We start from the raw sequence: 144,179 nt of genomic DNA, 5'->3' as shown, positions 1-144,179 counted from the left end.
CTTCTTCTCATCCTTCTCCTTCTCCTTCTTCTCATCCTTCTCCTTCTCCTTCTTCTCATCCTTCTCCTTCTCATCCTTCTCTTTCTTCTCATCCTTCTCCTTCTTCTCATCCTTCTCCTTCTCCTTCTTCTCATCCTTCTTCTCCTTCTCCTTCTCCTTCTTCTCATCCTTCTCCTTCTCCTTCTTCTCATCCTTCTCCTTCTCCTTCTTCTCATCCTTCTCCTTCTTCTCATCCTTCTCCTTCTCCTTCTCTTTCCTCATCTCCAAGGGCATTTAAATTAAAGGTACAGTGTTCTGCACTAATTTAAAGGCTCTCTGAAGCCTAGAAACCCTTTTTATAAGTCATCTTCGTAGCGAAGAAATTCGCATCGAATCGAATTTCACACTGGAATTCGCCGAATCAGCCGAATCGAATTTTTGAGAAATTCGCTCATCTCTAATTATTAGAATAGTTTGAGGCCAGGGCTATATAAGCCACCAAAAAATGGGTGAACAGGAGGGGTAGGGTAGGCTGGGGAATCAGATGTTATAGAGATCTGGATAAAACATGGTCAGAGATAAAGATTTGACTGGCAGAGAGACAGGATATTGTCACGTACCTGGTCTTGTCCTGTTTCCCCTGGAGTTGTTAAGGAATACCAGGGCACAGAGTGACATGGGCAACTGTGGGAGATCTGGCCCAGCAAGATCTTATAGCAGATATGAAACTGAAGCCTGTGCAGTAAGCTATCTGGCAGATGCAGGATTTCAGATACGGGTTCAAAAGTTGGCATAGCCTGGACAAGGTCAATATTGGGTGAGTAGAGAAGGTACTGGAACAGCAGGCAAGAGGCAAGGTTGGGTCACAAGGGTGAGTCAGGAAAAGAACTTCAACAGAGTTTCAGAAACAAGCAGAGTCAAGCAAGCCAGGTCAGAACACAGACGTAAACACAGGATCAGGTCACAGGCAGAAGGAACTGACCACTCAGCAATGATTCAGAGTATTTCTATGCTTTAAATAGGCCACTGAGTGCCAATGCCCATTCAAACATACATGTGCACATGTAGATGCATACACAGCCCTGATTTTGTGCACAGTTCTGTGGACCATTCTACTCGCATGTACATTTCTTTGACCAGTGGCATAAACTCCGTTTTCCTGACAGATATCTAAGTTCTTATGTGATACAAAGAAATAATCCATGTGGGTATGTTTTTTTAGTTTTTGAAAAATAGGAGTAATCCCCAACAGACCAATAACAGATCTGCCATGCATCCTTCAGTTGATGGCCATGTAAAATCTTTTTGAGGCATTTGAGTGAGGTATGCAAAAGGTAGGAAGCACCGCTGAAGACATCCAGGAAAGGGTCAAACACAAAGTTAAAGTTGCCTCCAATGATTGTCATGCCTTCTGCAAAGTAATGTAGTTGTAATTAGAGATGAGCGAATCGAACATGACGAAGTGGAATTCGTTCCGAAGATTTGGAAAAATTCGATTCGCGACGAATCCGAAGATTAGCAAACTTCGGATGCACGAATCGAATTTTCCCCAAAATGGCGGCGACATGTGTGGCGACAGGAGAAAATGGACAGAGAAGATGGGGCGGGGATCTCTGGGAAGGCGCGCAGACAAGGCGCGCTGACCCATAATGCATTCATGAGTCATGAATCATGACATGTGATCGCATTAGCCAATCAGCAGCCAGCCAGCACTGTGTAATGGTGGAGCTATAAATCGCGGCCATCTTAGAATTCTCCATTAGCCTCCGGTCATTCAAGAGAGAAAGACCTGTCTGTATTAAGGGACAGAGTTAGTGCCACAGAGACTTTAGGGCCACAGAAACGTTACTCAGGGACACAGAATCGTTACTCAGGGACACAGAATCGTTACTCAGGGACACAGAATTGCTACTCAGGGACACAGAATTGTTACTCAGGGACACAGAATCGTTACTCAGGGACACAGAATCGTTACTCAGGGACACAGAATTGTTACTCAGGGACACAGAATCGTTACTCAGGGACACAGAATCGTTACTCAGGGACAGAGAATTGTTACTCAGGGACACAGAATTGTTACTCAGGGACACAGAATTGTTACTCAGGGACACAGAATCGTTACTCAGGGACACAGAATCGTTACTCAGGGACACAGAATCGTTACTCAGGGCCACAGCTATCAAAGAATCGAAAATTTAAAGTGACATACACCCTTTTTTTTTTTGGTGGCTGTCGTGCACAGTTGGTGCTGCAGTTTGCTGATTGTGCAAAATAAACTGACTTTCTGCTTCACAACCACTATTGTACGTTCAAAGAGTTAAATCCATTTACACGCCGGCTGGCGGTAATATTTTTTGGGTGATTAGTGCATTCCAGTGACACAAACGTACAGTTTCTAGCCAACGGCAAGCTGCAATTGACCGATTGTGTACAATAAACTGACTTTCTGCTTCACAACCACTATTGTACGTTCAAAGAGTTAGATCCATTTACACGCCGGGTGGCGGTAATATTTTTTGGGTGATTAGTGCATTCCAGTGACATAAACATACAGTTTCCAGCCAACGGCAAGCTGCAATTGACCGATTGTGCTAAATAAACTGACTTTCTGCTTCACAACCACTATTGTACGTTCAAAGAGTTAGATCCATTTACACGCCGGGTGGCGGTAATATTTTTTGGGTGATTAGTGCATTCCAGTGACAGAAACGTACAGTTTCCAGCCAACGGCAAGCTGCAATTGACCGATTGTGTACAATAAACTGACTTTCTGCTTCACAACCACCATTGTACGTTCAAAGAGTTAGATCCATTTACACGCCGGGTGGGGGTAATATTTTTTGGGTGATTAGTGCATTCCAGTGACAGAAACGTACAGTTTCCAGCCAACGGCAAGCTGCAATGGACCGATTGTGCTAAATAAACTGACTTTCTGCTTCACAACCACCATTGTACGTTCAAAGAGTTAAATCCATTTACACGCCGGGTGGCGGTAATATTTTTTGGGTGATTAGTGCATTCCAGTGACATAAACGTACAGTTTCCAGCCAACGGCAAGCTGCAATTGACCGATTGTGCTAAATAAACTGACTTTCTGCTTCACAACCACTATTGTACGTTCAAAGAGTTAAATCCATTTACACGCCGGCTGGCGGTAATATTTTTTGGGTGATTAGTGCATTCCAGTGACAGAAACGTACAGTTTCCAGCCAACGGCAAGCTGCAATTGACCGATTGTGTACAATAAACTGACTTTCTGCTCCACAACCACCATTGTACGTTCAAAGAGTTAGATCCATTTACACGCTGGGTGGGGGTAATATTTTTTGGGTGATTAGTGCATTCCAGTGACATAAACGTACAGTTTCCAGCCAACGGCAAGCTGCAATTGACCGATTGTGCTAAATAAACTGACTTTCTGCTTCACAACCACTATTGTACGTTCAAAGAGTTAAATCCATTTACACGCCGGCTGGCGGTAATATTTTTTGGGTGATTAGTGCATTCCAGTGACAGAAACGTACAGTTTCCAGCCAACGGCAAGCTGCAATTGACCGATTGTGCTAAATAAACTGACTTTCTGCTTCACAACCACCATTGTACGTTCAAAGAGTTAGATCCATTTACACGCCGGGTGGCGGTAATATTTTTTGGGTGATTAGTGCATTCCAGTGACAGAAACGTACAGTTTCTAGCCAACGGCAAGCTGCAATTGACCGATTGTGTACAATAAACTGACTTTCTGCTTCACAACCACTATTGTACGTTCAAAGAGTTAGATCCATTTACACGCCGGGTGGCGGTAATATTTTTTGGGTGATTAGTGCATTCCAGTGACATAAACGTACAGTTTCCAGCCAACGGCAAGCTGCAATTGACCGATTGTGCTAAATAAACTGACTTTCTGCTTCACAACCACTATTGTACGTTCAAAGAGTTAGATCCATTTACACGCCGGGTGGTGGTAATATTTTTTGGGTGATTAGTGCATTCCAGTGACAGAAACGTACAGTTTCCAGCCAACGGCAAGCTGCAATTGACCGATTGTGTACAATAAACTGACTTTCTGCTTCACAACCACCATTGTACGTTCAAAGAGTTAGATCCATTTACACGCCGGGTGGCGGTAATATTTTTTGGGTGATTAGTGCATTCCAGTGACATAAACGTAGTTTCCAGCCAACGGCAAGCTGCAATTGACCGATTGTGCTAAATAAACTGACTTTCTGCTTCACAACCACTATTGTACGTTCAAAGAGTTAAATCCATTTACACGCCGGCTGGCGGTAATATTTTTTGGGTGATTAGTGCATTCCAGTGACAGAAACGTACAGTTTCCAGCCAACGGCAAGCTGCAATTGACCGATTGTGTACAATAAACTGACTTTCTGCTTCACAACCACCATTGTACGTTCAAAGAGTTAGATCCATTTACACGCCGGGTGGGGGTAATATTTTTTGGGTGATTAGTGCATTCCAGTGACATAAACGTACAGTTTCCAGCCAACGGCAAGCTGCAATTGACCGATTGTGCTAAATAAACTGACTTTCTGCTTCACAACCACTATTGTACGTTCAAAGAGTTAAATCCATTTACACGCCGGCTGGCGGTAATATTTTTTGGGTGATTAGTGCATTCCAGTGACAGAAACGTACAGTTTCCAGCCAACGGCAAGCTGCAATTGACCGATTGTGCTAAATAAACTGACTTTCTGCTTCACAACCACCATTGTACGTTCAAAGAGTTAGATCCATTTACACGCCGGGTGGCGGTAATATTTTTTGGGTGATTAGTGCATTCCAGTGACAGAAACGTACAGTTTCCAGCCAACGGCAAGCTGCAATTGACCGATTGTGTACAATAAACTGACTTTCTGCTTCACAACCACCATTGTACGTTCAAAGAGTTAGATCCATTTACACGCCGGGTGGCGGTAATATTTTTTGGGTGATTAGTGCATTCCAGTGACATAAACGTACAGTTTCCAGCCAACGGCAAGCTGCAATTGACCGATTGTGTACAATAAACTGACTTTCTGCTTCACAACCACTATTGTACGTTCAAAGAGTTAGATCCATTTACACGCCGGCTGGCGGTAATATTTTTTGGGTGATTAGTGCATTCCAGTGACATAAACGTACAGTTTCCAGCCAACGGCAAGCTGCAATTGACCGATTGTGCTAAATAAACTGACTTTCTGCTTCACAACCACTATTGTACGTTCAAAGAGTTAAATCCGGTTTTATTTTTTGGGTGCTTATTGAATTAAAGAGTATGTCAGACAACACGCAGAGGAGTGGCAGAGGAGGCAATGTTTCAGGAGCGAGCAGACGTGGCAGCAGATCAAGGGGTCGAGGCAGCACTAGTCGCAGCCAGAGGCCAGTGCTCCCGGTGTCATCCAGCGGTCGTGTCTCCACCGACAACCCTGCCGTCATCGATTGGTTGACTCGGTCGTCTTCCTCTTCCCAGGTCACCTCTGACACCTACAGCCAACGGTCGGTGGGTACGTCAGACACAACCGTTAGTTGGCATGGCCCGGGAGCAAGCCCACTGAAATCACGTGTCCTCGACCTGCCCCTGTCCTTTGGTGTTCCCTCACCAAGCGAAGTATCGCATGCTGTGGGCTCAGCCCCACTGTACAGTGAGGAAGAGCTAACAGAGGGCGGTCAGGAACGGGGGGAGACATCCGCCTCTTCAGCAGCCAGGCGAGGAAGTACTGGCGAGGAGAGTGGCTCGGTAGCCGGTCTAGAGACAGGTCTGTCTCCTGACCCACACGCAGCCGAGGGGGCTAGTAGTGACGCGGAGACCCTAATTGATGATGATGAGGCTGATCGCACTTGGCAGCCTCGTCGTCATCAGGCTATTGCTTCCGCATCATCAGGAGAAGAGGGTGGCAGCTTTCCAGCGAGCAAAACAGTCTGTGGGTTGCCCAGGAGGCAGCAGGGTCGCAGCAGTGTCAGTGGAGCCAAACGGCCACGGAGTAGAGCACCAGCTCCACTGCAGCCTACCACCACGGCCAGTAGTGGTGCCGGTGTGCACGGAGGAAGTAGCAGTCAGCCAGTGTGGAGTAGCGGGGGCAAAGTTTCCTACTCGGCGGTGTGGCAATATTTCGTCACGCCGCCCGAGGAAGTAAACGTAGCCGTATGTCGACTATGTGGCCAGAAAGTCAAGCGTGGCCAGGGGGCCAATGTTGGGACTACAGCGTTGCGTCGGCATATGCAGCGTCGCCATTCGGTGGCCTGGGAAAACCGTGATAAAGATACGGCGGTTCTGCCCGCCCCAGCCCCCGCTCCATCACCCGCTCCGTTACTTGCTCCGTCACCCGACGTCAATCGCCCTCTATCAGCCAGTCAAGGCTCCAACACCTCTGCTGAGGGGAGTTGTCGCTCGTTGGCAGATTCCTCTTCACGGATTCCGTCAGCAGTCTTTCTTGGAATCCGTTTCCAAGAGACAACAGTTTGCGAGCACGCACCCGACGGTGCAGAAGCTGAACGTCCTCCTGTCCAAGTTGCTGGTGCTGCAGTCCCTCCCTTTCCAAGTGGTGGACTCAGCACCTTTCCGAGAAATGATGGCTTGTGCCGAGCCGCGGTGGAGAGTGCCAAGCCGGCATTTCTTCGCCAAAAAGGCAGTGCCAGCCCTGCATTCACATGTAGAAGAGATGGTGGGCCAGTCTTTGAGCATGTCGGTCTCTGCCAAAGTGCACGGCAGCGCCGACGTGTGGAGCTGTAACTACGGTCAGGGACAGTACATGTCATTTACGGCCCACTGGGTGAACGTGGTGCCGGCACAGCCGCACCAGCAACTTGGACAGGTCACGCCGCTTTTGCCTCCACGTTTGCACGTCCTTGGTCCAGCAAAGATGTCCGCCTCTACCACCTCTTCTTCCGCCGTGTCCTCAGCCGCCACCCCCGTGCCAAGTCCCATTACCCGACCGGCATATCACATGTGCAGGGCGCAACGGTGTCACGCTGTGCTGCACCTGGTATGCCTTGGCGAACGTAGTCACACAGGGGAGGAACTTCTCAGTGTAATGAACAGAGAAATCGACAGATGGCTGTCTCCGCGCAAACTGAAAATCGGAACCATGTTGACCGACAACGGAAAGAACATGGTGTCTGCTCTGCGTCAAGGAAGGTTGTGCCATGCGCCATGCATGGCTCACGTGTTCAATCTGGTTGTCAAGCGGTTCCTAAAATCCACCATCCCACTGCAAGACATCCTTAAAATGTCACGTAAACTTTGCATGCATTTCAGCCATTCCTACACCGCAAAGCACACCCTCCTTGAGCTGCAGCGGCAGAACGGAATTCCACAGCATCGCCTGATCTGCGACGTTGCAACAAGGTGGAATTCAACCCTACATATGTTAGACCGCCTTTACGAACAGCGAAAAGCCATCACCGATTTCCTGATGTTACAAGCGGATAAAGGTACTCCCCTGTGTAACTTAGATGTCAGCCATTGGCAGCTCATGCGTGACACCTGCCGCTTGCTCAGGCCCTTTGAGGAGGCCACGCTATTCGTGAGTCGGCAGGACTATGGGATGAACGACGTCATTCCTTTGTTGCACGTCCTGGAACAAATGCTGTTAACAATGGCTGGTCAGGGTGCGGTAGACGTGGCGCACAGATCTCAACGCCACATAACCCCTGTGGGGGCAGGACAGGAAGAAGAGGAGGAGGTAGAGGAGGACATTGGTGCTCTGGAATTATTGAGTGAAATGGGTGGTTTTTCCACTCAGCGGACAGGAGTGGAGGAGCAGGAGCATCTGGTAGAGGAGGAGGAGACAGAGGACCCAGACGCACCGTGGCAGTATGCTGTGGAGATGGAGGCAGGGAGTCCCTCGCATTCCTTGGCACAAATGGCCCATAGCATGCTCGGTTGCTTGCGTAGCGACAGCCGAATAATAACCATCAGACAGAGGGATGACTTTTGGCTGTCCACCTTGTTGGACCCTCGCTACCGTTCAAAAATGGTGTCCTTTTTCACACCTGCTGAGAGGGAGGCCAAAATAAAGTACTATAAAAACCACCTATGTAGTCATGCAGTATATAGCCCTATCGGCCACTTTCTGGCATCCAGTTGCTGTAGCCCCCATCACCACACTGTGCCACGGGCCCCTGTACCGCCTTCTCATACTGCTGCCAGATCCATCCTCTGCCATGTGCGTCTTTGTCGTCTGCTCACGGTGCTGGGTTCCAGTTTTAAACCTAGGCCTGTGTATGGCTTTCGAATACTGCTGCCTCCACCGCCACCCTGCGCCATGTGCCTCTGTCGTCTGCTCACGCTGCTGACGGCTTCCGCTTTTTAACCTAGGCCTGTGTATGGCTTCCGAATACTGCTGCCTCCACAGCCACCCTGCGCCATGTGCCTCTGTCGTCTGCTCACGCTGCTGACGGCTTCCGCTTTTTAAACTAGTCCTGTGTATGTCTTCCGAATACTGCTGCCTCCACCGCCACCCTGCGCCATGTGCCACTTTCAGGTCTCCTTACACTGTTGGTGGGTTCCATTTTGTGATAGGGTGCTGTATGGCCTTCCATTGCTGCTGCCTCCACCGCCACCCTGCGCCATGTGCCTCTGTCGTCTGCTCACGCTGCTGACGGCTTCCGCTTTTTAACCTAGGCCTGTCTATGGCTTCCGAATACTGCTGCCTCCACCGCCACCCTGCGCCATGTGTCTCTGTCGTCTGCTCACGCTGCTGACGGCTTCCGCTTTTTAAACTAGTCCTGTGTATTTCTTCCGAATACTGCTGCCTCCACCGCCACCCTGCGCCATGTGCCACTTTCAGGTCTCCTTACACTGTTGGTGGGTTCCATTTTGTGATAGGGTGCTGTATGGCCTTCCATTGCTGCTGCCTCCACCGCCACCCTGCGTCATGTGCCTCTGTCGTCTGCTCACGCTGCTGACGGCTTCCACTTTTTAACCGAGGCCTGTGTTTGGCTTCCGAATACTGCTGCATCCACCGCCACCCTGCGCCATGTGTCTCTGTCGTCTGCTCACGCTGCTGACGGCTTCCGCTTTTTAACCTAGGCCTGTGTATGGCTTCCGAATACTGCTGCCTCCACCGCCACCCTGCGCCATGTGCCTCTGTCGTCTGCTCACGCTGCTGACGGCTTCCGCTTTTTAAACTAGTCCTGTGTATGTCTTCCGAATACTGCTGCCTCCACCGCCACCCTGCGCCATGTGCCACTTTCAGGTCTCCTTACACTGTTGGTGGGTTCCATTTTGTGATAGGGTGCTGTATGGCCTTCCATTGCTGCTGCCTCCACCGCCACCCTGCGCCATGTGCCTCTGTCGTCTGCTCACGCTGCTGACGGCTTCCGCTTCTTAACTGAGGCCTGTGTTTGGCTTCCGAATACTGCTGCATCCACCGCCACCCTGCGCCATGTGTCTCTGTCGTCTGCTCACGCTGCTGACGGCTTCCGCTTTTTAACCTAGGCCTGTGTATGGCCTTCAATTGAAGCTGCTTCTGCTCCACCACTCTGCCATTGGACTCTTGATAGTCGTCTCCCCACGCTGCTGCTGGGGGGACTTTTTAACATAGGCCTCTGTATGGCCTTCAATTTTAGCTGCTTACGCTCCGCCACTCTGCCATGGGCCCCTGTACCGCCTCCTCATGCTGCTGCCAGGCCCGTAATCTGCCATAGGCCCCCGTACCGACTCCTCATGCTGCTGCCAGGCCCGTAATCTGTCATGGGCCCCTGTACCGCCTCCTCATGCTGCTGCCAGGTTCAGAGTGTGTCATGGGTCCCTGTACGGCCTCCCATTGCTGCTGTCTCCATCGCCACACTCTGCCATGTGCCACTTTCAGGTCTCCTCACACTGCTGGTGGGTTCCATTTTGTCATAGGGTGCTGTATGGCCTCCCATTGCTGCTGCCTCCACCGCCACACTGTGGCTCCACACTCTGGTTTTGGCCCCGTGACTGCCCAAATGAGTGAAGTGTGCGGTGATTCTAAGATCGACGGCACTCATCTGCATGTCATACTGACTGACAGTATTATTTCTCTTCCCCAGCAGACTCCAAGGGCATTTAAATTAAAGGTACAGTGTTCTGCACTAATATAAAGGCTCTCTGAAGCCTAGAAACACCCTTTTTATAAGTTAAATTCGCAGCGAATATATTCGGCATGAAGCGAATTTAATCGGCGAATTCGGCGAATCAGCCGAACCGAATTTTTGAATAATTCGCTCATCTCTAGTTGTAATCATTCTTTTAAGAAAAGGGATATAGTTGTCATTAGGAAGAGGGAGATTGGCCAATACTGAATCAATCCTTTTATACTTTAAAGAATATGTAACAACCCTCTGGATCAGGCTTGGCCTCAATCATTTTTCATGGGACAGAGGTAGAGAATAAGGATGAGCCATATTTACCTAGGCTTAATTTGAGGCAGGTTCACAGAACATGATTGTATACTTCACCTCCAGAAGGTTTTACCCCTTCATGACCAGGTCATTGTTTGCTATTCATCACTGTGCTACTTTAACTTGTAATTGCTCGGTTATGCAACACTGTACCCAAATGAATTTTTTATAATTTTTTTCACACAAATAGAGCTTTCTTTTGGTGGCATTTGATCACTATTGGGTTTTTTTATGTATTGCTATATAAATGAAAAAAGACTGAAATTGTTTGGGAAAAAAACTGTATTTTAATTTTTGGAAAGTAGACCATCTGAGATATTTCTTAAGAGGCATTGTGATTTTTATTAAGCTGTACTTGTTTTTGGTCCAATTGTTTTGAAAATTAAGAAATCAAAAATGTGGGTTTTTTTCAAATTTTTTGCGTGCTGATGCAGTACAGTGTCATCATTTGACTGGTGTGACAGTGATTGGGGATTCTGACTGGTGACAGTATATTTAAAAAACAGAATCATTTTTAATTAAATTGTTTTAACTTTTTATAACCTTTTTTTCTTTTTTTTTTTACTATTTTTTTACATACTTTCTTCAGAGTAGTTCAGTGTCACCATAATGGCACTGTACTACTTGGGGGTGATTAGGGATTTTTTTTTCACACTTTGATCGCTATTACAGTGATGATCACTGTAACAGCAACATTTTGAACTGTCATGAATGGGTTACATTTGTAAAAACTGTGATTTATTATTGTATGCTATGAATGGCCCACAGCTATCACATGGTATAGGGTGTTGTGATTGTTCCAGATACCATGTGATAGCTGTGTGTCAGGTTAATTCATAACAGCTTTGCTGACATTGTGATCATGCTTAGCGATCACATGATCCTCGGTCACTCAAAGCGTGATCCAGCCTGCCCATGCCGGCTACCTGCAGTAACTATACTATGGGCGGGTGGCAACTGGTTAAAGTTTGGGTGCTGAATCTGAACCCCATTTAAGTTAATTGGAGCTTAATGTTAAAAGCCAGTAATGACCATTTTTTTTGGCTAATAGGAAAGAGATTGTCAAACTATTTACTTAGAGGGCTAGAAAATGCTCTATGTAACTTGTACCAAAGCAAAAAAAAAATCTGTTTGTCAGGGAGCGATTTTAATCATGCTTTAAGGTCAACAATACATATGCAAATTTCCTTTAAAAAAATGTCTGTTGGGTGCCCTTAACCTAACTGTGACTGGTACATCTGTAAAATGTATATAACCTATGGCAGCAAACTGACACTTACATAAAAAAAATCCATTGAAATTGCCTATTACTTCTGTTTGTAAACAAATGCATGGAGATTCCCTTTATCTATACCAGACATTTATCCTAGATAAGGGTCAGTTATAGGTATTAAAAGTGGACCCCTTACACAAAAAGCCTTGTCTTCCTGGACCCCCACATCCCTGGTGAGATGATCAAAAACTAGAACCTTCCTTAAACAATAAGGGAGCCCCAGATACCACCCACCCCATGTAAACGAGTAAGGGGTATCCCTACTCATTCACACAAAAAAGTGAAAAGGTAGTTAACACACACTTTTAAATAGAACTCAAGTTCCACTTCTATATTGGAAAGTGTAAGAGTAGAGAACCGATGCTCAGGATAGGGCGCTCACTTCCACAATATAAGTCGGCAACTTGGGAGCTTCTTCATATAAATCCTTTATTGGTACGAAATATGAGATACAGAATCCACAAGATGCTAATGCTTTTCAGCTGAAGCCTTCCTCATAGCATGCTTAACACTGGCCATACATTATATAATTTTCTTTAGAAAATTGCTTTAGATTTACCAAAAACCATATAATATGAGGTCAAACCCGAACAATACTTTTAATTGTATCAATTAAGCAGGCCCTTGAAATTGAACAGTATAGTGTATGGCCAGCCTAAATATTTGAGGAATTAAACACACTTACACAGTTTACACACATTTACACAAGTCCTTTATTTAAAAAAAAACAAAATGTCCCATAATGTACATTCTTCATCAATCAAGTCATCCAGCAATACAGATCCATGCTGAAAGAAAAAAAATCCAGCAGGCTGACACGGACCATGGCCGGATCTAGGGGGGTGCTGGGGTGGGCTTTTCAGTGGTGCCCCCCCAGGACCAGTGACACATCATTATTGTGTGGGGGACACATTGTGCCCTCTCACACACTGCACACAGAGGAATCCATAGCTTGTCAGCGGTGCAGCAGAATCTCCCTGTCACTGTCAGAGTTTCAGGCTGGGAGGTGGAGGGGGGTGCACTGCCGATCCTATTACTCAATGTCTCACTCTCACCAGTTCTGTCAATGAGATAGAGACACAGGATCAGCAGTGCTCAGTACAGTGTGCTGGATGCATAGAACAGATTAGGCTGAATCTGCCCCACCCCCATCCTATCCTTGCTGTGTCTGCCCCACCTATACTCCCCCCCCATGCACACACTGCACTAAAAGGGCTTGCTGTGTATGTGGAGGCTCAAAGTTGGATTACATAAAGAGTGCCAGAAGTACTTTAGATCCTGGCTGCCTGAGGGAGTAGTGGGTAAGTGCAGACATACTGCCCTGCCCCCCCCCCCCCTTGACATTTTCAGATATCCCTCCCTCTATCTTCTGATTAAAAAAGACTGTTGCTCCTCTGAAAATCAATCTACTCACAGATTACTCTTCAGAGGCAACACAGCGGCTTTACACTGTTCTTATGGAACAAAACATATGGTACATATTGTACATGACATAGACCTGACCAAGGTGTTCATTATGTCAACAGTTGCTGGCTTTAATGAAGCTCTTTAAGAAAGGCTCAGTGAGACAAAATGATACCATTTTGTGTGTAGAAAAGCAAATGTAAAGGAAGGTTTTTTTAATCAATCCTTTGTCCTGAGGTTTATGTTTTTACTGTAAGACTGTCACTTGTGGCAAATAAATTAGAAGTATTTTGTGGGTACAGGGACTATGGCATATGTGTAGAGTGTACTGTATACTGGGACTAGGCTCAGGTTCTTTTTATCCCTCTTTACACCCCAGTCACATCAGGTGCGACTTGGCATGCGATTGGCATGGCTTGCAAATTGTATGCCAAGTCGCACCCTGTTGTCCGCTATTAGAGCGGTCATATCAGTGCGGTTCTGACTTGGTCGGAGCCACACCGATTTCTAAAGTAGTGCAGATGTCTTGCAAATTGCAACTGAAATCAGCAGGTCACCAAATTTTGAAATAGTGCTACTTCACTGTAAGTCACACGATTTCAAAATCGGCTTTGATTTGACCGTGGTGTTAAGCCATTGCCACTGTTAGGCACAACCTGACCATGACAACCAATTGCAATGGTGTGCTACATGCATTGCTGGACTTATTTTCTGCTCACTCCTAGCTTTCCTCAGCTGAGATTAAAGGTTGAAAAATGCTGGCCTAATACATGTGTTTTTCATTGCAGCCACATGCAGTTGTAGGGAGCTAAGAGAGGATAGGATAAAATGGTAGGGTGTAGACATTATGCCCCCCTGACTTTTTTTTACTGCACCCCCAGATCAGACAGGCTAGATCCAGCCCTGACACGGACACATCCAGTCCCACTGCTGACAAATGACATCTTCTGGGGCCCCACCACTAAAAGTCAAAAAAGAGAAGGGGGTTTTCATCCAGTGTTTGAATGGGGCCATGAGATGTTACTGGCTGCTAAGGACACAACCATTGACAGCAAGGAATGTGTCATTTATAGTAGTATTTGAATCGCTACTATATATGATCTTTGGCTTCTGCCAAATTAGTAAAAGTGTGTCATTTGGACAAACATCCTTACATCTCAAACTCGTGCTCAGGTCAGTCTTTGAGCTCATCCTCATTAGAATTATGATACAGACTCTGTAAGATCTGAAATTTAATGGTTGGTGGGGGTGTAAACTGTGTACCGGGGTGGGCTCCCCAGGATACAGTGAAGTCACGAATGAGGAAAGCAACCCCAACACCAGCTTTTGTCACAACAGAATTTTACTTAGATGTGGCAAATAAACACAACCACAAATGCTGGAAACATACAATAAATTTACATACACCCAGGCCAAAGGCTGAGACCCTTGTGCTGCACAGCACGGCGCCTCCTGATGGATGAAGGTAGAAGGTGTAGTAATTTACCTACTGGCGGGCACAACTAAGCTGCCACACCTTACCTGGTATTACCCTAAAAGAGCAAGAATCAGTGTATGGGTGTACGGTATGGGCTAGCCTGCGGTGCAGCACAACAGCTTACAATCTTACACAAATCTACAGTATTCCCCCTCCCATAACTGGTCCTGTAGCACGTGCCTGATTATTCCTTTTGAGCAAAACGCCAGTCTGGCTTGAGTTTGTAGGATTTTATCAGTTCTCCAATGTGAAATGTCACTTTAAGTGGTGGAGTCCTTCCAATAATCAGTAACAACACTTGCGTCCTGACACAAACAGAGACCCTAACTAACTAACTATCGGCCTGGACTCAGTCTCTGGGCGCCAACACTAAAATGAGGTGCTTGCACGATCTTACCGACCTGGGTCTGCTTTGCATCCGCTGGTGACTCTGAACAGAACAAATGTTGCTTCTCATCAGCCTTCCTGGCAGCAATCTTTAGTTAGTGAGGGACACTTTTACACCTGGATGTCATCGGACTCTCAGCTCACACGGCCCCTGCATTCAGCATCGTCCAAAACATGGCTCCAGCATTCAGCATCGTCCAAAACATGACTGCACTCTCCTTTTCCTGTTCACTAAAAACCCCAACTCTGTGTGAAAACCCCATCTCTTCATGAATATACAAATATCTATGCAGTCTGAGCCTGTGTTAGAAAAACAGTGACATCATGTGGCTAAACCGCAGAATGTTAGTCAAAACATCAATTTACTCCACACCATAATTTTCTGCACACAGTGTTCAAACAATGAGAGCTGTTTTTCCCATCTCACAGGGGGGTGGCACAGTGTGTTTATTCTGAATTGCACCTCTATGCAGCTGAAAATGCAGCATGTTTTTGGTTGTGGGAAATTGCATGATGCAAAAGCATCATGTGATTTCCATGTGGCTGTGTTTTAAAAAAGGTGCTGGAAACTTTTTCCTGCATGAAACATGGGCACAAGGGTCCATTCAAATGAATAGGCTGCTGTGCCCATGCAAACACAGCTTGCAGAGTTGCTTAGGTGTGAACCTAGCCATAAACAAGTATCCAGCAAATGTGTTTCAATAAAATCGGTTAGTATGGTTATTAGGATACATGCATATAAGATCCGTCACTGAGATGAAAAATATATTGGTTTTTTCAGACAGTGTCAGTGGGTCTGTAAAAACACATAACATTTTATTTGTTACTATTTTAATATAATTTAAAAGTTTCAGTCTATGATATAACAAATAAAACTATAGTTTATAACTCTATTTTTAAGTTATCATTTTTGTTTACTTTTTGCTGTAGCTTTTTGGTTACTATACATTAATCCCAATATTTTGCTCATTGACCAAAAGCATCCAAGTGGTTTGAAAACTGTCCAGCACCAAAGTATATTCTCCCTGGGCTTTCATGAAAGCCCATCAAAAATATTTCTTCATTGTTTACAAAGCCTCTTTAGTATGCTTTTGTTTATACTGTCTTACATATACTGAACCTCAAATAGCTTTGAAATTATATCCAAAATAATGTTTTAGTATGCTAATGTTCCTAACTTTTCGCTGATTTATTTTTTTTTTTTTTAATTTGGGATGAATTGATAATTCTTTAGGGGATTTCTTGGAAGAAGAAAAAAAGACATAAGCCAAGTCAGTTTTGTTTCTCTGAAAAGTTACTTAGAAAATTAAAACATTCCCTTTGTTGCTGATGCTGGCCATAGAACAAAGGATGAGCTTATATGTTATGGGACTGTGATGTCAATGAGAGTTAAATACTTTTCACTATTTGCTTGCCTTCTCCTGGAGATTAAACCAATACTAAGTAGGCAAAGAAAGGAATTAGGAATGCCCCCACTTGCAGTCTTTATACAGATGGTCATAAATTCAAATTCAGACACCATTAAACCTGAGCAGAAAAACTCAGCAGGTGGCCACATTAATGGAGAATCCTGGCATTGAAAGAATGGGAATTATAACCGACAGCTCTTCTACACCACAAAAAAGATGATGTATTCTTATTGACATTGTTGCCTTTGCATCCAGAAGGCTGGTCTGATGGTTCAGCCTTTGCACAAGGAAAGCAAAAAGCCCTATGGGTATTTTACTTGGCCACACCACTGTAATTTTTGTCATATGAACCTTCTATTATAATTCATTGTACAAACCTCATCTATGTTGATTTAAAAAAAAATGAAAAAAATACGATTTTGCCCATAGGCACTCATTTGTTCTTTTTCTTGGTTTAAAGGACAAATAAAGGTTGACAGACAACAGCCTTTCCAGCCACTTCTGTATTTTTAATGCTGACATGCTTGGCCCAAGTGCTTTTAGTGTTTCCAGCCATGCCCATGTGAGAGTGTGTTAAAAAGATACAGTTCATAGATTGCCCTAAAGGAGTGATGCTTCATGTACAGCGATTATTTTGTTTAGAAAAAATATTGAATGTGTTTATATGGCATGTAGCAGTTAAGAAACAGTTTCAAGCATATAAGCAGTTATAAATAAAACCTAAAATTAAATAATTTTAAAGGGATACAGCTTACAAATAAAAAAAACATATATAAGTATAAAATAGTTTTTATTTAAATTTATATAGCCAAAGTTGCATTTGTTTTTATTAATGTGGTAAATGTGTTATTTGTTTGATGTTTAGATGCCAACCCATGATAGTTGGCTGTTTAAATATTCCCCTATGTTATGCCTTACATCTTGCAAATAATGTATTTTCAGAAAGCACACAATGTGAATTATAAAAAGTCTGATGTTTTCAACCAGCTCAGTGTTCACTTGTAGGGACTGATTTGTAAAAACTAGCATTAAGTGGACCCCAATTGTTCACACCACATCTTGTTGATCCAGAACAAGAAGATGTTTATCACCAGGCAAGCTGATCCTTCTGATGAACTGATGTACACCAAAATGCACGTGCAGTCATAGTTTTAGAGAAGCAACATGCATAGGATCCAATGTGAAGTCAGAACTTACAGCATGTTATTGTAATGACTGCAATAATATTATGTACTGCCTGATAAGAATAGCTCCTAAAAAAGAATTGTAGAAACAATTATGTTATAATGAGCAGAAAATACCACCACAAAACCCCTGGCCCTCTGATAATGAATGATAACTATGGGAAGTCGATTGTAAGTTCTAACCTTTCTGTTTTCTCTATTGCTCTCTCTTGAGTTGTGGTCTTGGCTTACAGACTGCCTGTTTTTTCTGATCTGGATAGCCTTGACCTTGAAAATTGATATATTTTGCTTTTGATATTGATATTTGGCTTTTGGCCTGATGTTTTGCATTCTCTTTTCTGACTTTGATCTCAGTTCAGCACTTGACCTGCCTCTAACTAGTCCTCACCACAAGTTTTTTTTTTCTATATCTCACTGGGGAATTATACTCACACATAATACCTGAGGATACTAAAGGAGAGTCACTATATTGCCAAAGTATTGGGACACTTGCTTTTACACGAAAACAAACTTGAATGGCATCCCAGGGTGTTCAATAAGGTTCAATATTGAGTTGGCCCACCCTTTACAGATATAACAGCTTCAACTCTTCTTGGAAGGTTGTCCACAAGGTTTAGGAACATGTCTATGGGAATGTTTGACCATTCTTCCAGAAGCGCATTTGTGAGGTCAGGGACTGATGTCGGACTAGAAGGCCTGGCTCGCAGTCTCCACTCTAGTTCATCTCAAAGGTGTTCTATCGGGTTGAGGTCAGGACTCAGGTCAGGTCAGGACAGCCAACTTCCTCCACCCCAAACTCTTTCATCCATGTCTTTATGGACCTTGCTTTGCGTACTGGTGCGCAGTCATGTTGGAACAGGAAGGGGCCATCCCCAAACTGTTCCCACAAAGTTGGCAGCATGAAATTGTCCAAAATGTCTTGGTATGCTGACGCCTTAAGAGTTCTCTTCACAGGAACTAGAAGGGGCCAAGCCCAACCCCTGAAAAACAACCCCACACCTTAATCCCCCCTCCACCGAATTTTACATGGCATAATGGAGTCAGGAAAGTATCATTGTCCTGGCAACCGCCAAACCCAGACACGTCCATTGGATTGCCAGACAGAGAAGTGTGATTTGTCACTCCTGAGAACCTATCTTCACTGCTCTAAAGTCCAGTGGGGGAATGCTTTACACCACTGCATCCGACATTTTGCATTGTACTTGGTGATTTAAGGCTTGGATGCAGCTGCTCAGCCATAGAAACCCATTCCATGAAGCTCTCTACGCACTGTTGTTCAGCTAAACTGAAGGCCACATGAGGTTTGGTGGTGTTTAGCTATTGTCTCTGCAGACAGTTGGCGACTTCTGCGCACTGTGTGCTTCAGCATGCGCTGACCCTGCTCTGTCATTTTACATGGAATACCACTACATGGCTGCATTGCTGTTGTTCCCAGTTGCTTCCACTTTATTATAATACCACTAACAGTTGACCGTGGAATATTTAGTAGTAAGGAAAATTCATGGATGGATTTATTGCACAGGTGGCAACCTATCACGGTACCATGCTTGAATTCACTGAGCTTCTAAGAGCGACCCATTCTTTCACAAATGTTTGTCTGCATGCCTAGGTGCTTGATTTTATACACCTGTGGCCATGGAGGTGATTGGAACACCTGAATCTGATGATTTGGAGGGGTGTCCCAATACTTCTGGCAAAATAGTATAATGCAGGCCATAGACGGTTCGTTTATCAGCCGATTTTTCGTCCAAAAAATGAAATATCGTTCATTCTGTTGCCACCAATGATTGCGAAAATCAGCCGATTTTCACAAATTTTACAGCATGAAGATAAAACAAATGAGGAGGACCCGCAAAAATCCGCCGATGCCATTGCCCCACTGCCAGTGCGAAAATCGACCGATCATTCTTTCGGACAAAAAATCGGGCGATAAACGAACCGTCTATGGCCTGCATAAATGATTGACTCTGCCTGGGTTCCGTTCACTGGATTTTTATCAAAGTTCTCATAAATGCCAGAGATTGTGGACATTAATCCAAATCCTCATTGAATTCAATTGGGGGGGATTTTGAAAATCAGTTCTAGCTATTTTCTAAGGTTAATAGGCAAGTGGTTGTCAGGACACGTTTGCATTTACCGATGCAAAAAAAAAAAATTAAAAACTACCATTAAGCAGGTAGAGGGTCCTCCTTTTAATACATTTTTAAGGGTGACATTGAAAAAAACATCAATTATTTTAATTACATTCTTGGGAAATGCCTTTACACTGAATGTGGTGTTACATAACAACAAGATTCTCATGGACAACATTAGTGACACCTCAAGCTAGCATCACATAATTTGCAACAGCCTTTTTAAATTTTAAAGTGTTACTAATCCTATGACCCTGCACTCGTATATCTGATCTCCCACAGTTCACAGAACATGGAAATGCAATTATTTTAGTAAATATAAACCACAGAATACCTTTTCTCATTGTCTCACCTGTTTGTCCTATGAGGCTGCATAACTCCTGACCTCTGTCTGGACAACGCTGATTGGCCCTGTGCTAATCACATGCACCCTCCAAAGAAAAAAAAACTCTATAGCAATACACACTAAACTGAACATGTGCAGCTTGCCCCAAAGGCTCTGTTCTATCAGCAGAGTAGGGACAGTAGAAGAAGGGAAGGATCCGAGAAGACAGGATCAAACATCCTTTTTACACAATGCAGAGGATTAACCCGTTAGATTTCACAATTAGTATAACAAGCATGCTTTACTGCATATACAGACTGATTTTACTGTTGTGGATTTAGTGACACTTTAACAATCAACATTACAGTCATTTACACACAAAACTTAATTGATGTGCCCATGTTTGCAGAAAAAAAAATGTTGTAACCTAATTCTCTTCGGGAGTCACGGGATGTCCCTCTGGCGGAAGTTTTTCGTTACCTTCAATTGCGGCATTGGCTGCTCTCATTGCGGGGCACTTCTATCTTCCCGTACCAGAAATCTGCCTTTGAACTGCTTTGCCAACAACGGCCGGGCGCCCCAGGCCTTATTTCCCTTCTTTATGCAGCTTTGAATAGACGCCATCGCATACTTCTCTTTCATATGTCGTTCAGTGGGAGCGCGACCTGGGAGTGGCTGTGGATCCGGGGGACTGGAATAAGGCCTGGTCACTCATAGCTAAATGCTCATGTAATACGACCACGCTGGAGGCGGCTTACAAGGTATTGTTTCGTTGGTATTGGGTTCCGGCTCGTTTGGCACAGGCGAATCCTGCCTGCAGTGATCGATGCTTTCGGGGGTTGTGGCCATCGTGGTGATGTATTGCATATCTGGTGGTCATGCCCGAGGCTGCTTCGTTTTTGGTCTTGTGTGTTTGGCCTCCTTTTCACCTTGTTCCATCTTTCTATACGACGGGATGCTAGGTATGCTTTTCTTCATTGTCCCATACCAGGCCTCTTGGCTCATCAGCAGAAGTTGGCTTCCTATTTGTTTCTGTCTGCCTCTAGAACAATTGCTCAGGCCTGGAAGAGCCTGTTTGTCCCTCTTCAGGGGGTGCGGGACCGTATGACCACTATGATGCTCAATGAACAGATGTCGAGTATCTGCAACAACTCCCAATGTAAATTCTTGAAAATATGGGAGCCATGGTTGCAATATACCTTTCCCACGCTCCCCCCGGCTAGTCTGGGGATATGATGTTGTTCGGCTTTGGCGTTCTTGGATCCCTGCTCTTGGTTTGGTTATCTTTTTTCTTTCGTACTTCTCCTTCCTCCCCCCCCCTTTTTTTTTCTGTTTGCTTTTGGTGTGGCAGTGGATAGCTGCCTTTAGTCTGAGTTATTATCAGTGTTGTATTTATGTTTTGTTATTTAAGTGCCATTGATAGCCCCTGCGTGGGCGATCTTTTGCCCTGTTGGTGTTAGAGCACTGATTTCTTTAATTTTCTACTTCTTTTATGTGCAATTGATAGCCCCTGCGTGGGTGTGATTTGTTGCTCCTGTGTTGATTGTTATTAATTAATAAAAACCATTGAAATACAAAAATGTTGTAACCTAAAAATCAACATTAGAGTGTAATTTATGTACACAATATAGCCCCAAAAGGTTGTTGTGCCCACATGTGCATTGTCACTTTTTCACAGAAAAAAAGCTCCTAAATATTGTACTGTACATGTACATTTACCAGACCAAAACAGGCCACAAACCAGCCTAACTATAAAAGTCAACAATATAGTGTATTTACTTTACTGCAAAAAGCCCACAATTATTGTAATTAGCACATGCACAATCTTTTCAAACAATAAGTAAACAACTTTGACCCATATAAGCTAGCTTGTAATGAAAAGAAATCAGCACTACAAAATATTCTAGTATGTATGTCTTTATACACTTGAGAACAAATATTCAAACAAGACATCAAAAAGCTCCTCCCCCCCAAAAAAAACAGGGGGGGGGGGTACTGCAGCCAAACAGCATTTGAAGTCATTGCATACAAAAAGGTTGGGTTGTCTCCAAAATCTTCTATAGCAATGTGCAAAACACACACTGTGATTCAATATAAAAATGAATGTTTTCAGAAATAACCAGCAGCATGTAACTGTTCCTGGAAACTCATCTCTACCTACCAGGGGCGGACTGACAACTCATGGGGCCCCCGGGCAATAGGGGAGCATGGGGGCCCCTGTGTCCTTGCCCAAACTCAAAAAAGCCTATGAAAAAGGTACCAGGGGCATCTCATGGGGCCCCCTACTGACCCTGGGCCCTCGGGCAGTGCCCGAGTTTCCAAATGGTCAGTCCGCCCCTGCTACCTAATATGCTATATCACTGTACAACTATATCTACATCAGCATGAATACATAACTTTCCCTGCTGTGAGCTTTCCCTAACTACTTCATATTTGTTCCAACACACTGAACAAAGGCACTTGGGAACCTTAACTCTTAGCTTGAAGGGGCTTGCTCATAAGAAATCCCCCACAATTGATCTTTCTAAGCTGGGCCAGGAAGTGCATGATTGATAATGCTTGCTATAAAGGCATACAATCCCTTTAGTTTACCATTTTTCCAAACTGCAAACAGGTAGAGTTTTGGCAGACCTCCTAGAGTTTGAGTAAAACCCAAACCTAGAGCTCATATCTACTCTTAGCCTTTCTAACATTGGAAAAGGAAACTAAGATTGTCAAAATGGTTGTTTTAAGGTCACAGAGCACAGGTTGCTTTCCACGTGTACAGTTGTAAAGAGGGTATGGGTCTTTTTTCTGTAGAAGTGTTAATGTGCTGGAAGGGCTTCCCTTTAATCAAAGAAAACCATCCCTATGTGATTGGTTTCAATTGACATTATGAGAGTTTCTGGGCTAAGTGTTGACACTTTGAGGCAAGAGAGAGGAAGAAAGAAATATTGGCAAGTGGAAAGGAGATTCTGGGTTAGGAGATCTATGGGTGCCCATCTGTTTTTTCAGATAACAGAACAAGTAACATGGATTGAGTACTAGATGGGGTGCTCCCCGTTAAGTAAATTAATTACATCAAGGCTGGAAGAGTGAGAGTAAGCAGTTAGTCATCAAGAGCTGTAAAGGCTAAGAAGGACTTTCATCAAGAGAATCTGTAAGTTAGACACAAATGGGAAACTCGCTATCATTGGTTCTGATGTAGTTATACCTTGAGATTTATCCTCTGCTAAAAAGACTGAGTCTGTCAAGATTGCTTGTAAATAGGTATTACTTCTGAAAAGTTTATTACTAGCAGCTGGCTGGATTGCATCGCTTTCAAGTGATTTACAATACAAAGCCTGTCAACAATTCAACAAGCTGTCTGTGCCAGTATCTTTCACTGCCTATCATTTCCTCCTGTGCCTTCATTACAAAAACATGTCAACATATACTCACTTCTATCATAATGAAGAGAAAAGGACAAAAACACTAAAATCATTTTAATGGGAATGGTAGTACAAGTAGATGTATCTGTACATTAAAATGAAATATATGTCTGGGGGAAGAAAAGTTATGGATTGTGCATATTGATTCTTTAAATGTGAATTATAAAAGTGGTTGCTGGATGGAAAGCATCAGCAGATATAAAATGGAGAACCTGGGCTACAAAACTCTTGCCCTCTCCTCTCCAATCAGCTTTACCTGTTTTGGACCAGCAAGGAATCAGTACATTGTCAACGAAGCAATAATTAGTGTATTATTACAGTCATACTTGTCTTGTTGTCATGCTACTAGGAAATCAGAGGGTTACCAAGCTACTACAAATTATGCCAAAGCTGCTGGAGTGTGATGCTGAAGGGTGACATGCTTCTAACTGCCTTTGGGTAGCCAAACCAATCTATCAATGTAAATCCCATCTTCTATGGGGGTACAATGCTGCCTTAATACACCTGGGAGAACAAAAAATAAATTCCAGCTTGGACAAGTTCATATCTCTCCATGAGAAGCAAATCTGAACTATAAGTAAAGTGGAAAAGTGTAGCACAGCTGTATACGTCTTAGTGGCTTAGACCAGAGTTGCTGTAAAAGAAAAGCAATATGTAATTATTTAGATGGATTGGCAGTCAATCATTGAGGGATGACATCCTAGAAGCTAACATCCTCTGTTTGAAGAAAAAATCTCACTGCATTTTTTAAACTGTTATTTAACCTCTCAGGAAACCAAATGCATTTAGCACATGGTTTCATTAAAATCTTTCTTGCTATTACAAAGCAGTGGGATTGGACAGTTTGTCTCCAAATATCCTACAACACTTCTAGAAAGGAGACAGTGATTTGTGAGTGACAGCTCTAGTATGTGGCAGCAGGGGTCCTTCTGGTGTCATACACAGTAATTACCATGACAGCACTGATTGCTCTTTCATAAACGTGAAAGATTACTCTGTGGGGCTGTATATCATAATAGTAAAAGGGCAGTCAGCCTAGAGAGGGGGCGGGGGCACACTGCTGGCTCTACCTCACCCCAAAGGAACACCCAATAATTGGGCTTCAGACTGGTTGGGAGCTACACATTAACATAAATAAAGAAGAGTTTTGGGGCCACTGATCAGAACTGGGACAATTCCCCTGAGGGATTAAGTAAAAGTTTCTTAAAAAATCATGAGATTTTTGCATGTCTATTGGAAAAAAAGAAATTATGCCGTCATTAAGAAATACGTATTTATTTAAAATGGTGCACATTTGCTTCAAATTATATATATATTAAAACTGCCTTTCCTTTTCAATCTGCAGCACTGTAATTTTCTGAAAAATGTAGTTCAATATGGCTACCTATAGGCCTTCTGTACACAGATGGTGTACAAAACACCCACCAGAAATGTAATTTACTTCTTGTGTTATTGGTCCACTGATTTTACCTAGAAGTCTGCACTAAGATACAGGTCAGATTTTTTGCATCCCCTGCAATAAAAAATGTCATCTTTGGTGAGATACTCCCAAAGGGAAATCATGTTTAAAAGGATGATAACCCAGAATTTTTCATCATTAAAACCCTGAAGGTGCAGCAGCTGGTAGAGAATTATGAAATCACTTCCAAACAGATTCCCTCTGCACATGGACATAGACAAACAAACAGATATTTCTTCAGAATAACAAAAGGTACCAGGGGCGGACTGACCATTTGGAAACTCGGGCACTGCTCGAGGGCCCAGGGTCAGTAGGGGGCCCCATGAGATGCCCCTGGTACCTTTTTATGAGTTTTATGGTAGGCTTTTATGAGTTTGGGCAAGGACACAGGGGCCCCATGATCCCCTATTGCCCAGGGGCCCCATGAGTTGTCAGTCCGCCCCTGGTACATGCCTACATTTATCACCTCTTCAAATCCATGAAATTAAAATCTGGTATTCCAGATCAGTTGCCAATGATCTGAGCTTCCTTAGGGAGTATGCAAATGGAACACAATGTTTTATTTAATCCTCAGACATTTAGGATCTGGTGTTGTCTTTGATGTGTGTGGTGTCATCGTGCCAAGATAAATTGAGTTCTCGGAGGCCCTCAGACATAAAGCTGTGGATGCCCTATGAGTCTAGAATGAAATTTAAAAAGATCAACAAATAATTTGAAATAAATAATTCCACTGCAAGGAAAATAATCTACAAGTGGATTTAAAAAAACTGCTAATTAGTCCATGACTGTCCTGCCCAGCAAATTCAGCCCAAGAGCTGACAATTTGTTGCTAAAAGAAGTCTCCAGGAACCCAAAAATGCAATTGTAAGGTATTGAGGTAACTCTTGCAATAGTTGGGGGCCAAAGTGCATGCATCTACACTCTGAAAGAGCACCAATTTAATCAGCATGACAGTTTTTCTGTCCAAAAAGAACATTAGAGCAAGATTCCAGCTGTGTACAGAAAACAGTTTATGATTAGAACACTTAGTGTAGCTAATAGTCTCTGCTTCTGGAATTAATGAAGTATAATGCATAGTACTGCAGAAGCACCTCTTACATAGAAGATCATGTGTCTTTTATGTCTGCATTTCCTGGAAAACTTTTTGTATAAGAATATCACAGTCCTCTGGTCTGGGGTTTTCAATGCTGCTAGCAGGGATAGGAAGGACATGTTCACCCCTAAGCAGGAAATACCTGTCTGTAACCAACTAATTCTGTGAAACAGGCAACAGCTATTTAAAGACAACAAAGAAACAAACAGCTCCTTACACACTTTTCCCCAGTTAAATTTTTTATGTCCTGTCAAAGGGATACACATAGCTAACATCAATTGAAAAAGAAAAGAAAAACAAAACAGCATTATTTCCCTTCCATTACCATGGCTTACTAAGGAAAAACAACAAGTTAGTAGCATTACATGCTAGGTGAAGCAAATGCAAGCAACATATTGACCAAATTGGAGACAGGGAGGGTGGGTGTAAATCAGAGATTTCCCAAATCACCACAAGTCAAAATGAGCATGTCTGACTATCTCCCCTCTCAGTAATTCCTTCTGAAGTAATCTTGTGTTTTCAGACATTGAACTAGGACTATAAAGTATGGGAAGGGATGGCACTGACTGTACAAAAAGGCCTACCATATTCACTGATTGGGGCACAAACTCAGGAGATCTAGGTGGACATGTTGTTGGTCTATAAACCTCTATAGATCAATCATTCTCACTGGTATCAGGAAGATCACATATGCTGTCTGCCTAAGACTAAGTTAAGTCACACTCTGAATTGTCATCTGTAACATCTTTGTCACTGATTTGAGGAATAGGCAGGAAATCATTTAAATGCCAGGCTTTAACCATACCTTCTGGTTCCTTTATCTTGTATACTGTGATGGTGGGCAAATTGTCCGCAACTGTAAAATATCTAGTTCTGCCATCGGTCAGCCAGTTTATGCTTTCTAGATGCTCAAACGTTTCACAGCATGTTTAGCTGCGTTTTCTTCAGCCAAATGATAAGCAGACTTTGGGGTATCTTTCAGGAAAGCCACATATTGGTAACATCTTTGATGACTAATACTGTGGAAACTCCAAGCAGGGTCAATGGAAAATCTAGACTCCCTCCAAAACTTTAGGAAAAAGGGGGATAATCCTGTACTCTCATGCCTTACACTGTTGTAGGTATGGACCATAGTTTCAACCCTACAACTATAGATATCCTTGCCTCAGGCCTATAGAGTACCTAGCATATCAAATAACATCCTGTTAAATCTTAGAGTGAGAGCTTCACCATCAGGATAATAAGAGGTAGTCCTACCCTTGCAGATGTTCAGCAGCTACAGTAACTACTTAAGTAGTTTGCTGTCTGACTCTCTGCCTTGATCTGAGTGCAGCCTGTGAGGTAGGTTGTAAAGGATAACACACATTTCCCAAAGCATTCTCATGACTGTAGTTGCTATTTGATCCCTAGCAGGAAAGGGTTAATCTTGTCAAATAAAGTGGTCAATCAACAGTAGTACATTTAAAAAAGCCCTAATTCATTCTCAATGCAGAGGAAGTCTTTGCAGACTAAGTTCTAATTGCTCCATTGGAACAGCTCAGCTTGGTATGGTATCTTTCATCTTGGTCCAGTGAAAATGATCTTCAACTATTCTATAAGTTTTCTCAGGTCTCCAATGGCCATGGTAATCATGCAGACCTCCGAAGACGATCTTTCAGAAACAGTATGGAAGAACCAGTTGTTGTCTCCCAGGGTGGTCATGATACAATAACATATGAAAGAGCAGTAGGTAGAGACTTGCTTAACATCTCTTGGTCTTTAGCATTCAATACTCTATTGAGGCCCAAATAGGGGGGCCTCCTTTTGACTTTTGATCATTTGCTGTGGAGGTATGGAGCAGTTTACAAATGACCCCAGTGCAACAGGGTGGGTGAACATGTCTGTCAAAGTTTCTGGTCCACTCCCTATGGAGTCTATAGGCTGCGTCTTAGAAAAGACCACTTGGTCATTAATTATTGCAGTCATAGTACACATAGCTCCAAGACTGGGGCCAGCAACCTCTTCACATTCATTGTCTTCACTAACAGTCAGTATCTAGATAGAGCATCAGCTTCTGTGTTCTCTTGGTTAAGTTTATACTTTATAGTGAAATGAAAGTTGGATAAGACTACTAACCAGCAATGTCCTATGGAAACCAGTTTGGCTGTGGTTAGATGTAGGGCAGAGGATTGTTTCAACTCTTTGCTTCAAACGTTGGTCCATACAGATAATCAATTGTTTTATCAGTAATGGCCCAATGACCTCCTTGACCCCCTACAGTCTGGCTTCCGGCCCCTGCACTCCACCGAAACCGCCCTACTTAAAATCACCAATGACCTGTTAACCGCCAAAGCCAATGGCGACTATTCTATCCTCCTGCTCCTCGACCTCTCCACGGCCTTCAACACTGTTGACCACCCTCTCCTCCTTGCCAAACTGCACTCCCTTGGCATCAAGGACGCTGCTCTCTCCTGGTTCTCCTCCTACCTTTCTCAACGCTCCTTCAGCGTCACCTACAACACTGCCACCTACCCCTCCCTCCCCCTCTCTGTCGGGGTCCCCCACGGCTCTGTCCTTGGGCCCCTCCTCTTCTCCATCTATACCTCCTCCCTTGGCAAACTTATTCACTCCCACGGCTTCAATTACCACCCAAATTTACCTCTCCACCCCCCACCTCACCCCCTCATTCTCTGCCCGCATTGCCCACCTCCTAAACGACATATCAGACTGGATGTCGCTCCATTTCCTCAAACTTAACCTATCCAAAACCGAGCTCCTGGTCTTCCCCCCACTCCGTGCCCCCCCATCTTTTCCATCACTACTAACAACGCCACCATCTCTCCCACCCCACACGCCAAAGTCCTGGGTGTCACCCTGGACTCCCGGCTCTCCTTCCTACCCCACATCCAACTGCTATCTTGATCTTGCAGGCTCCACCTCCGCAACATCTCCAAGATACGCACATTCCTCACCCCAGACACCACCAAACAACCCCTACACTCCCTCATCATCTCACGCCTGGATTATTGCAATTCCCTTCTCACTGGCCTACCCAAACGAGCGCTATCCCCACTCCAGTCGATCCTAAACTCAGCGGCTAGACTCATCCACCTCACCAACCGCTCCACATCTGCCTCCCCCCTCTGCCAATCCCTTCATTGGCTCCCGATTGCCCAACGCATCAAATTCAAACTGCTAACTCTGACCTACAAAGCCATTCACAATGCCGCCCCAAACTACATAACTGACCTGATACCCAAATACTACCCTACCTGTGCCCTCTGCTCCTCACAGGACCTCCTACTCTCTAGCTCCCTGGTCTCCTCCTCCCACGCCCGATTGCAGGACTTCTCCAGGACTTCCCCCATCCTCTGGAACTCCCTACCCCAATCCATCAGACTGTCGCCTACCCTCCTCACCTTCAGGCGCACACTGAAAACCCTCCTCTTCAGGGATGCCTACCCCAACCTCACCTAACACCCGACCTCACCTAACAACTAACCTCCTCCACTCCTCCCGCCACTCCATCCCCCACAGCCATCTCCTCCTGTGCCACCTTCCCCTCCCTCCTAGATTGTCAGCTCGAAAGAGCAGAGCCCTCGAACCCCTCGTGTAGTGTATTGTTACTGTCTTGTCTCATGTTCTGTCCCCCTTGCTATTGTACAGCACTGTGCATACCCTTTGGCGCTATATAAATACTGTATAATAATAATAATAATAATTTAGGTGCTAAGAACTCCAGATTGCAATTTGGGTGGTTGTGCTCGATAGGAGCAAGGCTTCAGCTGATAAAGTTGTAACCCACCTAGATATTCTTGATGCAACAACCCACCCAATCCTTCACAGCTAGCTTTCATATGGAACACATGGCTTCTGAGCATTACCATTCGCTAAGACTGGTGATTCTGTCAACCTCTTCTTAAACTGAATGAAGGCCTTTTCATATGCAGAAGTCCATTTGTCCCCAAAAAGACAATTGGAGGGCCTCCTTGGTTTCTCTTAACCCCACAAATTACTCTTCAGCAGGCCATGAGGAGCCTTGGCCACTTTCAAATATCCTTCTACAAATCTACAATATCCTTCTACAAATGGTGTCCGCAAAATCAGAGGAAAGAACATATCTCTGCTTAGATCACATGGTCTCAATTATCACTTCTATGCTGACAGCAGATATACATTGACATTGACACTAAACCAGATTCTACTTTGGCTGCTTCTCTCCTGTATTTGTGATATAAAAACATGGATGGCCCACAAATTCCTTCAAATAAACTGTGACAAGACTGAAGTCATACTTATTGGCACCGCCCATCAATTTATAAGGCCAGTTCTATCTATAAATGGCACTGTACTTGAGCTTCTATCTAAATTTAAAAATCTAGGGGTGATATTTGATGCTAGTTTAATATTTGATCCACGTGTACAAAATGTTGTCAGAACATCTTTTTTCCACTTGAGAAACATTGCTTGACTGCCTCCTATGCTATCATACACTGTAGGTGAAAAGGTGATCCATACATTTGTGTTCTCCCCACTTAACTACTGCAAAGCTCTACTCGTTGGTGTACCTAAATCCACTATTAATCAACTACAATATGTGCAAAATTCTGCAGCCAGAATTCTGACTAGGTCTGGTACAAGTGATCATGTTACCCCTATCCTGGAGTCCTTGCACTGGCTACCCATCAGGTTTCACGTAGATTTTAGGATCCTTTTGCTCACTTATAAGGCTATTCATGGCTTGGAAATCCATTATCTGTCTGAACTTTTATCAACTTACTCCCCTTCTTGTAACATCCACTCCTCAAATTCTGTACTTCAGTGTGTTCCCCCTACTCACCTACACTAGATGGGAGGCACAGCCTTCTCCTGCTATGCCCTCGAACTCTGGAATTCACTTCCAAAGAACATCAGAGAGTCAACTTCTCTAAACTGATTCAAATCAAATCTAAAAACTTTTTTCTATAGACAGCTTTCACGTAATTGTCCCTTTTTTAATTTATTTATTCTTTGTATTTCTTGTGTTTCTCTTGTGTTTGAAAAATGCTTCGAGAAGCTACCTTTCAAGTCAACGTATAAAATAAATAGAGATGAGCGAAGTATTCAAAAATTCGATTCGACTGATTCGGCGAATTCGTGGAAAATATTCGATTCGAGTCGAATATATTCGCTGTGAATTTAACTTAAAAAAGGGTGTTTCTAGGCTTCAGAGAGACTTAATATTAGTGCAGAACACTGAACCTTTAATTTAAATGCCCTTGGAGTCTGCTGGGGAAGAGAAATAATACTGTCAGTCAGTATGACATGCAGATGAGTGCCGTCGATCTTAGAATCACCGCACACTTCACTCATTTGGCCAGTCACGGGGCCAAAACCAGTGTTTGGAGCCACAGTGTGGAGGTGGAGGCAGCAGCAATGGGAGGCCATACAGCAACCTATGACAAAATGGAAACCAGCAGGAGTGTGAGGAGACCTCAAAGTGGCACATGGCAGAGTGGGAGCAATGGGAGGCGGTACAGGGACCCATGTCACACTGTGGACCCAGCAGCAGCGTGACGAGGCGGTACGGGGGCCCATGGCAGATTTGGGGCCTGGCAGCACCTATGGGAGGCCTGTAATCTGCCAGCAACCTATGACAAAATGGAAACCAGCAGGAGTGTGAGGAGACCTGAAAGTGGCACATGGCAGAGTGTGGCGATGGAGACAGCAGCAATGGGAGGCCGTACAGGGACCCATGAGAGACTCTGGACCTGGCAGCAGCATGAGGAGGCGGTATATAGGGGCCCATGGCAGATTAGGGGCCTGGCAGCAGCTATGGGAGGCCCGTAATCTGCCAGCACCCTATGTCAAAAATTCAACACACCAGCAGTGTGTGAGGAGACCTGAAAGTGGCACATGGCAGAGTGTGGCGATGGAGACAGCAGCAATGGGAGGCCGTACAGGGACCCATGAGAGACTGTGGACCTGGCAGCAGCATGAGGAGGCGGTATAGGGGCCCATGGCAGATTAGGGGCCTGGCAGCAGCTATAGGAGGCCCGTAATCTGCCAGCACTCTATGACAAAAAATTGGACACACCAGCAGTGTGTGAGGAGACCTGAAAGTGGCACATGGCAGAGTGTGGCGATGGAGACAGCAGCAATGGGAGGCCGTACAGGGACCCATGAGAGACTATGGACCTGGCAGCAGCATGAGGAGGCGGTATAGGGGCCCATGGCAGATTAGGGGCCTGGCAGCAGCTATAGGAGGCCCGTAATCTGCCAGCACCCTATGACAAAAAATTGAACACACCAGCAGTGTGAGGAGACCTGAAAGTGGCACATGGCAGAGTGTGGCGATGGAGACAGCAGCAATGGGAGGCCGTACAGGGACCCATGAGAGACTCTGGACCTGGCAGCAGCATGAGGAGGCGGTATATAGGGGCCCATGGCAGATTAGGGGCCTGGCAGCAGCTATGGGAGGCCCGTAATCTGCCAGCACCCTATGACAAAAAATGGAACACACCAGCAGTGTGAGGAGACCTGAAAGTGGCACATGGCAGAGTGTGGCGATGGAGACAGCAGCAATGGGAGGCCGTACAGGGACCCATGAGAGACTCTGGACCTGGCAGCAGCATGAGGAGGCGGTATTGGGGCCCATGGCAGATTAGGGGCCTGGCAGCAGCTATGGGAGGCCCGTAATCTGCCAGCACCCTATGACAAAAAATGGAACACACCAGCAGTGTGAGGAGACCTGAAAGTGGCACATGGCAGAGTGTGGCGATGGAGACAGCAGCAATGGGAGGCCGTACAGGGACCCATGAGAGACTCTGGACCTGGCAGCAGCATGAGGAGGCGGTATAGGGGCCCATGGCAGATTAGGGGCCTGGCAGCAGCTATGGGAGGCCCGTAATCTGCCAGCACCCTATGACAAAAAATGGAACACACCAGCAGTGTGAGGAGACCTGAAAGTGGCACATGGCAGAGTGTGGCGATGGAGACAGCAGCAATGGGAGGCCGTACAGGGACCCATGAGAGACTCTGGACCTGGCAGCAGCATGAGGAGGCGGTATAGGGGCCCATGGCAGATTAGGGGCCTGGCAGCAGCTATGGGAGGCCCGTAATCTGCCAGCACCCTATGACAAAAAATGGAACACACCAGCAGTGTGAGGAGACCTGAAAGTGGCACATGGCAGAGTGTGGCGATGGAGACAGCAGCAATGGGAGGCCGTACAGGGACCCATGAGAGACTCTGGACCTGGCAGCAGCATGAGGAGGCGGTATAGGGGCCCATGGCAGATTAGGGGCCTGGCAGCAGCTATAGGAGGCCCGTAATCTGCCAGCACCCTATGACAAAAAATTGAACACACCAGCAGTGTGAGGAGACCTGAAAGTGGCACATGGCAGAGTGTGGCGATGGAGACAGCAGCAATGGGAGGCCGTACAGGGACCCATGAGAGACTCTGGACCTGGCAGCAGCATGAGGAGGCGGTATATAGGGGCCCATGGCAGATTAGGGGCCTGGCAGCAGCTATGGGAGGCCCGTAATCTGCCAGCACCCTATGGCAAAAAATGGAACACACCAGCAGTGTGAGGAGACCTGAAAGTGGCACATGGCAGAGTGTGGCGATGGAGACAGCAGCAATGGGAGGCCGTACAGGGACCCATGAGAGACTCTGGACCTGGCAGCAGCATGAGGAGGCGGTATAGGGGCCCATGGCAGATTAGGGGCCTGGCAGCAGCTATGGGAGGCCCGTAATCTGCCAGCACCCTATGACAAAAAATGGAACACACCAGCAGTGTGAGGAGACCTGAAAGTGGCACATGGCAGAGTGTGGCGATGGAGACAGCAGCAATGGGAGGCCGTACAGGGACCCATGAGAGACTCTAGACCTGGCAGCAGCATGAGGAGGCGGTATAGGGGCCCATGGCAGATTAGGGGCCTGGCAGCAGCTATGGGAGGCCCGTAATCTGCCAGCACCCTATGACAAAAAATGGAACACACCAGCAGTGTGAGGAGACCTGAAAGTGGCACATGGCAGAGTGTGGCGATGGAGACAGCAGCAATGGGAGGCCGTACAGGGACCCATGAGAGACTCTGGACTTGTCAGCAGCATGAGGAGGCGGTATAGGGGCCCATGGCAGATTAGGGGCCTGGCAGCAGCTATGGGAGGCCCGTAATCTGCCAGCACCCTATGACAAAAAATGGAACACACCAGCAGTGTGAGGAGACCTGAAAGTGGCACATGTTTGGGGCATGATTCATGGCGGATTTAGTCAGTTGTGTCAGGAACTGGTGGTTTGAAATCCAGACTAATCCACGCCTGATTCATTTTCACAAATGTGAGTCTCTCCACACTTTGGGTGGACAGTCGTGTCCTCCGCGGAGTTGCAATACCTCCTGCCGCACTAAACACGCGCTCCGATGCCACACTACTGGCCGGGCATGACAGCCTTTCAAGGGCAAATTCAGCTAGTTGGGGCCAAAGGTCAAGTTTCGTTGCACAGTAGTCAAGGGGAGTGTCTACCTCGGTTGGCAGGGTGCTGTCCAAGTAGGCCTAAGCCTGTTGTTTGAGGTCCTGCTCCAGGTCCACCTGATGCTGCTGATGCTGCGGCTGGTTAGTAGTTTCCTCACTGCGCTGGTGAAGAAAGCTACTCATCATCGACTGCAGACTGAGGCAGCCACTGCTGGTGGAGCTGCCACTGCTCCTACCACCCCACCCCTCCCCTGCTGCCATGGCAGCGGAACGCGAGCGCACAGGGCCCACAGTGTCTGAGGATGGACGTTGGCGCAGACAGGCAGAGACCAGCTGACTACATAGGTGGTTTTTATAGTACGTTATTTTGGCCTCCCTCTCAGCAGGTGTGAAAAAGGCCACCATTTTGGAACGGTAGCGAGGGTCCAACAAGGTGGACAGCCAAAAGTCATCCCTCTGTCTGATGGTTATTATTCGGCTGTCGGTACGCAAGCAAGCGAGCATGCTATGGGCCATTTGTGCCAAGGAATGCGAGGGACTCCCTGCCTCCATCTCCACAGCATACTGCCACGGTGCGTCTGGGTCCTCTGTCTCCTCTTCCTCCTCCTCTACCAGATGCTCCTGCTCCTCCACTCCTGTCCGCTGAGTGGAAAAACCACCCATTTCACTCAATAATTCCTGAGCACCAATGTCCTCCTCTACCTCATCCTCTTCTTCCTGTCCTGCCCCCACAGGGGTCATGTGGCGTTGAGATCTGTGCGCCACGTCTACCGCACCCTGACCAGCCATTGTTAACAGCATTTGTTCCAGGACGTGCAACAGAGGAATGACGTCGTTCATCCCATAGTCCTGCCGACTCACGAATAGCGTGGCCTCCTCAAAGGGCCTGAGCAAGCGCAGGTGTCACGCATGAGCTGCCAATGGCTGACATCTAAGTTACACAGGGAGTACCTTTATCCGCTTTTAACATCAGGAAATCTGTGATGGCCTTTTGCTGTTCGTAAAGGCGGTCTAACATATGTAGGGTTAAATTCCACCTTGTTGCAACGTCACAGCATGAGGAGTCGGTACGGGGGCCCATGGCAGATTACGGGCCTGGCAGCAGCAATGGGAGGCCCGTAATCTGCCAGCACCCTATGTCAAAAAATTCAACACACCAGCAGTGTGTGAGGAGACCTGAAAGTGGCACATGGCAGAGTGTGGCGATGGAGACAGCAGCAATGGGAGGCCGTACAGGGACCCATGAGAGACTCTGGACCTGGCAGCAGCATGAGGAGGCGGTATAGGGGCCCATGGCAGATTAGGGGCCTGGCAGCAGCTATAGGAGGCCCGTAATCTGCCAGCACCCTATGTCAAAAAATTCAACACACCAGCAGTGTGAGGAAACCTGAAAGTGGCACATGGCATGAGACACTGTGGACCTGGCAGCAGCATGAGGAGGCGGTACAGGGGCCCATGGCAGATTAGGGGCCTGGCAGCAGCTATGGGAGGCCCGTAATCTGCCAGCACCCAATGTCAAAAAATTCAACACACCAGCAGTGTGAGGAGACCTGAAAGTGGCACATGGCAGAGTGTGGCGATGGAGACAGCAGCAATGGGAGGCCGTACAGGGACCCATGAGAGACCCTGGACCTGGCAGCAGCATGAGGAGGCGGTATAGGGGCCCATGGCAGATTAGGGGCCTGGCAGCAGCTATGGGAGGCCCGTAATCTGCCAGCACCCTATGTCAAAAAATTCAACACACCAGCAGTGTGTGAGGAGACCTGAAAGTGGCACATGGCAGAGTGTGGCGATGGAGACAGCAGCAATGGGAGGCCGTACAGGGACCCATGAGAGACTCTGGACCTGGCAGCAGCATGAGGAGGCGGTATAGGGGCCCATGGCAGATTAGGGGCCTGGCAGCAGCTATAGGAGGCCCGTAATCTGCCAGCACCCTATGTCAAAAAATTGAACACACCAGCAGTGTGTGAGGAGACCTGAAAGTGGCACATGGCAGAGTGTGGCGATGGAGACAGCAGCAATGGGAGGCCGTACAGGGACCCATGACAGACTCTGGACTTGTCAGCAGCATGAGGAGGCGGTATAGGGGCCCATGGCAGATTAGGGGCCTGGCAGCAGCTATAGGAGGCCCGTAATCTGCCAGCACCCTATGACAAAAAATGGAACACACCAGCAGTGTGAGGAGACCTGAAAGTGGCACATGGCAGAGTGTGGCGATGGAGACAGCAGCAATGGGAGGCCGTACAGGGACCCATGAGAGACTCTGGACCTGGCAGCAGCATGAGGAGGCGGTATAGGGGCCCATGGCAGATTAGGGGCCTGGCAGCAGCTATGGGAGGCCCGTAATCTGCCAGCACCCTATGTCAAAAAATTCAACACACCAGCAGTGTGAGGAGACCTGAAAGTGGCACATGGCATGAGACACTGTGGACCTGGCAGCAGCATGAGGAGGCGGTAAAGGGGCCCATGGCAGATTATGGGCCTGGCAGCAGCTATGGGAGGCCCGTAATCTGCCAGCACCCTATGACAAAAAATGGAACACACCAGCAGTGTGAGGAGACCTGAAAGTGGCACATGGCAGAGTGTGGCGATGGAGACAGCAGCAATGGGAGGCCGTACAGGGACCCATGAGAGACTCTGGACCTGGCAGCAGCATGAGGAGGCGGTATAGGGGCCCATGGCAGATTAGGGGCCTGGCAGCAGCTATGGGAGGCCCGTAATCTGCCAGCACCCTATGTCAAAAAATTCAACACACCAGCAGTGTGAAGAGACCTGAAAGTGGCACATGGCAGAGTGTGGCGATGGAGACAGCAGCAATGGGAGGCCGTACAGGGACCCATGAGAGACTCTGGACCTGGCAGCAGCATGAGGAGGCGGTATATAGGGGCCCATGGCAGATTAGGGGCCTGGCAGCAGCTATGGGAGGCCCGTAATCTGCCAGCACCCTATGTCAAAAAATTCAACACACCAGCAGTGTGAAGAGACCTGAAAGTGGCACATGGCAGAGTGTGGCGATGGAGACAGCAGCAATGGGAGGCCGTACAGGGACCCATGAGAGACTCTGGACCTGGCAGCAGCATGAAGAGGCGGTATATAGGGGCCCATGGCAGATTAGGGGCCTGGCAGCAGCTATGGGAGGCCCGTAATCTGCCAGCACCCTATGTCAAAAAATTCAACACACCAGCAGTGTGAGGAGACCTGAAAGTGGCACATGTTTGGGGCATGATTTATGGCGGATTTAGTCAGTTGTGTCAGGAACTGGTGGTTTGAAATCCAGACTAATCCACGCCTGATTCATTTTCACAAACGTGAGTCTCTCCACACTTTGGGTGGACAGTCGTGTTCTCCGCGGAGTTACAATACCTCCTGCCGCACTAAACACGCGCTCCGATGCCACGCTACTGGCCGGGCATGACAGCCTTTCAAGGGCAAATTCAGCTAGTTGGGGCCAAAGGTCAAGTTTCGTTGCCCAGTAGTCAAGGGGATTGTCTACCTCGGTTGGCAGGGTGCTGTCCAAGTAGGCCCAAGCCTGTTGTTTGAGGTCCTGCTCCAGGTCCACCTGATGCTGCTGCTGCTGCGGCTGGTTAGTAGTTTCCTCACTGCGCTGGTGAAGAAAGCTACTCATCATCGACTGCAGACTGAGGCAGCCGCTGCTGGTGGAGCTGCCACTGCTCCTACCACCCCACCCCTCCCCTGCTGCCATGGCAGCGGAACGCGAGCGCACAGGGCCCACAGTGTCTGAGGATGGACGTTGGCGCACAAAGGCAGAGACCAACTGACTACATAGGTGGTTTTTATAGTACGTTATTTTGGCCTCCCTCTCAGCAGGTGTGAAAAAGGCCACCATTTTTGAACGGTAGCGAGGGTCCAACAAGGTGGACAGCCAAAAGTCATCCCTCTGTCTGATGGTTATTATTCGGCTGTCGCTACGCAAGCAACCGAGCATGCTATGGGCCATTTGTGCCAAGGAATGCGAGGGACTCCCTGCCTCCATCTCCACAGCATACTGCCACGGTGCGTCTGGGTCCTCTGTCTCCTCCTCCTCCTCCTCTACCAGATGCTCCTGCTCCTCCACTCCTGTCCGCTGAGTGGAAAAACCACCCATTTCACTCAATAATTCCTGAGCACAAATGTCCTCCTCTACCTCCTCCTCTTCTTCCTGTCCTGCCCCCACAGGGGTCATGTGGCATTGAGATCTGTGCGCCACGTCTACCGCACCCTGACCAGCCATTGTTAACAGCATTTGTTCCAGGACGTGCAACAGAGGAATGACGTCGTTCATCCCATAGTCCTGCCGACTCACGAATAGCGTGGCCTCCTCAAAGGGCCTGAGCAAGCGGCAGGTGTCACGCATGAGCTGCCAATGGCTGACATCGAAGTTACACAGGGGAGTACCTTTATCCGCTTGTAACATCAGGAAATCGGTGATGGCCTTTCGCTGCTCGTAAAGGCGGTCTAACATGTGTAGGGTTGAATTCCACCTTGTTGCAACGTCGCAGATCAGGCGATGATGTGGAATTCCGTTCTGCCGCTGCAGCTCAAGGAGGGTGTGCTTTGCGGTGTAGGAATGGCTGAAATGCATGCAAAGTTTACGTGACATTTTAAGGATGTCTTGCAGTGGGATGGTGGATTTTAGGAACCGCTTGACAACCAGATTGAACACGTGAGCCATGCATGGCGCATGGCACAACCTTCCTTGACGCAGAGCAGACACCATGTTCTTTCCGTTGTCGGTCAACATGGTTCCGATTTTCAGTTTGCGCGGAGACAGCCATCTGTCAATTTCTCTGTTCATTACACTGAGAAGTTCCTCCCCTGTGTGACTACGTTCGCCAAGGCATACCAGGTGCAGCACAGCGTGACACCGTTGCGCCCTGCACATGTGATATGCCGGTCGGGTAATGGGACTTGGCACGGGGGTGGCGGCTGAGGACACGGCGGAAGAAGAGGTGGTAGAGGCGGACATCTTTTGTGGACCAAGGACGTGCAAACGTGGAGGCAAAAGTGGGGTGACCTGTCCAAGTTGCTGGTGCGGCTGTGACGGCACCACGTTCACCCAGTGGGCCGTAAATGACATGTACTGTCCCTGACCGTAGTTACAGCTCCACACGTCGGCGCTGCCGTGCACTTTGGCAGAGACCGACATGCTCAAAGACTGGCCCACCATCTCTTCTACATGTGAATGCAGGGCTGGCACTGCCTTTTGGGCAAAGAAATGACGGCTTGGCACTCTCCACCGCAGCGCGGCACAAGCCATCATTTCTCGGAAAGGTGCTGAGTCCACCACTTGGAAAGGGAGGGACTGCAGCACCAGCAACTTGGACAGGAGGACGTTCAGCTTTTGCACCGTCGGGTGCGTGCTCGCAAGCTGTTGTCTCTTGGAAACGGATTCCAAGAAAGACTGCTGACGGAATCCGTGAAGAGGAGTAGCAGGAGAAGGAGCATCTGAACGAGCGGAAGATGCCAACGAGCGACAACTCCCCTCAGCAGAGGTGTTGGAGCCTTGACTGGCTGATGGAGGGCGATTGACGTCGGGTGACGGAGCAAGTAACGGAGCGGGTGATGGAGCGGGGGCTGGGGCGGGCAGAACCGCCGTATCTTTATCACGGTTTTCCCAGGCCACCAAATGGCGACGCTGCATATGCTGCCGCAACGCTGTAGTCCCAACATGGGCCCCCTGGCCACGCTTGACTTTCTGGCCACATAGTCGACATACGGCTACGTTTACTTCCTTGGGCGGCTTGACGAAAAATTGCCACACCGCCGAGTAGGAAACTTTGCCCCCGATACTCCTCACTGGCTGACTGCTGCTTCCTCCGTGCACACCGGCACCACTACTGGCCGTGGTGGTAGGCTGCAGTGGAGCTGGTGCTCTACTCCGTGGCCGTTTGGCTCCACTGACACTGCTGCGACCCTGCTGCCTCCTGGGCAACCCACCGACTGTTTCGCTCGCTGCCAAGCTGCCACCCTCTTCTCCTGATGATGCGGAAGAAATTGCCTGATGACGACGAGGCTGCCAAGTGCGATCAACCTCCTCATCATCAAGTAGGGTCTCCGCCTCACTACTAGCCCCCTCGGCTGCGTCTGGGTCAGGAGACAGACCTGTCTCTAGACCGGCTACCGAGCCACTCTCCTCGCCAGTACTTCTTCGCCTGGCTGCTGAAGAGGCGGATGTCTCCCCACGTTCCTGACCGCCCTCTGTTAGCTCTTCCTCACTGTACAGTGGGGCTGAGCCCACAGCATGCGATACTTCGCTTGGTGAGGGAACACCAAAGGACAGGGGCAGGTAGAGGACACGTGATTTCAGTGGGCTTGGTCCCGGGCCATGCCAACTAACGGTTGTGTCTGACGTACCCACCGACCGTTGGCTGTAGGTGTCAGAGGTGACCTGGGAAGAGGAAGACGACCGAGCCAACCAATCGATGACGGCAGGGTTGTCGGTGGAGAAACAACCGCTGGATGACACCGGGAGCACTGGCCTCTGGCTGCGAATAGTGCTGCCTCGACCCCTTCCTCTGCTGCCACGTCTGCTCGCTCCTAAAACATTGCCTCCTCTGCCACTCCTCTGCATGTTGTCTGACATACTCTTTAATTCAACAATTCTGTGTCCCTGAGTAACAATTCTGTGTCTGTCCCTGAGTAACAATTCTGTGGCCCTGAGTAACAATTCTGTGTCCCTCAGTAACAATTCTGTGTCTGTCCCTGAGTAACAATTCTGTGGCCCTAAGTATCGGTTCTGTGGCCCTCAGTAACAATTCTGTGTTCCTGAGTAACAATTATGTGGCCCTAAGTAACGGTTCTGTGGCCCTCAGTAACAATTCTGTGTCTGTCCCTGAGTAACAATTCTGTGGCCCTAAGTAACGGTTCTGTGGCCCTCAGTAACAATTCTGTGTCCCTGAGTATCAATTCTGTGGCCCTAAGTAACGGTTCTGTGGCCCTCAGTAACAATTCTGTGTCTGTCCCTGAGTAACAATTCTGTGGCCCTAAGTAACGGTTCTGTGGCCCTCAGTAACAATTCTGTGTCCCTGAGTATCAATTCTGTGGCCCTAAGTAACGGTTCTGTGGCCCTCAGTAACAATTCTGTGTCCCTCAGTAACAATTCTGTGTCTGTCCCTGAGTAACAATTCTGTGGCCCTAAGTAACAGTTCTGTGGCCCTCAGTAACAATTCTGTGTCCCTGAGTAAAGTTTCTGTGGCCCTAAGTAACGGTTCTGTGGCCCTCAGTAACAATTCTGTGGCCCTCAGTAACAATTCTGTGGCCCTCAGTAACAATTCTGTGTCTGTCCCTGAGTAACAATTCTGTGGCCCTAAGTAACGGTTCTGTGGCCCTCAGTAACAATTCTGTGTCCCTGAGTAACAATTCTGTGGCCCTAAGTAACGGTTCTGTGGCCCTCAGTAACAATTCTGTGGCCCTCAATAACAATTCTGTGGTCCTAAGTAACGGTTCTGTGGCCCTCAGTAACAATTCTGTGTCCCTCAGTAACAATTCTGTGTCTGTCCCTGAGTAACAATTCTGTGGCCCTAACTAACGTTTCTGTGGCCCTAAGTAACAGTTCTATGGCCCTCAGTAACAATTCTGTGTCCCTGAGTAACGTTTCTGTGGCCCTAAGTAACGGTTCTGTGGCCCTCAGTAACAATTCTGTGGCCCTCAGTAACAATTCTGTGTCTGTCCCTGAGTAACAATTCTGTGGCCCTAAGTAACGGTTCTGTGGCCCTCAGTAACAATTCTGTGTCCCTGAGTAACGTTTCTGTGGCCCTAAGTAACGGTTCTGTGGCCCTCAGTAACAATTCTGTGGCCCTCAGTAACAATTCTGTGTCTGGCCCTGAGTAACAATTCTGTGGCCCTAAGTAACGATTCTGTGGCCCTCAGTAACAACTCTGTGTCCCTGAGTAACAATTCTGTGGCCCTAAGTAACGGTTCTGTGGCCCTCAGTAACAATTCTGTGTCCCTCAGTAACAATTCTGTGTCTGTCCCTGAGTAACAATTCTGTGGCCCTAAGTAACAGTTCTGTGGCCCTGAGTAACAATTCTGTGTCCCTGAGTAACGTTTCTGTGGCCCTAAGTAATGGTTCTGTGGCCCTCAGTAACAATTCTGTGGCCCTCAGTAACAATTCTGTGTCTGTCCCTGAGTAACAATTCTGTGGCCCTAAGTAACAGTTCTGTGGCCCTCAGTAACAATTCTGTGTCCCTGAGTAAAGTTTCTGTGGCCCTAAGTAACGGTTCTGTGGCCCTCAGTAACAATTCTGTGGCCCTCAGTAACAATTCTGTGTCTGTCCCTGAGTAACAATTCTGTGGCCCTAACTAACGTTTCTGTGGCCCTAAGTAACAGTTCTGTGGCCCTCAGTAACAATTCTGTGTCCCTGAGTAACGTTTCTGTGGCCCTAAGTAACGGTTCTGTGGCCCTCAGTAACAATTCTGTGGCCCTCAGTAACAATTATGTGTCTGTCCCTGAGTAACAATTCTGTGGCCCTAAGTAACGGTTCTGTGGCCCTCAGTAACAATTCTGTGTCCCTGAGTAACGTTTCTGTGGCCCTAAGTAACGGTTCTATGGCCCTCAGTAACAATTCTGTGGCCCTCAGTAACAATTCTGTGTCTGTCCCTGAGTAACAATTCTGTGGCCCTAAGTAACGGTTCTGTGGCCCTCAGTAACAATTCTGTGTCCCTGAGTAACAATTCTGTGGCCCTAAGTAACGGTTCTATGGCCCTCAGTAACAATTCTGTGGCCCTCAGTAACAATTCTGTGTCTGTCCCTGAGTAACAATTCTGTGGCCCTAACTAACGTTTCTGTGGCCCTAAGTAACAGTTCTGTGGCCCTCAGTAACAATTCTGTGTCCCTGAGTAACGTTTCTGTGGCCCTAAGTACCATTTCTGTGGCCCTCAGTAACAATTCTGTGTCTGTCCCTGAGTAACAATTCTGTGGCCCTAACTAACGTTTCTGTGGCCCTAATTAACAGTTCTGTGGCCCTCAGTAACAATTCTGTGTCCCTGAGTAACGTTTCTGTGGCCCTAAGTACCGTTTCTGTGGCCCTCAGTAACAATTCTGTGTCTGTCCCTGAGTAACAATTCTGTGGCCCTAACTAACGTTTCTGTGGCCCTAAGTAACAGTTCTGTGGCCCTCAGTAACAATTCTGTGTCCCTGAGTAACGTTTCTGTGGCCCTCAGTAACAATTCTGTGGCCCTCAGTAACAATTCTGTGTCTGTCCCTGAGTAACAATTCTGTGGCCCTAACTAACGTTTCTGTGTCCCTAAGTAACGATTCTGTGGCCCTCAGTAACAATTCTGTGTCCCTTAGTAATGTTTCTCTGTCCCTAAGTAACGTTTCTCTGTCCCTAAGTAACGTTTCTCTGTCCCCAAGTAACGTTTCTGTGGCCCTAACTCTGTCCCTAATACAGAGCGGTCTGCCTTTCTTGAATGACTGGAGGCAAATGGAGAATTCTAAAATGGCCGCCATTTATAGCTCGACCATTACACAGTTCTGGCTGCTGATTGGCTAATGCGATCACATGTCATTAATGAATGCATTATGGGTCAGCGCGCCTTGTCTGCGCGCCTTCCCAGACATCCCCGCTCCGTCGCCGCACATGTCGCCGCCATTTTAGGAAAAACTTCGATTCGCGCATCCGAAGTATGATATTTTTCGGATTCGGCGCGAATCGAAAATTTTCCAATATTCGAAACGAATTCCACTTCGCCTACTTCGATTCGCTCATCTCTAAAAATAAAGATTAGTATTATTATCTCTGTAAAATTCTGAGGTCAAGGCCAGTTCATCACTGCTTTAGCTTTGACTGAAATGGTGGCCCTTTTTTAGCATAAACTGTGATTAATGACTAATGACTTTACTAATGACCTGCAGAACTTGCACTTGTCTGTTGACAAATGCAATCCCTCTTTTAGGCAATGTATTACTTGTAGGCTACTCAAACATCTTTCCATTAATCTTTGGAATATCGCAGGTGCACCACTAATGCCTTGTGGCATGTCTGTATGTAAATATAGATAGAAGCCCAAAGGACATATAAAGACTATCTTCTTCTGATCTTTGGGCACTATAGCAATGAATAACAAATAATTAGAATAGTGTAATAGTGCAGTAGTAATAGTGACGGCTATTAACATAACGTCCAAGAGGATAAGAACATAAGGCCAGTAGATAGTTTCCCTTTTTAACAACCAGTTATGAATATTTGCAACATTTCTGGCATTATTTCAAGACAGTCTATATTTTTACATGAAAAAGCAAGCATATTTAAAGTTACGTAGTTGCAAAGTTAGTCTGGCTGCAAAAAGACAAATGTCCATCCAGTTCAACCAAACATGCTAAACACGCTAAAAATAACATTTTAAAGGTAAAAGAGAAGGTATACTATACCAATGTGTAAAAAGACTTAAAGCTCACCTCTAGGCAAATATTAAATTGGAACTTTACCCATAATAACTTGATAAAAAGTAACGTACTTTAGCAAGAAACATAAATTCCACATTCCACCTCTCTGTTTGACACATCTCTTTTTACCATCTTGCAAATTAGTTTTCTTTCTTTATTAAAACACTTTTTTACTTACTATAATCCTCCATTACATTCCTCTCAGGCTAGATTTCTGGTAGTGGGGACTGATAAGCCAGTGCTGCAGGCTGTTCCTATGTCAGCTGGTCACCTCCTCTTGACATCAAGCCATGCAGTCTTCTGGAGCCTGAGAGGACTCTGTTGGACCACCAATAAGAAGTGGCACTCTAAAAAGTGCCCTCACGCTCTGCAGTAAGTAGAAGAGAGAACTTGTGACATCTTGTGACTATGAGATTTAGGCTAGAGTGGGATAGCATTTAGGTTAGCAATTTGATATCCAGATATCAGATTTAGCAATTAGCAATATAAAAAATAACCAATATCCTATTTTTTTTGTTCAAAAAATTGGTAAACATATATTAAGAATTGCTAGTCATTCTGTCTAAAACACAGTATATCTCTATATTATTTACAGAAAAAAAAATCCTCAATAAATAGGAACCAATATATTAATTGAACTCGGACCAGTACAACATTATTTACAATTTATTACTATGGCATACATATTAGCCAATGATGAACAAACTCTTTCACATGCATTGTTACTTGCAGAATAAGTGAACTGAGTGTACTAAAGCTATGCAACATTAGCAGTTCTTTAGCTTAGTGGCAATAGGATCATGACCAGAAACAGAAGCCACTGTAATGACACTATATTAAAATGGAAATACTTTACTTGCTTTTTTATTTAGCACCCAATAAGAAAAAACAAAAAGGTCCTTATTAGGCAACTTCTATCACAGAAGGTGGGGATTCTAGGTCCCTCCTAACTATCCTCCTGGGGATTCACACACAATCTACTTATTTGAAGCCAAAGTGCCTGAACAAAACTACAAATATTTGTTGGCAGGTCATGGTGTGTGTGTGTGTCTATTTATGTTTTTGGCTGGAGTTTCATGTTAAAAATGTCCTTTTAAAGAAATGGCAGGTTGGTATGATTTGAGAAAACCTGTTGTAATGTTTATCCTGTTTGACTTTCTCTCTCAAAAAAGTGATGCACAGGGATTAAAAAGGATAGATTAATATGTTTACCATGACTAACAATTGACTGTCTAGATAGCATTTGCCCTCTGAAGCAGTGACTACCTGAAGAGTAAGCATGAAAGCTAGAGTAGGATTTGCAGAAAGACCTCAGTGTGGAGGATGTGGGATCAAGACCTTCATCTCAACCTTCACACATATTATTTTAGTAATGCAATCTGGCTCCTTTTTGAAGATGGAAACTATGAAGCTTAGTAAAACTAACAGCATCTTATGGAATAGCAAAAAAGAAAAAAAAAGTAATGTTTCTCATATCTTTCAAAGTTCTTTAATTTGTGATATATCACTTTTATCTCCTCTTCTTTTAGCACCAGATTTGGTTTAATTAAATTTATGTTGAATGAACACATGAAACGAATGAAAAATCAGAAAGTCTGTAGTTGCCCATTAGTGAGTCAGAGATTGTACAGTGAAAGGCTTTTGAAGTCTGGCTTACTGCCAGAACAGCCTGCAATGATGCTCAGAGACACCCATGATGCTTTGAAGGAAAGGGCTTAGTTGAAACCTGCTCAATGGAATCAGTCCAAATCCTCATGGGCTGATGTAAAATCTATAATATGTTTTCTGTGTTTAGCAATTTACCTGTCAATTGAGAAACAGTGGGAAGCAAGAACTAAAGATTCTACAAGTATTTATAGTACGGTTTCAAAATATCTGATCTTATTTATAGTAATAGTATACAGAGGTTAAATTGTATACAATAATGTATGTATTCACCAGCCCTGTGATTTGAAACATCACATTACCAAAGTAAAGTGCCGAAAATAGTTAATGCTGCTCCCAGGCATATATCAACTGTTACACTAACGGGGTTATTTACTAAAACTGGAGAGTGCAATCTGATACAACTCTGCATAGAAACCAATCAGCTTCCAGGTTTTATTGCCAAAGCTTAATTGAACAAGCTGGAAAAGTATTTCAAATTCTAGAACAAAAAAATGTTTTCAAAAGTTGTATTTCAGATAAAATCAAATAACATTTCAAATACAAGTACTGCATGTATTAATAAATGTAATAACAATACATTGTTCATTATCAATATACATATTTTTACTGCCCACAGAAAAAGTTCACAAAAACTCTTTTGTGTGTTTTCTAAATCCAGATTTCCCTAGAGCATAAGACTAATGAAAGAAAGTAAAAACTGCCTGGTAAATAATATTTGCATAGCTGAAACTTGGACAGCCATTTATGTGCCCATAACTCTAGTCTGTGTTGGTTACCATTGTGGCCTATGGAGGGCTAAGAATTGTTTCTGGAAGATCTATACCTCCAGTGTCCATGGGATCATGTGGCCTGCCTATGTGATTACCTATTAGATTAATGTTGACTGCCTGCAAGTCTGATAATTTAATAATTTTAATAGCATTACACCACTAAAAAATTGAACTCTTCCATAATTCCCTCACAAAGTTCACCACTCACTTCCTTTTCTTGTGAACACCTGTCACTGGTGTAAGCAGTGAGTTAAAATTGGGCAAAATAGGTAGAAATTAATATCTGTGAGCATGACTAGCATTGAAGAAGAGCAGATGTTAACTCAAGAAGCTCTGTGTCTCTGGAACCTGCTGCTGATTCTAAACTATCCAGTAAGCTGTATAATGCCTAAAGCACCCCTGCTAGCCATAAATAGCACACAAGTGCTTCTTTGCTTCTCCAACCCCTAGTGATACAACCGTAGCCCCTTCCAAAATGGCACCCATCTGACAGCAGCAGAAAATTCAACCTGCAGCCCATAGAAGATGCCTCTATGAGGTACAGCATGACTGCTGACAGTGGCATTAATGGACAATCTCCATCTTCACCTGCATCCTTGGCTCCCTCACTTTGTTCCCTGTGGGAGCTGTCTCTTAACAGCTAGGAGCACTTGCAAGCATCCCAGCAGGTCTGTAGTCATGATAGCACAGACTTTAGGGTCCAGTGCAGTCTCTAACAAATACAGCAAACTTGGTAGCAGATATAGAGATTTTTGCCTCTAGGATGAAAAGGGTACTCAAAAAAGTGGAGGAGCTCAGGCACGAGGTCTCACATATAGATTCCAAGGTAACTACACTGGAGACAATTTCCTCAGCCTTGGAGCAGCATGTCTTCTCCATTGAGAACAGCCAAGCTATCCATATTCAATGTCTACAATCTCTCTACCTGTATATGGAAGATGGAGAAAACAGAAGTTGTCATTACAATCTGCAGAAGGAGAAATCTCTGAGGCTCTGAGGTCCCAATCTTAACTTGACAGCCACAGCAATCCAGGGAGAAATCAATGGCAGCTGACCTGAAACTGGACCAGGTCCACAGAGTCACCAACATTTGCAATCTTTTGCAGAGTCTCACCAGATATGTACATTCTGTTCAGAGTGCACTTCTATATGGTGAAGTGTTAAATCCTATGAAAGTCATCGAAGAGTGAGAACACTGATTTTGACAAAGCAACTATCCAGGTTCTGCCAGACCTTTCCTGATACACCTTACTGAAGGAAAACTTTTGCACACCCCCTACTTGATCACATCTAATAAGCTGATGCTTCCTATAAATTGGGGGCACCCTCTCCACTTCAAGATGAAAAAGGAGAGCTGAAACTTTTGCTTACGCACTCCTGCTCCATCCCAAGCATTGTTTAATTTCCTAGGCACTGGGGAGATCTCTATCCCTAACTGGCTGGAAAGTCCCCTAGATCATCTGGACCAGCCTCCATAGCTACAAGAACACCACAGATCCAGATACCGACTTCCCCGATGTGAAGTCATCTGCCATGACCTGAGGATACTGAGAACTAGAGAATAACAATATGGAATATGGAGCTCCTTCTCCCTTTTGCAATGACCTGGCAGAGGCATTTAGTGCCAAGATGGTCATTGCCAGCCAGCTGGCTCTAGGGTCTGGCTTTATGCTTGTGAGTTTATACCCCTCACCCTTTTTTCACTCTCCCTCCAGCTACACCTGACAGCCCTTGGCCTGTGTGTTTGCCTGACATCCTTTCAACACTTGCTTCACCCATTTCCCCTTCCTCTTTTTCCACACCCTCCTCACCTCCTCCATCTTTGTGTCTGTTCTTCAACCGTGGGTCCAAACTCCAGGGTATCTCCCAATTTCCAGATGTCCATTCTTAACTACATTTCTCTCATGGTCTCAAAAGAGCACTGTGCTACTTAGTTCTCTCCACAGTTTGAAGGCTCACATTGATTTTCTGCAGGAGACACATTTTCACATAGATAGGAGCTCTAAGTTGATGGATATGATGGATAAGAACTACCCTCTGGCCTATTATGGGGCTTCGGCTGACACCAGATCTAAATGGGGTAAGTATTTTGATTTATAAAGATGTAGAGGTAAGGGTACAAATATCTTTCCAACAGGTCACCCTAGCCATGGTTTATGCCCCCCAACACAGAACAGACCTTTTGGATGGCGCAATAGAGTTCTTACAGACTTATACTTAGGGGACTCTCATCTCTGGGGAGAGATTATAATCCCCCCTTTAAAATATTTCTTGATATGTTTTATTGTACTTCACCCCTAACTCACTTCACTCTACACAGATTGAAATGTCTCTTTCGTCAATACCAGCTTTGTGACATTTGGATGATACATCATGCACCCAAAAGGAATATCACAGTTTAATCTCACACAATGTATATATGCATGCATTGACTTCTTTCTTGTAAAACACGAAGACCTACTATTATTCCTCAAAACATCTATTCATAAAATCACTCCAATCAAGCTCCTGTTATGCTAGAATTCTGGATCCCCTCAGCACATGCCACTAAGAGACATTAGCACTTCTTCAGGATGCAGTGGTCATGGTAGGCATTCATTTGCAATTCACCATGAATTTTGACCAGACAGTGACCGTTTTGTTACATGGGAAGGTCAGAATCCTTTTATCGGGATATGCTGACACAACACAGCTCTAGAATCAAGAAGCCAAAATGACTCAAATATATAATCTTCTAACTGAGATTCAAAAACTGGAACTCACACAAAAGCACATGGGCTCTGGTGAAGTGGGGGCAAATTATTTAAGGTTAGAAACTCACTTGAAGCGTTATGTCAAGGGAACACAAAAGTGAAAGACTTTTTCAGACATGGAAACAAATACGGTAAGGTTTTAGCCAATGCTGTGTGCAAACAACAAAACTGCATGCCCATACCTCACATAGATACAGCTCTAGGAACATAACATTTCTCCCAAAAGACATTTCGAATACTTTCAAACCTTTTTATAAAAAGTTGTACAACCTAGCCACTAGAGATGAGCGAATCGAACCAGGCGAAGTGGAATTCGTTTCGAATTTCAGGAAAAATTCGATTCGTGCCGAATCCAAATATTAGCCAACTTCGGGTGCACGAATCAGATTTTTCCCGATCAGCCGGCAAAAGTGTCCCTGCAGAGAGCTCCGCTATTTCTGACAGTTCTCTGACAGTTCCTTCACATGTACAGCGGTTGAAACATTGTATCTATTTGTTTCCATTTAGGATACAGATGTTTTTATTCGGAAACAGATACAATGTTTCAACCGCTGTAAATGTGAAGGAACTGTCAGAGAACTGTCAGAAATAGCGGAGCTCTCTGCAGATACACTTTTTGCTGTACTGGAATACTTCTTCTTTTCATTCTTCTTTTCATTCTTCTCATTCTTCTTTTCATTCTTCTTCTCATTCTTCTTTTCATTCTTCTTCTTCTTCTTTTCATTCTTCTTTTCATTCTTCTCATTCTTCTTTTCATTCTTCTTTTCATTCTTCTTCTTCTTCTTTTCATTCTTCTCATTCTTCTTTTCATTCTTCTTCTTCTTCTTTTCATTCTTCTTCTTCTTTTCATTCTTCTTCTTCTTCTTTTCATTCTTCTTTTCATTCTTCTTCTTCTTCTTTTCATTCTTCTTCTTCTTTTCATTCTTCTCATTCTTCTTTTCATTCTTCTTCTTCTTCTTCTTTTCATTCTTCTTCTTCTTCTTTTCATTCTTCTTTTCATTCTTCTTCTTCTTTTCATTCTTCTTTTCATTCTTCTCATTCTTCTTTTCATTCTTCTCATTCTTCTTTTCATTCTTCTTCTCATTCTTCTTTTCATTCTTCTTCTTCTTTTCATTCTTCTTTTCATTCTTCTTCTTCTTCTTTTCATTCTTCATTTCATTCTTCTTCTTCTTCTTTTCATTCTTCTTCTTCTTTTCATTCTTCTTTTCATTCTTTTTCTTCTTCTTTTCATTCTTCTCATTCTTCTTTTCATTCTTCTTCTTCTTCTTTTCATTCTTCTTCTTCTTCTTTTCATTCTTCTCATTCTTCTTTTCATTCTTCTTTTCATTCTTCTTCTTCTTCTTTTCATTCTTCTTCTTTTCATTCTTCTTCTTCTTTTCATTCTTCTTTTCATTCTTCTCATTCTTCTTCTCATTCTTCTTTTCATTCTTCTTCTTCTTCTTTTCATTCTTCTTCTTTTCATTCTTCTTTTCATTCTTCTTCTTCTTCTTTTCATTCTTCTCATTCTTCTTTTCATTCTTCTTCTTTTTCTTTTCATTCTTCTTCTTCTTCTTTTCATTCTTCTTCTTCTTTTCATTCTTCTTCTTTTCATTCTTCTCATTCTTCTTTTCATTCTTCTTCTTCTTCTTTTCATTCTTCTTCTTCTTTTCATTCTTCTTCTTTTCATTCTTCTTCCTCTTCTTTTCATTCTTCTTTTCATTCTTCTCATTCTTCTTCTCATTCTTCTTTTCATTCTTCTTCTCATTTTTCTTTTCATTCTTCTTCTTCTTTTCATTCTTCTTTTCATTCTTCTCATTCTTCTTTTCATTCTTCTTTTCATTCTTCTTCTTCTTCTTTTCATTCTTCTTCTTCTTTTCATTCTTCTTTTCATTCTTCTTCTTTTCATTCTTCTCATTCTTCTTTTAATTCTTCTTCTTCTTCTTTTCATTCTTCTTCTTCTTCTTTTCATTCTTCATTTCATTCTTCTTCTTCTTCTTTTCATTCTTCTCATTCTTCTTTTCATTCTTCTTTTCATTCTTCTTCTTCTTTTCATTCTTCTTCTTCTTCTTTTCATTCTTCTTTTTCTTTTCATTCTTCTTCTTCTTCTTTTCATTCTTCTTTTCATTCTTCTCATTCTTCTTTTCATTCTTCTCATTCTTCTTCTCATTCTTCTTTTCATTCTTCTTCTCATTCTTCTTTTCATTCTTCTTCTTCTTTTCATTCTTCTTTTCATTCTTCTCATTCTTCTTTTCATTCTTCTTTTCATTCTTATTCTTCTTCTTTTCATTCTTCTTCTTCTTTTCATTCTTCTTTTCATTCTTCTTCTTCTTCTTTTCATTCTTCTCATTCTTCTTTTCATTCTTCTTCTTTTCATTCTTCCTCTTCTTCTTTTCATTCTTCTCATTCTTCTTTTCATTCTTCTTTTCATTCTTCTTCTTCTTTTTTTCATTCTTCTCATTCTTCTTTTCATTCTTCTTTTCATTCTTCTTCTTCTTCTTTTCATTCTTCTTTTCATTCTTCTTTTCGTTCTTCTTCTTCTTTTCATTCTTCTTTTCATTCTTCTCATTCTTCTTTTCATTCTTCTTCTCATTCTTCTTTTCATTCTTCTTCTCATTCTTCTTTTCATTCTTCTTCTTCTTTTCATTCTTCTTTTCATTCTTTTCATTCTTCTTCTTTTCATTCTTCTTCTTCTTTTCATTCTTCTTTTCATTCTTCTTCTTCTTCTTTTCATTCTTCTCATTCTTCTTTTCATTCTTCTTCTTCTTCTTTTCATTCTTCTTCTTCTTCTTTTCATTCTTCTTTTCATTCTTCTTCTTCTTCTTTTCATTCTTCTCATTCTTCTTTTCATTCTTCTTTTCATTCTTCTTCTTCTTCTTTTCATTCTTCTTCTTCTTCTTTTCATTCTTCTTTTCATTCTTCTTCTTCTTCTTTTCATTCTTCTCATTCTTCTTTTCATTCTTCTTTTCATTCTTCTTCTTCTTCTTTTCATTCTTCTCATTCTTCTTTTCATTCTTCTTTTCATTCTTCTTCTTCTTCTTTTCATTCTTCTTCTTCTTCTTTTCATTCTTCTTTTCATTCTTCTTCTTCTTTTCATTATTCTTCTTCTTCTTCTTTTCATTCTTCTCATTCTTCTTTTCATTCTTCTCATTCTTCTTCTAATTCTTCTTTTCATTCTTCTTCTCATTCTTCTTTTCATTCTTCTTCTTCGTTTCATTCTTATTTTCATTCTTCTCATTCTTCTTTTCATTCTTCTTCTTCTTCTTTTCATTCTTCTTCTTCTTTTCATTCTTCTTTTCATTCTTCTTCTTCTTCTTTTCATTCTTCTCATTCTTCTTTTCATTCTTCTTCTTTTCATTCTTCTTCTTCTTCTTTTCATTCTTCTTTTCATTCTTCTTCTTCTTCTTCTTTTCATTCTTCTTCTTTTCATTCTTCTTTTCATTCTTCTTCTTCTTCTTTTCTTCTTCTTCTTCTGGCAACTCCACCACGCAGCTCATTTTTGTTCCAGTATTACTGTATTTTGCTCCTTCAAAATCCTGAAACTTTCTTTTGGCAGGTGTACAGACTCAGGTACTCAGTGCAGGAATGGTGGGAATCCCTCACAATGGACACAGCAGGTGTACATACAGACCCAGGAATTCAACACAGGGACAGTGGGAACCCCTAATAATGGGTAAAGCAGGTGGGCAGACCCGGAATCTCAGCACATGGATGGTAGGAACCCCTCATAATGGGCACAGCAGGTGTGCATACCCAGAACCTCAGCACAGGGATGGTGAGAACCCCTAGTAATGGGCGCAGCAGGTGTGCAGACCTGGGACCTCAGCACAGGGATGGTAGAAACCCCTCATAATGGGAACAGCAGGTGTACAGACCCAGGAATTTAGCACAGGGATGGTGGGAACTCCTCCTAATGGGCAGAGCAGGTGTACAGACCCAGGAACTCAGCACAGGGATGGTGGGAACTTCTCATAATGGGCGCAGCAGGTGTGCAGACCTGGAACCTCAGCACAGGGATGGTGGGAACCCCTCATAATGGGCACAGCAGGTGTGCATACCCAGAACCTCAGCACAGGGATGGTGGGAACCCCTAGTAATGGGCGCAGCAGGTGTGCAGACCTGGGACCTCAGCACAGGGATGGTAGAAACCCCTCATAATGGGAACAGCAGGTGTACAGACCCAGGAATTTAGCACAGGGATGGTGGGAACTCCTCCTAATGGCCAGAGCAGGTGTACAGACCCAGGTACTCAGCACAGGGATGGTGGGAACTTCTCATAATGGGCGCAGCAGGTGTGCAGACCTGGAACCTCAGCACAGGGATGGTGGGAACCCCTCATAATGGGCACAGCAGGTGTTAGGGGGTTTAACTCTCCAGCATCCATTAGAGACTGATATAGTAATATAGTTAATTCTTCTTTTCATTCTTCTTTTCATTCTTCTTCTTCTTCTTTTCATTCTTCTTCTTCTTTTCATTCTTCTTTTCATTCTTCTTCTTCTTCTTTTCATTCTTCTTTTCATTCTTCTTCTTCTTCTTCTCATTCTTCTTTTCATTCTTCTCATTCTTCTTTTCATTCTTCTCATTCTTCTTCTCATTCTTCTTTTCATTCTTCTTCTCATTCTTCTTTTCATTCTTCTTCTTCTTTTCATTCTTCTTTTCATTCTTCTCATTCTTCTTTTCATTCTTCTTTTCATTCTTCTTCTTCTTTTCATTCTTCTTTTCATTCTTCTTCTTCTTCTTTTCATTCTTCTCATTCTTCTTTTCATTCTTCTTCTTCTTTTCATTCTTCTTCTTCTTCTTTTCATTCTTCTTTTCATTCTTCTTCTTTTCATTCTTCTTCTTCTTCTTTTCATTCTTCTTTTCATTCTTCTTCTTCTTCTTTTCATTCTTCTTCTTCTTTTCATTCTACTTCTTCTTCTTCTTCTTCTTCTTCTTCGTCGTGCCCCGTGACTGCCCAAATGAGTGAAGTGTGCGGTGATTCTAAGATCGACGGCACTCATCTGCATGTCATACTGACTGACAGTATTATTTCTCTTCCCCAGCAGACTCCAAGGGCATTTAAATTAAAGGTACAGTGTTCTGCACTAATATAAAGGCTCTCTGAAGCCTAGAAACCCTTTAAATAAGTTAAATTTGCGGCGAATAAATTTGCATCGAATCGAATTTCTCCCGCAAATTCGGCGAATCAGCCGAATCGAATTTTTGAATAATTCGCTCATCTCTACTAGCCACCATGGATGGACACCACTATAACATAGCTTAATTCAATTTGCTCTTACATTTTTAACTCAGGTATTCCCAAACTGACTAAAAAAAGAACCAATTATAGGTCCCACTAACATATTAATACTTTATTGAGCAATTTCTGACTTAAAATGAGTAAGGCCCCCAGCCCCGATGGTTTTAACATCCAGTACTTCAATCTCCTCCAAGATACTCTAGGCTCTAATTTCCTGCTTGCATTCCATTAAGCAGGAATGCTCCCTTCTTTCAGTTCTGTTTAGTGCCCATGTGACTGCCCTCTTAAAAGATGGAAAGGATCTAAATGTATGTCCCAGTGACAGGCAAATTTCTTTACTGAAAGTGGATATAAAACTTTATTCTAAAATCCTGGCATCTCACCTCTTCCCCTGCATACAGAGACCAATACCTATAGATCAGGAGGGTTTTGAAATGTCTAGGAGGGCATGGTCAAAGGCCCTCTGCCTCATGCTACTTTCTACTCATGTGGAAAAAGCCTTCAACTGAGCCAACTGTACTTTCATGGAGAAAGTACTTGGACGCATGGGGCTGGGAGAATCTATGCTACCAAATTGCCCTCCATGTCTTCTGGGGTTGCCCCAACTCCAACCTTTTTAGAGCTCAAATAGATCATTCAAAAGTTCTCAGATTTCCACATCATTTATGGCCCAGCCTTCTTCCTTCTCCATCACAAAGCATTCCTGAAGAAGATATACATGAGGTCTGGGTTCATTCACCTAATCAATGCAGCCCTACTCTCTGGTGTTGGCTGGATCTCCTGACCATGGTAGAATAGATTATAGATACAAAACATCAAATGGAAGATCTCATATCTACTTTAAGTGGACAGAGGAAGCTTTCTGTCAGAGGTAGTTTTATTGGTGTGCATTCCCATTTATGGAGGAATACACCTCCTAACTAGTAGCTCTTCAGGAAAGAGACACCCTTTGACCATTAGGACTGGTCCTACCTACATTTTGAGGTTAGAACCCACATCTCTGCACCCCCTGTCCCTCATTATTCCCCTTTACTCCTCTGTTTGCTGACCCCTCTCCCCACTGTAGTTTCAAGAAAATTGTTACAGCATTCTCACTAAAGTAAAAATGGGGAAATACTCTGAAAAAGGCTTACTTTACTTAGAAAAAAAGACCAAAAGGGTCTTCAATGGCTTTATGGCCATTCTGTTACAAGGCAGTTTAATTTTATTATGTTCTTTAATGCTGTCATTTACAATTGTCAATGTAAATTATGTTGTGTCTGTAACACTGTCCAAGATGCTTTTTTTTCCTAAATAAAAATGTATTTTAAAAAAGAAAACCTGGCAGAGTTTCTAACCCTTTCCCTTTTTATCCAAAATTAAAAAAAAAAATTTAAAAATATTTCAATTTTACTAAATTATACCAACATTTCCACATTCTCAATATAATGTCAAATTCATTGTGATTTAAATATAATCCAAAAATACCAAAATAGCCAAAGCTTTTCATCAGAGTCACTTTTACAGCAAGTCTGGAAAATGTATTTTAGAGGTTCCCTTGTTTCCTTAATACCCTCCTTCCTTCTTAGTTTTTTATTATTTAATGCACAGCACTGCTATGTATTTGGCAGTAAAATATTGCTGCTGCTCACTAACAATGCTGAGTAGCAATAATTTTAGGATGAAAAAAAAAAAAAAAACACAGGAAACATGGAGCAAGCACAGACAATTTGTAAGAATCTATGGCAAAATCTGTGCAGAAGATGATTAATAACTAAAATAAGTGACAACACAACCCCCCACCCCCTCCCTTTCCCTAACATACAATATTGTGGTTCAGACTAAAACTTAATGAGATTGAGGTTCTGGCTTTGCAGTACTCTGATGTAATGTTTATATGTAGGGAATTTTACATCCTGGCTGGTATTACCAAGGAGATGGTGGGGGTAAGGGAAACTTGCAGGGTATTGAGATTCTAGCACACTTTGCAGGTAAAACCAAAATGATGAACTTCATTCTAGTCAGTGAAATGCGTGTCAGGTCTTTCTGTCCACTTTTATTCAAATGAAAAGTTCATAAACTCACACAAGTTAGAGTCATCAGCAGTGCAAGAAAATTTTCTAGTAAATCTACTTTATCTATTTCTAATCATAGTTCAGACAATAAGCTATTATTTAATGATGAACGTTTATCTGCTAACAACAGTAATTTGTAGGCCAACAAAAGCAATGTATGTTCATTGTGGGTGGTCAGTGAAATATTGTTTTTGATGATTTTTAAAGGTCAATATTCAAAGCATGATTAGTAAATGAGGACAATATCACAATACATTACTTCTGTCCTCTGTCCTTGTCACCAACTCCCTTTGTTCCTCTGTTCCAACCCTGGGTAACTAACAGACCCTAAATGTTACTATGCATATAACCTACTATGTTAAATCTCCAATGTGGCATATAGATCTTATCTCCATTAGTTTTATATAACCTAACAAATTAAGTTACACTGATCCGATCCTATAGTTATTTCAATATATATATTTGACTACAGTATATCACTAATATGATATAACATCTACATCTGTTCACTTCTCACCTTCAAATATTTCCAATCTAATAGATATCTGTCCTCACTTCTTGAAATGTTTCTGGATCCTCTTTAATAATATTCTTTGTGTAGTCTTTGTGCATTTTGGATGATATTAGCATCCCCTTTGGCATCATTCCTGGTACCACCACATTTCTCTTAGTCACCTCCTCCTTTAGCATCACACAACAGTCTCCAGCTTTTACTCACTCACAATGAGAGTCACACACTTTACCTTCACTTGCCTATATCCTATATAAAATTTTACTTACCCTGATTCAATATTCATTCCTAAAAAACAATAGCTTCTACTATGTTCTCGCAGCCCAAACTTTTCCCTCATATTCACAAATCAACTCTTTCCATGGCCAATTTTTTACTATCTTAAATTGATTGTGAAGTTTAGGTTTTATTTTTAAAAAATTACAAACAAGTCCAATTTACTTGCTCTGCAGCTCCCACTGCTGACACTGTGCCTGTGAAGAGAGAGAGCAGCAATGCTACTCTTTGGATCGAAAGAGGAGCCAGGTAAGAATTTGGGGGGCTGGGGGGAGTTGATACTGGGAGGTTTTTTACCTTAAAGCATAGAATGCACTTTAGCCTTTAGAACTACTTTGACAATTAGTAAAGGTACTTTAAAAACAAGTCCTCACTAGGTTCTTTAGCAGCAGGTATTGTGGAGAAATGTGTTTTTTCAGGCAGCTCAGCTACCCTGCTCCCTCCCTTTCAGTGCATCTGGTCTGTGTTTACCTTTAGTGTTAGAAGGCTGAAATGCTACTAAATAACTGCTATCACTGGGTAGCATTGTAGGCTAAGCTGCTTCTGATGTGAACCATAAGGCTGAACTGTACCACAGTACTTGTACTACATACGGAATGAAGGCTTGCTTTAAATCTAATTTACTTTTTGTTAAGAAGTTGTGAATCCTTGAATGTTCATAGCTTTGAATTTTTGTGTCTATCCCTCTTTACGCAACATTGCAAGGTATTTTTTGTTTTTTTCTGTAAATATTCGAAGACTTTATGTACAGAGTTAAATATTTAATTAATATGTACTACTATTATCTATAACTGGAAAATTATTTATAAAGGTTATGTAATGTTCAAATGGAATACAAACAATTACAATCTTTGTCAGAAACATACATTAAATTAAAATACTGTACAATTCATTACACTTCCATAAAAAGTGTTTGTTGGAACAAAGATGCAATCCTCAATCCAAAATGCAAAGGAAATCATTTCTACTGTATGGAAAGACCTGGGCTGAACTCGACAGCTGTTTTGCTCAGTTGTGTGTGCCACCTCAGGGGATTCACATGTTTTGGGATTAATTTTGTGATTTATATGCTGTGATCTTGTTTACGTCACTCACTATTTAGATAAACATCTATCTATTTCATATTATATGTAGTAGTTCACACACCACAACAGACTCAAATGAACCTTAAATAATTGCTTAAAATACTTGCAGTAAACAAATATTGTAGTTCAAAATGAAGGCACTCATTATGATTTATGTACACTTCACTTATTGGATCATACATAGATCAAGATTGGATTTTTTTTGTACAACTGCTTTGCAAATACAAATGTATCAAATTTGTGTTCACAGTCTAACCTACAGGATATTCTTCCAGATGACTAATGTGTATGATTACACAGATCCAGGAATTTGATTTACTTTCCTTTCTAGCATTTTTCAATTTCACATCAGTTCATAAAACACAGAAAGAATTGACACCACCGTTGAATCGAAATAATATTCTGAGTATCAATATGATTGAATGATAAATGTTATATCATTAAGATGACTCTGTATGCTTATCCAGCCCTTGTGAAATATAATCATAATTTTAAAAAAAGGAACAGGAAGAGATAACAGATTTTATTTATTTGAACTAGTTAATATAACAAGAGGGACAACATGAAATAAACATCAATATGGAGCTGCCAATCTTTATATATTTTTGGTTTCTAAATGTGATTTGGAAAGATGTGAGTTTTGGAATAGCAAATATAGTTGTAATGTTTATTGTGCAATGTTTATTATTTGTTGACATGGAGTTGATTCATAAAAGTTAGAGAACAAGAAATGCGACCAATATTGGAGTTTGTTGCTCATAGCAGCAAAGATCTTCTGTTTATTTTTTTAATTGAAAGGTGAAATATTATAGGCTGCTACTGCCAACCACTCTACGTTTGCCCTTTTTTCTATTTTGCAACTTTTATAAATCAGGGCCCATGTTACAGACAGCATTTGCCATTTTAATTAAAAAAGAATAATATTGAGGCTATGACTATTGGGTGCCTCCCATCTATTACATTTTATATGACCTCATTATTAACAGCTAACTAGGCAATGACACCAAAATATTTATATTTATTGCTATTTTTTAATCAGATATGTAGTCACAGCCACTGTAGTTTTAATATGTCACACTAAACTTTCCAAGTTGAAGGATAATCAAACTGCCAAACGGGCTTTCAGTTCACAAAAGCAAAATTTGTTCATTGGCAAACTAAACAAGAACATGCCTGCACTGGGTGCTGTAAGTCTCCATGCATCACTCTGCAAGTATTGTATAACCTTCTGAGTGTTGCTGCCAGTTCTGAGCCACTGCATAAACTCTGTTAATGTATGTTGGAATGATTTTGACAATACATTTCCTGCAATTTAATCCATTGTGTGTGCCGTTCCTTCCCTCCAGGGTGCCTAGCACCTGGTCCCCCTACAGCCTACGCTTTGCGTAAAGTCAGCAATATATGCCCCATTCAGTGGCAATGGATGAGGGAGTATTGGCCACTGGCAGCAGTCCTAGCTCTAGTGCCCAAATATGAGTCTAACATCTTCCTTTTGAAGTGGGAGAAGAGGCTGGGGAATGCTGTCAGCCTCTATCAAGTACCCAGCAGACTGATTGCAGAATTGGCTATCAATTCCTCAGAAGATGATGCCCTCCAAACAGTGATGGTGCTACCAGAGGATGCATGGGCCAGCCTATAACAAATTGTGGCATGTTTAGAAGGAATATTCAGGAAGAATGTAATCCTAACCAAGATGAAGGTTCTTCATCCATAGACAACAAGTGGATGAGAGCCTTATGCGGTTTGCCATCGCCTTCCATTCATGGAAGTCACTGGATAAAAAGGTCCTATAATGGTGTGCTAATATATGTGCCCCATACAAGCTTCTACAAAATCAGTTTATTGGAGGAGTGCGTGAGGGACCTATAAGGTGTGCCCTGTAAGAATGGGTGACGTCTCAACCCTCTCTTACCTTTACTGATATAGCGGTGGAGGTAGCTGCCAGGGAACAGGATGACGTGGAAGCCACTATGGTCATAACCAAGAAAATGTAATCTTTCTATGTCAGAGAAGAGGCCCTGGCCCACTCCCCACTGCTGGCCCTTCAGACCACAATTAAGATTTGACCTATAACCTGGCATTCATGGGGCAATAAATGACAACAGTTTAACAGGAACTGGCCCACCTGACCAAGGGCAACAACCCCCTGCAAAAGGATCTAAATGAAGATTGAAGGTGTTGGTGGTGTTTCTGTTTTGGGCACCTGGCAAGGAGCTGTGGCAGCTCGGAAAATAAGGTTACCCCTCACCAGCCGCTAAATTAGAGGCTCCCCGGGCAGAGAGATGACTCCTGAGGAATACACACCAAGGTCCCACAAGTCAGTAAGCCATTTAAGGCCCACGCCTGGTAGTGACTGCTTTAATGAATGGATAGTTGGTCCCTTGCCTGATTGACATTGGATCTGAAGTTGCTATCATGAAATATGACTTTTACATCCAGCATTTTGGGACCCGAGACCAGCTAGATCCATCCTGGTTGTCCCTAAAATCAGCTAACAACTAACCCATTAGGGTGGAAGGGGTCACATGGTTGAGGGTATCATTCTTTGATCAAGTGGAGGAATGAGTTGGAGTAGTGCTCACCCACAGCCCAGTCATGTCCTCAGTATACATGATCCTGAGCATAAACTTATTAAAGAGTCTGGACTTTCCTTGTCTGCTGGCAGAAGTGGAGCAGCTTGTGGAATCCAAATGGGGTTGATGCTTGTGGGCACTTGGACTCAATGTAGTGCAAGCAAATGAAGCCCAGCAAAATGGCAGCTGGAATGGGTAGGCGTTGGCTGCATGCTACCGAAGCAGAAGCTGCTTCTGGCCCCCTCCAAGAAGTCATCTGGTCCTTGCCCACCAGAGTCTACAAGAAGCTACAGGGTGTCAGAGTTATAGTAGAGCCCCACAGAGATCTTGAGATGTTGGAGGAGTGGCTAACAGCTTGCACCCTGTCCAAGGTTCAACAGGGCCAGGCACTTGTTCAGCTCATCAACCTGGGGAAGGCCCCTGTCCAGCTGCCAAATCACAAGGTCCTCAAAGATTTCTATGTCATGCCCAAATGCTGCATCACGGGGTCCCAGCCAGCTGTGGAAGCTATCTGCACCCCCCTGCTGGCCGACATGCCCCCATGGACATTGACCAGTATCAACAGTTGTTATTGCACCAACTAGCCATTCCGTTCCAGGATTACTCATTATCCCAGCAAGGCCTCCTCCATCAACTGTTGAAGCAACACTTACTAGTTTTCGCAATGGGTCCTGAAGATTATAGGTGCACTGAGGACATAGACCACCCCATCCACACAGGTAGTACTCTTGGCATTCGGGAGAGGTAGAGGCACATACCCCCAGCTCTATATCAAGAAGTCAAGAACTTGATCCGCTATATCTTGCAGAGTGGAATAAACAAGGAAAGCCATAGTCTGTGGGCCATCCCCCATTATCCTGTGCTCAAAAAGGACAGTAGTTCACGATTCTGCATGGACTATTGCAAGCCTATCCCCTGCCTCAACTTCCCCCTGTAACATTTTTAACAATACATTTCCTGCAGTCTCAGCCTTTTTGTGTGCCATTGCCTCCCTCCGGGTGCCTAACACCTGCCCCTCCCTACAGCCTACATGTTGCTGATTGACCACATGATTACATAATATGCTAGAGAAGAGCCAGGGTTGACCTGTACAAGAAAATTAAATTCATACTAAATTCTATTCAAATTTGACTTGAATTTGAATACAAAAAGAATAGAATAGAACATAAAAGAATAGAATGGACTAGAATAAGAAAAAATAGAATAGACAATAAAAGAATAGATAATAATAGAATAGAAAAAACAATAGAATATAATGCAATACAATACAACATAAAAGAGTAGAATAGAATACAATATGAAATAACAGAATAGAATAGATACAAATAGATGAGAATAGAATATAATAGAAAAAAAACAAAAGAATAGTATACAATACAACAGAAAGAATATAACTGTCTTTTGAATAGAATAAATTTGAATTTAAATAGAATGGAAAATAATAAAATAGAATAAAAGAGAATAGAACAGAAAAGAATAGAAAAAAACTATAGAATATACCTGTCTTCCGAAATTCAAATTTTGAATAGAATAAATTTGAACTCAGATAGAATAGAATAGCACATAATAAAATAGAAAATATTAGAATAGAACAGAATAGAAGAGGTCATAAAAGAATAGAATAGCCTACAATAGAATAGAAAAGAACAGAATAAAAAAAAAGAATGCAATACAATATAAAACAATAGAATAGATTAAATTAGAATATAAAAGAGTAGAATAGAAATGAAAAGAATAGAATAAAAAAACAATAGAATAGAATAAAATAGAAAATAGAATATAAGTATCTTCTGAAATTTGAATTTTTGAACAGAATAAATTTGAAGAGAATATCATAAAAAGGAATACAATGCAACAAACAATAGAATAAAATAGAAAGAATATAACTGTCTTCTGAAATTCAGATTTCAAATAGAACAAATTTTCATTTGAATAGATTACATCAGAAAAGAATAGAAAATAAGAGAATAGAATAGAATAGAAAACACAAATGACAAAAATTGTTAAAACATAACCATCTCCCAAAATTTGAATGGAATAAATTAGAATTTGAATGCCAATTTGAATTCAGTCAAATTGAATTTGAATAAAATTGAATCAAAATTGAAAATGAAATGAAATTAACTCTGAAATCAAATTAAACAAATTTATTGAAAATAAATTATTTAAATAACGAATTAAAACAAATCATTTTTTTTTTTCATTTAGCACATGTCTAGAGATTATATGTTGTGAGTATTCTATTTAATATATTAAAGCTGGGTTTACCTCTCTCTAGGGAGATCTACTTTCAATTCCAGTTCCAGAGACACAACAAGAAACAACAAGAAAATTTTAATGTGAAATTATTTCTTACACAGTTTTCAATAAAACAGTTTTTCCAATCTGTTATTGTCACAACTTTAACATTTTGAATTTGTCATCATCTTCTGTATTATAGACAATGGTCACTAGGACCAATATTGGTGGCATACAGTATCTCTCCAGCCAGGATACAGACAGGAATAAAAATCAGACATTTTTCACTGCTATTTCCAAAGCTAAAGAAAAAGAAAGTTTGGCTTTACATACACCTTAATAGGTACTGAAATTGTCGAAATGTTTACACATATCCAGCAAACACAATGAATTTTGAAAAACAGTTAAGATAATGGACAAAAAGTTTACATAGATTTACCTGTTTATAGTCACCCGTCCACAAAGTTTCTGTATGTAGTTGATAACGTAGATACCCCCATAAAAGGTATACATTTGAGCATAATGCAAAAGTTGTGCACAGATGCTGAGTGAAAAAGCCAAATGCATGGTGGAAAGGTGCATGTACGGTTGTCATGTGAAGTTATCGAATTCCTTTTTTTAAATATTTTTTATATTCTTAAATATGATTTTTTTTTCTTTGGTTCAGAGAAAAACATTTAAAAAATCAGATATCTGAAGTAAAACCTTAGTAAATATATCAATGTTTTTTCATACAATTCTAGCAAAGCTCTCTGCCATTAACCACTTGCCTACCCCTTTCCTGCCCAGCCCAATTTTCAGCTTTCAGTACTGTTGCACTTTGAATCACAATTGGCCAGTAATGCAACACTGTACCCATATGAAATTTTTATCATTTTTTTCACACAAATAGAGCTTTCTTTTGGTGGTATTTAATCACCACTGGGTGTTTTATTTTTTGCACTATCAATGAAAAAAATGTGAAAACTTTTGAAAAAAAAAGTCTTTGTTCCTATTATAACATTTTGCAAACAGGTAATTTTTATCCTTCACTGATGTGTGTTGATGAGGCTGCACTGATAGGCAGTACTGATGGGCACTGATAAGCATCACTGATGTACACTGAATCGGCACTGATGAGGCAGCACTGATAGGCAACACTGATGGGCACTGATGAGGTGGCACTGATGAGGCAGCACTGGTGGGCATTGATGAGGAGGCACTGATGATGCTGAACTGATATGCAACACTGATGGTCACTGATAGGTGGCAATGATGGGCACTGATAGGTGGCACTGAAGGACACTTGTAGATTGCACTTAAGGACACTGACTGGTGGCACTGATGGGCACAGGATGGCAGCACTGTTGGAAACTGATGGGCAGTACTGTTGGGTACTGATGAGCAGCACTGATGGGCAGCACTGCAGGACACTGATGGGCAGCATTGATGGGCACTGAAGGGCAGTACTGCTAAGCACTGATGGGCAGCACTGTTGGGCACTTTTGAAGATGCACTGACAATCAGGGCACTTATAATCAGTGCCCTGATTATCAATGCAGGTGTCTGATTTTAAGGTTGCTGGTTACCGGCAGTACTTTCCTCACGCAGTGACAGTGTGAGGAAAGTACTGCCGAAAACCAGCAAATGTTTTTACATAGTGGTCAGCTGTGATTGGACACAGCTGATAACGAGACAAAAGGCCGCTGTGATTGACCTTGTAACATGCCATGTGATCAGCTGTGTCCAAAGGACACAGCGATCATGGACAGCATCAGGTGCGTGCTGCTGGGGGTGCATTCTGGGAGGACATCATATGACTCCCTCCCAGAACTGGACTATTGCTATCGCTGAATAGTAAAGTGGATAAAGACAGAAACTGCTATTTTGGATGGATAGTAGCAAAGGGTGATTGGATTGGGAGAGTAGCCATTTCTTTAATTTTTAATACCTCTCAGCATATTTTTTCAAAAGGATGAGATCATCATTAATTTTGTATTCTAAAATGTGCACTGACTACTTGTATCATTATTTGGGTAACCAGCCTGCATTTTAGAATACAAACATTTAAAAATCATCTAGATTATCAACTACAAACAGATCTGCATATCAGAGACCATCCTCACTCTTCTAAGATCCCACGTCAGAACATTACAATAGAAATTTATTTAAACTCCAGCTACAGGCATATTACATAGCCAATCACTATAGACAGGCAAATATAGCGAGAGATGTATACATACATAACCATAGAGTACCTACGCAAAAATTCTGTATAATACTGAATTCTTGGGTAGATGCGCTATGGTTGTGTATGTATAAATCTCTCACTATATTTGCCTGTCTATAGTGATTGGCTATGTGATATGCGTGTGTTTTAGAGTTTTTTTCACATCTGTGTGTACCCTGGATGTCTCTGTATCTGGATATTATGATTATGTTATCTACCAGCCAGTGCATATGGGATTACTGACTTTTTAATGTATTTATAAACGATATAGGGTCTGGGATTAAAATCCCATTTCAGTCTTTGCAGATGACACCAAGCTGTGCAGTGGAATAACATCCTTACAGGATGTCTCCAATTTACAAGCTGACCTCAATGCATGGTTTAATCGGGCAACTATGTGGCAAATGAGGTTTAATGTTGATAAATGAAAGATTATGCACTTGGAGGCTAAGAATATGCATGCATCAGGGGCGGACTGACAACTCATGGGGCCCCCGGGCAATAGGGGATCATGGGGCCCTTGTGTCCTTGCCCAAACTCAAAAAAGCCTATGAAAAAGGTACCAGGAGCATCTCATGGGGCCCCCTACTGACCCCGGGCCCTCAGGAAGTTTCCAAATGGTCAGTCCGCCCTGGCATGCATCATACATACTAGGGGGATACAATTGGGGAAATCAATGGTGGAGAAGGATCTGGGAGTTCTGGTAGATCACAAGCTTAATAATGGCATGCAATGCCAAGCTGTGGTTTCTAAAGCGAGCAAAATCCTCTCTTGTATTAATAGAGGTATAGACTCCAGAGAGAGAGATATCATATTACTCCTGTACAAATCATTAGTAAGTCTTCATCTGGAATATGCAGTTCAGTTTTGGGCACTGATTCACAATAAGAACATTGGGGAACTGGAGAAGGTACGGAGAAGGGCAACCAAACTGATATGAGACATGGAGAAGCTCAGCTATAAGGAAATATTAGAGGAACTGAATGTATTCTCTCTTGAGTAGAGGAGATTAAGGGGGGATATGATCAACATGTATAAATACATCAGTGGTTCATATAGTGAACTCGGTGTAGAGTTATACACCCTGAGGTCATCACAGAGGACAAGGGGGCACTCTTTACGTCTAGAGGAAAAGAAATTTAATCTTCAAATATGGAAAGGTTTCCTCACAGTAAGAGCTGTGAAAATGTGGAATAGACTCCCTCAAAAGTTGGCTCTGGCCAGCTCAGTGGATTACTTTACAAAAGGCCTGGATTCTTTTTTTGGATACATTTATAGGTATAAGTTGATCCAGGGAATATCTGATTGCTTCTCGGTGGATCAAGAAGGAATTTTTTCCCCTGCAGGAGCAAATTGCATCATGCTTTGCTGGTTTTTTGCCTTCCTCTGGATCAACTGTGGGTGTAGGATTATAACTTTTTTTTTTGTAATGGTTGAACTGGATAGACTTTTGTCTTTTTTTAGCCAGACTAACTATGTAACTATGTAACTAGTGTGGTATAAACAGAAATCACTTTTGTAAGTATTATTATATTTTGATTAAGTTCTCAGAAACATGTCGGCCACCCAGTGGTTATATCCTGTGTTTTATATGTATATTTCCTTCAGAGATATACAGTATTTGTTTATTCCACCTGTTTGAGTTTGGCACACCATGGAGGGTTGTGGCCCCTATATTATCTCTATGTCCACATGCCAGACTTCATGATGCTATATTTTTTTTTTTTTTTGTATTTCAATGGTTTTTATTAATTTTAAACAGTATAAAACAGAGGCAACAAAACACGCCCACGCAGGGGCTATCAATTGCACCGATAGAAAATGTATAATAGAGCAGACAATGCTCTAATTCCAATAAGGCAAAACGTATGCCCACGTAGGGGCTATCAATGTCACATAGGTAACAATAACATCAGTGAAACTCAGATTATCGCAACTAAAGACAGCTGTCCACTGTCACATCAAAACAAACAGAAAAGGAAAGAAGAAAAGCAGAGAAGAAAGAAAGAGAAAAAACAAAAACACACACCAGAGAGCAAGGGTCCATGAGCGCCAATACAAAACTCCATCACCTCCCTACACTGGCCGGGGGGAGCGTGGGAAAGGCATATTGCAACCACGGTTCCCATATTTTCAAAAATTTATGTTGAGAGTCATTGCATATACTCGACATCTGTTCATTGAGCATCATAGTAGTCATACGATCCCGCACCCCCTGAAAAAGTACAAACGGACTCTTCCAGGCCTGGGCAATTGTCCTAGTGGCTGATAAAAACAAATAGGAAGCCAATCGCTGCTGACGAGCCAAGAGGCCCGGTATGGGGCAATGAAGCAAAGCATACCGAGCATCCCGGCGTATGGAGAGATGAAACAAAGTGAAAAGGAGGCCAAACACACGAGACCAAAAACGAACCAACCTCGGGCATGACCACCAGATATGCAGTACATCGCCACGATGGCCACAACCCCGAAAACATCGATCACTACAGGCAGGGTTGGCCTGGGCCAAACGAGCCGGCACCCAATACCAACGAAACAATACCTTATAGGCTGCTTCCAGCGTGGTCGTATTAAACGAACATTTAGCTATGAGTGACCAGGCTTTATTCCAGTCCTCCGGATCCACAGCCACTCCCAGGTCGCGTTCCCACTGAACTACATATGAAAGAGAAGTGTGCGACGAGCATCTGTTCAAAGCTGCGTAAAGAAGGGAGATAAGGCCCGGGGCGCCCGGACGCTGCTGGCAAAGCCGTTCAAAGGCAGATGTCTGATATGGGAAAGCAGAAGTGGCCCTCAGCGAGAGTAGCCAGTGCCGCAATTGAAGGTACCGAAAAAATTCCGCTGGGGGAACATCCCGAGACTCCCGGAGGACATTCCAGGTGGGAAAGGACCGAAAAATCAAAAAGTGTCGCACCTGTGAGAAACCATGAGCCACCCACCAAGAAAATGCCCTCGGGTGATCTAGACCCGGCGGGAAAAGAGGGTTATTAACGATTGGAAGCAAGGGCAAGAAAGGTGACATCAGGCCACTGGAGTAACGTACCGAGTCCCAGACTCGTAGGCCATGGAGCAACATCGGACTCAGCACCGTAGGGCGCAGGGCAGGGGGAAGCCATAGAAGTGTCGATAGTGCGATAGGGGCACAATTAGGCAGTTCCAGCAGGACCCAGAGAGGAACATCGGAGGAAGCGTGCAACATAGACAGCGGGGCAATTTGGCTCGCCTGATAATACTTAGTTACATTGGGTACCCCAAGACCACCTTGGAGTCTATGAGCAAAGAGCGTATTTCTAGAAACTCTGGGATGCTTATTGGCCCAGATAAAACGCATAAACTTCGCCTGAAGCAACCGAAGAAAATGAGGGGGAACTTGCACTGGGAGGGTGCGAAAATAATATAACAATTTCGGCAAGATGGTCATTTTCACTGAATGAACCCGTCCTATCCAAGACAGGTGCGGAAATTGCCAGGAATGCATAAGAGAAGATAAGGAGCTAAGCAAAGGATAATAATTTGCAGCAAAAAGGGAGTCATAGGTGGGGGTCAAGCGAATGCCCAAGTATTCAAGAGAAGAGGAAGCCCACCGGTAAGGGAAGTGGGATTGTAGGCGCGAAACCAAATCTGAAGCCAAAGTAATATTGAGAGCAACGGTTTTATCCAAATTAATACGTAGACCCGAGATCAAGGAAAAGTGCTCAAGAACCCGTTGCAAATTAGGAAGCGTCGTCAGAGGATTAGTAAGGGTCAAGAGGGCATCGTCCGCAAAGAGGCTCAGCTTAAACTCCTGTCCCGCGTATGGAACTCCCGATACATTGCAGTCGGTCCGGAGCGCTAAAGCCAGTGGCTCAAGCGCCAGGACAAAGAGCGCCGGGGACAGCGGGCAGCCCTGCCTCGTCCCTCGCCCAACAGGAAAGGGATCCGAGAAATACCCAGCGTATTTAACGGAAGCCGAAGGAAAGGAATACAAGGCTTGAATCCAAGAGAGAATAGAATCCCCGAAACCCCAGCGAGACAGCACAAACCGCAGATATTCCCAGGATAGAGAATCAAAAGCTTTATATATGTCCAAGGACAGTAAGAATCCTGGGATTTTCCGTTGTTGCAGAAAATGTATAAGATGGACCACCTTACGGACATTATCACCCGCCTGCCTCCCGGGGATGAACCCTACTTGGTCCCTGTGGACCAGGCTACACAAATATTTATTGATGCGAAAACTAAGGATCTTGCCCAATATTTTCAAGTCTTCATTAAGAAGAGAGATGGGCCGGAAGGCTTGCGGTTCCTGGACATCAGCGGTCGTCTTAGGAATCATAGAGATATGTGCCCTAAGTGCGTCCGGAGAGGGCAAGGAGCCCTGTCGTAACTCATTAAAGTAGGCAGCTAAAAAGGGCGCCAATAGGGCTGAGAATTTTTTATAATAGAGACCGGAGAAGCCGTCTGGACCTGGGGCCGCGGTGGACCGTAAAGATTTGATTGCTTGTAGCACTTCCGGTACGGTGACACCTGCGTTGAGGGCCACCTGTGCTGCCTCGGTTAATCCAGGAAGATGGAGGTCCTGAAAGAATGCCTCTGCCTGGGCCACAGGGAAGGGATCTGGGGCAGCATAGAGGCGCGAAAGGAAGTCCGAGAATCGGGAAACAATCTGCTGGGGATTAGAAGTACAGCCACCCGTGGAAAGTCGAAGCCGAATCGGTTTATGGGGTTTCCCCACAGAATTGAGTTTCCTGGCTAGCATGGGACCGGGCTTATTAGCACAGGAATAGAATTTATGTTTGGTCCAACGCAAGGCCCGTTCCGCCTCCGAAGAGGCAAGGAGGTCCAATTCTGTCGCCAGAGCGTCCCGAGCGCGTTTATGGGCCACGGATGGAGATGACTTCCAACGCGCATCCGCAGAGGCCAGGAGAGAATGAAGCTCCGAGAGTCGACGTTCCCGCTCCCGCTTCCGGACTGCAGCCAGTTGTATAACATGACCCCGCACCGTGGCCTTATGCGCTTCCCATAGGGGCACTGCTGAAGAGACCGATCCCGAGTTTTCCGTAAAGTATGTCCGTAAGAAGAATTCTATTTCTTGGCAGGTAGCCTGAGTGGTCAGTAAAGAGTCATTGATGTGCCAATGAAAAGGGCGTCGTTCTGACCCGGAAAGGGCAAGGAGGAGTACCAAAGGATCATGGTCTGACCAGGGTGAGGAGGGAATAGTTATCCGCCGGACCGAGGGGAGTTGCTGGACCTGCATGAATATATGATCAATTCTACAGAAACTGTCATGAGGGTTAGAATAGAACGTAAAGTCGCGTTCAGTTGGATGAAGTTCCCTCCAGACGTCCGCTAGCCCCGCCGTCCGCAAAAGAGAGCGCATACGTTCCTCCAGCACCAAGTCATGAGAGGGGGTCGCTCCTTGTGCGTAGCGCCTATCCAGTGTGGAATCTAAGGTAACATTCGAATCCCCCATAACAAGAAGAAGACCCTTAGAGTGTCGAGAAATAATGGTGCAAAGATGCGAAAAGAATTTATGCTGGAAACGGTTAGGCGCGTAGTAAGAGACAAAGGTAACCTCCTGGTCCCAGAGGGTACCTTGCAGAAGCAAATACCTGCCCGTGGGGTCCGCTATATTCCGAGCACAGACAAAGGGGAGATTGCGTTTAAAAGCTATCAGAACACCCCGACGCTTCTCAGGAGCCGAGGCCGTGTAAAAGATGAGATAGTGAGGTGAAAGATAACGCGGAGCGGAGGACTGAGAAAACCTGGTCTCCTGTAGACATACCACATCTATTTGTTGCGACTTGAGGTGATGAAAAACTTTAGTCCGTTTCTGAGGCGAATTGAAGCCCTGAACATTTTGTGAATGTATTTTCAAAAGGGGTGAGGCCATGGCGGTATCAACGCAACACGCTCAGCAGAAAAAAGCCCAAAGCAGCCAGCAATTTCCACTCCCAATGGCGATCGGACCATGGCGTCCCGGAACCCTGCAGAAAACAAAAACAAAAAAAAACAGAGAAAAAGAGAAGAACAAAGAAAGAAAAAAGGAAAAAGACACAAAAAGTATACACAACAGTGCAATCGTGTCACACCAATGGTGACGTGCATCCTACACATGAAGGATACAGTTAGGGGTAACTCTACCACCGGACACATGGCTGCAAATGGAAACATCAAAACAGAAGCCCTCAGGGGGCAAAAAGGCAATGTACATAATAGATTATAGTAAATCTTAATAAACTAAAAGTCCCAGGAGCAGGAACCTCCGCGACGACCCTCCCATAGAAACCCAGAGAACCACAGGGGCCAACCCCCCTCCACCCAACCAGGCCCACCGGGTCAACCTCCCACCCTGGAGCCCAAGGGAACCATCACCCAATGCCACAAACGTAGACCCAAGCACCATCACATGGACCCAAAACAGGCTGCGGCAGCAAAAAGTCCCGATTCCTAAGTTCAGGAAGAGACCCCCCCCCCAACCCGGGATGAAACCCAAAAGGGCAAGCCGGAGCAGTCTCAACCTAGAATGTCGACAAACCGGGGAGGCCCTAAGGGCCAAACTCACAATCTCGTCAGGGTAGTCCCTCGGTGAGACGATATGTGGGAGTTCCAAGGCGCATCTTCAGCCTGGAGAAGAACAGGAAGGACTTGATCGCGAAGGGGTCTGAGGGAGAGCCCCCCTCCTGTTGGACGACCGCTCCCAGATGCGGCCCAGAGGGGGCGGCCTTGCCGAGGATCCAGAGGAATGAGCCGGGCTCCGATCAGCAGCTTCCGGCGAGAGAAGATGTAGAGATTCCAGGAGAGAATGGGCCTCCTCCGGCGTAGCCACAGAATGACTGCGGCCCTGGTAGGTGAAGGTGAGGCGGAACGGAAAGCCCCAGGCATATTTAATTCTGTGTTTCACCAGGACCGAGGTGAAGGGCTTCAACTGGCGTCGCTTCTGGAGAGTGGTCTGAGAGAGGTCCGCGAAAAGCTGGTAGCGGTGCCCCTGGAAGCTAAGATCAGGGTTATTTCTGGCCGCCAAGAGGATAGTTTCCTTAGTGCGGTAATAAGTAAACTTGATGACAATGTCCCTCGGGGGCCCATCCGGTCGTCTGGGGCCCAAAGAACGATGTATGCGGTCAAATTCGAGCCGGTCAATGGGAATAGTGGGTGTCAGCTCCTGAAACAGAGCAGTAGCAGTGGAGGTAAGATCCGTGACCGTTTCCGGAATACCCCTTAATCGCAAATTGCCACGGAACGGTTTTCGAAATCCTCAAGCCGCAGAAGTGCGTCCGCCAATTCCTTCTTAAGGTCGCACAGGTCCTGTTCGTGATTTTCAATGACTGTGGCCGCAGCGTCTATTTTATCTTCGAGATCATTCGTCCGATTGCCCAAATCCCGAATTTCCCGCGAAAGACGGTCGGCCAGCTTGGTGGTAGCGGAGGACAATTCTGTTTGCAGCATACTTTTAAAGCGGCGCAGGAGCTCGGCATCCCGCAAGGATGGAATGTGCGACCGCTGGGATGGCTCGGGATCCAGGTCCTCCCCACTGCCAGGATCCATCTCACCTGCAGGTAGTGATGGCAGGGGACCCAAACTTGCAGCCAGGGCTTCAGCTGTTGTCCGGGGCGAAAACCGCGAATCCGCGGCCGGGGTCCTGGAAGCCTCCGGCGGCCGGCCTAAAATCGAGGCCGCGGCTTCACCCGCGATCTCCGGCGGGTAGGCCGCAACCTCCCGAACGGTCCGCCGGACGCTGGAGGTGCGGGGGGCCGGGGTTTTTTTCCCCATCAGGGTGCTGGAGGGACAGGGGGCCAGGGAGGAAGCGGAGGGACCCCCCCTGAGGGTCAGAAATCGGCCGATGTGTCCGGCGGCCGAGACAGTAAATTAATAGGCAGCCATCCTGGCTGCTGCTCACGAGCGCCCCCCATGATGCTATATTTTTAACCAGTCAGTATAGAATTAAAACTTTGTTTCTGTTGAAAATATGTTGTATGATACATTTTGTATATTATACACTCACCGACCACTTTATTAGGTACACCCGAACAGTAAGTGCGTTCAGCGGGCTGTTCGCCCACCACGCCCACAATGCACTGCACCCTGACAGTGCATTGTGATTGGCCAGAGCAATGTACCTAACCACAGGTCAGGTGCAATGCTTTGGCCAATCACAGCGTATGATGACATTACAAGGGGGCAGGCTTGACCCTGCCCCCGTGTGATGTCATCACAGTATTTAAGAACTGTCATCCTGATGTAGTGAAGATAACTTGCTGAATTTCAAACCGAGCATCAGAATGGGGAAGAAAGGGGATTTAAGTGACTTTGAACATGGCATGGTTGTTGGTGTTAGACGGGCTGGTCTGAGTATTTAAAACATTGTTAGAATACTGGGATTTTCACACATAACCATCTCTAAGGTTTACAGAGAATGGTTCTGAAAAAGAGAATATATCCAGTGAGTGGCAGTTATGTGGACAAAAATTGTGTATGTGGTGTAATACAGTATGTTTTTAATATATATGTATAATATACACATATTATGTGTAAATAGTGTATAATATATGTATATTTACTTTTTGAATTTTGGTTTATATAACATACCTTTGTTGACCTGGTGAAGCAACCATATTGCGAAACGCGTTGACATCTGGATTTGAGAATCCTTCTTATACTATTAATATAATAGTATATATATATATATACTATTATACTGCCAGCTACTACACATTATATGTTTGTATATATACATTTATATTAGTTCAGACTGCTAATCTATAAATCCAGTTGAGCATGCTTTTACTTGGCATGCTTTTTTAACTATTCAGGATTTGGATCCCTGAGGTTTGTCCTATTAATATGTGATGTGATATTTTAATGATTTCATAATAAACTTATCGATTTTTATACTGTGGCCTAGTGGTGTGCCAATAAAGCCCGGTCATATGTTAGAGGTCAACAGGGTGCTTCTATTCCCACTGCTTGGCCTCTTTTTTTTTTGCTTAAATATTTTGCATATGGCACTCTTCTCAATAAATTTAATGAATGGGGCATGACTGACTGTATATTAATAGTCATATTGGGAGGGGTGTGTTGATCCTACAAAACAAGATCCTGCTACATGAGCCCTAATGATAACCAGAATAGGCTTTATTAGCCAACTGTGGATCTAAGAAAGATATTTTAATCCTGAAGTATTGAATGTTTTTTATATCATGAGTGTTATAATTATATGAACCAACGGAAGACAATTATTAAATATCCATCTATTTATTTGTCTATCTATCTATCTATCTATCTATCTATCTATCTATCTATCTATCTATCTATCTCTTTATCTTTTTACATCTTATATAACAAAGGATATTTCTCCTTTATCATTAAAAATCTTACCCTCTTGAATTGATAGTTTTTTTCTGGACACTGGGGATTACCAATGCGCAACATTTTCACAATTTGACTAAACATTTATATACCGCTATATTATTTAGAAGCATTTTTTATTCCATTGTTGGCTAGTAACAGAACAGCCATATGCCTCCACATTTCTGCATTGTGTGATGTAATCTTCTTTGACTGCTACATGCATGCTAAAGGACAGAGGGAATTTGGGGAAGAAAAAGCTGTGCTTTAAGAGAGTATATGTCAGTGGAATTTCAGTCAACTGGAGCTGATAGATTGTGACAAGTGTTGTAGGTCTCCATCGTAATGGATGTTTCTGCTTTTGCAGATGAGAGGTGAAAAAGATGTTATTCCCAAAAGATGAAAGCAATGTGAACTATTATTTAATTGCCATCTAATAGCAAATGCTGATGTAACATTTGAATCTTTTACCTTTCCCACCTAAAGAACAATATGAGCACAGAACTGCAAACTGCACATGTTGCCATCTCTCCTGACCTTGCTTGAACATTGGATAATTGAAACAGTGCAAGTACTTCTGTTTTATCACATTAAATATAAACCTTTACATATACAGTATATATATATATATATGGTCATGGCCAAAAAATATTGACACCGCTACATTTCTGTCAGATAATGCACCACTTCGCCCAGAAAATTGTTGCAATTACAAATGTTTAGGCATTCTCGTTTTATTTCTTTTGTTTGTATTGCTATGACACAAAGAAGTGGAGAAACAAAAAGCCAAATCTGACACATTCCACACAAAACTCCACAAACGGACTGGACAAAATAATAGGCACCCTCAATTTAATATTTGGTAGCACACCCCTTGGAAAAAAAACTGAAATCAATTGCTTCCCAATTGCTAACCATCAAGGAGTTTCTTACACATCTTTGCTGGAATTTTGGACCACTCTTCTTTCGCCAGCTGCTCTAGGTCTCTCAGATTGCAAGGGTTCCTTTTCCCAACTGCTGTTTTGAGATCTCTCCACAGGTGCTCTATAGGATTGAGATCTGGACTAATTGCTGGCCAGTTCAGTACTCTCCAGCACTTTGTCTTAAACCATTTCTGTGTGCTTTTTCACATGTGCTGTGGGTCATTGTCCTGCTGTAAGACCCAGGACTTCTGATGGAGACCCAACTTTCTGACACTGAGCCCTACATTGCACCCCAGAATTCTTTGGTAGCCTTCAGATTTAATAATGGCTTGCACACTGTCAAGATATGCAGTGCCTGAAGCAGGAACCCCAAAACATCAGTGAACCTCCACCATGTTTGACTGTAGGGACTGTATTATTTTCATTAAAGGTCTCATTGCTTTTTCTGAAAACAGTAGAATGATTGGCTTTATCAAAAAGCTGTAATTTTGTTTTGTCTGTCTACAGCACATTCTTCCAAAAGAATTTTTGGCTTCCTCAGGTAAGTTTTGGAAAACTCCAACCAGTTTTTTTATGTTTCTGTGCCAGTAATGGAATCCTCCTGAGTCCCCTACCATAGCTTCCCTTGTCATTCAGATGGCAAGATGACCGCAGGACATACAGTTGTAGGCCAGGATACAGCAGTGCCAACTGAATAAACAAGTTTCCCTTCCTCAACAAAGCAGGACTCCCATTACTGTTAACTTTTGCCTTTGATGTACAAAGGGAGCTGTCTATAGACATTTATGCCAATCATTGCTATTCATCACTTCAAGCCTTCCCCACGTTTAGTGCATTAAAGGGGACCCTACCTTAATTTGCTACCATAAGGAGGAAAAGTGTTCATTCACTATCTCTGTGTCACCATCCCAAGAAACTACACTGCTCAAAAAAATTAAAGGAACACTTTTTAATCAGAATATAGCATCAAGTCAATTAAACTCCTGGGATATTGATCTGGCCAGTTAAGTAGCAGAGGGGGTTGTTAATAAGTTTCAGCTGCTTTGATGTTAATTAAATTAAACTGGGCTATTAATATTCCTGGCTTTGTTCTTTTTCAGAGAGACGGGGTAAATAGGAAAGGTGGCGGTGTCTGTCTCTATGTGAGAAGTGATCTTAGAACGAGTGTAAAAGAGGGCCTAGTTGATGAAGAGTGTGATGAGGCTGAAGCATTATGGGTGGAACTGCACATGGGGATACGTACTACAAAGGTAATCATTAGAGTTTGTTATAGGCCTCCTAGTGTTAATGAGGAGGTGGAGACTCAGCTCCTTGCACAGATCGAAAGAGCTGCAAAGGTTGGGACAGTGATAATAATAGGGGATTTTAACTACCCGGAACTTGACTGGAGTAATAGTATTGCAGGAACAGTTAAACTGTAAACATTTTTAAACCTACTACAGGACAATTTTATGGTACCGTTCATAGAGGCCTCAACTAGGAATGATGCTCTGCTGGACCTGGTAATCTCAAACCATGCAGAGCTTATTATGAATGTCCATATAAAAGAACATTTGGGTAGCAGTGAGCATATGATTTCATTTATTGTTAGCTGTAAACAGCAACAACATACAGGAAAAATAAAAACGCTCAATTTTAAGAGAGCTAATTTTCCAAGGCTGAGAGCTGATCTTCAACACTTAGACTGGGAGGGAATATTGGCATCAATGAACACAACACAGAAATGGGAGTTCTTCATAAAGACTGTATGTGAACACTGCAAAATATATTCCCATGGGCAACAAGTTTAAAAAGCTAACAATCAAATCTATGTGGCTTACGGCCAAAGTTAAAAAAGGTATAGATAACAAGAAAAGAGCTTTTATTAAGTATAAAAATGATGGATCGCTATCATCATTTAAACATTACAAAGAATATAACTGAATGCGCAAAAATTGAAAACGAACGACAGATTGCAAAAGATAGCAGGACCAAGCCCCAAACATTTTTCAAATATATTAATAGTAAAAAGGTCAGGTCCAAGCATGTAGGCCCTTTACAAAATACAGTTGCAAGAAAAAGTATGTGAACCCCTTGGGATTACGTGGAGTTTTGCATGAATTGGGCATAAAATGTGCTCTGAATGTCATCAAGTCACAACAATAGAAGAACACAGTCTGCTGAACATAATACTACACAAACATTAGATGTTGCCATGGTTTAATTGCACATAACATGTAAACATTCACAGTGCAGAGAGGAAAAAGTATGTGAACCTTTGGACTTAATAAATGGTTGACCCTCCTTTGGCAGCAATAACCTCAACCAAACATTCTTCACAAAACTGTTTCAGTGTAGCAATATTCTTGGGATGTCTGGTGTGAATCGCTCTCTTAAGGTCATGCCACAGCATTTCAATCGGGTTGAGGTCAGGACCCTGACTGGGCCACTCCAGAAGGCGTATTCTGTGCTGTACCCTGTACCCTACAGAGGTTGCACAGGCAGTCCAGCTCATCCAGAATTGCATATCAATACGTGGCATTGCCAGGAGGTTTGCTGTCTCTCCCAGCACAGTCTCAAGAGCATGGAGGAGATTCTAGGAGACAGGCAGTTACGCTAGAAGAGCTGAACAGGGCTGTAGAAGGTCCTTAGCCCATCAGCAGGACTGGTATCTGCTCCTTTGTGCAAAGAGGAACAGGATGAGCACTACCAGAGCCCTACAAAACTACCTCCAGCAGACCACTGGTGTGAATGTCTCTGACCAAAAAACCAGAAACAGACTTCATGAGGGTGGCCTGAGGGCCTGATGTGCTCTAGTGGGCCATGTGCTCACTGTCCAGCACCATAGAGCTCAACTGGCATTTGCCATTGAACATCAGAATTGGCAGGTCCACCACTGGCGCCCTGTGCTTTCCACAAATGAGAGCAGGTTCACCCTGAGCACATGTGACAGACATGAAAGGGCCTGGAGAAGCCCTGGAGAACATTATGCTGCCTGTAACATCGTTCAGCATTGCCGTTTTGGTGGTGGGTCAGTGATGGTCTGGGGAGACATATCCATGGAGCGAGGCACAGACCTCTATAGGCTAGACAATGACACCCTTACTGCCATTAGGTATCTGAATGAAATCCTTGGATCCATTGTCAGACCCTACGCTGGTGAAGTGGGTCCTGAGTTCCTCCTGGTGCACGACAATGCTCAGCCTCATGTGGTGAGAGTATGCAGGCAGTTCCTAGAGGATGAAGGAATTGATACCATTGAATGGCCCCCATGCTCGTCTGACCTAAATCCAATAGAACACCTCTGGGATATCATGTTTTGGTCCATCCAATGTCACCAGGTTGCACCTCAAACTGTCCAGGAGCTCATTGATGCCCTGGTCTAGATCTGGGAGAAAATACTCTAGGACACCATCCATCATCTCATTAGGAGCATGCCCCAACTTTGTCAGGCATGCATACAAGCATGTGGGGCCATACAAACTACTGAGTACCATTTTAAGTTGCTGCAATGAAATTTCAGCAAAATGTAATAGCCTGCAGCACCCTTTTTTCACTTTGATTTTTGGGATGTCTTTGAATTCAGTGTAGGTTGATAATTTTAATTTCCATCAAACGATGGGGCACCTTTATATTCCTAACACATTACCCAGTCCATATCAATATATATATCCAGCATGATATTTTTGCCCCATTGAGATCTGATGTGTTTTCAAAGTGTTCCTTTAATTTTTTTGAGCAGTGTATATTACACATCTCAACTCAACGTCATACTAACTGGGCCCCAATGAGCATGCACTGTAGCATACTTAGAGGGACAGTATTTAGTATTATGAGAATTCTCTTTCCTTCACATCTAATCTAATATTCTACAAAAAGAAAATATGTTGTTACTGAAAAGCATTAATTTGTACTTTTCTATGCTTAATTCACAAGCAAATGTCACAGAGCAAAATATATGCTTACATATATAGAGAAAAAGAAGCACTCAATGTTACACAAGAATTGAACCAAATTAGCCAAGGGTGTTACCAGGTATTGACCTTTAGATTATAGCAAAGATTGTATTTAGGTAGTCATCCTCACAATGTTATTGCCCTAAAGAGCTGTTCATGTATCCCATGTGTCGTAGAATAAACATAGGAGAGGAACCCTCTAAATTAATTGGGACTTTAAAGGCATAAATATATATATTGAAAATACTTGTACAAACTCTTTATTTTGTCAAATTTTCACAGCATAACAGACCATTCAAGATCATAGTATAACATAACCATCAAAATATTTGTTTGGTAATACAAATACTATATATGGTCATACATAGTTAACTATTTTTAAAAAGGGAATTGATCCCTAAGTAATAATGAATCAAGGTGAAATAGGTGTAAATAAAATGTAAATACAATATAAATAACTAGTGATAAATCGAGTAAAGCAAAAATGGTGAATAAATAGGATGATACAAAAATTAATAAATTAATAAAGCACCATGAAAACTGATTGGATTCCAAATGTAGAAAATGTAAATATAACAATGATGATAAACAAGTGATAAAAAAAAATTGATAAAAATGAATCACTCAAAAAACAAAAACCACCCAATGTGAACAGAGTGACAGTGTGAATAAATGAATAACAATTATTATTATTATTATACAGTATTTATAATGCGCCAACAGTTCGCTCAGCGCTGTACATTACAAAGGGAGACAAGACATGAGACAGTACAATAACAATACAATGCGATACACGAGGGGTTCGAGGGGCCTGCTCCTTGGAGCTTACAATCTAGGAGGGAGGGGATAGTGGTACAGGAGGAAGAGCTGTGGGGGATGGAGTGGTAGGAAGAGTGGAGGAGATCGGCAATTAGCAAGGGGCGGGGTAGGCTTCCCTGAAGAGGTGTGCTTTCAGGGGGCGCCTAAAGGAGAGGAGAATTGATAAATCACATAAAAACATTATTACATGAATTAATATGAATAAACAAAGTGCACAGTTCCAGTGAATCTGTGTATCTACAGAAGAAACCTTGAAACATTCAGTGACCACAAAAAACACACTCATCCGATGATACCCCTTCAGAAATGATCAGAGCAATCCTCTAAAGTGGCGACGGTAGACAGTCATCTATGTACCAGCAGTAAACAGCACACGGATATGGCCAAAGCTCTCCAATAGTCCACTCATGGAAATCAAAACACCTTTTCTGTCATTGCAGTTTTTCCATGTCTGTATGGGTCTGTGAACCCGTTTTTTACAATGTGAGTAGTCATTTTTCTGTTTTTATCTATTACACGGTTTACTTACTACACTATGGGAGTTTTTTTGTTTTGATTTCCATGAGTGGACTATTGGAGAGCTTTGGCCATATCCATGTGCTGTTTACTGCTGGTACATTGATAAGTGTCTACCATCACCACTTTAGAGGATTGCTCTGATCATTTCCGAAGGGGTATCATTGGATGAGTGCCCCCTTTCCTAGCCCTATGGCCCCTTGCGGATCTCAACTTGGAGGTGAGCACGCACGCTAGCTGGATGAGGATTGGCTGTGTGTTTTTTGTGGTCACTGGATGTTTCATGGTTTCTTCTGAAGATCCACAGATTCACTGGGACTGTGCACTTTATTCATATTCATTTCTGCAATAATGTTTTTCATGTGATTTATCGATTCATTGTTATTTATTTATCCATACTGTCACTCTGTTCACATTGGGTGGTTTTTGTTTTTGGAGTGATTCATTTTTATAAATTTTTTATCACTTGTTTATCATCATTGTTATATTTACATTTTCTACATTTGGAATACGATCAGTTTTCATAGTGATTTATTAATTTATTCATTTTTGTATCATCCAATATATTCACCATTTTCTGGTTTACTCAATTTATCTTAGTTATTTACATTTTTTTGCACCTATTTCACCTTGATTCATTATATTTTAGGGGTCTATGTTACTGGATAGCTCAGCATAATTTTTTCAATTCATTTTTCTGATACTATTGGTATGATAGGCAGGTGTTAGCTGCCACCCAATTTTGTTTGGTTTAGCATTGGCGGCACACAAGGAATTTATTGTTTTATTTTAAAAAACATATTGTGCCATCACCATCAACACATATTGTTACACAGACAATTTCTATAAGTCCAACGCGTTTCTGAGTGACTTCTCTCTTTCGTCAGGGAAAGAAGATAACTCTGCATAGAGGTGACATCATCAACAAGATTGAACATATATTTGTTTGAAACATTGTTTCTATCCACTAACAGTATTTTTGTGATTTTCAGTCTGTAGATATACTCACAAAACATAAAAATACAGGAACATAAGTGAATCTTCAACCAGACTAAAAAACAGAGAAATTCACATTGTAGCCACCTCATAGGCCAGGGGACCGTCAAGCCCCGGGTGATGTTATACTATGATATTGAATGGTGTGTTATGCTGTGAAAATTTGACAAAATAAAGAGTTTGTACTTTTTGTATTTTCAATTTACATATTTATGCCTTTAAAGTCCCAATTAATTTAGGGTGTTCCTCTCTTATGTTTATCTTGCATTCTGGGGATGTTGGCTATTCATCAGGAAACTTTCCCCTTTTTTATTTTTACATGTGTTGTAGAATTGTCTTTGTTTTCCGATTTGGCAAGCTATATGCTTTTCACAGATAAATATTAAATCTATACGTGGTTTAAGCTCAGAAACACTAGGAGCTAGGTTACCTCTCCATTTCCTTAGGATTAGTATTCTAGCTAGTATTCTAGCTGTAAATAGAACATGCATAATACAGTTCCAAATTTCATGGGGAATCTATTTATGTTGCTACTAAGATTTGCCATGGTGAGGTTAGGTTTAGTAATGCATCCTGTTACATTAGAGATGAGTCTGAATACCATATTCCAATAGCTCCTTTAATGGGGACAACCCCATAATATACGCAGTAGTGTTACTACCTGAGAACAGCCACGCCAACAAAGGCTACTCCTGGTGTAGGAAATTTAGCTATCCTGGTTGGGGAATACCATCTAAGGTGTATTTTTTTGGGATAGTTCTCAGTAGTTAACACATTTACTGTAGGTAAAGTTGTTTTGTACACTGTTTGGCAACTGGGTGTCTGTGAAGGCTTTATTAAGCTCTTGCTCCCATTTACTTAGGGAAGAGCATATCCTTAGATTGTAGGCTATTTATATTAGCATAATACCTTTTTTTATGTGACAACCAGAAAATCCAAACTCTTTCAAGAAAGATGAGTACTGGTATGAGGTAGCAGCATAGAAAGGATGTAATCTGTGTTTATGTAAAACACCTTGCATCTGGAATGAAAATGTGGCATATAGTTGTGCGAAAGGGAGGGGTTTATCCTAGTCCAATATGTCTGAGAGTATGTGGTAGTAGTTTAGATTTCATTGTTTAAAGGGCATTCTCAGTGTAAGGAATTTAAATATATCCAAAGGGATGGGAGGAAGGGTCGAATGGGGTTAAGTGGATTGTAAGTGGAGAGAGGTGTAAAATGAATAGATTGTAGTATTCAACGGAGGACCTGTCTGGGCCCAAGGATTTATCGCTAGGCAAGGATTGGATGGTGTCTACTATTTCTTTAGCTGAGAAAGGGGCATTTAGTGCATCTAACTGTGTCTCAAACAGCAGAGGTAAACTGATGGTCTTCAAAAAGTTAGAAATTGTATCAGAAGTAGGTTGTGGGATGTTGGGGTCCTCTGTTAAATTATAATGCAAGCTGTAATTTCCTGAGGATTGTGAATTTTGCACCAGTATGGGGTGGAATAAGTGTGAAATTTGAACACTTATAACTTTCTTATCATTTGAGTAAAAGGTGGATTGTAAAGCTTTGAAATGCAGGGCATGTTGTGCAGAGCACATACAGTAGGTCATGCCTAGCTTGGGCCAATTTAGTGCTAGTTTCATGTGAAGGGTTTCCCTTATTCAACACCTCTAGTTTCTGTATATCTGCTAAAAGACCATCCACCTGCTGTGTCCTCTGGCATTTGTCATTTGCATTCAGCTTTAACAACACACCCCTTATAAATGCTTTGTGAATTCCATAACACAAATGGATCTGAAACAGAAGGCTTATTAATCTCAAAGATCCATGATCGCTGTGTCCTACAGACACAGCTGATCACGTGATGTGGTAAAAGTTTAATCACAGCAGACTTTTACCATGTGATCAACTGTGTCCAATGACACAGCAGATCACTGGTAAATGCAGTTGCCAGTTATCTGTTGCACTTTCCTCACGCTGTCACAGCATCAGGAAAGTACTTCTGATAACTGCTAATTGTCAGAGGATGGATCTGCACTGATCATCAGGGCACTGATGATCAGTGCCCTGATGATCAGTGCCCAGCAGAGCCATCCAACAGTGCCTCCCACCTGTGCCCAGCATTGCCGCCCACCTGTGCCCATCAGTGCCTAGTAGTGCCACCCACCAGTGCCCAGCAGTGCCCCCATAAGTGCCACCCAGCAGTGCCCATCAGTGCCCATCAGTGCCCATCAGTGCCGCCTATCAGTGTCCATCATTGTTGCATATCAGTGCAGCATCATCAGTGCAAGCTCATCAGTGCCGCCAATGAATGCTGCCTATCAGTGCCCATCAGTGCTGCCTATCTGTGCCACCTCATCAGTGATGCCTATCAGTGCCACCTATCAGTGCCTATCAGTGCTGCCTACCAGTGCAGTCTCATCAGCGCACATCAGTGAAGGAGAAAAATTACCTGTTTGCAAAATTTTATAATAGAAACAAAGGAAAACTTTTTTTTTTCAAATTTGTTGCTCTTTTTTTGTTTATAGCACAAAATATAAAACACCCAGTGGCAATTAAATACCACCAAAAGACATCTCTATTTGTGTGAAAAAAATGTAAACATTTCATATGGGTACAGTGTTGCATAACCACGCAATTGTCATTCAAAGTGTGATAGCGTTGAAATCTGAAAATTTGCCTAGGCAGGAAGGGGGTATAAGTGCCCAGTAGGCAAGTGGTTAAATAATTATTATTACACCATACGGTCATGGGTTTCCTGTTGCATATTCCACCTAGGTATTGGTGCATGATCAGATAACATAATACTGTGGATCTCTGATTTAGTTACATTTCGAAGCACAAACTTGTCCACCAGAAATAGATCAATTCACAGGTAAGAAAGATGAGGCTTAGAGAAGAAAGGTAAAGTCTCTCTCTGTAGAGTGCTGGCATTGCAACACGTTATAAACATCCGAAGAGGAAAGGAATTGTGCCAAAGTAGTCTTTTGCTGCATTTTGGATACGGGGTCAGAAACATCTAAGGTACTATGTGGGATTCTGTTAAAGTCCCTGCACATGTAAATGGACCCTGCTAATTTTCTGCACTTTCTTCCAGATCTTTTTCAAAAATAATAGTTGTTTCATATTTGGTAGGTGTAGATTTAATATTGCATATAGGATTCTATCTATTTCACAAACCAGAATTATACAGTTTATCTGCCCAAGTTATCCAGAATAGACTTGAGGGCATTGAATTCCACAGAGCCCTTAATCGCTATCAGTATACTTCTTCCTGACCATATTAGACATGAAGATAGGTGGGAAATGTTTGTTTTAAAGATGTGGTTGGTCTAGACTGCTAAAATGTGTCTCTTGGATAAGTATGATGTTGCACTGGAGTCAATGCACTTCTTTCCATATGTAACATTGTTTATGTGGGCTGTTAAGCCCCGTCACATTCAGTAATGTTATTTTCTTTTACAAAGAATTTTATTATAGAGTAAGCAAAGTTAAACAAACATTCGACAGGCAGATGCATTGACCAACAAAAGTAAATTGTACAATGTAATTGTGCTCTAGTTTAAGTCGTATATTGGAAGAAACGTGAGCTTTAACTTATTACAGAAATGCCCTGGGGGAAAAGACGATTAGGGGGGTAGGAAGGAGACGACTAACAATCTTTGAAGGTCAATGAAATTGTAGACTCTAAAAGGGAATTTTGCTACATCACCATATAGAAAACATGAGAGGCATGAGAGGAAACCACTCCAGTTAATGTTATATATTCCAAACTTTGGGCTCATGAAGAAATCCAAGTTGCATAAGTAGCATTGCATATGTAGCACATAAAACAATAAGCCCACTCATTAGGATATGGATAGGAACAGATTAGACAGAAGAATAGAAAAAGACATTCAATGAAAAGACACGAACAAAGAGGAGAGAGAGAGAAAAAAAAAAAGGGGGGGGGGGGGCTCCGAGGAAATCACAGCAGAATCCATCCTCATATTGACAGAAGGGACTGGTCGAATCTTGATGGTTGGGCTATATCCAGCCAGGGACGCCATATCCGCAGAAATTTGGAATGGGTATCCAACAATATGGCCGTCAGTTTTTCATTAACCATTATAAAGTTCATCTGATATTTGACAGCCTCAAAGCTAAGAAGAGGGGTCTTCTAAGACCTCACAATTGTCAATTTAGTTGCCACAAATAAGTGTGATGCCAGCTGCCGTTCAGGGCGGAGAAGACCCTCCAGTGGTTTAAATAGAAGTGCTTCATACGGGTTACGTTTAATGTCTGTGTGAAACATAGTGCGGAGGAGGGCATACACCCTAATCCATAATCTGCTTACTTTAGGACAAGTCCACCAGATGTGAGCCATGGTACCCAATTGTTGGCATCCCCGAAAACAAACTGGGGAATATGTAGGGATGAAACTAGCCAAACGAGCAGGCGTGTAATACCATCGGTAAAGGATTTTGTAGGCATTCTCAAGAATAATGACATTCCTAGAACATTTAGATAGTGCTTGGGTCATGGTCCACCAATCCTGTTGATCTAGAGACCCCCCTAATTCAGACTGCCAACGCTGATGATAGGAACAAACCGGGGGGGTTCTATAAGAAATAATGGAAGAGTAAATCAGGGAAATCAAGCCCGGGGCATGGGGTCTGTGTCTGCACTGGCTTTCAAAGGGGGACAAACGATAAGGCCCTGAATGCGTGCGTATTAGTGTATTAACAAAGTGACGAAGTTGAAGATATCCAAAGCGTTCCCGCATGGGAATAATATAGGAAGAACGCAGAGTTTCAAAGGTAAGTATTCGAGTGGGAGATAGGAGCGAATGTACATCGTAGAAACCATGCGTCTGCCACCAGGTAAACTGTCTGGGATTATCCCGGCCTGGAGGGAATAGCGGGTTATGCAACAGACGTAACAACGGCAGGTGGGCAGAAATAAGGCCAGCAGAATACTTGATAGAATCCCAAAGACGGAGCGAGAGCGTCAACGTCGGACTAAGAGTAGACGGACGTAGAGAAGTAGGAAGCCACGGCAAGGAGGAGAGCGGTATCGGATGGGAGTCCATCATATCCACAACAGCCCACAAGGGAAAATGATGAGAAGCATGAATAAGAGCCAGAGGAGCAATATTAGCTGCCAGATAGTAAGACTGGAGATTTGGGACAGATAACCCACCCTCACTCCTTCGCGCAAATAAGATATGTTTACTAATTCTGGGGCGAGAAGAACTCCAGATAAAGGACAAAAGCTTTCGCTGGTGGATACGCAGTATATGCGAAGGTACTGGAATTGGTAAAACATGAAATAAGTACAGTAGTTTAGGGAGATAGGTCATATGGATCGCATTTATTCTGCCGAACCATGAAAGCGGAAAGTGAGACCAGGAGGTCAATAGCTCAGTCAGCTCCTGAAAGACAGTGGGAAAATTAGCCTGATACAGTCCGTCATATGTCAGGGTGAGCTTAATTCCTAAATATGGTAAGGCCGAAAGCCATTGAAAAGGGAACGTTTGTTTCAAAGTCATCAAAAGTGATGGTGGGAGGGTAATCGACATAGCTTTTGATTTGGCCGGATTGACGTAAAGACCCGAAAGACTTGCAAAGGAATCGAGAACTGCGAGTAAATTAGGTAGAGTAACCCCCGGATTCGAAATTGACAATAGTATATCATCGGCAAAAAGAGACAATTTATGTTGGGAGCCTGCCACATCAATCCCCCTAATATCAGGATGCATACGAATGGCTTCCGCCAATGGTTCCAAGGCTAGGATAAAAAGTATAGGGGAGAGCGGACAACCTTGCCTAGTGCCTCTGGCAACCGAGAACATAGAGGACTCAAATACGTAGTATTTAAGCTTCACTTGAGGGGAACTGTATAGCGAAGAGATCCATCTTAGAAACGAAGGACCAAAACCAAAGCGGTGAAGTACCGATAAAAGATCCGGCCAGGATAAAGTGTCAAAGGTCTGGTTGATATCTAAGGATAGGAGCATCATGTCGAGTTTACGAGTATGGGCTAAATGTTGTAATTGTAAAATACGTCTGATAGCATCTCCGGCTTGTCTGTGGGGAACAAATCCCACCTGATCCTTTTTAATCAGACGAGAAAGGAAGGAATTCAATCGAGTGGCCAAAATCTTAGTGAGAATCTTCATATCAATATTAATAAGAGAAATAGGTCTATAGTTTGCCCAAGAAGAGTGATATCGATCTGGTTTAGGGATCATAACCACATTAGCGGTTAAAGAATCCGGGGAAAAGTTTGAACCTCTCTTCACCGCATTAAACATAGCGGCAAGGTGAGGAGCGAGCACATCAGCTAATTTCTTATAGTATAGTGCCGTGTATCCATCAGGACCTGGGCGCTTGCCCGTCTTCAGGTCTGCTATGCATTTCAGAACCTCAGCTATTTGAATATCACGGTCCATTAGGTCCTTATGAGCCGGAGTCAAAGTAGGCAGGGACAGATGATAAGTCAGAAATTGACTGAGAGTCAGCTCGTGTAGGATCAGTGTAAAGTTTGGCAAGACGATACAGGAACTCCTCCAAAACTGCCACAGGATTGCTCGTAAGGATATTGTGATGAGTACGCAAAGATATCGGTTTGGGATGATGCGCAAAAGAACGTAATCTACGGGCCAACATGGAGTCCAGTTTGTTTGCTTTACTATACCACTTCTGGCATCAGTAATGTTATTTTCAAGTGTTTGAGAGAATAAGAAAAGTGTTTGCAAGCTTACAGCCAGAAATGTGAGTGGCATTCCCTAATGTGGCAACATTATCTCAGAGAAGAATGTGGGTATGACCCACTTCCAGAAATCAAGCAATAGTGAGAGGTGGAGGATGAGATCTATATTCTTGTAGTCCCAGGCATGAGAATATTTGGAGGGCGTGATGTGGTACCTTTGGCAAAGAAAAACCTGACAAACAAAAGATTACAACAGGCAACCACAAAAAAAGGAAGTTACAGGCCATGTTCATAGCATAGAAGTGACAGAGTATAATATAAAGGTGAGAGCATAAGTAACCACAATTTTGTATTTGGGGAAACACAACTATACTCCCGCAAACAGAAGAGACTTCCAGAGCCTATTGAGTAGTAAGGTGGGGAAAGTTTAGAAGGCACAGGATCAAGTAATCATTTCTGTAGGTTATCCTGCCACTTGCCACTCTGGATACAGATGTTTTAAGGAAGATGGTTGTTTATGAGAGTGATTAAAGTGGTTCTAAAGGCTCAAGGTTTTTTTTACCTTCTTGTACTTTATGCATGAAGGTAAAAAAACCTTCTGTGTGCAGCAGCACCCCCCCCCCCCAATCCTTACCTCAGCCCCCTCCAATCCAGTGACGTACTCAATAGCCTCTGCTGTCTCAGGGACTCATTGGCTGAGACAGGGGCTCCCGCTGCTGTCAATCACAGCCAGTGAGCCAATGAGGCGAGAGCAGAGGGGTGGGGCCTAGCCACGGCTGTATGTGCCTTATGGACGCATAGAGCAGCAGCTCGGTAATGAGCACACAGCTGTGCCCCTAGGGTGAATGGCCTTCCCTGGGGGAACTGCTTGAGGGGGAGAAGCCAGGAGGCAGGGACCCGAAAACAAGAGGAACTGGGCTGCTCTGTGCAAAACCACTGCACAGAGCAGGTAAGTATAGACATGTTTGCATTGGTGCACACTCCCCAGGGCAGTTCCTACCCCATGTTAATTTTAACACCCTCTTGCCTGTTAACCCAGAAACTGGGCATTTTTAACCATTTCAATACCGCGCAATTTTACAGCTTCCTGCCCAGACCCATTTTCAGCTTTTAGTGCTGTCACACTTTGAATGACAATTGCACGGTCATGCAACATTGTACCCATATGAAATTTTTATCATTTTTTTCCCACAAATAGAGATTTCTTTTGGTGGTAATTAATCACCCCTGAGTTCTTTATTTTTTGCACTATAAATGAAAAAAGACCGAAAATGTAGAAAAAAAATAAGATTTTCTTTGTTTTTATTATAAAATTTTGCAAATAAGTAATTTTTCTTCATAAATTTAGGCAAAAATTTATACTGCTACATACCTTTGGTAAAAAAAAAACAAATCGGTGTATATTATTTAGTCTGTGTGAAAGTTATAAAGTCTACAAGCTATGGCACCAATCATTGCAAATAGATCACACATGAAGCACTGATGTGTGATCAAATAGCCCCCAAAAGACCCCTTTTTGGAAAATAGACAGTCCAAAGTATTTAGTAAAAGACATGGTGAGTTATTTGAAGTTGTAATTTTTTCCCACAATTCTTTGGAAAATGAATAAATTATTTATTTTTATTTTTTTTCACGCATAATTGCCAAAATAACAAGTTATTTCTCACACCTGGCATAGACATACTTGCAATTGCACTCCAAAATGCATTCTGCTACTCCTTCTGAGTATGGCGATACCACATGTGTGAGACTTTTCCGCAGCTTGGCCACATACAGAGACCCAACATCCAAGTAGCACCTCCATGCATTCTAGGAGCATAAAAGGGGCATAAATTACACATCTAATTTCCTGACTCCCTATCACAGTTTTTAAGGCCCTGGAGCACCAGGATGGTAGAAACACCGACAAAATGACCCCATTTTGGAAAGCAAACATCCCAAGGTATGTATCAGGCATAATGAGTTTTTTGAACATGTTATTTTTTTCCACAAGTTTTTAGAAAATGTGGAAAAAAAATGAAAAAGTATTTTTTTTTTTACACAAAGTTGTCAATTTATAGGATATTTCTTCTATACTCGAAAATACATTTTACTACTCCTCCTGAACATGACAATACCACAATCTGAAACTTTTTCACAGCTAAAGAAAGGATAAGCAAAAGATTACCTATGGTTTTAGGAGAGCATTGGACCAGGAAGCAGGCAACAGCAACAGGATTCGACCAGGCAGCAGGCAGGAATATAGTGGATAAACAAGCCAGGGTCAGAACAGGCAGCAGGCTGAGATCCAGGTAGAAGGAAGAAACATGGTCCATAAAAAGTCCTAGGTCAGTCCAGGCAGCAGGCAGAGATATGGTCAGCACAGCCAAAATATTGGTCCTAGACAACAGGCAGGAACATGGTCCATAAAAAGTCCTAGGTCTGTACAGGCAGCAAGCAGAGATATGATTAACTTGTGTTGGTTTGTATTGGTCCGTGTAAAGTATTGGTCCAGGCAGCAGGCAGGAACATGGCCCGAAAGTTTTGGGTCAGTACAGGTAGCAAGAGGAGATATGGTCAGCACAGCCAAAGTATTGGTCCAGGCAGCAGACAGGAACATCAGGCTTAGGGCCTTGATCAGGTAGGACTGGGGCACAGGGGTAGAGGCTTCGTCCCACCCAATCTCTTCGAAGCCTCCGGACAACAGACCCTATTCCGGGACTAACAAAACCCGGAGAAAACCAAAAACTGTTTTTTATCTATTCTGAAGCCCCTTACATATGCGAGACCCCTGTGTTATCTTGAATCCCACTACTGCAGTAGCAGGGCAAAAGATCAATCCAAGCAGCAGGCAAAAAACATTGTCGATTTAACAGGCCAAGGTCAGTCCAGGAAAAAGGCATAAACATGGTTGATAATCCAGACGGCAGGCAGAAGCATAGTCGATAAACAAGCCATGGTCAGTTTTGGTGAAAAGCAGAAATGTGGTGTAGAAGCAATTCAGACGGCAAGCAGAGGCATTGTCGGTAAACAGGCCAGGGTCAGTTAAGGTAGAAGGCAGAGGCATGATAAATCATGGCAGTAGGCAAAAGATCAGCACAGATAACAAAAATGGGGAAGTTGTAGCCTGTTGAAAATATGGGGAACTAATATCTTATTATAGTGTGATAACGTTTGAAGCAGTCTTCGAAGCATAGGCCTGGTTGGGAGGGACATTGGGGACAATGAACACTGGTGTCTTTCCTAATTCCCCTTCTGCTGCATACCTTACATGTTTTTCGACGTCTTCTTCCTGTTTCTGATGGTGGAATTCTCTCAGGGAAATGGCGTTCATGCAGTCTGCTGACACAATCGGAGCGAATGGTTTGTGGTGGAGATCCTTGCTGATAGATTAGGGCAGTGATGACATCTTCAGTGTATTTGAAGAGGTGGCTAGGTCTTTCAGTTGATTTTTGATAGATTATATATGAATTATAAATTGCCATGTGGAAAATGTATATTGCAGCTTTTTTGTACCAGTAGAGGGTCTTCCTTGTTGGTAAGTATGGCTGCAGCATGCGATCGTTTAAATCCACCCCCCCATGAATTGATTATAATTGAAGATACACTCTGGCTTTTGGACTTCCCCTCGTCTTCTATGAATGTCCACCATGATGTCATTATGGATTGTGGACAGGACATAAACATCTCTCCTATCCCTCCATTTCACGGCCAGCACTTCCTCGTTCCTAACACTTGCAGATTCCCCTCTTTGTAGAGTCGTTCTAATTAAACTTTGTGGGAAGCCCTTCCTGTTTGGTCGGACAGTACCGCAGGCCATTGTTTTTTCAAGGTACAGGTGGCGGAAAAGGGGCAGGCTTGTATAATAATTGTCAAGATAGATGTGATACCCCTTTTGGAGGAGTGGAAAGGCCAGGTCCCAGACAATTTTGCCACTTATGCCAATGTAGGTTGGGCACCCAGGGGGCTGAAGGTGGGAGTCTTTGCCTTCATACATGCGAAAGGCATGCACATAACCCGTGGCACTTTCACACAGCTTGTTGAGCTTAAGTCCATACCTGGCCCTCTTACTGGGCATGTATTGCTTGATTCCCAGCCGGCCAGTAAAGTGGATAAGAGATTCGTCCACACAGATGTTTTGGTCAGGGACATAAACTTCAGAAAATATTCTAGAAAAAAAAATAATTAGGGGGCGAACTTTGTACAGTTTGTCAAAGCCTGGCTGATCTCGGGGAGGGCACTGGGAATTATCACTGAAATGCAGGAAACGCATTATCATATCATAACGTGACCTGGACATTACGAATGAAAATATGGGAATGTGATGGATGGGGTGGGTGGACCAATATGAATGTAGTACATTTTTTTTTGTAAGCCCCATGTTGACCGTAAGGCCCAAAAACAATCTAAGCTCTTCTAGTGTTAGCGGTCTCCACTCGAATGGACGGGCATAACACGAATTGGGGTTGGCTGCAATAAATTGTTGGGCAAATAGGTTGGTTTGATCGACAATTGACTGAAGGAAACTATCAGGGAAAAATAAATTTAAAAAATCAATTGGGGAAAAATTTTCTGTGTTGATCTGCACTCCTGGTTGTGCGGTGAAAGGGTGGATTGTAGCTGATCCTGTGTTGGAAGGCAGCCACAAAGGGTTTGCAAGAGAGTTTGGGAGGCAAGTTTGGGACCTGACTCTTGGGGTCTGGCGTGATATCCCAGTGCTGGTACTGGGCCTGTCATCCTGGGGTCTAGCTCTGTTGGTATTTTCTGACTGACCATTTGTGTGTAATGGCACTTGTATGTTGGCGCTGCTCGTTGTTGCCTGCTCTTCAGAGCGTCTTACTCTTTTTGTAGGGACTACTTCCTCTTCCGATTCGGTCACCGATCCACTGCTTTCTCTTGGCTCGTAATCAAAATCGGAATCGGACGGTGAGAGCTCCCCGCTGCTCTCGTCCGTCATGCTCAGGATTTGGAAAGCCTCCTCACTAGAATAATATTTTTTGGACATGTTGGCAGTATGTCAGGCAACTGTAATGGGTAATGGGTAACTACTGATGGGCTGCAGTGATGGTGGCTTTTATGGGTACTCTGATGACAGGCACACTGACAGGCTGCACAGTTGTATGCGCTGACAGGTACGCGGTGATGGGCTGCTGACAGGTACGTGGTGATGGGCTGCGGACAGGTACACTGTGATGGACTGATGACAGGTACACTGTGATGGACTGATGACAGGTACACTGTGATGGGCTGCTGACAGGTACACTGTGATGGGCTGATGACAGGTACACGGTGATGGGCTGGTGATGCGCTGACAGGTACACTGACAGGTACACTGTGATGGGTTGCTGACAGCTACACGGTGATGGGCTGCTGACAGGTACACTGTGATGGGCTGCTGACAGGTACACGGTGATGGACTGCTGACAGGTACACGGTGATGGACTGATTACAGGGACACTGTGATGGGCTGATGACAGGTACACGGTGATGGGCTGGTGATGCGCTGACAGGTACACTGACAGGTACACTGTGATGGGCTGCTGACAGCTACACGGTGATGGGCTGCTGACAGGTACACTGTAATGGGCTGCTGACAGGTACACGGTGATGGACTGCTGACAGGTACACGGTGATGGACTGATTACAGGGACACTGTGATGGGCTGATGACAGGTACACGGTGATGGGCTGGTGATGCGCTGACAGGTACACTGTGATGGGCTGGTAATGTGCTGACAGGTACATTCTGATGGGCTGACAGGTACACTCTGATGGGCTGACAGGTACACTCTGATGGGCTGACAGGTACATTCTGATGGGCTGACAGGTACACCGTGATGGGCTGGTGATGCGCTGACAGGTACACTCTGATGGGCTGACAGGTACACTCTGATGGGCTGACAGGTACACTCTGATGGGCTGACAGGTACACCGTGATGGGCTGGTGATGCGCTGACAGGTACACTCTGATGGGCTGACAGGTACACCGTGATGGGCTGGTGATGCGCTGACAGGTACACCCTGATGGGCTGACAGGTACACCCTGATGGGCTGACAGGTACACCCTGATGGGCTGACAGGTACACCGTGATGGGCTGACAGGTACACTGTGATGGGCTGACAGGTGGGCTGACAGGTACACTGTGATGGGCTGACAGGTACACTGACAGGTACACTCTGGCAATCTATAATGTGCTGCACTGTACTGAGCTGTAACTCACGGTTCCCCTTCTTCTCCTCACACAGGATCCGTGTGTGAGGAGAAGAAGTGGTGACAACAAGTGACAGCTCTTTGTTTATACTTCTGATCGGCTGTGATAGGACACAGCCGATCGCAGGGTAAACAGCCAATTGTATTGGCTGTTACCCTAATCAGGGAAAGCTCTGTGTCCATGGGACACAGCTGGCAAGATACCGGCTCGCTGCGCCGCCGGGGGCGCGCCTGGGGGGCGTGCTTTGGGGGCGTGTCCGGGAGGAAGCCAAGTGACAGCTCCTTGTTGCTACTTTTGATCGGCTGTGATAGGACACAGCCGATCGCAGGGTAAACAGCCAATAGTGTTGGCTGTTACCCTCATCAGTGAAAGCGCTGTGTCCATGGGACACAGCGGACATGAGACCGGCCGGATGCGCGCCGCTGGGGGCGCGCTTTGGGGGCGTGTCCGGGACAACGCCAAATGGCGTGTACCCGGAAAGCTGCAGCGCTTTTCAAGCCGCCAAACGGCTATTGGCCGGGCGGCTAATGGTTAAATTGACATATTCTACTTCCTTGGATTTCAGTGTGGTTCTTTGAACTTCACTGAACCCTGCAAAAAACTGAAGCCAGGGCAGTTTGGCATATCCCTATTCATCATGAACTTGAGGAAATTTGCATAGTGTGTGTCCAACTTAGCTCCCATTTCAACTAAACCTTCTTTACCTGCAGAGGTAAGCAGATGAGAGATTTATCTCTAACTTCTACTTTTTTCCTGACTTCAGCAGTAAACCATACCTTCTATTAATGTTGTTTTTACTTTGCACAATAATTTTTAATTGTGAAAACAAAAAGTAAATTGTTTAGTTTTTATTTTGTAGAAAATACCTCAGTGTATATAATTAATGCAATATACTTACATTGGTATTATGACTTTTGTATAAGAAACATGTAAATGTCATACAAAAGAGTCAAACACTGAAAAAAAAAGACATTTAGGTGTCTATGACTTGATAAAAGATCCAATCAAAACTAGAGGTTTAGCAATAGATTGTTCACTGTAGAACAAAACCACCCAATGTGATATGGAGAACCAAGTTCATAATAGTCTGAAAATAGTTGCTAGGGTTTTTGGCTATCTTCGTATTTTTCATCTGATGTCTGTCAATATACAGTATGTGATTTCATTCATAGTTACATAGTTGGTAAGGTTAAATAAAGACACCAGTCCATCTAGTTCCACCTGTGTGGGTGTGGATGTATGTGTGTGTATGTATTTATGTTTCAACCATTTCCCATATCCCTGTGTATTTTATTTGCTAACATGCCCATCTAAATGTTTTTTTTAATCAACACTCCCCACTGACACCACCAATTGTAGAAGGTAGTTCCACATCCTTACTGTTCTAACAATTAATGTTTAACTGCTTCTCATCCAGCTTCATTGATTGGCCAGGTATCTTAGGCGACCTGAGACTGAATAGTTTTCTCCCTATGCTACAATGTAGATATTTGTATATCACTATCATATCACATCTTCAGTGTCTCTTCTCCAGGGAGAATACGTTTAATGTTTGCAGTTATTCCTCATAACTGAGGTCCTTCAGTCCCCCTATTAGCTTTGTTGCCCTTCTCTGGACTCTATCCAGTTCCAACACATCCTTCCTGAGGACTGGTGACCAGAACTGGGCAGCAAACTCAAGATGTTGCCTAACCAGAGTTTTGTAAAGTGGTAGAATTATAGTCTTATCTTTTGAGTAAATATATTTTTTAATGCATTCTAATAGTCTGCTGGCCTTGCCTTGCTTGGAATCACATGCTATTGCTGAGCCTGTGATCTACTAGGACACCCAGATCCATTTCCAATCTCAATTCCTCCAGTTGTTTTCCCCCAGGGAGTAAATTCAATTCATAATTTTAGTCCACAAGTGCATTACTTTACATTTATCAATATTAAACCTAATTTACCATGTGGAGGTTTGAGAAGAGGTTTGCTCAAAGGGAAATATTGAGAGCTTTCAGTTAAGTGTGATTGGATTTGATTTCAGAAACCCTGACTTTGAATTTTTTGTGAAAGCCCAAATTAAGAAGGAAATTCAATTAGAGAGGAAACCATAAGTAGCACCTACACAAAGAAACAACATTTATAGTGTGCCTCCACCTAACAACTAAACTTTTATTTTCTCCGTCAGTTCATCCCCCATAGTTATTACCTGTTGTATTTGCTTGACCCCCACTTTATATTGTAAAATCTAATGAGCAGGGACATGATTACTCATGTATTGTATTGTACTGTAACGGTACTGTCTTCCTCCATGTTGTAAAATGGTGTGGAAACTGGTGGTACTATATAAATCCTGTATATTAATAATAATAGCGTACTGCAATTGCAGTCTGTTTTGTTATTATTTGTGCCTTTTCTATGTTGCCATTTCCCCTTTGTTGTGCTAGTTATTATGGTCACTTGTTAGCCATTCCCAGCTTCCCCTTGTTTTTTGATACATTTGCTTTCACCCTGATGGCATGAAGAAGTCCCCTTACAGAATTAGAAGGTTAATAACTTAAACTTATTTTTTTCTACTATAAACATGCTTGAATAATGATCATTGTACCCTGCAAGCCTAGAAAAAATTACATTGAATTTGACTTTGAATTTTTAAGTGATACTTTCTGTGAATTTTGAGTTAGCAAGTTGTCATACTGTTTGCACAGACTGGGCCAAGAAGGGTATATTAATTGCATAAATCGACATTTTAACCCGAAAGCGTTTTGTGTAAAGTTACAAGGGGCTCCCCTTCCACTGTAAAATGGAAAAGACATGGAGCTGTCCTTCTATTGCCCCACTGATGATTTGTGATCTTCAGGTATTTTGGCATCAAATATTTTGAGTATTGAATATTCACAGAAATGCAGGAAAATTACATACATGCCATGGAGTCCACTTCACAGATAAGTACATGCAGAGCTAAACAAATGGTTACATTGCAGCCAAAAAAATGATCTGATAGAAACTATAGCTAATATATTGTAATATATTGTCTGCTTCCCATTGGTGGCTTGTGTCCAGGTTGCTAGGCAACAGGATGCAGCATGTCTCCTCCCAGCTGTGGCCTATGTCCTGGTTGCCTTAATCTCTGCTTGTTCCAGTTGCTGACCTTCACTACATTCATGGGTTTTGTCTATTGCTTGCAGCCTGTCTTGACCTTTGCCATGTTTGCAGATTTTGCCTACTGTCTGCCACCTGCCTTGATCTTTATCTTCATATAGCTAACCTAAGGTTTGTTCCTTCCCTGACCTTATCTACATCCATGGATTACACCGGCTGTCATCCACCATTCATTATTCCAACAGACTGCACACCACCAGGTTTGCCTTCTTCACTGCATGGTACATCTTCCCTTCGGTTCACTAGTGACATTCTACACTAAGTCCTGGGGGAAACCTAGTACCATTAGATCTACTTGCCTTGAGGAATAAGGGCTTTATAAAGGCTAAGCTACACTCACATGCTATATGTGCTATTGACTGGAGTGTCTGTGTCTGGATCTTACATTATCACAAGCCAGATCCTATCAGCACATGGATCCTACTCAGGTACAAGAACTTGAAGATGTGCCCTGTTGGGTTCAGGAGCTATCCCTCAAGGTATTGCACTAAGAAATGTTCCTAGCTTGCACACATGGACTTCTCCAACTTTGTTGACAGCTGGAAGCTTCAATCTCAGCCCCACTTTGTTCTTTAGGGTCCCAGGGTCAAGGGTCAGGATTAGAGATGAGCGAATCGAAGTATCCGAAGTGGAATTCGAGTCGAATATCGGAAAAATTTCGATTCGTGCCGAATCCGAAAAATAGCCTAATTCGGACGCGCGAATCGAAATTTTTCAGAAAATGGCGGCTGACATGTGCGGCGACGGAGCGGGGATGTCTGGGAAGGCGCGCAGACAAGGCGCGCTGACCCATAATGCATTCCTCAACTACATGTGATCGCCTCAGCCAATCAGCAGCCAGCCAGCCAGCACTGTGTAATGGTCGAGCTATAAATAGCGGCCATTTTGGAATTCTTCATTTGCCTGCAGTTATTGAACAGAGGCAGACCGCTCTGTACTAGGGACAGGGACAGAGTTAGGGCCACAGAAACGATAATTGGGGACAGAGAAAAGTTACTTAGGGACAGAGAACCATTACTCAGGGACACAGACTTGTTAATGAGGGCCACAGAATCGTTATTTAGGGACAAAGAAACGCTAGTTAGGGCCACAGAATTCATAATCAGGGACAGACAGAATTGTTACTCAGTGCCAGAGAATTGTTACTTAGGGCCACAGAAACGTTATTAGGGCCACAGAATTTTTACTCAGGGACAGACAGAATTGTTACTGAGTGCCAGAGAATTGTTACTCAGGGACAGACAGAATTGTTACTGAGTGCCAGAGAATTGTTACTTAGGGCCACAGAAACTTTAATTAGGGCCACAGAATTTTTACTCAGGGACAGACAGAATTGTTACTGAGTGCCAGAGAATTGTTACTCAGGGACAGACAGAATTGTTACTGAGTGCCAGAGAATTGTTACTTAGGGCCACAGAAACTTTACTTAGGGCCACAGAATTTTTACTCAGGGACAGACAGAATTGTTACTGAGTGCCAGAGAATTGTTACTCAGGGACAGACAGAATTGTTACTGAGTGCCAGAGAATTGTTACTCAGGGCCCCAGAAACTTTACTTAGGGCCACAGAATTTTTACTCAGGGACAGACAGAATTGTTACTGAGTGCCAGAGAATTGTTACTCAGGGACAGACAGAATTGTTACTGAGTGCCAGAGAATTGTTACTTAGGGCCACAGAAACTTTACTTAGGGCCACAGAATTGTTACTCGCACAGACACAGAATTGTTACTCGCACAGACACAGAATTGTTACTGAAGGCCACAGAACTGTTACTTAGGGCCACAGAATTGTTACTCGCACAGACACAGAATTGTTACTCGCACAGACACAGAACTGTTACTGAGGGCCACAGAACTGTTACTTAGGGCCACAGAATTGTTACTCGCACAGACACAGAATTGTTACTCAGGGCCACAGAACTGTTACTTAGGGACAAAGAAACGCTAGTTAGGGCCACAGAATTCATACTCAGGGACAGACAGAATTGTTACGGAGTGCCAGAGAATTGTTACTCTGGGCCACAGAAACTTTACTTAGGGCCACAGAATTTTTACTCAGGGACAGACAGAATTGTTACTGAGTGCCAGAGAATTGTTACTCAGGGACAGACAGAATTGTTACGGAGTGCCAGAGAATTGTTACTCAGGGCCACAGAAACTTTACTTAGGGCCACAGAATTTTTACTCAGGGACAGACAGAATTGTTACTGAGTGCCAGAGAATTGTTACTCAGGGACAGACAGAATTGTTACTGAGTGCCAGAGAATTGTTACTTAGGGCCACAGAAACTTTACTTAGGGCCACAGAATTGTTACTCGCACAGACACAGAATTGTTACTCGCACAGACACAGAACTGTTACTGAGGGCCACAGAAACTTTACTTAGGGCCACAGAATTGTTACTCGCACAGACACAGAATTGTTACTCGCACAGACACAGAACTGTTACTGAGGGCCACAGAACTGTTACTTAGGGCCACAGAATTGTTACTCGCACAGACACAGAATTGTTACTCAGGGCCACAGAACTGTTACTTAGGGACAAAGAAACGCTAGTTAGGGCCACAGAATTCATACTCAGGGACAGACAGAATTGTTACGGAGTGCCAGAGAATTGTTACTCAGGGCCACAGAAACTTTACTTAGGGCCACAGAATTTTTACTCAGGGACAGACAGAATTGTTACTGAGTGCCAGAGAATTGTTACTCAGGGACAGACAGAATTGTTACGGGGTGCCAGAGAATTGTTACTCAGGGACAGACAGAATTGTTACTGAGTGCCAGAGAATTGTTACTTAGGGCCACAGAAACTTTAATTAGGGCCACAGAATTTTTACTCAGGGACAGACAGAATTGTTACTGAGTGCCAGAGAATTGTTACTCAGGGACAGACAGAATTGTTACGGAGTGCCAGAGAATTGTTACTCAGGGCCACAGAAACTTTACTTAGGGCCACAGAATTTTTACTCAGGGACAGACAGAATTGTTACTGAGTGCCAGAGAATTGTTACTCAGGGACAGACAGAATTGTTACGGAGTGCCAGAGAATTGTTACTCAAGGCCACAGAAACTTTACTTAGGGCCACAGAATTTTTACTCAGGGACAGACAGAATTGTTACTGAGTGCCAGAGAATTGTTACTCAGGGACAGACAGAATTGTTACTGAGTGCCAGATAATTGTTACTCAGGGCCCCAGAAACTTTACTTAGGGCCACAGAATTTTTACTCAGGGACAGACAGAATTGTTACTGAGTGCCAGAGAATTGTTACTTGGACAGACAGAATTGTTACTGAGTGCCAGAGAATTGTTACTTAGGGCCACAGAAACTTTACTTAGGGCCACAGAATTGTTACTCGCACAGACACAGAATTGTTACTCGCACAGACACAGAACTGTTACTGAGGGCCACAGAAACTTTACTTAGGGCCACAGAATTGTTACTCGCACAGACACAGAATTGTTACTCGCACAGACACAGAACTGTTACTGAGGGCCACAGAACTGTTACTTAGGGCCACAGAATTGTTACTCGCACAGACACAGAATTGTTACTCAGGGCCACAGAACTGTTACTTAGGGACAAAGAAACGCTAGTTAGGGCCACAGAATTCATACTCAGGGACAGACAGAATTGTTACGGAGTGCCAGAGAATTGTTACTCAGGGCCACAGAAACTTTACTTAGGGCCACAGAATTTTTACTCAGGGACAGACAGAATTGTTACTGAGTGCCAGAGAATTGTTACTCAGGGACAGACAGAATTGTTACGGAGTGCCAGAGAATTGTTACTCAGGGACAGACAGAATTGTTACTGAGTGCCAGAGAATTGTTACTTAGGGCCACAGAAACTTTAATTAGGGCCACAGAATTTTTACTCAGGGACAGACAGAATTGTTACTGAGTGCCAGAGAATTGTTACTCAGGGACAGACAGAATTGTTACGGAGTGCCAGAGAATTGTTACTCAGGGCCACAGAAACTTTACTTAGGGCCACAGAATTTTTACTCAGGGACAGACAGAATTGTTACTGAGTGCCAGAGAATTGTTACTCAGGGACAGACAGAATTGTTACGGAGTGCCAGAGAATTGTTACTCACGGCCACAGAAACTTTACTTAGGGCCACAGAATTTTTACTCAGGGACAGACAGAATTGTTACTGAGTGCCAGAGAATTGTTACTCAGGGACAGACAGAATTGTTACTGAGTGCCAGATAATTGTTACTTAGGGCCACAGAAACATTATTAGGGCCACAGAATTGTTACTCAGGGACAGACAGAATTGTTACTGAGTGCCAGAGAATTGTTACTTAGGGCCACAGAAACTTTAGTTAGGGCCACAGAATTGTTACTCAGGGACAGACACAGAATTGTTACTGAGGGCCACAGAACTGTTACTTAGGGCCACAGAATTGTTACTCGCACAGACACAGAATTGTTACTGAGGACCACAGAACTGTTACTTAGGGCCACAGAATTGTTACTCCCACAGACACAGAATTGTTACACAGGGACACAGAACTGTTACTGAGGGCCACAGAACCGTTACTTAGGGCCACAGAATTGTTACTCGCACAGACACAGAATTGTTACTCGCACAGACACAGAATTGTTACTCGCACAGACACAGAATTGTTACTGAGGGCCACAGAACTGTTACTTGGGGCCACAGAAACGTTAATCAGGGACACAGAATTGTTACTGAGGGCCACAGAACTGTTACTTAGGGCCACAGAATTGTTACTCGCACAGACACAGAATTGTTACACAGGGACACAGAACTGTTACTGAGGGCCACAGAACCGTTACTTAGGGCCACAGAATTGTTACTCGCACAGACAGAATTGTTACTCGCACAGACACAGAATTGTTACTCGCACAGACACAGAATTGTTACTCAGGGACACAGAACTGTTACTCAGGGCCACAGAACTGTTACTTAGGGCCACAGAATTGTTACTCGCACAGACACAGAATTCTTACTCGCACAGACACAGAATTGTTACTCAGGGAAACAGAACTGTTACTGAGGGCCACAGAACTGTTACTTAGGGCCACAGAATTGTTTCTCGCACAGACACAGAATTGTTACTCGCACAGACACAGAATTGTTACTGAGGGCCACAGAACTGTTACTTGGGGCCACAGAAACGTTAATCAGGGACACAGAATTGTTACTGAGGGCCACAGAACTGTTACTTAGGGCCACAGAATTGTTACTCGCACAGACACAGAATTGTTACTCAGGGACACAGAATTGTTACTCAGGGACACATAATCGTTTAATTAAAGAGTATGTCAGACAACATGCAGAGGAGTGGCAGAGGAGGCAATGTTTTAGGAGCGAGCAGACGTGGCAGCAGAGGAAGGGGTCGAGGCAGCACTATTCGCAGCCAGAGGCCAGTGCTCCCGGTGTCATCCAGCGGTCGTGTCTCCACCGACAACCCTGCCGTCATCGATTGGTTGGCTCGGTCGTCTTCCTCTTCCCAGGTCACCTCTGACACCTACAGCCAACGGTCGGTGGGTACGTCAGACACAACCGTTAGTTGGCATGGCCCGGGACCAAGCCCACTGAAATCACGTGTCCTCTACCTGCCCCTGTCCTTTGGTGTTCCCTCACCAAGCGAAGTATCGCATGCTGTGGGCTCAGCCCCACTGTACAGTGAGGAAGAGCTAACAGAGGGCGGTCAGGAACGGGGGAGACATCCGCCTTTTCAGCAGCTAGGCGAAGAAGTAGTGGCGAGGAGAGTGGCCCGGTAGCCGGTCTAGAGACAGGTCTGTCTCCTGACCCAGACGCAGCCGAGGGGGCTAGTAGTGAGGCGGAGACCCTACTTGATGATGAGGAGGTTGATCGCACTTGGCAGCCTCGTCGTCATCAGGCAATTTCTTCCGCATCATCAGGAGAAGAGGGTGGCAGCTTGGCAGTGAGCGAAACAGTCGGTGGGTTGCCCAGGAGACAGCAGCAGGGTCGCAGCAGTGTCAGTGGAAGCAGTGTCAGTGGAGCCAAACGGCCACGGAGTAGAGCACCAGCTCCACTGCAGCCTACCACCACGGCCAGTAGTGGTGCCGGTGTGCACGGAGGAAGCAGCAGTCAGCCAGTGAGGAGTATCGGGGGCAAAGTTTCCTACTCGGCGGTGTGGCAATTTTTCGTCAAGCCGCCCGAGGAAGTAAACGTAGCCGTATGTCGACTATGTGGCCAGAAAGTCAAGCGTGGCCAGGGGGCCCATGTTGGGACTACAGCGTTGCGGCAGCATATGCAGCGTCGCCATTTGGTGGCCTGGGAAAACCGTGATAAAGATACGGCGGTTCTGCCCGCCCCAGCCCCCGCTCCATCACCCGCTCCGTTACTTGCTCCGTCACCCGACGTCAATCGCCCTCCATCAGCCAGTCAAGGCTCCAACACCTCTGCTGAGGGGAGTTGTCGCTCGTTGGCATCTTCCGCTCGTTCAGATGCTCCTTCTCCTGCTACTCCTCTTCACGGATTCCGTCAGCAGTCTTTCTTGGAATCCGTTTCCAAGAGACAACAGTTTGCGAGCACGCACCCGACGGTGCAAAAGCTGAACGTCCTCCTGTCCAAGTTGCTGGTGCTGCAGTCCCTCCCTTTCCAAGTGGTGGACTCAGCACCTTTCAGAGAAATGATGGCTTGTGCCGCGCCGCGGTGGAGAGTGCCAAGCCGTCATTTCTTCGCCAAAAAGGCAGTGCCAGCCCTGCATTCACATGTAGAAGACATGGTGGGCCAGTCTTTGAGCATGTCGGTCTCTGCCAAAGTGCACGGCAGCGCCGACGTGTGGAGCTGTAACTATGGTCAGGGACAGTACATGTCATTTACGGCCCACTGGGTGAACGTGGTGCCGTCACAGCCGCACCAGCAACTTGGACAGGTCACGCCGCTTTTGCCTCCACGTTTGCACGTCCTTGGTCCGGCAAAGATGTCCGCCTCTACCACCTCTTCTTCCGCCGTGTCCTCAGCCGCCACCCCCGTGCCAAGTCCCATTACCCGACCGGCATATCACATGTGCAGGGCGCAACGGTGTCACGCTGTTCTGCACCTGGTATGCCTTGGCGAACGTAGTCACACAGGGGAGGAACTTCTGAGTGTAATGAACAGAGAAATAGACAGATGGCTGTCTCCGCGCAAACTGAAAATCGGAACCATGTTGACCGACAACGGAAAGAACATGGTGTCTGCTCTGCGTCAAGGAAGGTTGTGCCATGCGCCATGCATGGCTCACGTGTTCAATCTGGTTGTCAAGCGGTTCCTAAAATCCACCATCCCACTGCAAGACATCCTTAAAATGTCACGTAAACTTTGCATGCATTTCAGCCATTCCTACACCGCAAAGCACACCCTCCTTGAGCTGCAGCGGCAGAACGGAATTCCACAGCATCGCCTGATCTGCGACGTTGCAACAAGGTGGAATTCAACCCTACACATGTTAGACCGCCTTTACGAACAGCGAAAGGCCATCACCGATTTCCTGATGTTACAAGCGGATAAAGGTACTCCCCTGTGTAACTTCGATGTCAGCCATTGGCAGCTCATGCGTGACACCTGCCGCTTGCTCAGGCCCTTTGAGGAGGCCACGCTATTCGTGAGTCGGCAGGACTATGGGATGAACGACGTCATTCCTCTGTTGCACGTCCTTGAACAAATGCTGTTAACAATGGCTGGTCAAGGTGCGGTAGACGTGGCGCACAGATCTCAACGCCACATGACCCCTGTGGGGGCAGGACAGGAAGAAGAGGAGGTAGAGGAGGACATTTGTGCTCAGGAATTATTGAGTGAAATGGGTGGTTTTTCCACTCAGCGGACAGGAGTGGAGGAGCAGGAGCATCTGGTAGAGGAGGAGGAGGAGGAGACAGAGGACCCAGACGCACCGTGGCAGTATGCTGTGGAGATGGAGGCAGGGAGTCCCTCGCATTCCTTGTCACAAATGGCCCATAGCATGCTCGGTTGCTTGCGTAGCGACAGCCGAATAATAACCATCAGACAGAGGGATGACTTTTGGCTGTCCACCTTGTTGGACCCTCGCTACCGTTCCAAAATGGTGGCCTTTTTCACACCTGCTGAGAGGGAGGCCAAAATAACGTACTATAAAAACCACCTATGTAGTCAGTTGGTCTCTGCCTTTGTGCGCCAACGTCCATCCTCAGACACTGTGGGCCCTGTGCGCTCGCGTTCCGCTGCCATGGCAGCAGGGGAGGGGTGGGGTGGTAGGAGCAGTGGCAGCTCCACCAGCAGCGGCTGCCTCAGTCTGAAGTCGATGATGAGTAGCTTTCTTCACCAGCGCAGTGAGGAAACTACTAACCAGCCGCAGCAGCAGCAGCAGCAGCAGCATCAGGTGGACCTGGAGCAGGACCTCAAACAACAGGCTTGGGCCTACTTGGACAGCACCCTGCCAACCGAGGTAGACAATCCCCTTGACTACTGGTCAACGAAACTTGACCTTTGGCCCCAACTAGCTGAATTTGCCCTTGAAAGGCTGTCATGCCCGGCCAGTAGCGTGGCATCGGAGCGCGTGTTTAGTGCGGCAGGAGGTATTGTAACTCCGCGGAGGACATGTCTGTCCACCCAAAGTGTGGAGAGACTCACGTTTGTGAAAATGAATCAGGCGTGGATTAGTCTGGATTTCAAACCACCAGTTCCTGACACAACTGACTAAATCCGCCATGAATCATGCCTCAAACATGTGCCACTTTGAGGTCTCCTCACACACTGCTGGTGTGTAGAATTTTTTGACATAGGGTGCTGGCAGATTACGGGCCTCCCATAGCTGCTGCCAGGCCCCTAATCTGCCATAGGCCCCTATATACCGCCTCCTCATGCTGCTGCCAGGTCCAGAGTCTCTCATGGGTCCCTGTACGGCCTCCCATTGCTGCTGTCTCCATCGCCACACTCTGCCATGTGCCACTTTCAGGTCTCCTCACACACTGCTGGTGTGTAGAATTTTTTAACATAGGGTGTTGGCAGATTACGGGCCTCCCATTGCTGCTGCCAGGCCCCTAATCTGCCATGGGCCCCTATATACCGCCTCCTCATGCTGCTGCCAGGTCCAGAGTCTCTCATGGGTCCCTGTACGGCCTCCCATTGCTGCTGTCTCCATCGCCACACTCTGCCATGTGCCACTTTCAGGTCTCCTCACACACTGCTGGTGTGTAGAATTTTTTGACATAGGGTGCTGGCAGATTACGGGCCTCCCATAGCTGCTGCCAGGCCCCTAATCTGCCATAGGCCCCTATATACCGCCTCCTCAAGCTGCTGCCAGGTCCAGAGTCTCTCATGGGTCCCTGTACGGCCTCCCATTGCTGCTGTCTCCATCGCCACACTCTGCCATGTGCCACTTTCAGGTCTCCTCACACACTGCTGGTGTGTAGAATTTTTTGACATAGGGTGTTGGCAGATTACGGGCCTCCCATTGCTGCTGCCAGGCCCCTAATCTGCCATGGGCCCCTATATACCGCCTCCTCATGCTGCTGCCAGGTCCAGAGTCTCTCATGGGTCCCTGTATGGCCTCCCATTGCTGCTGTCTCCATCGCCACACTCTGCCATGTGCCACTTTCAGGTCTCCTCACACACTGCTGGTGTGTAGAATTTTTTGACATAGGGTGCTGGCAGATTACGGGCCTCCTATAGCTGCTGCCAGGCCCCTAATCTGCCATAGGCCCCTATATACCGCCTCCTCATGCTGCTGCCAGGTCCAGAGTCTGTCATGGGTCCCTGTACGGCCTCCTATTGCTGCTGTCTCCATCGCCACACTCTGCCATGTGCCACTTTCAGGTCTCCTCACACTGCTGGTGTGTTGAATTTTTTGACATAGGGTGCTGGCAGATTACGGGCCTCCTATAGCTGCTGCCAGGCCCCTAATCTGCCATAGGCCCCTATATACCGCCTCCTCATGCTGCTGCCAAGTCCAGAGTGTGTCATGGGTCCCTGTACGGCCTCCCATTGCTGCTGTCTCCATCGCCACACTCTGCCATGTGCCACTTTCAGGTCTCCTCACACACTGCTGGTGTGTTGAATTTTTTGATATAGGGTGCTGGCAGATTACGGGCCTCCCATAGCTGCTGCCAGGCCCCTAATCTGCCATGGGCCCCTATATACCGCCTCCTCATGCTGCTGCCAGGTCCACAGTGTCTCATGCCATGTGCCACTTTCAGGTCTCCTCACACTGCTGGTGTGTTGAATTTTTTGACATAGGGTGCTGGCAGATTATGGGCCTCCTATAGCTGCTGCCAGGCCCCTAATCTGCCATAGGCCCCTATATACCGCCTCCTCATGCTGCTGCCAGGTCCAGAGTCTCTCATGGGTCCCTGTACGGCCTCCCATTGCTGCTGTCTCCATCGCCACACTCTCCCATGTGCCACTTTCAGGTCTCCTCACACTGCTGGTGTGTAGAATTTTTTGACATAGGGTGCTGGCAGATTACGGGCCTCCTATAGCTGCTGCCAGGCCCCTAATCTGCCATAGGCCCCTATATACCGCCTCCTCATGCTGCTGCCAGGTCTAGAGTCTGTCATGGGTCCCTGTACGGCCTCCCATTGCTGCTGTCTCCATCGCCACACTCTGCCATGTGCCACTTTCAGGTCTCCTCACACACTGCTGGTGTGTAGAATTTTTTGACATAGGGTGCTGGCAGATTACGGGCCTCCCATAGCTGCTGCCAGGCCCCTAATCTGCCATAGGCCCCTATATACCGCCTCCTCATGCTGCTGCCAGGTCCAGAGTCTCTCATGGGTCCCTGTACGGCCTCCCATTGCTGCTGTCTCCATCGCCACACTCTGCCATGTGCCACTTTCAGGTCTCCTCACACACTGCTGGTGTGTAGAATTTTTTGACATAGGGTGTTGGCAGATTACGGGCCTCCCATTGCTGCTGCCAGGCCCCTAATATGCCATGGGCCCCTATATACCGCCTCCTCATGCTGCTGCCAGGTCCAGAGTCTCTCATGGGTCCCTGTACGGCCTCCCATTGCTGCTGTCTCCATCGCCACACTCTGCCATGTGCCACTTTCAGGTCTCCTCACACACTGCTGGTGTGTAGAATTTTTTGACATAGGGTGCTGGCAGATTACGGGCCTCCCATTGCTGCTGCCAGGCCCCTAATCTGCCATAGGCCCCTATATACCGCCTCCTCATGCTGCTGCCAGGTCCAGAGTCTCTCATGGGTCCCTGTACGGCCTCCCATTGCTGCTGTCTCCATCGCCACACTCTGCCATGTGCCACTTTCAGGTCTCCTCACACACTGCTGGTGTGTAGAATTTTTTGACATAGGGTGCTGGCAGATTACGGGCCTCCTATAGCTGCTGCCAGGCCCCTAATCTGCCATAGGCCCCTATATACCGCCTCCTCATGCTGCTGCCAGGTCCAGAGTCTCTCATGGGTCCCTGTACGGCCTCCCATTGCTGCTGTCTCCATCGCCACACTCTGCCATGTGCCACTTTCAGGTCTCCTCACACACTGCTGGTGTGTAGAATTTTTTGACATAGGGTGCTGGCAGATTACGGGCCTCCTATAGCTGCTGCCAGGCCCCTAATCTGCCATAGGCCCCTATATACCGCCTCCTCATGCTGCTGCCAGGTCCACAGTGTCTCATGCCATGTGCCACTTTCAGGTCTCCTCACACTGCTGGTGTGTTGAATTTTTTGACATAGGGTGCTGGCAGATTATGGGCCTCCTATAGCTGCTGCCAGGCCCCTAATCTGCCATAGGCCCCTATATACCGCCTCCTCATGCTGCTGCCAGGTCCAGAGTCTCTCATGGTTCCCTGTACGGCCTCCCATTGCTGCTGTCTCCATCGCCACACTCTGCCATGTGCCACTTTCAGGTCTCCTCACACACTGCTGGTGTGTAGAATTTTTTGACATAGGGTGCTGGCAGATTACAGGCCTCCCATAGCTGCTGCCAGGCCCCTAATCTGCCATAGGCCCCTATATACCGCCTCCTCATGCTGCTGCCAGGTCCAGAGTCTCTCATGGGTCCCTGTACGGCCTCCCATTGCTGCTGTCTCCATCGCCACACTCTGCCATGTGCCACTTTCAGGTCTCCTCACACACTGCTGGTGTGTTGAATTTTTTGACATAGGGTGCTGGCAGATTACGGGCCTCCCATAGCTGCTGCCAGGCCCCTAATCTGCCATGGGCCCCTATATACCGCCTCCTCATGCTGCTGCCAGGTCCACAGTGTCTCATGCCATGTGCCACTTTCAGGTCTCCTCACACTGCTGGTGTGTTGAATTTTTTGACATAGGGTGCTGGCAGATTATGGGCCTCCTATAGCTGCTGCCAGGCCCCTAATCTGCCATAGGCCCCTATATACCGCCTCCTCATGCTGCTGCCAGGTCCAGAGTCTCTCATGGGTCCCTGTACGGCCTCCCATTGCTGCTGTCTCCATCGCCACACTCTGCCATGTGCCACTTTCAGGTCTCCTCACACTGCTGGTGTGTAGAATTTTTTGACATAGGGTGCTGGCAGATTACGGGCCTCCCATAGCTGCTGCCAGGCCCCTAATCTGCCATAGGCCCCTATATACCGCCTCCTCATGCTGCTGCCAGGTCCAGAGTCTGTCATGGGTCCCTGTACGGCCTCCCATTGCTGCTGTCTCCATCGCCACACTCTGCCATGTGCCACTTTCAGGTCTCCTCACACTGCTGGTGTGTTGAATTTTTTGACATAGGGTGCTGGCAGATTACGGGCCTCCTATAGCTGCTGCCAGGCCCCTAATCTGCCATAGGCCCCTATATACCGCCTCCTCATGCTGCTGCCAGGTCCAGAGTCTCTCATGGGTCCCTGTACGGCCTCCCATTGCTGCTGTCTCCATCGCCACACTCTGCCATGTGCCACTTTCAGGTCTCCTCACACTGCTGGTGTGTAGAATTTTTTGACATAGGGTGCTGGCAGATTACGGGCCTCCTATAGCTGCTGTCAGGCCCCTAATCTGCCATAGGCCCCTATATACCGCCTCCTCATGCTGCTGCCAAGTCCAGAGTCTCTCATGGGTCCCTGTACGGCCTCCCATTGCTGCTGTCTCCATCGCCACACTCTGCCATGTGCCACTTTCAGGTCTCCTCACACACTGCTGGTGTGTTGAATTTTTTGACATAGGGTGCTGACAGATTACGGGCCTCCCATTGCTGCTGCCAGGCCCCTAATCTGCCATAGGCCCCTATATACCGCCTCCTCATGCTGCTGCCAGGTCCAGAGTCTGTCATGGGTCCCTGTACGGCCTCCCATTGCTGCTGTCTCCATCGCCACACTCTGCCATGTGCCACTTTCAGGTCTCCTCACACACTGCTGGTGTGTAGAATTTTTTGACATAGGGTGCTGGCAGATTACGGGCCTCCCATAGCTGCTGCCAGGCCCCTAATCTGCCATAGGCCCCTATATACCGCCTCCTCATGCTGCTGCCAGGTCCAGAGTCTCTCATGGGTCCCTGTACGGCCTCCCATTGCTGCTGTCTCCATCGACACACTCTGCCATGTGCCACTTTCAGGTCTCCTCACACACTGCTGGTGTGTAGAATTTTTTGACATAGGGTGTTGGCAGATTACGGGCCTCCCATTGCTGCTGCCAGGCCCCTAATCTGCCATGGGCCCCTATATACCGCCTCCTCATGCTGCTGCCAGGTCCAGAGTCTCTCATGGGTCCCTGTACGGCCTCCCATTGCTGCTGTCTCCATCGCCACACTCTGCCATGTGCCACTTTCAGGTCTCCTCACACACTGCTGGTGTGTAGAATTTTTTGACATAGGGTGCTGGCAGATTACGGGCCTCCCATAGCTGCTGCCAGGCCCCTAATCTGCCATAGGCCCCTATATACCGCCTCCTCATGCTGCTGCCAGGTCCAGAGTCTCTCATGGGTCCCTGTACGGCCTCCCATTGCTGCTGTCTCCATCGCCACACTCTGCCATGTACCACTTTCAGGTCTCCTCACACACTGCTGGTGTGTAGAATTTTTTGACATAGGGTGCTGGCAGATTACGGGCCTCCCATAGCTGCTGCCAGGCCCCTAATCTGCCATAGGCCCCTATATACCGCCTCCTCATGCTGCTGCCAGGTCCAGAGTCTCTCATGGGTCCCTGTACGGCCTCCCATTGCTGCTGTCTCCATCGCCACACTCTGCCATGTGCCACTTTCAGGTCTCCTCACACACTGCTGGTGTGTAGAATTTTTTGACATAGGGTGCTGGCAGATTACGGGCCTCCTATAGCTGCTGCCAGGCCCCTAATCTGCCATAGGCCCCTATATACCGCCTCCTCATGCTTCTGCCAGGTCCACAGTGTCTCATGCCATGTGCCACTTTCAGGTCTCCTCACACTGCTGGTGTGTTGAATTTTTTGACATAGGGTGCTGGCAGATTATGGGCCTCCTATAGCTGCTGCCAGGCCCCTAATCTGCCATAGGCCCCTATATACCGCCTCCTCATGCTGCTGCCAGGTCCAGAGTCTCTCATGGTTCCCTGTACGGCCTCCCATTGCTGCTGTCTCCATCGCCACACTCTGCCATGTGCCACTTTCAGGTCTCCTCACACACTGCTGGTGTGTAGAATTTTTTGACATAGGGTGCTGGCAGATTACAGGCCTCCCATAGCTGCTGCCAGGCCCCTAATCTGCCATAGGCCCCTATATACCGCCTCCTCATGCTGCTGCCAGGTCCAGAGTCTCTCATGGGTCCCTGTACGGCCTCCCATTGCTGCTGTCTCCATCGCCACACTCTGCCATGTGCCACTTTCAGGTCTCCTCACACACTGCTGGTGTGTTGAATTTTTTGACATAGGGTGCTGGCAGATTACGGGCCTCCCATAGCTGCTGCCAGGCCCCTAATCTGCCATGGGCCCCTATATACCGCCTCCTCATGCTGCTGCCAGGTCCACAGTGTCTCATGCCATGTGCCACTTTCAGGTCTCCTCACACTGCTGGTGTGTTGAATTTTTTGACATAGGGTGCTGGCAGATTATGGGCCTCCTATAGCTGCTGCCAGGCCCCTAATCTGCCATAGGCCCCTATATACCGCCTCCTCATGCTGCTGCCAGGTCCAGAGTCTCTCATGGGTCCCTGTACGGCCTCCCATTGCTGCTGTCTCCATCGCCACACTCTGCCATGTGCCACTTTCAGGTCTCCTCACACTGCTGGTGTGTAGAATTTTTTGACATAGGGTGCTGGCAGATTACGGGCCTCCCATAGCTGCTGCCAGGCCCCTAATCTACCATAGGCCCCTATATACCGCCTCCTCATGCTGCTGCCAGGTCCAGAGTCTGTCATGGGTCCCTGTACGGCCTCCCATTGCTGCTGTCTCCATCGCCACACTCTGCCATGTGCCACTTTCAGGTCTCCTCACACTGCTGGTGTGTAGAATTTTTTGACATAGGGTGCTGGCAGATTACGGGCCTCCTATAGCTGCTGCCAGGCCCCTAATCTGCCATAGGCCCCTATATACCGCCTCCTTATGCTGCTGCCAGGTCCAGAGTCTCTCATGGGTCCCTGTACGGCCTCCCATTGCTGCTGTCTCCATCGCCACACTCTGCCATGTGCCACTTTCAGGTCTCCTCACACTGCTGGTGTGTAGAATTTTTTGACATAGGGTGCTGGCAGATTACGGGCCTCCTATAGCTGCTGCCAGGCCCCTAATCTGCCATAGGCCCCTATATACCGCCTCCTCATGCTGCTGCCAGGTCCAGAGTCTCTCATGGGTCCCTGTACGGCCTCCCATTGCTGCTGTCTCCATCGCCACACTCTGCCATGTGCCACTTTCAGGTCTCCTCACACTGCTGGTGTGTAGAATTTTTTGACATAGGGTGCTGGCAGATTACAGGCCTCCCATTGCTGCTGCCAGGCCCCTAATCTGCCATGGGCCCCTATACCGCCTCCTCATGCTGCTGCCAAGTCCAGAGTGTGTCATGGGTCCCTGTACGGCCTCCCATTGCTGCTGTCTCCATAGCCACACTCTGCCATGTGCCACTTTCAGGTCTCCTCACACTGCTGGTGTGTTGAATTTTTTGACATAGGGTGCTGGCAGATTACGGGCCTCCCATTGCTGCTGCCAGGCACGTAATCTGCCATGGGCCCCCGTACCGACTCCTCATGCTGTGACGTTGCAACAAGGTGGAATTCAACCCTACATATGTTAGACCGCCTTTACGAACAGCGAAAGGCCATCACCGATTTCCTGATGTTAAAAGCGGATAAAGGTACTCCCTGTGTAACTTAGATGTCAGCCATTGGCAGCTCATGCGTGACACCTGCGCTTGCTCAGGCCCTTTGAGGAGGCCACGCTATTCGTGAGTCGCCAGGACTATGGGATGAACGACGTCATTCCTCTGTTGCACGTCCTGGAACAAATGCTGTTAACAATGGCTGGTCAGGGTGCGGTAGACGTGGCGCACAGATCTCAACGCCACATGACCCCTGTGGGGGCAGGACAGGAAGAAGAGGAGGAGGTAGAGGAGGACATTGGTGCTCAGGAATTATTGAGTGAAATGGGTGGTTTTTCCACTCAGCGGACAGGAGTGGAGGAGCAGGAGCATCTGGTAGAGGAGGAGGAGGAGGAGACAGAGGACCCAGACGCACTGTGGCAGTATGCTGTGGAGATGGAGGCAGGGAGTCCCTCGCATTCCTTGTCACAAATGGCCCATAGCATGCTCGGTTGCTTGCGTAGCGACAGCCGAATAATAACCATCAGACAGAGGGATGACTTTTGGCTGTCCACCTTGTTGGACCCTCGCTACCGTTCAAAAATGGTGGCCTTTTTCACACCTGCTGAGAGGGAGGCCAAAATAACGTACTATAAAAACCACCTATGTAGTCAGCTGGTCTCTGCCTGTCTGCGCCAACGTCCATCCTCAGACACTGTGGGCCCTGTGCGCTCGCGTTCCGCTGCCATGGCAGCAGGGGAGGGGTGGGGTGGTAGGAGCAGTGGCAGCTCCACCAGCAGCGGCTGCCTCAGTCTGCAGTCGATGATGAGTAGCTTTCTTCACCAGCGCAGTGAGGAAACTACTAACCAGCCGCAGCAGCAGCAGCAGCAGCAGCATCAGGTGGACCTGGAGCAGGACCTCAAACAACAGGCTTAGGCCTACTTGGACAGCACCCTGCCAACCGAGGTAGACAATCCCCTTGACTACTGGGCAACGAAACTTGACCTTTGGCCCCAACTAGCTGAATTTGCCCTTGAAAGGCTGTCATGCCCGGCCAGTAGCGTGGCATCGGAGCGCGTGTTTAGTGCGGCAGGAGGTATTGCAACTCCGCGGAGGACACGACTGTCCACCCAAAGTGTGGAGAGACTGACGTTTGTGAAAATGAATCAGGCGTGGATTAGTCTGGATTTCAAACCACCAGTTCCTGACACAACTGACTAAATCCGCCATGAATCATGCCCCAAACATGTGCCACTTTCAGGTCTCCTCACACTGCTGGTGTGTTCCATTTTTTGTCATAGGGTGCTGGCAGATTACGGGCCTCCCATAGCTGCTGCCAGGCCCCTAATCTGCCATGGGCCCCTATACCGCCTCCTCATGCTGCTGCCAAGTCCAGAGTCTCTCATGGGTCCCTGTACGGCCTCCCATTGCTGCTGTCTCCATCGCCACACTCTGCCATGTGCCACTTTCAGGTCTCCTCACACTGCTGGTGTATTCCATTTTTTGTCATAGGGTGCTGGCAGATTACGGGCCTCCCATAGCTGCTGCCAGGCCCCTAATCTGCCATGGGCCCCTATACCGCCTCCTCATGCTGCTGCCAGGTCCAGAGTCTGTCATGGGTCCCTGTACGGCCTCCCATTGCTGCTGTCTCCATCGCCACACTCTGCCATGTGCCACTTTCAGGTCTCCTCACACTGCTGGTGGGTTCCATTTTTTGTCATAGGGTGCTGGCAGATTACGGGCCTCCCATAGCTGCTGCCAGGCCCCTAATCTGCCATGGGCCCCCGTACTGACTCCTCATGCTGCTGCCAGGCCCGTAATCTGTCATGGGCCCCTGTTGTCGCTTGTTGGCATATTCCGCTCGTTCAGATGCTCCTTCTCCTGCTACTCCTCTTCACGGATTCCGTCAGCAGTCTTTCTTGGAATCCGTTTCCAAGAGACAACAGTTTGCGAGCACGCACCAGACGGTGCAGAAACTGAACGTCCTCCTGTCCAAGTTGCTGCTGCCAGGCTCGTAATCTGTCATGCGCCCCTGTACCGCCTCCTCATGCTGCTGCCAGGTCCAGAGTGTGTCATGGGCCCCCGTACCAACTCCAAATGCTGCTGCCAGGCCCGTAATCTGTCATGGGCCCCTGTACCGCCTCCCCATGCTGCTGCCAGGTCCAGATTGTGTCATGGGTCCCTGTACGGCCTCCCATTGCTGCTGCCAGGCCTGTAATCTGCCATGGGCCCCCGTACCGACTCCTCATGCTGCTGCCAGGCCCGTAATCTGTCATGGGCCCCTGTACCGCCTCCCCATGCTGCTGCCAGGTCCAGAGTGTGTCATGGGTCCCTGTATGGCCTCCCATTGCTGCTGTCTCTATCGCCACACTCTGCCATGTGCCACTTTCAGGTCTCCTCACACTGCTGGTGGTTTCCATTTTTGTCATAGGGTGCTGTATGGCCTCCCATTGCTGCTGCCTCCACCGCCACACTGTGGCTCCACACTCTGGTTTTGGCCCCGTGACTGGCCAAATGAGTGAAGTGTGCGGTGATTCTAAGATCGACGGCACTCATCTGCATGTCATACTGCCTGACAGTATTATTTCTCTTCCCCAGCAGACTCCAAGGGCATTTAAATTAAAGGTACAGTGTTCAGCACTAATATTAAGTCTCTCTGAAGCCTAGAAACACCCTTTTTTAAGTTAAATTCACAGCGAATATATTCGACTCGAATCGAAATTTTTCCACGAATTCGCCGAATCAGTCGAATCGAATTTTTGAATACTTCGCTCATCTCTAGTCAGGATCATCATTTCTATACTATATGGTCACCTAAAAGAAAGACAATTTGGATGCAATGGTACTTTTCCTCCAGTACCCTTGCCTACCACTCAGTCATCAGGTGGCCACCTGCCCCATCAAAGCAGAAAGAAGCAGGTACTAGAAGGAACTGTCCCTCCAGCTTGATCCAGCCCTAGTCCTCTAAAAATAAACTGCTTGTCCCAGTCACAGTTTTCTTTCAGTTCACCTAGCATCATTTGTCTGCCTTCTTGGATTCTGGCTTCTCCAATCATAAGGATTTAGCCTTGTCTCAGTTTCTTCAGATCCCACTCATCCCTGTAGAGTTATTCTGATTTTACAGATGTTTTCAGTAAGAATGCTGAAAGGTGCTACTGCATCTAAATGCCATCTACTTCTCCTGCAATGCAGGATTCTTCCTTGTTTAGAAAAAAAAGACAGTACTTTATGTTCCTGCATAGATTACAGCAAGATAACAAATCCTAATAAGTACCCTTTACCTATGACCTCAGATCTGTTTAGCCCCACATCAGTGCCCATCTGAGCTGCCTTTTAGTGTCACCCATCAGTGCCAGTCAGTGCCACCTATCAATGCCAGTCAGTGCCACCTATCAGTGCTGCAAATCAGTGCCACCTAGCAGTGCCAGTCAGTGCCGCCTACCAGTGCCAGTCAGTGCCACCTATCAGTGTGCATCAGTGCTGCCTATCAGTGCCCTTCAGTGCTGCCTATCAGTGCCGCCTAACAGTGCCAGTCAGTGCCACCTAACAGTGCCAGTCAATGCCGCCTATCAGTGCCAGTTTGTACCGCCTATCAGTGCCACCTATTAGTGCCGCCTATCAGTGCCATATATAAGTGCTGCCTTTCAGTGCCCATCAGTGATACCTGTCAATGCCCATCAGTGCCACCTACCAGTGCCTCCTCATCAGTGCCCATCAGTGCCACCTATCAGTGTCCATCAGTGCAGCCCAGGGGCGGACTGACAACTCATGGGGCCCCCGGGCAATAGGGGATCATGGGGTCCCTGTGTCCCTGCCCAAACTCAAAAAAGCCTATGAAAAAGGTACCAGGGGCATCTCATGGGACCCCCTACTGACCCTGGGCCCTCGGGCAGCGCCCAAGTTTCCAAATGGTCAGTCCACCCCTGGTGCAGCCTATCAGTGCCCATCACTGCAGCTTCATTAGCGCACATCAGTGAAGGAGAAAAATCCCTTTTTTACAACTAAGAAAAAACTTTTTTTTTCCAAAATTTTGTGGTTTTTGGTTTGTTTAAGAAAAAATAAAAAACCCGGAGGTGATTAAATACCACCAAAATAAAGCGATATCTGTCACAAAAAAATTTCATATGGGCACAGTGTTGCATGACCTCGCAATTCAAATTGCAACAGCTCTGAAAGCTGGAAATTGGCCTGGGCAGGAAGGGGGTATAAGTGCCCTGTAGGATAGTGGTTAAAACCCTTATATGACTTTTGAGCTCTTTAACACTCACCTTCCAGGTCACTGCATGGCACAGGGGGTGCACCAGTGCACATGTGCTCAGAGACATATAGGTATGTCGCTGAGCCTGTAGCTGCCACCTTCTAGCAGTAAATCTACTGTTGGGTGATAAGTTTAAAGAGAAAAAACAAACAAAAAAGTGGGACCAGCAGCAACAGATAATGGACTGGGCTGTCTCTTTGCTGAATGAGGATGTATCTTTGCTAGATGGGGATGTCTCTTTGCTGGGCTGTCGCTTTGCTCGATTGGGCTGTCTCTTTGCTTTACAGGGCTGCATCTTTGCTGGATGGGGAAGTCTCTATGTTGAATAGGGATGTCTCTTTGCAGGATTGAGCTGTCTTTTTGTTATATGGGGATGCCTCTTTGTTATATGGAGATATGTCTTTGCTGGATGGGGCTGTCTCTTTGCTGAATGAAGATGTCTCTTTGCTGGATTGGGCTGCCTCTTTGTTATATGGGGATGTCTCTTTGCTGGATTGGGCTGTCTCTTTGCTAGGTGGAGATGTTACTTTGCTGGATTGGGCTGTCTCTTTTGCTATATGGGGATGTCTCTTTGCTGGATTGGGATGTCTCTTTGCTGTACTGGGCCATTTCTTTGCTGAATATATAGGGGGTACTGTGATTAGAAAGTACAGGGGGTGGGCATGACTGCAGGCAGCACTGTAATAGGGGGCTGTGATTGCTAGAAGCATTATAATGTAAAGGGTACTGTGATATAAAGGAGACTGCACTGTAAAGGGGTACTGTAATCAATACATTGCCCCTTTACAGTGCAGCCCCCTTTATATCACAGTGCCCTTTTACATTAGAGTGTGTGGGACCAACTCCATAAATATCCTCTCACCAACTGCCCCCCACAAACACCCAACCCCCCCGGTCCCTGGAGAAATTGGCTGCTTAGTCTCTAAATTGCCCAGGCCTATTTTTTGTCCCAATCTGAGCCTGGGTGTACTGACAAATCATAGTATGCCAAAGCTTTCCAGGCATTAGGTAAATGCAGGGATAAGTGTATAAATGTAGCAAGTATATAAAAAAATAAATGCAGTTTCCATGCTTGAAATTTGTTCTTTTATTATATAAACTCAGAAGTCCCAGTTTGACTTGAATGCCCCTCGTATATAGATCCAGAGAGAGGATAATCAGTCATACTGTATTTTCAGAATAGATGCTGTTCTTCCCTCAAGAAATGGTTAGTACTGTGAATCTTTTAGGTTCCAAAATGAGGGGCTGAGGACAGACTTTTTTTTTTAAGATTTCCTTTCCTCTAGATTCTGTAAGAAATAATGTGGGAGCTTATTTAGGTCAGTTAAAAACAAAAAAAACTAAAACAACAAACTGATGATTTTATTGTTGTCATGATTGATAAATCTTAATGCACTGACAAATAACAAATTACATTTCCTGTGAATGCAAGCATAATATCTACCCCCACCCCCCACAATGAAAGTCAGATCTGTAAAGTTATTATTAATTATTACTATATTATGAGAGCTGCCTGACAGTAAAAGAAAATATATTTTCTGACTGATGGCCACACAGTTTTCAAACCTTTGGATTTGTCAAAAACTTTTCTATTACAAGCTGCCTGACTGTAATCATATTCTCACTGTGGGGATCTTCTAATGATTTTTAATTTTCATCAAGTCAGCTGCCTTCTTTAGTGTTTCCCTTTTTTAGCACCTCTGGAAACAAGTTTGAATAATATACTAAACTGATTTGCACACATGGCCAGCAACTGCTGAATCATTCCAAGAGAGCCAATGGAGCATTATACAGCGATAATATACTATGTTGCTGTAATTTCTAGCACTGTAAATCTTTTAGATTCCCAAAAAGGGGCCAAGGACAGTCATTACTTTTTAAAGATTTTCTTTCACCTAGATAATAGAACTTAGTAATGTTCATCAAACCTGCCTCTAACTGAACCCAGCTATGCCCAGCCCATCCCTAGTGGTAAGCAAATACAGCTATTGGATCAAATCCAAGTTGAGCTATTGAATATGCAATTGTAGTGAGTGGTTTGTATGTAGAACAGACCTGTCATTACATTTTTAGCAGCACAGTAATCATTCAGACTCACATTCATAAAAAGCATGCGATTTTGCATAAAAATGTATGTTCGGAGCATAATACACTTGTTGCTCATTTATGAAACAGCGGTATGGTGCTGTGGACCAGTGGGTTAATTGAGAAAAAAAGTGCCAATTCCCTCATCCACAAATGTGAGGTAGATGGGGAAATCACTTCCGCTGTGCTATTGTGTTCTCATGGCTGTGGGCCTTCCCCGCCATCAGAACACAATGACCAGTGTTACTGGCTATAGCCAGCAGCACTGATCTTTCAGAAAATAACTGTAGGGTATTTGCCGAACAATTAGTGCCACCAGTTATAGCTGGCAACACTCATCATTGTATTCTGATGACAGGGATGTTTCTCCACTGTCTGAATACAATAGCTCAGAGGGGGAATTCCCCCATGCACATTGAATGCTTGAATGGGGGAATCAGCTCCCACATTGTATGGCCGCATGTATGGCCGGCTTTTTTTTTTTAGAAAATCTGGAAAATTCAAACAAGTACCAAAATAAAAATTCATTGTAACATATAGGGACTTCAAAATATTCCCAATACCTAACATACACAAAACAACCACTTAAAATATATACTTATAAACAATTACCTTAGCAGCCCATGATAGTCGTGAAGATCTCAAAATCTTATAGAAAGTGAAATAAACAACTGACAAAACTAAGCTTCAAATCAAACACTAGCCTGATACATAACAAGACAAAAAAATAAAATTTTCTAATAAATGCTCTCAGTCCTGCCTTGAAAACCACCTTAAGAAACAAAGATAGATCTAAACTCCTGTTTGTTTCAGTATGTAATCCAGGTAGCCCAGGTCGCAACATGTTTATCCAAACTATCATGATCCAGACCTAAAGAATAAATCTAAATTCTAAATCTATAAGCAAATCTATTCCCAGTAACCATTCAGCCAAAATAGGTACTAGTGAAGATTTCCAGTGCCCAGGGATCATTACTCCAGCCGCCATCAAAAAGTGGCGAAGCATGTCATGTTTTACATTTCTAATTGAACTTGGCAGTATGGACAATAAGATAATCTGAGGAGTATTGGGAAAGAAGGTCTGTGTCATTTTACAGTAAAGTTGTAAAACAGAGGCCCAGAACCTCTTAATCAGGGGGCATTCAGCCCATATATGTAGCATGGTAAACTCTCTTGAAAGTTGCTGCTCTGCCTCTACTAAAAAAATGTTGGATAAATAAACACCCTACTGGGTCTTTACAAATGTGCATATACTTCAATGCCCTATGGGCTGACTATTATATCCCTCCTCCCCAGTGACTAAATCAAAACAAAAACCAATATGTATATTCAACGTGCTCAAACGACAATAGTGCTAAAAATAGCAAATATGCAATACGATCAAACTGTGTATACAGTGAATTTATATCAGATCAATGTGTATTTATATTAAAATCCCAATAATTGTGCAAACATATGAAAGTTCCAAAGAATTTTTTTTTTGGAATTTCTTTGGAACTTTCATATGATTGCACAATTATTGGGACTGGTAAAAACCCTGAAGCAAAGGTTATAGTCTATTCCCAGTCATCTTAGAGTAGATTTTTAGATCAACCCCATTTAAAGAGATAGGTCAAAAATTTTAATACAAAGAGTGATCTTTATCAGGAAAAGACTCCCCTTGTGGTACCGCATTAAATACTTTAAAACAAACGAAGAATGAACATCACAAAATTGAAACCATTGGGGTCGGGGCTCTTCCCTGGTGAGATACTATCAATAGAGATAAGAAGCTCCTCTTCTGTAAAGAGGGCATCTAAAGCATTCATTGTTTCATCTAAAGCTGGTAAAGGGTTCTCAGCAACATATGTTGCCATTGCTTCCTCCCTTGCACCTAGCTCCTAAGGCAAGGAGGAAACTGGTAAGTTATATAAATCATAATAATAAGTTCTAAATACCTGAAGAATGGAAGAGGGATCGTGAACCAGTGTACCATTAGGAGTCTGTATTTGAGGAACAAATGTAGGATTTGTTTTTGAGTAATAGCCATGCAAGGGGTCTACCACGCTTATTCCCCAACTCAGAGTGTCTTACTGCCTGTTTGTTCTCAAAGATAGTCAGAGAGGAACTGTATAGTTCCAGCAGTCTTGATCTAGTCACAGAAATTTCTGTCATATCTATTTCTGTTGAGGAATTCTAATGTTAATTTCTAAATTCTGTAAAAGGATAAGAGTACACATTGTCATCTCTGACCATTCTTTCGCTAATCTAGAACCATGTTGGATAAGAACCCCTCCTAACACTGATTTTGGTGCTTCGCATTGGAGTGGTAACAAAGCAGTATCATTAATATGGTCTGCAAAAAAATAGCAGATGGTATTTAATGCTTGAAAGCAACTTTTATCTATAGGAGGGAGGTAAGGGAGCATGATCTGAAGCATAAGAGGAAAATTATCTGACCTTATCATTGCCTTGATGTCGCACACATGGCTAACAAAAAAGTTGTCCAACCTTCTATAAGTTTGATGAATAGGGGAGAAGAAACTGTTAGTTAGCAGTTCGTGGGTGAAGAGACCGCCCAACATCCACTAGATGGAGACTAAAAAGCCTCTTTTTAGGAGATTTCAATTGACAATAAGAAATTGATGATCGAGCCATAGAGATGTCTATTAAAAGATCTAAAACAAGATTGAAGTTCCCCCTCAAGAATGATTTCCCTCTCAGCAAAGTTGTCTAAGACTGTCAAGAACTGAAGAGGAGCTTTAACCTAGTTGGAATTAGGTAAATTACAAATTTGTAACAGTAAATATTCTTCCCCATACAGGGATCTTCAATAATATATATCTACCTGTGGGATCAACACTCTGGTTTACCAGAGTCATGGGGAGATTCTTATGGATAGATATAGAGACCCACTTAGATTTACCCTCGGTATAGCCAGCTTTAGATTACTTCAGCATCATTTTCATGAAATTAGCAAAATTTAACCATATAAAATCTCTTGTTGTATTTATGTACTTGTTTAAATGTTGTCATTGCACCTGCTGTGCATTATGATGTCACCTTTATCATGTATTATGTATCAAGTGTATACAAATTAGTAATTAATAATAGTTAATTACATTCTTGCCATTAGCCCTCAATCCTGGGGCTAATATTGTAAATAAATCAATGGTGGAACTGGTACTCCATATAGCTGTAATTTATTGTTTTTGCATTTTAAGCATATTTGAGACCCTCCCCCTGAAAAATGTGTGAAAGTAAAATATTATTTTATGTTGTTAACCTAAAGTCTTACATTTAGCAAAAGCATGCTGTTGTTAAAACATTCTGTTTATTTTACTAATGTAGCAAACTCCATATAGAGTACCTAAACTCCAGTCATATCATTTTGAAAATTAGCAGTTAAGGTAAAAATAAAATTCTAAAATGTTATTATGAGTGGAATTGATCAAACATTATAACCACACGTTATATTCTAGACCATGGTGCCTTCTTTCCAAACATGCTGTATACTAATATGTAAATATTTTCTGGTTATACCACTGTATATCACAAGCTATAATCTTGTATCTATTTTTGGAAAAAAGTTTTCACATTAAAATGTGATGTCAAGTTACCATGACATACTACTACTTCCTTGCTTGAACTTGTACTTCAAATTATCTTTAAGAACATTTTTAATGTTGCATTTAAATACTTTACAATTTGTGAGAATCCACAGCAATAATGTTTAAAAATATTTTCATGCTATGGTAATTCATGCTTGGTAATTGAAATCTCCAAATTTTGTTTGGACAAAACGAAACATTAATGATGGTATTTGTGCATTAGTCATTTAGAGGTAAAATGCAGACCTAGCAATAGCTATGTAAGCTGTTTCCATTTCCCAACCATACATTTTAATGATTGCATTCCCTTTTTTTAGCTCTGAAGAGATTCTGCAAAGCTCATGCAACTTGCATGCAAGCACTTTACTGTGGCTTATCATACCAAAACAGAGAGATACAACTTATTCTGAATTCAAAAAGGGGGTTCATAATGATCTGTCTATAAGTGTGAATACACTTTGCTTGGGATAGTTAGCAATGATATATGCAGGTAAAAGCAAAATTATTTGAAATTCACTTTTTTCGAACTGCCAGCTAGGCCAATATATACAATAATTTAAAATACATATAAGTGGCTCTGACTTGTGCATGACTTTCCAGACCACATTTTTAAATCTTAACTATTCCTTGTTTTTATATTTCATTTTAATGTGGTTTTTTTTGTGCTTTTCACACTATTAAATTCATAGGTAAATAATATAATCAAGATACCTTACAATGCAACTCTCCTACTAAGCTACCTGAGATGCAGCATTCCTTTGACCTTCTTGGCTATATTACAAGCAGTTTAGTCATGTTTTAAATAACTTGTTTTTTTATAACTTGGTTTACCACTGTCGATTTTTATCTCTACCCGCTGGAACTACAGTTAGTACAATTCTTTGATTTATTCCATTTTCAATTTTTGTTCTAAAAAAACCTTTTTAATCACAAAAATAAGGTAAAAATATTTAAACATATTCAAATATAAGTAGAAAACAAGCATCACCATTGTTTACATTTTTTAACATAATTTAATTTCTGCATAATTATGCCTAAAGGGTTGAATCGGTAAAGAAATAGTTTCTATATCTATCTTTTCAAGTTTGAGATCTCAGAGCTATGGAATCTCAACATAAGACTGATAGATTATGACAATGTTAACCTATGTGTTAAGGTTAGGTTAGGATTTAGGACTATTTCTAAATATAGGTTAAGTATATGGATAATAGTTAAATGTTACTGTTGGGTTTAGTTTTTGTTTTAAGGGTTACATTAGGGTTAGGGTAATATTGGAGGTCAGGTTATTTTTAGTAAGTAAATTCTCAAAGATAGACATTTGTACCTTTGGTTAACACTTAGCTTGCTACTGATTTTTAAGTTTCTTTTAACTTGCTTGGGCGAACCCAGCTAGTACAGTCTTTCGTGTATGTAGTATAATGCTTCATAACATAATAACATTTTCATTACTTGCCTATAGATTTTCTATATCATTCCCTGCTGCCCTTTTAAGGATCCACTCATCCCCACTCTCAGAATGGTGATTTAATGTTAGGGATTTGTAGAATAATTTGAAGGCAGCCCATTAGTTGGGAATAGAAAACCACACTCCACCAACACGCTGCCTGTCTGACATGCATATTTAATAGCATTACTATAAAAAGTATTATATAACAAGTATATAAAACTGTTAAGATATCAAAGGTTTCCTGAATCTTGCCCACTTTTCCACAATGAATTACTTTAGTTGTGTAAATTGACCACTCAATTACTCATTCATCACATCTTCATTTTGCATTCTTTGTTTAATCAATGACCTGTATATACACTACAGGCCAATAATAAACATGTTCCATTGATAAAACACTAGTTAGAATTACATCAGTGGAACATCTTATGAATTACCTGTAATTTGCACAGAGGTCTATTTTTGCAGAAAAAAATAAGCATTTATTATTTTTTTTTCTGCAAGAGACTGCAAAATTATTTCACACATGATCATTAGATCACAGATGTAATATGGGCTCCTGCAGACATGTCCTCTGTCTTTCAGCCTGTACCTTTGCACAGGCTTTCTGTTTGAAAGCCAGAGGACATGTCATTGGCATACAACAGTGCTCATCAGCGCCTCCCCACAGCCTATTGAAACTACAAGTTCATTGATTGCAGAAGGTACTTGTAATTTATTAATTTACTGTAATCTGTGAATGAATGACACTGATGAGTGGGCAGAACTCTCCACAGCTATGCTGTTTTCTGAAAATGACAGCCTGGGGAGAAGAACCCCTGCTTGCTGTCACAGGGATGGGGGGATCAGGTGGAGAGGGCGCAAGAGCTGGAACATGTTACATGTTCCTGCCTAAATACAGGTGGAACATGTAATATGTCCCAAAGTTGAATGTAGTCCTTAAACAAAGCCTTTCAATAGTGTAAAAAAAAATTTATAACATAAATATAAGTCCATTCCCATTTTTTCACATATTTTTGTTGTATTTTGTTGTTGTCTAAGGTTTTTTTAGACAAGAGCTAGAAAATAAATAAAAAATACAGAAAAAATGCAATACAGTACAAGAGAAAGGACAAAATTATATAACCAAATTAATAATCAGGAAAATGCTTCATAGAGTCATAGAAGACTGTTAAAAGAAAACTCTATTTGCAGTTCCTAAAAATATTATGGGAAACAAAGATTTTTTTGTGACAGAAGTTATGTTCCCAAAAGTGATGTAACAGAATTCAGGTGATCTTTAAGAATGACTATATGAATAAAGCTCAATTTGTTTTTGGTTGGGTAACAAACTCAAAGGAACTTCAGATAAATTTAAAGGAAGGATCATTGAACATGGAGGGAAATTCAAGAAACTGGAAGGAACTTTGTGGAACTTGAAGGAAAGAGGTTTGGTATATATATATATATATATATATATATATATATATATATATTAAATGCATTTATATAATGTCTGTCTCGTCTTCTTGAATAGGCCCTTGGTTTCATTACAGTTTGTGATTTACAGAACCTGTGTCTTATAAAAGTGGTATCAGTTTCTCCGTCTCCTTTGTTATAACCACATATAGAAGCAATCTTATTGATAAAAATGTATATTTATTTTTGTATGCATTATATCAATAATAATTTTCTTGCTATAAGCACATACTGTAAATTGTAACTAGTAATGGGGAGAACATTAATGATCAAGCTTAACAAAGAAATATTAGAGATAACAACATGTTTATTAAGTATTTACTTAGAAACTGGATATTCTGATGAGGCTGATGAAAGCTCTTGTCACTTAATGCATCTATGGCAATCTAGTTGAGGCAGACTGTGATTTAAGGGAGGGATTGCAAAGAATTAGCTGTAATGCATAATAGACTGATTCCTGTAAGATAATATATGGAAAAATTCAGTAGAGTTCCTTATCCTTTGACTTTTCTTTCTCCATCTGCTAATATGTTACTAAGCTTCTACCACCAAATGTTCATCAAAGATTTATTTTTGTGCTTACACTTGATGACCTTGCTAGTTTTCTGAGGCACTGGAGATGTAGCCCTTGCCTCACAGGTGACCCCTTAGAAAGCTACATAACAACCATCTTCCAGGGAGATCTTGCATGTGAGCTGTGAAATTGTGTGAGGTTTCATAAAATCTTCTGAGAAAAAAGTTTTGTTTTCTGCATTTCTAGAGATCTAAGATATATCTATTGCTATTGTGAAAGAAGACGTTGGCTAAAAATAACATCTGCTTTCAAGATGGTGGTGTGATTTTACAGCAGAGTATGGAGAGGAGCATTAGAAAATAAGGACATTACAAAAGATGAGGCAAGTAGTAAGAATTATTTGAATTTATTTTAGAATGTTGACTTCAGTAATGGTGGCACTTTCATATAAAGAGAAATGAGAGTGTCCGGTTTAAGTCATCATATTATAGCAGGATTTGCAAAACAATCACAATTGTGAAACAAATTTGCATTTTTTGTAGCTAGAATATATATTTTTTGGTTTGTATTAATAGTTCATATATGCTGAATTACTTGTTCACAAGACAGATTGGCAGAAAAGATAAAGGCAGTAAATATTTGACCATGTGACCTACATATTCCTTTTGAAAATGTTCCCAAAATTCTGTCTTTTCCTTGTGTTGCTTCTGAGTGACTCTTCTGTCTTTGTGCATGTGTGTAAAGTTAATTCAACCCTGCAGACATACTTATTGTTTGTTACAGTGTGAATTGCTGTCCAATGAGAGAAACTGAAATGTAGCACTTCACAATGACTACCACATGTGGAGCAGAACTGTGTAATATTTCTATAGGCTCTTCTATTAGTCGAGAAACAGAACAACTCCTGCTGGCAGTTTTATCAAGGATGTGGACAAACTAAAGGAAAGATCAAGATCACCTTTGGTAAAGGCAAGATGAACGTCTAAGAAGATGTTCTGTACTTCTTTGTGTTTCCTGATAAAAATATATCTCACGTAAGAGACTGAACAGTCTGTTTTTCCCATTACAAAATGAATAATACACTGAATTTTCACCAGACTACAGCAGAAGTATGCAATTTTTTATTATATAACAATTTTTTATATTTAGCTGTTTGATAATTTTATTACTTTATACTCAGCTTAATATATTTTTTAGATATTATTGCATTAACATGTATTTATTCCTCTACATTCCATTGTTGAAAGCTAATGTAAAGCTTATTATTTGCAATAAAAAGTATCCAAAATACCAGCCCCAAATCTCAAAGGTTGCAGGAAGAGCATGGTTAGTGATATTTTATGTCAAATTTAAAGTGATTCTAAAGGTTGTAATTCTTTTCACACACAGAGCATGGCTTGGCATTGCCCTCACTCTCTCCTTATTGCCTCACTGGCTGTGATTGACAGCAGCAGGAGTCAATGGCTTCCAGTGATGTGTGAGCCATTGAGGAGAGGGAAACTTGGGAGAGTTGTTGCTCTCGTGCACATTGCTGGAACGAGATGGGGCTCAGGTAAGCATATGAGGGGGTCTGGCGGGAGCTGTACCCAGAAGGCTTTTTTTACATTTATGCATAGTATGCATTAAGGTAATGTATAAAAACGTTCTGCCTTTACAATCACTTTAACCTTCATATAATTCTTTTAGATTATTGCCTGCTGCTTATCCTAGGTCTGCCAATATTAAGCCTTATAACATTCCAAGTCTTTATTTCAAGTCTTGCATGGTGTGTACTTTAACAAGAAGAACCTATAAACATCAATAAACATTAAAGATACTAACATTAAATATACTGTATAGTTGGATCTTGCTGACTTTACAAGGATTGGAATCCTCAGATTCCTAGCCAATGAAATCTAGAACAAAATCTATTGCCATATTATTTTCTGGCTGAAAGAGGAGTGTTTCCTGTGGGATAAAATTGGAATTAGTGGTGACTGATGGGTAAAGATGAATTAACTGGATTGGGTAAACTAAGACTGGCCATACACTATACAATTTTCTGTCCAATTTCTGTCCAACTTCCTTTAGACCTTCAACTATGTATTGCAAGGGCCTGCCTAAGTGGATACAATTGAAAGTGTTGTTTAGGTTTGACCTCATATTATATGGTTTTTGCTCAATCTAAAGCAAAATTCTCAAGAAAATTGTATAATGTATGGCCAGACTTAGTCCTTTTGTCCTTTTTTTATTTAAGTGAATGGGCATCAAACATTTGCGGTATTGGAAAACTCGTAGCCTCCTTCTGTTTAATACTGTAAGGTTGAAGCTAGGAAAACTCATATCTTCTTTCTGTATTATACTGTAAGGTTTCAGCTAGGAGCCATAAAAGTGATTTATTATAGTATGTTCACTTTGCATCGGAAGTTTCACTTTGAAAGAAAAAAAGAATGAAGATTCAATTTTGAAAAAAAAAACTAATCATGAGCAAGTAAAGTAAAAAAAAAAATATATCACTATTTTGCTTGCACATGATTGGATTATTGAAGTCCATAAAAATACATTTAACAAAGTAAACATACTCAACACTTTTAGTAAATAAACCATATAGTGTAAGGATCTAAGAAATTGTTGCCACCCAAAAAATGTATCCTTTTCCTCAGGCAACAGTTGTGGTTTGGTGCCCAGGAAAGAAAAGATTTTGAATATTTTATTTATTTATTTAAATATTTATTTTATGAATGCATTTATTTAATATCCTGTTAAATGGAGAGGGGGGATTAGTGTATATTAAACAATTTGTAACCTGTTATGACCTCAAGTATATCTTTAACCACTTGCCCTCTAGAGGATTTACACCGCTTCCTGACCAGGCCATTTTTTTGCGGTACGGCGTTGCGTTACTTTAACTGACAATTGCACGGTCATGCAATGCTGCACCCAAATTAAATTTATGTCCTTTTTTCCCACAAATGGAGCTTTTTTTTGCTCGTATTTGATAGCCTCTACATTTTTTATTTTTTGCGCTATAAACAAAAAAAGACCAACAATTTTGAAAAACAAAACAATATTTTGGACTTTATACTATAAAACATATCCAGTAAAAAAAAAATCAAATTTAATTTTAAATAATAATAAATAAAAAGCACTGACACTGTATTAATGACACTGAGCAGGAATGGGTTAACATCTGGGGCGATCAAAGGGTTAACTATGTGCTGTGTATGTTTTACTGTGTAAGCACACTGCTTTGTATTTCTCTGCTATGCAAAGCAATACAAAGCAGTGTGCTGGAGATGACAGGGGAGAGATCTGTATTGTTTACATACAGACCTCTCAACTGCAGTGTTCCTCAGTGATCGCAGCTTGTGAGGGTGCTAATGCTGTCCCCTCCACCTCCACCTCCTCCTATTCCTCTTCCTCTGCTCTCCTCTGCAGAGCCGTCTGATTACCAGTTCCTCTTAGGAGTCTGTTCTGTGATTCAGGCTAAAAGATGCCACACAGTGCTGTAGCTGAAATGCCTAGGGCCAGCAGCCACATTTGGGCAGAGATTCCTTCAGCTCTGCAGGGACAAGCACCTGATGGCTGACCTTAACACATGCTAGTTCCTGAGCTCCATCTCTCCCTCTCCATCCAAGCAGTCATCCAGCAGTGTTATCACCACCAGCAGAGGATGAAATCTCATCACAGGTGCCTCTGAGCTCAGTCTGGGTGATCTCCTGAATGGCTGTCCACCAGTCCAGTGTTGGTCTCTTTCTTCCAATGCAGAGGTAACAGAGCAGGCTGTCGCTGAGCTTTCCTTATCACAGATCACGCATACTATACTATACAGGATTGTAAGGCTACTCTCACGGCTCAAATACAATCTATACATTTGAATTTCTCCCTTTTAAAACATGATGTTAAAAACCTCCATAAACGGACCTGGGTGGTGAAAAAATGTATTAGTTCTATACAGGACTCAATTGTGCTACTCTTAACCTCTGTGCAGGATGTTACCCAAGAAATGGCAGCTCTTTGCTCAAAGATAGATAACCTGAAGAACAGATCATGCCAGAATAACCTACTCTTTGTGGGTTTAACAAAAAAGTCAGAGGGTACATTCCCAGAGCTATTCTTCACTTTGTGACTTAGGGACACCCTGGGGAAGAAGCTTTGGCCAAATCATTTGCCACACCGCACTCCACCTAAACCCACTTCCTCTGGGGCCCCACCAAGACAATGATTGTCTATATCCTCAACTTCCAGGACAAGGTATCCATCCTGAAAGCTGCTTGAGCTGTAGGACAACTCTGCCTCAATATATGCCAAGGGATCCTGACAGTTAAGCATGCCTCTATTTCTCCATGCTATGCTTTTGCACCAGAAAATGTCACACTTAAGGGTATCCTTTACCATAATGCAGGTATGCACCAACCACTTGTTTGTTTTACCACTAGTTTACCGTATGCTTCACTTGATTACCTGCACTAGCATGACTGACTGTGATAGAGCAAATGGTCTCTCACTAATGGCTACCAAACTATCCCGTAATGTTAAAGGAGATTCTATCGCTGTCATCCTATAACTCCACAATCTGATCTGAGTCATGGAATAATATCTCTGTATCCAACCATCATCCTTAGCAAATCTTGCTAGTTTATCTCAGATGCTTCTGTTTATTATGTTGCTCGCTTTTTCTGCATTTATTTGTTTGTCACATACAGAGGTCTTTACTCCTTATTGGGGGGGGGGGGGTCTTCAGTTTCTCACAGGCTCCACACCTCTGAAATTTTCTCCAAAAAGAGGGGACTATGGAACCCAGGATGTCTCCAGTAACTGTCATCATTCCCCTCCATAAAGCTGGCATTTGCCATGTGTATACAGATTTGTTCAGGGTTTTTACGCTCTCTGTGTTTGGGATGGAAGAGTGGGGTGGGATGGGTTGGGATGCTGTTGTTTAGGTTTTGTTTATGTGGTTCCAGTTAGATATCTCTTATGTCCACTGCACATTACCTTATCTGTCTCTGTCCATTGGGTACTGCTGTAGCTTTGCTGATATGCCGAAATATTGCACCCAGTTACAATTCCACAATCAATGTCCTGGAATAATAGAGGCATAAACTCACCAAACAAATTGTCTTTGGTGTTTTTCTTCCTTAAGAGGTACAAGCCACAAATAGTATGTCTCCAAGAGACTCATCTAGTGAGATCCAAACTCCTAGCACTAAACAAATCTTGTATAGCCAAAACCTTCCATGCTACTTATGCTTCTTATTCCAGAGGAGTTTCCATCCTACTAGCAAAGTCATTGTCAGCTGAGGTCCTTCATGTGAAAAATGACACACAGGAGATTTATAGCACTCTCCCTACATATTTACAACCCTCCCCCTTCATTTCAGATGTCCTGCATAAAATCTCACTACTGGCATTGTAGTTGTCTAATGGTCCCCTGCTCTTTGTAGCTGAATTCACTGCTGTTCCAGACCCCACCAAGGACTGTTAGTGTGGTACTGGTAGATTACAAACTGACTTTTTTTATTCGATACAGACCTATGATTTAGCTGATGTGTGGAGATGGAGGTATCCGAAAGTACACGGCCATTGTTGGAGTTAGCATTTCTGCTCAGAGGCATATACAGTCATGGCCAAAAATATTGTCACCCCTGCATTTCTGTCAGATAATGCACCACTTTGCCCAGAAAATTGTTGCAATTACAAATGTTTATGCATTCTCATGTTTTTTTCTTTTGTTAGTATTGGTATGACACAAAATGTGGAGAAACAAAAAGCCAAATCTGACACATTCCATGCAAAACCCCAGAAATGGACTGGACAAAATTATTGGCACCTTCTCAAAATTGTAAGAAATAATTGCATTCCCAGTTTGTGATGCTCTTGTAATTTGTAATTAAACTCACCTGTATCAGTTAACAGATCTTTATGTTTATGTGTCCGCTGTGTGCAACATTGTCAAGAAGTTTACAGTCCATGGCACTGTAGCAAATCTCCCTGGATATGGACGAAAGAGAAAAATTGATACAAGATTGCAACAAGGACTGTTTGAATGGTGGATAAAGAACCTCAATCAACTTCCAGACAAATTCAAGCTGACCTTCAGACACAGGGTAAGCTCACACTACACACCGTTATTTGAATGAAAAGGGACGCTATGGTAGGAGACCCAGGAGGACCCCACTCCTGACACACAAACATAAAAAAGCCAGATTGGAGTTTGCAAAAACATACCTGAGGAAGCCAAAATCCTTTTGGGAGAATGTACTGTGGACAGACAAACCAAAATTACAGCTTTTTGGTACAGCCCATCATTCTACTGTTTTCAAAAAAGGAAATGAGGCCTTTAAAGAAAAGAATTCAGTCCCTACAGTCAAACATGGTGGAGGTTCACTGATGTTTTTTGGGTCGTTTTGCTGCTTCAGGCACTGGATGTCTTGACCGTGTGCATACCATTATGAAATCTGAAGACTACCAAAGAATTCTGGGGTGCAATGTAGGGCCCACTGTCAGAAAGTTGGTCTCCGTCAGAGATCGTGGGTCTTACAGCAGGACAATGATCCAAAGCACATATCAAAAAGCACCCAGAAACGGTTTCAGACAAAGAACTGAAGAGTACTGAACTGGCCAGCAATTAGTCCAGATCTCAATTCTATAGAGCACCTGTGGAGAGATCTCAAAACAGCAGTTGGGAAAATGAACTCTTCCAATCTGAGAGACCTGGAGCAGTTGGCAAAAGAAGAGTGGTACAAAATTCCAGTAGAGAGGTGTAAGAAACGCATTGATGGTTACAGGAAGTGATTGATTTCAGTTATTTTTGTGCTACCAAATATGAAATTGAGGTTGCCAGTAATTTTGTTCAGTCCATTTTTGGGGTTTTGTGTGGAATGTGTCAGATTTGTTTTTTGTTTCTCCACTTTTTTGTGTCATAGCAATACAAACAAAATAAATAAACATGATAATGCCTAAACATTGGTTTGTGGTGCATCATCTGACAGAAATGCAGGGGTGCCAATATTTTTGGCCATGAATGTAAGACCATGCCCCACTGGTTCGAGACTTTCAGCTTTTTCCTTTTATGGTAAAAGGAATATGGTGTCTAAATGCTCAATGACTAGAAAACCTCACAGATATGACAGCCTGTGCCAAAGGTTTGGCTGAATACTGTTAAATGCCAACACTTCTTCCCCACTCATGATTTGGGATACCTTCAAAACATAATCTCGAGACTGCTTTATGTCCACCACGGGTATTCTGAAAAAAAAAATGACCAAACAACCACTGCCAAACTTGAATTAGATGTGCTTTAGGTGGAAAGCCATTATACCAAAGCCCCATGTTCTGATACTATACTGATTGGCTCTATAGGCATAGAGCTTATGAGCTTTGTCTTTTGGACCTCACCAAGAAAGAAATGCTTTATACTATCCAAAAATTGTTTGCAAATGGAAATAAAGCAGGTCATCTTATAGCATATCTAGCAAAGCCTGAGTACTCCCCTATATATCATATAACAACTGCAGAGGGTCATTTGAGCTCATCACCATATGAGATTATGGATTCTACTCCTCATTGTATACAGTACTTCTACTCTGAATTATACTGAAATGCACTAGAATACATATCTGGTGGGTATAACCTTCTCCACACTGTCAACACACCTTAAAAGGAAACTAGCCACTCCTGTTACCACTGAAGAAATAGAATTGGCCATTTCCCTACTCCCCCCCCCCCCCATAAAACACCAGGACTAGATGGCCTTCCAGCTGAATGGTATGTGAAATTCAAACAATTGCTTAGTCCTCACCTCCTTCAAATGTATCAAACAGCTCAGAACTAAAGGATATCATCCACACCTAAAACCACATATTTTTAGCAGCTGTTTCCATAGTTGCAAATGCTGCAAGTTCTGTGAAGAAGAGTCTGTTCTTTGCTCTGCAAGACTTTTTCTATAGGCTTACAGTGTTTGGGCACCATCCACACCTAAAACCCATTTTTTTCCCCAGCTATGTAACCATTGCACCTACATTAATGTTTGTTAAGGCAGAACCCATCCTGTGCTCTGCAGGAATTTTTCTGTGGGCTTATGGAGTTTGGTCATCATCAGCACATAAAACACAATTTTTTTCCAACCATGTCACAGTTGCACATGCATGAATGTTTGTAAAGCAGGGCTCATCCTGGGCTCTGCATGGATTTTTATATGTGCTTATGGTGTTTAGGCACCATTGAGCCTTAAAACCCATTTTTTTAAGCCATGTGACAGTTGCACATGCAGTCTGGGTTCTGCAGTATTTTTTGGGGGGAGGGGAGTTTACGGTGTTTGGGTACCAACAACACCATCAACCAATATTTTTGCCACCATGTGACAGTGGCACAAAACTTACAATGTTTGAAATACGCAAATCCTAATTTTTAAAACACTTCTTTTACGGAAATAGAAATTGTTGAGGTTTTAGCCCTGTGTTGGTCATTAATTTTTTGTTAACATTGCAGTGTTTCATCATTAAAAATGCACAAACATTTTGTTTCCACATGTTGCTCCCCAGCTATGAAATTTGGAATACACACTCATTAAAGTGTGGCCCAATTGTGATAACTTACAGGATTTCTTACCTCTCTTACTTATGGCCAATGACAAATGCTTAGAAATATGTACAGATAACTCCTAAAAACAATTTTCTCTTTTGTTCTGGGGTGACTAAAATATATTTTTGCATTAACAGATGGAGACTGCCTGCTTTCCCCCTCTCAAATCGTCCTAATGAACACTATTTATTATCCATGCAAAAAATAAGTATAATTTCTAGATGATGTGTCAGAAAAATAAAAGGGTGCCTCCCATTGCTAAGCATGAGATCCTTTGCCTGAATGTATTGCAAATTGAATATCATATCTCCACAAAAATACAGTCTAATTTAATTATTTAAAATTATAGCTGTATGTCCTGTTCCTCAGAGATGGCCTCGAAAAAAAAGTATAAAAGCTGTGCTGCCAAATACTTGAAAGCAATTGTAAACCCTCAACTTCTACACCAACCCATTCAGTTTAAAATAGAAATTAAAGGCAAAACATTTGAGTATAGATATAAAAACATAATATACATTTTTCATCCTTTTTTTAAAAGTGATTACATATACTCTGTTCTCATTTACATAAGAGCTAAGGGAGGAGAAACAACAAAACACTGAACTTTCCAGTGAAAGGCTGCAGGGGGTGGGGTGTCAAGACAAGTCTGATCATTAGAGGAGAGCATAGCTAGAGAACTCACCACAGTGTGCTCTCATGCTTAGTGTAGTCAGTTTTTAATAGGAAAGCAAACGGACTGACAGAAACACCAGAGATTTCAAACAAAGGATATAATTCAAGAGAACAGAATATGTTTTCATATAAGTACATTGTAGAGCAGGCACATATCAGGAATATTAAATATTGGATTTACATATTTTTTTAATTTTCCTTCTGTTGTTTGAGAAAAAAAATATTAAAATAAATGGTAAGGTGTAATCCGCTTTATGCTTTCACTCTCCCAAATAGTAGACATTCTGAACAGTTTTAAAAAGGTGTACACAAAATTTGTAAAATGTAACCTTTCTAAGTCTGTAAAAAAGGAAGCCCGTTTTTGGGGGCATATTCCAATCTGATTACTCTCTCCATTCACAATGAATTCAGCAAAGATGTGTTGCAAAGATGCATTCTGTTTCCATCTTTACTGTCCAAAACAAAGGTACTGATTTACAATTTCCTTGAGTAAAATGTCTGTCTGCTGTATACCAAAACTGCAAACTCTCCACCCTGCTTTGTTAATTATGTTGCTAAGCTGTATGCCTTTTCCATCCTAAGTTATATTGTTTATATTCTGTGACTAAATGCCTGCTCAATTTTTCAGAAAGTTCAACCTGTTTCGACAAGCTATCTGGTTACAAGCTTATTTACATTGTCGGTGTCCAAAAACCCCCATTTTTTTTTATGATGCCAATACCTTGCTCAATTTTCCAGAAATGACTGCCTGTTCAAAAAGGCTTTCTAGCTGATGTGCAAACCTGTATACTATTCCCATCCTCAGTGTCCAAAAAAGACACTCATTTTCTTAATAAATTTGTTAAAGATGCTAAATGCATGCCCAGTCTCTTAGGTATTGAAGCCTGTGCAAAAAGGCTTTCTCGCTAATATTTGCTATTTCCATCATCAGTGTCCAAAAAAGACACTTTTTTTAGATGCTAAATGCCTGCTCAATCTCTCAGAAATTGTGGCCTGTTCAAAAAGGCATTCTAGCTGTCTTGCAAATCTATATGCTATCTCTCAGTTACTAAAATTACCCATGGGATTTTACAGACTACACTTGTTACAAGTCAAAAAATGTTTTTTAGAGGAAATTCATCTTTATTGTACAAAGTAACATTAAAAACATATTAAAATACCTGAAGGCATATGAAAATATCAAAATTAAATTACAAAATAATGTATACACAAAACAAGCTAGACAGATGATATCCTGACACTTGACATGTTTCATGAGGCAACGTTCACTTCCTCAGGAGACAGTAATGTTCCATAGGATAGGATATAGGCTTGGAGCTACCCCACAGGAGCCACACTGATAGAGAGGTGGGCCAATTTATGCAGCATAAAATGAATGGATAAAAACAGAAGAAATAGGGTCTAAAAGTACATAAACTGATAAAGGTACATAAGTCCATATTAAACCAAAGAGGAGAAGACACAAGGAGAATTTTTCTTGGGCCACCACTGAGAAAGTGCACTAAACAGGGACCCCAAAAGGGGCCATAGGGAATAAAAAGCCAAAGAAAAAGACAAAAACCCAAAATGATCAATAAAAGGTTCCCTGAACAACTGTCAGAAGCTTTGGGGAGAAGGGATGAATATGATCCTGAGTAGAAATAGAAATGTATATAGATAATGAATACTCTGAATAAGACCCAAAAAAGAACATAAAAAGAAAAGAAAAAAGAAGAAAAAAACAAGCATTGATAACCAAAGTTTCCAATAAGGTAGCCCAGCCAATAAAATGTCAAGAACAAACAAAGGTATACCTAGAAGTAGACAAAGACTTCATGGCTCTTACCCAGTGATCCACAATGTTCACAGCCATGTGTTCAGGAAAAGCAGTAAGAGGCACAATGAAGGGATATACCTCCTTATATATATACCTGCCAGTGGACACCACACCCAATCCAATGTCATGCGGGGAGAGGAAAGCAAATAGCTTCAAACAGAAAACCCTGCCAACACACCATGTGGCACTTAAAAATGGCAAGAGGATGGAGGATGGGAACACAGCCACACATGTGCAAGATGTCAGTGCTGCATGCTTGATGACATTAACATGTCAAGTGACGGGCGCATGCGCAGAAAGAAGCTGTAATGGAATACGGAAAACAAACCTCATGATGCCAATACCCCAACCTGAGCCAATCCCAGAGTCCAGAGCTCCATACAGAAAGAAAAACAACAAAAGCCTGAAAAAGGAGAAAGTGAAAGGGAAGGAGAAAAATGAGAAAAAGATCAGAAGAGTCAGGGCAAGGGGAAAGGCTAGGAGAGGGGTCTGCAGCTCCCTGAACCAGAGAAAGGTCTCAAATCGACCACCATAAACCCACAAACTAGAAGGAGTACCTATGCAACTTATACATCATTGCTAGTTGTTTTCAGCAAATTTGATTTTAGAGGTCTCAAAATGCTTAGTGAACTGTGGGCAGAAAATGAGCCTTTGGACCTTATTGATACGATTGACCTAGAGCTTATTTTGCGGTCTATTGAGGATGATACAGCTAATGTGAATTTGTTAATTCCAACCACACTACTTTATTAAAGCAAATGACTTCTGAACTGGAGAAAATCAGGCCACATAGATATGCCATCTCTAACTTAACCCCTTAACAAAAAGTAGCATTGGCCTATCTAGTAGATGATAAAGATCTGATTATAAAACCTTCAGACAAAGGGGGGAACATTGTCATTATGAATCTTGATTAATATGTGTTCTGATGTTCTGTCGAACAAAAGCTGGTATAGAAAAATTGGGGTTGATAGAATACTCAAGACTAATCAGGAATGTTATATTCTTGTAGATTCTGCCTACTATCCAGTGGTGATTTCTAAACAGATTTGGTCATTTATTCAAACTACCCATCCACGGGAAGCATGTTTCTATACTTTACCTAAGACTCATAAAAATTTAAGCAGCCCTCCGGGTAGGTCTATTGTATTTGGAAACGGGTGCTTAACGGAGCAGGCAAGCCGGTATGCTGATTCTATCCTTTGACCATTTATTGTAGCTATTCAATCCTACTTACAGGATATTATGCACTTGTTGCAGATAATTGAAGGCCTTCATGACCCCAGCCCAGTATGGTTTGTCACCATAGATGTTGAGGCCCTGTATTTTGGCATATCCCATAGTAGAGGTATAGATGTAGTACCTTCTGTTTTGTTTCAGAGGGGTCAGCAAGACCACAATAATTTTGTTGTTGATCTTTTGGATCTCATTTTGAGATACAATATTTTTTGTTTTGGTGGCTCCCACAACCTCCAGGTACAAGGTGTGGCAATAGGCACTTGTGCTCCATCTTAAGCTATCTTGATCCAAACAGTTCTGCATTTCAGCTTACTAGGTAATATCTTGACAAAAATTGCTGCTAGATTATTCTAAGGGGCATGTGGAGGGGGGTTGACCTTTCTTTTTGTAACTTATACTCTGTCAATACCAGTCAGAATGCATTTTTATCAAAAGTGTATAACTGCCTTTTTTGTTAGGAAAATACTGTAGATTTTTATTGTAGTTATTAGATGAGAATTCAATATGCCATCTTCCAGTGGTATGGATAAGCACATTACTGATAAATAGAAGTCTTCTTCTCACCATAAAAAGCAACCCCAGCTATTTTGCCAACTTTCTAGTAAACATGCACTTTTTGATGCTTGGCACGCAACTCAGCCTTCTGATAAACAATACACATTCTACTCCCACCCTCACTGCACTCAGGCAAGCTGGTTTGTGAATGCCCCAACCTCAGCTCTTGTAATAAACTAAGATCCTACCTTTTTCCTGGTCAGACTATGCCCCTTTCACCCTCATGGTGGAATTAAATCCCTGTTTACTTACGAGGTGCCATTGGCAGCTTAATGAGTGTCAACTAAAATATGAACACTGTAAAATAGAACTAGAATCTGCTCTCCAACATTGCTTTAATGAAAATGCCACTCTAGATATGCCTAACATAACACTATGGGAAGCCTTTATTCTTGTGCACTGTCATTGCTGCTTAAAAAGAACACAAATGCAGTGCAACAACCCTGAAATTTAAATTTAAGCTTTTAGAAACCAAACTAAAGATGATCCCTTCTCTAAAATCAGCGCTAGTTTGAAAGAACTCAACTTCGGCAAAATACAGAAATTGCTACTACATCATATACAATAATTTAATGATAAGGGTAACAAGGACCACATGTTCCTTGCAAAGGAAATTAAAGGAGAAGACAAATAATATAATTTCCCACATAATCAAAGATAAAGTAAGGATCCTTTACTCTCATACTTTACAGACATCTCAAATATTTAGCAACTTCTATGCTGATCTTTACAGCAAACCTGAAATATCACAACTTACCCATCCCTACATCTCTTTGGTGTATCCAGATATAACTATCTGATAGCCATTCCATCAAACTGTAAACTTACTATAGCCTAACTCACTCACTGTTGAGGAGGAAATTACAGCTATCATTAAAATGCTTCCTGCAAATAAATCCCCAGGACCAGACAACTGTCCTATTTTTACTGTAAATAATTCTTACCTATTTTATTGCCAAACATTAAAATGTTTAAGAGCTGCAAGAGCAAAAGATCCACTCCAGGTGAGTGCCGAATCTGCATAACCCGTCCACAGACATGCAGGTGCTGGACCGATCCGTGATCACAGATGCAATGGAAAAACAGAATAGCTGGCCACATAAACAGCAATGTGGTGGATGAAATCCTTTATTGGAATCATTTGCATGCAATATGATAAGAACATGACAGCTCAAAGACAGGACAGAGGAGCAGCAAAGAGTCTGTCCCAAGAGACATGCATCATCCAGATAAGGATCATACTGTTTGCTCCACCTACAAACAATAGCCTTACTGAACACCAATCTGAAGATAATTACCACACTTGTAGCTCTTAGACTACACAAAATCTTCCCCATGTGAATCCACAAAGGCCAGGTTGGCATTTAGACATGATGGAAACAGGTTAATGACCTCACTGAAGGGGCCAACAAAGAAAAGTGGGAGGCTCTGTTGCTCCCTAAACACAGTAAAAGCCTTTGGCAGGCTTAGCTGGCCTTTCTTGTTTGCTCCTCTTAGAAGTCAAAGAGCCTTTCTTATAAGTTATCACAAATCTATACACTTCTCCTGCTGCTCTTATTAAGACTCCAAATGCAACATCTCGACCTTTAACTATATCCAATTGCTATTAGAGAGAATCTTAGTATTAAAGGGATGCAATATGATGGAATACCACATAAGTGCACTCTCTTTGTGGACACTCTTTTACTATTCCTCACTTCACTAACGCTACTATAACATTATCTCTCAATACAAATCACCCATCAAACATTTTTATGCCTTACCAATGTGTTCAGTTAGCATCAAGTAAACCTAGAAAAGACCTTCATAGATGGAACGTTTGTAACCATTTGTGAATGGGAAGGATAAATGCAGTTAAAATGAATTTAATACCCAAAACTTTGTAGTATTTTAGATCCCTTCCAATAAGATGCAAACAAGAATACTACAATGTATTTGGAGCAAGAAAAGCCATATATTATCAAAGAAAACCTGTACTCCCATAGGGCACAGGAAGGACTTGGTGTATGAAAATTTTTGAATTACTACCAAGCTACTCAATTGGCCCAATAAAATAATTGGTCATTTATTCTCAGCTAGAACATCTGGATTGAATCATCTAACCTCTAACCTCTAGGAGCCTCTGCACTTGATAATAATCATTTGAAATAGTTACCAGTAAAATCTGGACCACCAGTATTATCTTTGATACTATGTCACCCCATTCCCATGGGAGTCCATACACAAAACACACAGGGGGAAATTTTATTAAAACTGAAGAGTGCAAAATCTAGTGCAGCCCTGCATAGAAACCAATTAACTTCCATGATTTATTGTCAAGATTAATTGAATAAGCTGAATTTAGAAGCTGATTGTCTACTATGCACAGCTGCACTAGATTCTGAGTGCTCCAATTTTAGCAAATCATCCCCATAGTCTCATTTCACATAACACCTCTTTTACTCCACTTATCCTGGTTTTACCTCCTGGGCTGTTTTTACCCTCCTTTAAATGGCAGCTGGGGAAAGGTTTATATTGGATAGGTCAGTTCTTTACTCATCAAGGTCTAATAGCATTAAACTTTTATCATATATATATATCTTTAACCTATAGGCAAATGTGGGGCACTCAACCTCTCCATTTCTCCTCTTCACTTTTTTCTTCTTTTCTCCTTTCTTTTTCCTTTGTCACTTGTTTCTTATCTTCTCTACCTCTTCTTTCACTGATCCAGACTGCTGTTGCTTGTGTCTTGAAGTCCTACCTGTATTTGTTGAGAAATAATTCTTTACTTAATCAGGGTGAATCTCCCTAGCAGAGACACATGCAGTGATAAAAGCATCTTGGACCAGATAGTTTTATCCTACAATTATTGTTTTAAATGTAATTTTATTTTTTCTTGCCCTCTGCTTATGATACATTGCTGTTTGCTGATACATTCACCTGACACTACAGTATATGTCATTAAAACCAACAAAGTTTCAGTTATATAAAAAAAAAGTTAGGCAAGCCTAAATAGGCCAAAGGTTTGCACTTGGAAGTAGAAGGGGGTAAGCAGGTTCTACAGAAAAAAAGCAGTGGTCAGGCCTCAGAAACAGGGAACATCTGCCTTTATTATTTTAGAGTGGCTATGCTCTGCAGCCACAGTATGCACAGTAGGTAGTTTAGTAGTTAACAAAGATTTCCTCTTTTTCCTCCACCCAGGTGCTGAGCAGTCAGTTGTCTATAGCACCCTCTTCTTCTTTTTTCTTCTCCTCCTCCTCATGTGTTAATCCTGCCATAGCC

The sequence above is a fragment of the Staurois parvus genome, unplaced genomic scaffold (assembly GCF_062004578.1).
Source record: "Staurois parvus isolate SC_StPar_1 unplaced genomic scaffold, SC_StPar_1.0 ptg000549l, whole genome shotgun sequence".
Classification (NCBI taxonomy): Eukaryota; Metazoa; Chordata; class Amphibia; order Anura; family Ranidae; genus Staurois; species Staurois parvus.
The sequence above is the reverse complement of the archived record's forward strand: the minus strand, read 5'-3'. Positions refer to the sequence as shown.